The sequence below is a fragment of the Xenopus laevis genome, chromosome 1L, assembly GCF_017654675.1.
Source record: "Xenopus laevis strain J_2021 chromosome 1L, Xenopus_laevis_v10.1, whole genome shotgun sequence".
Classification (NCBI taxonomy): domain Eukaryota; kingdom Metazoa; phylum Chordata; class Amphibia; order Anura; family Pipidae; genus Xenopus; species Xenopus laevis.
Genome location: NC_054371.1, coordinates 140,047,998 through 140,172,791, shown reverse-complemented (window position 1 = coordinate 140,172,791; position 124,794 = coordinate 140,047,998). Strand labels below are relative to the sequence as shown.

Genomic DNA, 124,794 nt, shown 5'->3' with positions numbered 1-124,794 from the left:
CAACTTTCGGCCAGATCTCGATCGGGGAAGCCCGTCGGGGGCCCCCATACACGGGCCAATAAGCTGCCGACTCGGTCTGTCGGCAGCTTTTATCGGCCCGTGTATGGCCACCTTTATTCTAGTTTGAATGGTCTGAACAGAGCTATCACTTGTCAGGCCTACTTGCTTGAAATAGAAATAGTACCCTTCATTCTTATAGGTATTCTATGTGGGTTCTGGCAAATGCCAGAGTGGCTGCTATAAGGTGCCATAGAAAGTCAGTATTTAGTGGGCTGGTGGGGACTGTTTGGGCCTCTGTATGGGCTGATTGGGTCTCTGTGTACCTGAAATGCCAGGTCCTATTTTGACTCTTAGTCCAGACGTGGTGCCCATCATGCTTCCAGACCACTTGGCACACATTAAAGCGATACTGACATAAAAAAAAACTATAGTCAACTACAAGAGGTCCTCTGCACTCAACCCATTATCAATATATTTAAGACAAAGACATTTTGTGCATACTGCTACTAAAAAATGCCTTACCCTTTAAACAACACAGGGATTGTTTGTCCATATATTGCAATATATTTAAGCTGGCCAACTACGTCAAAGTCATCCCATATCTGGCCAGTCCTACGCTTAATTTTCATCTGATTCATTAAGAATTCAATTGCTTAATTATACATTTTACAAAGGGACTAAGTTTTACCTGCAACTTACTAGCTGCTTTCAAAGTAAAACTCCCAAACTTGGCTGCCCTTTTATTAGACACCAGTGGGATCACCTGACTATAGCTGGGAAGGGTGGGAGCTACAACATGGAGCTGGTCACTGCTCCTGTATAACTATAACAAACAAGGGAAAGTTGAAAGCAGCTAGTAAGTTGCAGGTAAAACTTAGTCCCTTTGTAAAATGTATAATTAAGCAATTGAATTCTTAATGAATCAGATGAAAATTAAGCGTAGGACTGGCCAGATATGGGATGACTTTGACGTAGTTGGCCAGCTTAAATATATTGCAATATATGGACAAACAATCCCTGTGTTGTTTAAAGGGTAAGGCATTTTTTAGTAGCAGTATGCACAAAATGTCTTTGTCTTAAATATATTGATAATGGGTTAAGTGCAGAGGACTCTTGTATTTGTCTATATGTATTTTGTGGTCACACCCTCATTGCACCCCCGCCTAATGGTTTTTAAAAAATAGTGGTGAGCACAACTTTCCCTTGTTTGTTATAAAAAAAAAAACTACTCACCACTAAAAATATTCATGTACATTATAAGCTGCCTATTGGTCATAGTAATAATTTTTGATGATAGATCTGCTTTCATAAGTAATTGTTACTTGGCATTCCTAAATCTGACTGTCCCTTCTTAACCTGTCAGAGTGTCTAATGCTAAAGGACTACTGCTGCACAAATATGGCAGCTCCTCATAGAGGAACATGGGGGATCAGATAGGAAGCATCAGGCAAATACTTTTAAGGCAGAATTATTAAGAGCATGCAAAGACCATGTTATGATAGATGTAACAAGTAAAATTGTTTGTGTCAATATTTCTTTAAACACAGGGGTATGATATATATAAGTATGCTTTTGGCATGGTGGAAATGGATAACCTATGCCATAACAATGCAGCATGCACTACTTCTCTGCATTTAGAGACTGGAGCATCGAGTATGTTGTTTGGCACATTTAGTCAGTGGCTTAAAGGACCAGTAACATCAAAAAATGTAATTTTAATATAATGCAGTGTTGCCCTACACTGGTAAAACTGCTGTGTTTGCTTCTGAAACACCATATGTTATCTGTTATCCATCATTTAACCTGTGCCATATAGCCTTTTTTTTTTCCGCCATTGTTACTCATCAGTTTGTTTATATGAACTATAGTAGTGTTTCTGAAGCAAACGGATCAGTTTTACCAGTGCAGGGCAACAGTACATGATATTTTCATTTCTTTAAAAACAGAGGGGTACAGAGGGCAGGTAGAGCAACTGCTATGAGGCCTGTCCCCCCATGCGGCCTGCTTGTATGTGCAGTGGCAATGTTGCAAGGAGTTGAGCCATGGTAAGGAGGATGGGCTTGAGGCAGCACAAAATTTGCATCGGACCTTCAGAACACTTTACTGCATTCAGTATAGAGCTTTGCCTACCAAGTATTTTGTTTGTTAGTCAGATGATATATTTCATATTAAAATTATGTCATACAGAGAAGTAAATACCTAAATGTCTTGGAGAGCTACACCTGCAGGCCTCCTCCTCTTATATAATCGGTTGCCTACGTAAAAATTGATGGTAAGTGATCACAGACAGCTATTGTTTGAGACTCGACTGCACTTGATACCTAGATGTACACCCCTAGATACTAGTTATGTAGATCCAGCTTGGCTGTTGCTTAGACACTTTGGTCATTTCCAGTGTGGCAAAATACATAATAATACTTACAATCTCCCAGCTGACCTGCAGTTGGAGAAGGCAAAACCAATCCTAATTCACAGATCTTTCTTGGTCACTCTCCTAAAAACAGGCAGCAAGGAAGAAAGATTTTTATTTGAAGCACTCTCTTAAGGGAGTTTTTAAATCTCAATATGCAGAATTATAATGCATTCCTGTTTAAATATCAGTTGGTCACATGACAAAGAAAACTGCATCTGGCAGATATTCATAGATATACAGGACATGACAGGACTGAAAGTGTGAAATGTATACAAATGTCTTTTATCATAAATAATGTACTGTTAAGGTAACAGCAGACCACCCTTTCCTTGTCTTTAAATGTTTCAGGCAATGGCATTACAATAGCAAGGTAATAGCCTTCCAGATAAACATATATATATATATATATATATATATATATATATATATATATATATATATATATATATATATATATATATATAATGTGCATTTGCACACTACTACTCTCAGCAAAACCTTAGTTATAACAATGAGCAGAAGTAACACTTTTAATCATAGGAGAATAAGTTACTTATTCCATGTACATACAGTCATATGGATATCAGGTTTGATTTCATTGTATTTCAGGTTGCTTGAACGAGGACACTTCAGCTTTCTGGAAAAGGAGACTCTCTGCTATAACTATGTCAAAGTTGAATTGTAAGATTATTGCTTTATATTACTTAAAGGGATTGTTCACCTTAAAATGAAATTTTAGTATGATGTAGAGAGTCATATTCTGAGACAACTTGCAACTGGTTTTCTTTTTTTATTATTTGTGGTTTTTGAGTTATTTCGTTTTTTATTCAGCAGCTCTCCAGTTTGCAATTTCGGCAAATTACCCTGACAACCATGTATTGATTTGAATAAGAGACTGGAATCTGAATAGGAGAGGTTCTGGATAAAAAGATAAGTAATAAAAAGTAGTAATGACTATAAATGTGTAGCCTTACAGATCATTTGTTTTTAGATCGGGCCAGTGGCACTCATTTAAAAGTTGGAAAGAAAAGGGCAAATAATTCCAAAACTATAAAAAATTAACTGAAAAATTGCTTAGTCATTCTATAACATACTAAAAAGAAAAAGGCAAATAATTCCAAAAATATAAAAAATCAACTGAAAATTAGCTTATTCATTCTATAACATACTAAAAGTTAACTTAAAGTTGGACAACCCCTTTATGGAGAACTATATTGTTCTAAAGCAAAATGTAACCAACTGTTAATTTAAATATAATTTATATAAGTAATGAAAGAGTCTTAACAAACTGACAGATACAGTAGATATAGTAAATATTGCTCTTTTACATCTTATACTGCAGGCCACCATTTTGTGATGCTTTGTGCTTTATGATCCTCACTGGCCACCTGACAGGAAGATGGGCGAGAGTGCAATGATGCAAGCTATTAGAAAAATATATTTCCTTTAAAAAAGGCTTTATTTATATGAAAAAGTGTTTTCCACGAGGGTTGTTTTATGTGATATATTTTTAGAGAAGCCCTAAAAGTAGAAATAAAATCTTGTGGCCATTTTTAATCATAAAAAAAACCCTTTTATTTCAATGTTTCATAATTATTATGCATGGTACTTCAACATTTCATTCAATCATTCATTGTAAAGTGCTGCTTACATTGCTGGCTCTATATAAATATATAAGGAATTGATCACAATTAGTGATTTCAAAATTTAACTTGGTCATTTTTATTTATACAGTACATTCCAACGTATGCATTAAACTGGTATAGCCCCCATTCACCGCCAATTTCCATTTTTGAGTCTATGTGAAATGCTGTCTGTCAGTATTCATTTTCTAAATTGGGCACCATTTGCCAGAGCACTTGGCAGGAGACAGAGAGACACGTTCCTTCAGCTAGCTTTGTTGAGGAATTAGAGAGAAACATGCCAGAAGACTATCACTTTAATAACCAAACTTGGATGTGAAGGCAAATCATCACTTTCTCGCCAGCACAAGCCTGGAATGACGTCACTGTTGTCTCTAATCCTGGGAAAGCATCTACTTGTTCTTACAAATACAATGCTCGGCTGCAGCCTGTTCGTCTGCTTCATTGCAAAAGACATAAAGGCAGAAAAAAGGAAAATGAAAAGAAATGATTCTACCTTTATAGTACAAATGAGAAAGGCAGCATTATTTTAATAAACAGGCAAAAAAGGACATTTGCCCACCAGGACAGGGGGAGCACAGTCAGGCTTTTCATCTGCTATATATTGGGGATGTTTCAACTGAAAGACCTAAACAGTTTCTTTTTTTTTTATAACTTTAACTTCCTCTTGAAACAAAGGTTTCTTGTGATGTCCCAGCAATGAGCACACATTTAGGAGGTATAAGAGTTACTCCCTTTATTGCCTATTTAAATATAAAGGGGATGTATAACTCCTTGTCCAACAAATCACAAAAATTCTAAGGCTTTTGCTAATTCTTTAGAAGTGACTTCATGTTTGGTTCTTGTAGATTACCAGTGCACAGATAATCCTCACGCAGAATGGAATCCTGCTAACAAAAAAGTTGCAACAAAGGGAATACTGGTAATCTTTTTATCATCAAGACCCAAACACATAGTAGCTACCTTTTCAAAAAAATACTGTATGCTCAGCACCAACCCTATTTACAGTATATGCTGCCACTTTAAGTTCCCCTGCTTGAGGGTTGGTTGCAGGGGGCCACCAATGTGATTTTACCCTGGTCCCCAGGAAAAGGGGTTTCATTTGATAGTTTTGTAGAAAACTGTGATTTACATATGCAATTTTTTTATCTCCCTAATTAATGTTAAATCACTAGGGATAGGCATTTTTTAGGCACCCACCAGTGACTACAATCACTAACCTTTTATCTTAGGCCCAACATGCCATTCTTTAAAAACAAATTAGCCTGGGGTACTTTCATACAGATCACGGGACCACCATGTTTTCACTGGTCCAAACAGCCCCGGATTTGTGGAAAGGCCACATAGGCCTGGGCCTAGGGCGGCAGATTTTTACGGGGGGCGGCGTCCTACCCAACCACACCCGCATTGGTTCAAAAGCACTGGGGATTTGCAGGAGATGAAATAGTTTTTAAAATTTCCTGTGCACCAATACCCAGTACTCTGGACCCAATGCTGAAAATTTGCTCATGTGCACAAAGGAAGGGGAGGGGATGGGGGTGATGAACAGCAGCAGGCCTTGTGGCGCATGCTATGTGAATCTGGCCCTGGGTCCAAAGTATTCCTTGTGCTGATTTAAGCTGGGTATGTGTGTGGTACAGTAAGCTTCCAAGAAATACTATACTGTGTTGGGTAAAAAGCTTTTGGATGCCTAAAAAATTGGCACCACTCAAATGACTTTCCTTCTTTTTTATGGCTACACAGCAGGTTTTTCTTAATATATGAACTATATCCAAGCCTCTGAAGCAAACAAAGCGTTTTTACTAGTAATAAAGGGTAAAAATGTGTTCCATTTAAATGGATAAAAAGTAGTTATTAGGTGGTGTTGGTTCTTTAATATTTTTTTTTTTGCTTCATAGGTGTGCCATCTTTGCTGCGGGTTAAAACAGGGCAGAGAGGGAGAACTGATGATACTGTGGGTGAATGTTGGGGGTGGGGTTATTACATCACTCGGATGTGATTATGTTGACTTCTGACCCATTTTCAGAATATTGAAAGCTGGGCAGAAAGTTTTGTCCAGTTCAAAGCCAAATGGTTGCCAATCATAGAGCCGCACTGGCTTCTGGGTAGGGAGAAGATCTGACGGCCAATTTTATATCTTGCAATGACTAAACATGGAGTAGATTCAATTTCCCTGTTTGTCCTGTTTAGCACAAAAAATTGTAAAAAATTTAGATTTTTCCTAATTAAAACAATAGGCAAAAAGTATGCTTGGCACAAGACCTATCAACAGACAGCAAAGTCTGAGTGCACTTTACGTGTTATTTTTCTTTGTTTGTGCCCCATAACATTCTATCACTAAATGTTTAAAACCAATAAGGGAGATATGACCACTGTTATCACGGTGTGCATTATACAGTAAATATATTTTAAAGTTTTTCATATTATACTTCACATAATTATTACCAACATATCTCCACTCATAACGAGCAAAGAATCCTTCAAAGGGAAACGTTAAAAAGGGGAATGTTAAGTTTCATACTTGCATAAAGAATTGTGTTAACTGTTCAACCTTAGATGAGCAGTTCATACTGTGCTACATACAGTGACACAATGCTGGTGCCCCTCCAACAATTTGTGTGAGGTGTGAATAATGTGGGCCATTGTGTGTGGGGTGTGAATAATAGAGGTGCTACAGTTGTGAACAATGCAGGAGCTCACAGTCTGAAATTGAGGTGTAAACAATGCAGGGGCCAGTTAACTTTTAAAGTTTACACAAGGTAAGCATGACCAGCAGGCAGTCTTTCATGTGGGGGCCACACAAGGGAAGGGGGGTCACAGGCCACAAGTGGGACAGCACTACTCTAGAACACTTAAAGGGGCAGTTCACCTTTAAGGTAACTTTTATTGGTACAGAACGGCCAATTCTAAGAAACTTTTCAATTGGTTTTCATTATTTATTTTTTATATTTTTATAGTTATTTGCCTTTTTCGTCTGACTCTTTGCAGCTTTCAAATGGGCGTCGCTGACTCTTCTAAAAAACAAATGCTCTGTAAAGCTAAAAATGTATTGTTATGGTTACTTTTTATTACTGATCCGACTCTATTCAGACCTCTACTATTCATATTCCAGTCTCTTATTCATATCAATGCATGGTTGCTAGGGGAATTTGGACCCTAGTTACCAGTTGTAAACTGAAGAGCTTCTGAATAAAAAGTTAAATAACTCAAAAACCTTGAATAATAAAAAATAAAAACAATTTTGCAAATATCGCTCTACTAAAAGTTATCTCAAAGGTGAACAACACCTTTAACCATTGTACAGCGTTGTGGCATACATTGGTGCTTTATAAATATATGATATAATACTAACAACCATCAATAAAAATGTAATATTTTGATAACATTTTACACTTACATATATACAGTAACAGAGCAATTGCTTGCCCGAGGTTCACTTGTTCTGAGCGACTTTTACATTTAATGCACATGCAAACACACTTCTTGTGCCTTTCAGCATGTGGTAGGACCTTATTTCCAGTTTTGCCATTTAACAATTGAAGGAGAGACAGGTTGTGCATTAGGTATATGATAAATATAGGCTACACGTTTGATAACTATGGATTATTGGAACTCAAGTGTATTTATAGTTTGTGCTGCTCTACACCATTATAAAAATGGGGCAGCTAGGCAATGTACCATCTAAATATCTGATCCCTACTTCATTCTAGCTCCATGGATGTCTAAAATGCTCTGCCTTATAAACCCCGAAACAGTCTTGAAACAACTGAACAGTTCCCAACATTTTCTGCTGCACTTTGATACACATAATGCATAGTCAATAAATGATGAAACAATGTTTTGTGCTCCTAACTGATACGGTTATCAGATTCTGCTTCCTCTTGCTATTTTTTAACCACTACAAAGTCGGTTCATTTGGTAGTGAGCTTAATACCGAGCATTCAACCACAACTGGAAGTTTTTCTTATGCTCTTGATCCCCAGGCTTATGAAGCCCTTTGTTTTGTGAATGGATTTATGCCCCTTTGTGACTTATTTGTAAGTTTACAACTCACGTGCTTGTTTTTTTTGTTTTTTTTTGTTTTACAGGTTCTTTGTCTACTGTAGCCCGTTTAAAGTCACACAATAGAAAATAGAAGCATACCATTGACTGCACTTTCAAGTTTTGTGCTAGTCTGCCCTGCACTGATCCATGAACAGGCTTGTGTGCACAATCTGGGGCCAGGGGCTGACTTGGGATCCCAGTTGCAACCTATCTGATGTAGTAAGTTCTGGTTAAGAGTTATATTTGAGTCAGATTTGGGCCCTAGGAAAAGCTGAAAGATGTGCTGAAACCCATGTACTTGAATTTATATAAGAGTCCCTGCTCAAAAAGACATTGTTTGTCCACCCCTTCACTGTTTTTTATGTTTGGAAACGGTGCAACTGCAAAATAATACTGTCACAACTCACATTACTATCCATGATATGCATCACTAACAATGAAAAAATGTGCTGTATGGGGTTTTCCAAATAGCCCAACAACCCCCCCTCCCTTCTGATACTACAAAACTAATACTTTTTTTTTTGCAGTCCAGTGAGAGTCAGGTCCAATATGCTGGTAGTCAGAACAATATTTGTAAGCCCAGCATGATTGACTTATTTGGCCCTCTTTGGACTGCAGATTTCGGCATGTCTGCCTGCTCTAATGCGGAGGACAAGATGGACTGGATATATTTGGTACATTGTTAGTAATTACAATGATGCTACACACTAACTAATCCCATAAAAATACACTGTGCAACCACACCTATAGTATTTTATTGAGATTACACTTTGTATGGTTTTTTTTTTGCAGGTTTGTGATTGGTTGTTTTTTTGATAATAAATCATGCCTATATTTAGACTTCAAAGGTACAAAATATGCTAAAGGTCTAGTAACCCATAGCTTTCACACAGCAAACCAGTAAATATGGTCTGTCGATTGGTTGCAACAGAAATATCCCAACAAAGGGAGAAAAATATGATTTTATTATCAGTTGTTTATGTCCATAGGAACAGTATTTTATATAGAATGGTAAAGCATTTAGAATCTTGTCTTTGTAACAGCCAGATCTGACAAGAAAGCTTTAATAACCAATTCATTTTTAAAGCAGTTCATCATGTATTACTTAGATACACAGCAAAACAAAGGATTACCCATTCAACATTGTTTTAGGTTTTTGTTATAGTGCAAGAAATGTCTACCTTAGGGATGTCAAACTGGAAGCTCTCTCAGCTGTTGTTAACTACAGTTCCCAGCATCCTCAACAGTAGCTATACTCCACAAAAGTTTTATGGCCACATGCATGGCATCCTTGATATAAGACATTATTGTAGCAAGGCACTTACAAAAACATGTTTTGGAATGTCAGATCCATGAGTTACCACATCCACATTACCGACCTCCAAATCCATCAGCAGTTTGTATGGGGATAGTTGATTATATTTCCCCAGCATCAAACAAATGAGCAGATGGATACAAACTCACAAAAGCCTGCCTCTGTAGGATGAATATTTCCAGTTCAGTATAAGGAATAACTCCAGTGTCTGTATAAGGAAAACATTTCCACATATCTCCAATGTGTCAAAAAAACTGAGATGCATACTACCTGTACCATAAGTTACATGTGACTTCCTGATATATATATACAGTCTATAAGACTTTACAGTATCAGCCCACATATAAGTAGTCCGTTCTCTTAATCATCTCTGCAGTTAAGTCCAAAATGTAGTCTCTGCAGGAGTTTCACAGCTCTGTATCTCTGTATTTTGAAGGCTGGGAATAATAGCCGCGCTTTGATTGGTCAGCCAGCTGGCGCCGATACTCTTCTTCCTCTTCGTCGCTGCCATAGCTTGCTCTGTTATCTTGGTAGGTTCTGGAAGGGGGTTTTTGGGGCTCTGGTGGCCGAGAACTAAACAAAGATTAAATTCAAAATATGAGCAATCATGTTTTTTTTTTCTTACTCTACAACTGATCACCACAATCCTCCCAATGTAAAAATCTGAATTATTTTATTTATTACATGCAGTGTGGACTAGTGTTGTTTGACCTAAATCAAGTCATTTCCTCTGTTAGTCTGACACTCATAAGTCGATATATGTGCACATGGAGCGTATTATCCACTGCGTATTTTTCCATGTTTATGCATCTGCTCCATTTATCTAAGCCACTTCAGCCTGCGATGCTCACACACAGCAGAAAGGGAGTTGGCCACCGTCAAGTCATATATTTGTTTCTAAACTCAAAGTGACAGTTTATTGTTAACATTTTGCTCATAGTTTAATAAACATAGAAGGTTTATTTCCTAGGACTCCACCAGACAAGAACTATAACAGTACAGTATTTAGGGTTCAGTCCTGCACCGTGTCTCAGATTGAATTCATCTCACCCTATTTCCTTAACTATTACCTATATGGATATTATACATAAAGCTATCATGTCTAGCCATCTGTCAAACATATAATGGTCGCAGTAATTGGCGATGGCTTACCCACTTAAAGGGGCGGTTCACCTTTCATACAACTTTTAGTATGTTTAGAAACTTTTCAATTGGTTTTCATTGTTTATTTCCTTAAGTTTTTAAATTATTTGCCTTCTTCTTCTTCTGATTCTTTCCAGCTTTCATTGACCCCATCTAAAAAAAGCAAATGCTCTGTAAGGCATTTCACTTTATTGTTATATATCTCCTTGTTATTATTCAACTTTATATCCAGGCCCTCACCTATTCAGATTCCAGTCTCTTATTTAAATCAATGCATGGTTGCTAGTATAAAGTGGATCCTAGCAACCAGATTGCGGAAACTGCAAAGTGGAGAGCTGCTTTATAAAAAGCAACATATCTCAAAAACCACAAATAATAAAAAATGAAAACCAATTGCAAATTGTCTCCGAATATCACTCTCTACATCATACTAAATGTTAACTCAAAGGTGAACAACCCCTTTAAACCCTCAGGTGGCTTGCCAATAAGTACCACACAAACTACTGAATATACCTAATATCTATTAAAACTAGTAATCCTTTGGCACATCCCTGCAATCTTGCTCTTATTAAAGGCGTATCTGTCCCTTTCCATTTTCTGTGCTGTTGGTTGTAACTCCTGAAATAATGTTGCATAAGTCAGTTCTCCTCCAGGTTTTTAATTAGCCAAGCATCGCATCTATACCCTGTATAGAAATGGATAGACAGATACAACTTTCAAAGAACAATTACTTTTAATGATAATGTCAGTTCCATTTATAATGTACCTATGAAAATATATTAAATGTTTTGGTGGCACCCCACACTGGTATTGGTATACATTGGGTTTGAAGCATTAACCTCTTGTGAAGCAATATGGAGGATTCTGAAGCCATACGATAAGGCAAGTTTAAGGGTAAGGTCACACCTGGAGATTAAATCTCCCCGAATCTCCAGGTGTGACCTTACCCTAATTAAGTGTCTATATAATATTATTCTAATAGCACCATTAGATGATAACGACATCATGAACTCACTTTGACTTGAATCCAATGGCCAAACATTATTGTTAAAAAAAAATTAAAAAAAAGGAGTGGAGTTATAGATGAAAAAAAGGGAAAAAAAGACGGTGTGTTGACAGACATAGAATTCAGTGGTAAGCTAGACTTCACTCCAAAAAAGATGACAACGCCAAGAGACACAAGTGATCTAAAAAGGTATTTTCTCTAGTTACTACAACACCTACATCTGCCTCTACACAGGGAGTAAAGCATCTAATAGGTAGACCATACATCAGCAAAAAGCTATTAGATAGAAATAACTTCTGATGACATCACATAATTGCACTGGAGTATAATGGTGCCATAAATGGACTAGAACCATCATACTAATTTTTTTTTTTTTTTTTATATATTTTACAGCCAGTTGGCTGTAGAACATTTTGGTTCTATATTCAGAAATACTAAATATATATTTTTTTGAATTAAAAAGAAAAGATATATGCCACATTACCTACAACTGCAATACAAATTACTGCTATTTATGCACCAGCACTGTATGTGCAATTTATACATATTACCGCCAAAAAGAAGGAAGTGTTACCTTGTTTGCTGCGGCCGAGTCTGTTCATTTTTCTGTGACTTTACTGGCACAGCATAAATATCAGGAAGTTTCTGGGCGAGCTCCAGCTAAATAAGAATAAAAGTGAATACAGTCAATGTTGTATTTGTTGGTCATGGCACAATCAATATAGTATAAACTCATGTCATGCCATAACTACTGTCCGCCTCCGATCAACAATGTAATGGAAACCCATTACCTTTTCTCTTTTCCATGTCTTCCTTTATATGCCAGTATGTTAAATACTTACTTCTGTGTATAGTACCATCCACAAAAACGGTCACACCTACAATATTTGAAACCTCGTTGTGTAGTTTCTCTTTGCCTCCATACTATATACTTCCTGGTCCGAAATAAACTTGTAAGGTTATTTCACAAAAGGTCTTCACTCTGGGGCAATTAATTGCCACAAAAAGAAACTCACACATATCAAGCCCTGTGCTTTCTTCACATTATATATACACACTTGGGGGCTGATTCACTAAGGGTCGAATATCGAGGGTTAATTAACCCTCGATATTCGACTAGGAATTAAAATCCTTCGACTTCGAATATCGAAGTCGAAGGATTTAGCGCAAATACTGCGATCGTATGATCGAAGGATTATTCCTTCGATCGAACGATTAAATACTTCGAATCGTTCGATTCTAAGGATTTTAATCCAACGATCGAAGGAATATCCTTCGATCAAAAAAACTTAGGAAAGCCTATGGGGACCTTCCCCATAGGCTAACATTGACTTCGGTAGCTTTTAGCTGCCGAAGTAGGGGGTCAAAGTTTTTTTTAAAGAGACAGTACTTCGACTATCGAATGGTCGAATAGCCGAACGATTTTTAGTTCGAATCCTTCGATTCGAAGTCGTAGTCGAAGATCGAAGTAGCCCATTCGACGGTCGAAGTAGCCCAAAAAATACTTCGAAATTCGAAGTTTTTTTTACTTCGAATCCTTCACTCGAATTTAGTGAATCGGCCCCTTGTTGTTAATAGCTTGGACACAACAGTTTTGCATGCTAATGGTGTAGAGGTAGAGGTAGTTAGATCAATACTTGATACCTTGATCTATCCACATGTCATGACAGCCCCCTAAAGACCCGATGTGCGAGTTATTGGAATTTACTTTAAAATATAATTATTTATATTATATTATTATAAGCAAAAAGAGGGGACAGTTATGCTGTTTGTGCAAATTGTTATATCAGTCTACAAGAAAAAATATATACCCAAGTAAATATTTTTATTACCCAAGTATCTTTCGAACATCCATATATTTGAATGTATTATTGGTACACAGGCAACATATTCCATTTATAATTTGGCAAGGCATTCACCATTCTCTAAATGAGATGGTGATAGATCTTAATGGGCTGGATACTCCTTTCATTTTCTGAGGGTGGCAACGAAGTACAATTTTTGGAAGAGGGCAGTTTGAGCTACAGACGCTTCCATAAATCAATGGACAGAATTCTACATTACATTAGCTTTCACGCACCCTGTTCCCTATGTGCCCTCTGTGTGTTTTATTCTTAATAATTTGCAATAATATGAATAGTGAGGTGTTTAAGAGTTGTACAATTATACCGTGGAAAGGGTTATAAATATCATACCTTAGAGCATGCATTAAATAGAGCAAGAAATACTGCCCAAATAGACAGAAAGTGGAATGTAAATGTGTTATAATCACTTCTCAGCATAACACAGGATCTTCTACTATTAAATGTGAGGTTAATAAACAAACATCTGGCCAGACAGCAATCTACCAGACCAAAAAACCTATATGGGGTAATAAGCGGGCATAAATCTTAAAACATACCTTAATGCCCAGAATTGTTATGCTAAAACATCCATTAGATTATTGCTGTAGAGGTGGAACCATTATCACCACACAATTTATGTAATAATCTGTCCTTGTGATTTAAAATAGGTGGGTAAAACCCAAATCACTATCATGGAACACATGGGAAACCACATGTCTGCACTGAGAGCTGCTTTTGAAAAAGGCTAAACAGAGTTTGCCCTATATAGTCACTATATAGAAAAAGATCATTGCAAGCCCACTTTTCATTTTATGGGCATAAATACAGTTTTCAGCCTTAGTAAAGGAGGTGACCGTTGTCAAAGGGAAACTTTCTGCATTTAAACATTTAACATTGTATCTTAAATGAACATTGCACTTATTTATTATTTCTTGGTCATTTTTTAAATTACATGATTTTAGTCTAAGCAACTTGACTATTACAATATATTTTAACATTATGTTTTACATTTTTACATTTATTGCTTTTTGTGTTTTCACCTATAAGTGGCAGTGCTAAGTAAGGCACACCTTCATATGGACAGTTTGGTGATTGGACTTTCTATGGTAGGGGTAGTCTATTGTGTATACACAGAGATAGATAGATAGATAGATAGATAGATAGATAGATAGATAGATAGATATATGAAGGCTTGAGCACACACTTCGAAAAAACCTTTCACCTGGGTGCAAGACAGGACGGCTTGTATAGTAATAGAATGCTGATGCACACCAGGATTTTTCTTTTAAAATTTACTTTCTTTATTTAATCGACGTTTCGGTCCACGTCTGGGACCTTTATCAAGACCTGATAAAGGTCCCAGACGCGGACCGAAACGTCGATTAAATAAAGAAAGTAAATTTTAAAAGAAAAATCCTGGTGTGCATCAGCATTCTATTACTATATATCTATATCTATCTCTATCTATCTATATCTATATCTATATCTATATCTATATATATAATTTCCACTGACAAAAGGTGCACACCAGGATTTTTCAGTTTAAAACTCCATATTTATTAAATAGATTTAAAACAGGAACCGGCCAACGTTTCGGTCTTTTTTTTGGCCGGTTCCTGTTTTAAATCTATTTAATAAATATGGAGTTTTAAACTGAAAAATCCTGGTGTGCACCTTTTGTCAGTGGAAATTGGATAATGCAGCTATTTTCAGCGTAGCACCCAGGTATGTCACTAATCATTGGAGTCTCTCATGGATGGTGTGCGTTAGGACTTTGAATGTGTATATATATATATATATATATATATATATATATATATATATATATATATATATATATATATATATATATATATATATACATATATACATATATATATATATATATATATATATATATATATATATATATATATATACATATATACACACACACATATACATAAAGTTTGAAAAAGAAGCTGTTGCACGCTACTATCTTTTTGACATATTATGAATAACTTTGGTCAAGCTTTTTCTAATTTGTTGATAAAAAAGACATAGAGGCAATTAACATCCATAGATTTCAAATACTCTAGGAGACCCCTAAAATCATAGAATTGCTCAAAAGAGAAGGAAAGCCGTTTAGCACTTGGGGGTGCCAAATGTTAGGCACCCCCAAGTGCTAAACGACTTTCCTTCTCCTTTAAGAGATGTTAATAGTCTTTCTTACCCTTGCATTTTGAGCCTCTTGCAGTTCTTGTAGCCTTTGTGTTCTTGCACTGAAGTCCATTTTTTCAAATATTTTGACCTTTCCTAAAACAGATTTTGGAACATCAGCTCCTTCCTTAATGGCGCTTACTTCTTCTGGAGAAGGGTTAACCGCAACTGGAGAAGGGTTAACCACAACTGGTGCCTTCAAAATTGGCTTTCCTGCAAAAACAGGCTTAGCTGCAGTTGGTGGAGGAATTGCCTTGGCAGAACCTCCTGAGATCTCACTGCTGATTCGCTTTGCCTCAGTGGATCGTGGCAAATCATAGATATCCTCTTTGCTTTGTGCCTTTACCTAAAAAAGGAATACATATTTGTAAAAATGGAAAATACATTTCTACTCCTCTGCAGAAATGTACTTATCACAGACCAGAACACCAGCACAGAAGCAGAGGTTTTAATATATGTAGCAACTTGCAAACTGGAGAGGAGCAGCCACCCCTTGTGTGGCCTCCCACTTGAAAGACTGCCTGCTATTTCTGCTTACCTTGTGTAAACTTTAAAAAAGATCAGTGCTGAGATTAACAGGCCCCTGCATTGTTTACACCTCAAATTCAGACAGTTAGCTTCACACTTTAATCTCACCTGCATTGTACACACCTGTGACAACTCTGTTGTTCACAACCCTAAAGCCCTGTACTGTTTACATCTCAGACCCAGACTGAAAGTGCCCACATTGTTCACAATCATACAAACTGCCGGAGGGCTCCCTGTGTGTGCCATACCCTGCCTAGACTATGCTCCTTGTGTGTGTGCCATACTCTGCCTGACATATGCTACTTGTCTGTGCCATACTCTGCCTGACATATGCTACTTGTGTGTGCCATACTCTGCCTAGCCTATGCTCCCTGTGTGTGCCATACTCTGTCTGTCCTATGCTCCCTGTGTGCCATATTCTGCCTGCCCTATGTTACTTGTGTGTGCCATACTCTGCATACCCTATCCTCCTTGTGTGTGCGCCATACTCTGCCTGCCCAATGCTCCCTGTGTGTGCCATACTTTGCCTTCTCTATGCTACTTGTGTGTGCCATACTCTGCCTGCCCTATGCTGCCTGTGGAATGTGAGCATGGTATGGTTTGTTCTGGGGGTTTGTTAGTAGCCCCTTAGAGGTTTTTTTGGTGTGCTACCACCATTAATTTGGATATGGACTTAAAAGATCTTGTGGTAACATGGATGTGGTTTAAAGTGGGTGCGGTTTAAAAACAAGGAGTGGTCATCCTTGGCTTCCATTATCGGCCCTCCACCACACAGGCTTGAAAAATGCAAACCATCAATACCACAGAAGTTGGACAGCTCTGCTCTAAGAAAAGGATCCAGCAATTAAAATAGAGTAAGAAGCGAGTGCTTAAGTTACTAGATCAATGGTCACATTCAATTCAATGAGAAAAACATATGTTCTACATCCAGTGCTGGGCCTATAATTCACACAATACATGATAACCCATTGAATACATTCTCATTTCATTGAATCTGGCTGCATGTGAAACATCTGAGAATTTTTTAATGAATTTAAATAAAATGCAATTAGACTGCAATCAGTGCAGTCCATTAACCTGCATTTATTAGACTTGTTCCTGATATTCAAAATAATCTGGTATGTCCAAAGGCATTAGATTTGCAACCCAGCACAGTTTAGCAAGTAAAATATGGATTAATAATTCAGTTTAATGCACTAAGCAGAACAAACAGAAAATAGCATACCTTTGGTGGTTCTGGCTTGAATGTGGGAGGTGGACTGGGATCCCTTAGCATTTCTCTGCTTCCAGCTTTTTTCATCTGTCCTCGTGGCTCTGGCACAGGTTTAGCAACAGGCTGTTATTTATGACAAATTAGATTTAAAAACGTGTCACCATGGCAAAAGTATAAATAAAAATATACGTAAAGGGGCTTATTTATTATACTGCATAAAACTAAATTCACCAGAAAAACTGTGTAAAAAGCTGCGTAAAATAAATGGCAAATTTATCAAGGTGTTTGTTATGTTATGCCATGCGTACGCCAGATTTGCCGCCGCTATTTTACATTGCTTCAGACCTTTGTAAGTAAAGCTGCCCATAGATGAGGATCGTTCGTGCCAATCTTCCAACCAGCGATGAACCATTCAGATTAATATAAAGTAGTAAAGAGAACAAATCACATGATGCTCAGCCCTTTAATTGATAGGCAGCAATCATATGAAAGTTATGTCTGACAAATAGTAGTGACAATCTCCCATTGATATTGTCAGATAGGCAACACATGCAGAGATCGTTAGCCAATATAAATCTTTTAACCTGTCCGATGCACTGAACGACCAATTCGCCATGGTACGAAAAATGTCAAGACACTACACACACTATCTGAAAACCGTACAAACCTCCATTTTGTACAATGGTATCTTTGTGTTCATGGCCAGCTTAAGTTCCAACTGAAATTTTCATTTTTCTTTTCTTTACATGCTGCTTCTGAGCTACCTGCTGTTTTTGCTATGGTGCAACCAACAGAGCTGTGCATAAACACAGCACAGAAAATCAAGGAAATATCTCCATTCCCATAACATGGTTTCTTCTGAGATTACGCCGAACAAAATGGTAATTGGAAGCATGAAGATTTCCATCCTGAAAATACACCTCCTTCTAAATGCCAGGCAGTCTTAATAGATGTGGTTTAACCACTGAGTCAGAAAACAGCAAAGGACACACACTGCTTTCAACTGTAAATATATTTACAAATCTATATTGCACAGCTGTTTAGAATTATTATTTTTTATTAATATGGTTGGTTTTTTGCTTTACACCGAGTGTATTTATTGAAGAATCCGTAAAAAGGCCAGTGAAAGCAGAAATTAGATTTGCCCTATATGCAATTTAGCTGCACTTTTGCAAGTTATTTGTAAATAAAACCTTTATTCAAAAATACGTTCTGTTTAATTTGACAATGATTTTTGACCTACATCAATAATATTTATTGTCTTAATTGACCCACATTATTAATATGTATTATCTTAATTATAACTTAGTTAAAAGATATTTGCAGATATAAAAACCAAAAGGAAATACACTGCAGCGAAACTAGAAATAAAACGTGTACTAGATGAATCATTTTGTCATTATTGGCCCTTTAAAAGTCACAGGTTATAATTTGTTGGAACAATTTCTAAGATGCCTGTAAGTTAAAGGGGTGGTTCACCTTTAAGTTAACTTTTTAATTGGTCTTCATTATTTTTTTTTTATAGATTTTTTAATTATCTGCCTCTTTCTTCTGACTCTTTCCAGCTTTCAAATGGGGGTCAACTGACCCCATCTAAAAAAAATGCTCTCTAAAGGTACAAATGTATTGTTATTGCTACTTTTTATTGCTTCTCTTTCTATTCAGGCCCTCTCCTATTCATATTCCAATCTCTTATTCAAATCAATGCATGGTTGCTAAGGTAATTTGGACCCTAGCACCCAGATTGCTGAAATTGCAAACTGCAGCGCTGCTGAATAAAAAGCTAAATTATTCAAAAACAACAAATATTAAGAAGTGAAAGCCAATTGCAACTTGTCTCAAAATATCACTGTACGTCATACTAAAAGTCAACTCAAAGATGAACAACCCTTTTAAGTTCAAGTAATACTGCTGCATATTGAAAGAAATATCTGTTCTTAGAACTTATTGATACCTCTTCTTGGAGCACAGGTTCTGATGAACGGCTAATGGCAGACACAGGCGGTGGATCATCAACAAGCTCATCTAGCTCATTGTCAGTGTATGCGCCACCCTCACCATCCGTGTCCTCAAAGTCACTGACTAAGCGACTGTCACAGCTCAGGTAGTCCGCTCCCATTGCGGTCAGGTATGACATGCGGTCATCATCCTCATCTGCTCCTTCAGCCTGAAAAACCATAAATACAATCAGAATGATTGGATGTAACACAACATTTACAATGTATATGAATGATGGGTCCCCTCACCTTCCAGTTCTGCTTTTCCAATGACTTAAAAAAAATGTCTAGGTTAGCTATGTGGTTTACATTTAATTCTAGCTGATTAAAAACTATTCTGTTTTTCCCAAGTACTGCACAGCAGAATTTTTAAAAAGTTTTCATTATGCAACAGCTATTTACCCCTATGAAAATGAACGGAAAAATGAGAAAAGGTGGTGATGCAGGAAGGAACACCAAATCAGGCAGTGGTCTGTGAACATGTACACACAAGACACTTACAGAGGGTAGATAACTTGGTATTATGGGTAGTAACATGCAAAGTCCCCCTGAACCCTACACCCTATTTTCTTTTTTCCCCCATTAAAGGCGATACCCCAAATGTGTTGGCTGCTCTCTAAGGGAATAACAGAAAGAAAGCTTACTTACAGCACAGCGCTATGCCGTTACACTGCATTGTGATGCTGATGTAAGGAAAATAAATATGTTTGTGCAGATTCTAATGCTTAGAAATACACCAAATACTGCCTGTGCTAACACTTCTCTACTGCCTTCCCCAAACACTTCACTTCCTTCAGACTGGCTTTCATACAACTGGATACCTTTAGGCAATTACTGGGGTTTGAAACACAAAAGTGATTATTCATATGTGATGCTGGAAGGTTATAAGGCTATTTACATTTCTAGCAAATGTTTTAAGGGACCCTATGCTCTATGCTTACTGCATGTGATAATACAGTGAAGAATAAAGCAGATTTTAACAAAATCATACAAGATCTTTTTTTACCATGCTTTATACAGTAAGAGTCTTTTACTACAAAGTCACTTTACCCGATGAGGATACCCATTTCAACAGCCCTCACCACTAAATGATTAAAGAATCTTGGTTCTTAAGGGCAGAGACACACTGTTTTTCGGGAGGTAGTCGCCCAGCGACAAATCGCTTCTTCTTCGCCAGACTATTCTTCCTGAACTGTCTTCTTGCCGGCTAGAATGTAAATCGCCGGTGGGATGGCACCTGGAACTCTTCGTTTTCTGAAGTTGCTCGAAGTCACGAGGGAACTTCGGAAAGTTGAAGCGACCCAAGTGCCATCTCACCAGCAATTTACATTCTAGCTGGCGGGAAGGCAGTTCGGGGAGATTAGTTGCCTGAAGAAGAAGTGATTTGCTGCTGGGCGACTAATCTCCCAAAATAGCAGCGTGTGTCTCTGCCCTAAGGGAAATTTTAAAACAGAAAATGGAAAAAAGTATGGGAATAAAAATCAATGAAAACTCTCTGGAGAAAGGACTGAAGCTGGGCCTTGGATTTATGGCTAATTATGTAGATTAAGAACTGTCTGCACCAAGTCAGAACTACAAACATGTGTAGACACTGGACTAGTTGATCAGATACAATTCCTTCTATTTCACACCACTAAATTAGTTCCTAATTTTTATGCAATCTTTTTGTTCAAACCACTGGATTAAAGCTGAAAGTCTGCAGTTCAACTGCATCAGAGTTGTTTCATTTAAATTTCATTGTGGTAATGTACAGAACCAAAAATTAGAAAACAAAAGTGGTCTGTCCAAATATTTATAGACCTAACTGTATATCAGAGAACACCACAGCATCATTGTAATGGGCTTGAAAAAGGAACTAAAACATTTTGCAAGTTTGCTTTGATTACGTTAGTTAGACAATAATGGTATCACTTTTATAGCGATTTATTTTTTATTTCAAAGTGGTTACCGTGTAACATTTACCAACGGAGAAAACACAAACTAATAAGCAACACGACAGTGTGGAGCTTTCAACGCTACACTTCCTACCCAAGCTATTAATGTTGTATAAAGCACTGAAAGTAATAGTGACTTACAGAGTCACCTTGCAGCATAACTGATCACAGTGTAAGAATGTGCCTCTTTTTATGCAGTGTCACACTGGGCTATTTGGGGGTAGGACAAAATACTCAAAATCATCCTCCATTTGCTTCTAAAACAAGTGTAGGTGCACTCGCATGTCAAGTTATTGTTGCTTGGAATCTCAAAATGACACTTTTCCAAGTAACAGTTGCCTGGCAAGCAAGTGAATCCACACTGTAGCCCATCTCTGTAAAACTACTGTTTCTGTCTCCTTGTCAATGACAATTTTAAAAAAATCTCTATTGACCCATGTGCCATTGCTCATACTCATGTCAGTTTGTTTTAGACTGAAGACAATAGATAATCAGTACCTTTCCTTCAGATACCCAGACTGCTTGGGTCTGCTGTTCCTTGATCGCATCTTTTATGCTGCCATACCAGCTGTCATTGGCTGAGCTTAGATTGATAGTGGCTGCAGAAAGAAAACAATTATAACTTTTTACAAAATTGTGAACATTAAAAACACAGAAGGAGATAAATGGTGCAAGATTGTGTGCCCCCAAACAGATACAGAAGCATATTACCGTACAAATAAGAACCGATTGGCCAGGAATCCTGTGCAGACACTCAATTGTTAACATCACTAGGGTGCATCCAGCGAATGCATGGGCTGCTCTGCACAGGTTCTGGCTAATCCCTAAATTTGCTTCATGGTGTTAACATTACTAAACAACTTTATATTTATAACATTATAATGTAATTTTGGCCACCTAAATATAGAACTAGCTTATTAAACAGAAAAGGGCAGGCAACAAGAATAAGCAGGTAGCAGCTAATTTTATGTCAAAAGACTCTGTAATCTACCAATTACACGTACAACTGTTTGAAAAATGTGTGTGTCGCACCTGTAATAAGATGAGGGCATGTCTTCTTGAGTTTAATTGCCTGGTCGTACAGTTTTTTGGAACTTTTGTTTGATGTGGGACACAGCCTTTGTCTCATGGTTTTGACTCCTTGCTTACTGTCTGGGTTAAATAACACAACTATGGGGAACCACTGTGTGTAGTTCAGGAGATCAACGGCTTTGGGAGTCACATCCAGCAATGCATGTTTATCCTTATAAAAAGAAAAGCAATGTATATCAGAGGGATTCAAAAAGACCATACGTAAAACGGATTTTTACATTTCCTGCTTTCTAAAGCCTGAAAGTGAGCATGTTGAGCGTGTATGTTCACTTCCACTCTCATTCATACGTGGTTATTACATTGCATTAAAATGCCTTGCCTCCCATCCTCTAAAGCTGGATTTAGCATCTATTTCTCAAAAATGCTGTTCTACAAGTCCTAATAAGTGTTCCAACTCATATCTTACTATACCTGCCTTTTAGGCTAGTCTTCTAGGGATGTCTAGAAAAGCAAACAGCAATTTGCCTCAGATATGATTCTGATTGGCCATTGTGCTGGGACAGAGATCTTAATTGGTCTAAAGTACAAAGAACACAATTCAGAATGAATGTGTCAGTATGTGAATCCAACTAAAAATTATTAGCTGGGGATTTATTTCTTACTCCCTTTTTTCGGGCACCCAGGTGCAGCACAATGCTGTCCTTGTAAATCCCTAGCCATGCTATCACAGTTTCTGAAGTCTAAACTTGGATCATTCAAAATAAATCATTTTATTCAATCACCTTCTTCATTACAAAGCCTTATTTAAATAAAGTTTTAAAAAGTACCTGCTCAATTATCATTCTCACTGTATTCAACCGCACAACGCCAGAAGATTTGTCAGAGCCAGCATCTTTGGGCTCAGTCTCTGCAAAGGATAAAATAATGATTTACATGACCTTGCAGGCTCAGTGAGAAGGTGAAATACAGACTTAGCAATAAAACAACACTTACTGGCAATTTGATATAGGCTTGGCATGTCACTTGCCAGTTTTTCCATTGCTACATCAGCAATAGGGCCGAATACCACAACAGGTCTTTTAAAGCCAGCTGAAATAGAGAATATAAAATAAGTTCTACAGTCACAGAGAACAGAACAGTAAATAAAAGACATGACTGCACCAGAGTTAACCTGGACAAATTTGCTTGGCAGGGGGGTGTACACATGTACTAAGGAATACTGTATATACTTCTGTGGAAAAAAACCTAAACTTTATAAAATATTGGTTAGCATGTGGCTATGATTATGAAGAATAAATCGATGCACTTCCCATGATGAGAGGTAGTGTTCTTAAGTGTTATAAATGGAAAGTCATTGTATCTCTAGATTCATTTGAATAAATACATATGATGTTCCCTGTACCCATATGTGTCACTGAATAATCTACAAGAATAGTTAATGTTAAGATAAGCCTTTATATATATATATATATATATATATATATATATATATATATATATATATATATATACTGTGTATTATAGTACAATAATGTATAATATTACTCCTTTAACTGTTAAACCGCAACCATATATTTGTCTTAAAATGGATTTCTGCAAAAGTTTATTTGCTAAAATTGATAGGTAATTATAGCCAAAGAAACAAATTAAAAGATACAGTATATGAAGAAGCCTTCATATGTATATCCCAAAGTGCACAAAATAATTGACATCATTAAAGATTTGTATCAAATAACAGGTCTTTGGCAAACAAAACTCCCATCATCCACAGCAGGCTGCTGTTTAACATTCAGAACTGGCTAAACAACAGTACATTCCCAGCAATAACCAGATTTGTATAATAGTGATGGAAGGCTAAAAAAGGACATGGACCATAAAAAGGTATATGGGATGGGGCTAATGCTGATTTCTGCATAAGAAAGCACAATAGACAAACTTCTCTGTACCACTACAATACCCTTCATACCTTCTCGAAGCAGCACTCTTTCATAAGCTGGAAACTTAGTGCTAACTATAGAAACGCTAGTGAGGTCATCACGGCTCTTCCTTGCATTCTTTTTAGCTCCGGATCTTTGGCCCCGATTTTTCCAGAAATCCGCTCTGTCTCCAGTGGCCCCTCTTTGAGCAAGCTGAACACTGGCCAACTGATCTGCTCTGAAAGATGCAAGCCATTTCCAATTTTATTACACACCTCAGTATAAAACATTAGAAAGAATCCTAAAATTATGGTGTAATTCCAATTGAAAAGGTCAGTACTGTCTATCCATAGACTATAACAGCATGTGAGGCGCACAAGAGCCATTAGTGTGAACTAAACTAGTAATTTAATCATGATATCTAAGGTAAAAAAAACACTAATCTTTATATTTTTTTAGTTTTTTCAATTCGAAATTCGACCCTTGCTAAATATGCCCCTGAGAGTGTGATTACACCCTTGCCATCTATCTTTCAAACTAGTCTTTATGTTCTTGCAAGCAAGAGTGCAGATTGAATTAATAGGGACAAATGCTTAGTTATTTCTCGCTGTACTTGCACAACTGAGATTCATCCATTCCCCTTTCCTCTCTCTTGGCTTTCTAGTTTCAAGTGAGCTTTAGTTACAGTAAAACATGTCATGCTCCAGGTGTTCTCATATAAAGGACGACTATACTCTTAACATTTCTTCTGCAAGATTCCAGTGAAATATAGAGAGAAGGGAATGTATTATAATTTTCCTGTTGGGATTTAGGCTCTGGATATTTTTTTAAATCAGCTAGTAATATAAGGTCATGGTACTGCAACAGCAATAGAAGCTCTTGAATAGTAGCATGATGTGAAACATGAAACTATATCTGCATTGGTAACCCCCATGTACTACAAACAGTTCAGCAGGGTTACATCATGGTCTGCTGGCACCTGAAGTTGTTTTTACTCTGTCCCCTGCACGTCTCAGGCAAATAAACCAGGTTGTGTGTTGGGGGGGAGTACCAGGATCACTTGTGCAAGTAGAATTTCCGCATTTTGCCACCACTATTAAAGTTGTCACACTCATAGCAGAATCAGCCCTGCAGTTCTGCAAGGAACTTTCAGAGTGGAATGCCTCTTTCAATTTCATTGTATAGGAGTGGGATTGCTACGATAAACAAAAACATGCAATAAAGTAGTAGTATGCAAGACATCATTTTTTTTTAAGTGTAAGAAAAGACAATAATAGCTCTACTTATCAGGTTTCTGAAGAACACGGATGTATATGTTCCCTGGAAAAGCAAAATATCAGACAAAACCAAGACAATACCTGCTTTTACTTGGAATAAGGCCCTTTTCCAGCTCATTGGCAATCCTCACAGACAGCCAGTTGCCAAGTTTCCCATCATAGAGTGTATCAACTACTCGGAAAATCTCGGCTCTTGTAAACGACAAAAACTGTGGAGCTTCTTTCTCATATTCAAAATGTGTCCTTATAAAGAATGAGTCTCCCCGGCCACAGGCAAGTATGTTTTTGTACACTGGATAAAAGAAACAAACCCTAGTCAGCCCATTCTATGTTGCTCAGCTAATTAAACAAAGGTTGCCAGCATTCATTTCTTTACAACTCAGCTTGTTCATTGTGTAATAGTCTGCAATGAAAAACATTTCTTTTATATGTAAGAATACATAGTACCATACCTATACAGCAAAGTGATTTCATACATTGATCAAGTGAATAATATTGCATGTAGGCCTACAGATATTAACGGGTGAAATATTAAAGCGAAATGTCAGAGTACATGGTATGGTGAATGTCAGAAAATACCTTTCCATTGGTGTCAGTGTAATTCGCTGCTAGTAAAACATTCGAATTAAGTAACCACTGGAAAATGAAGGGGAAGGCAATTTCCAGTAGTAACATGATTCAAACATACCGGTTGCCACTACCCTAAATGCACAAAAAGTACATTAGACACTGCTCTAGTGCTCTGGGCAGGGTTGATTCTTAGGCAGCCATCCTGATGCTGCCCACCCTCTGTGCTTAGCTATTTTGTCTTCCTATAGTGTCAAGGTGGTGTCACATGATTAGTGCAATAGGCCACCCTGGTAACTTGTGAGGCACTACCAACTGAGAAATGTTTCCTAAGTTGGCTCATGGCAGCGCCCTTGGTTTCAGGAGATAGGAGATGACATTATTTTTAAAAACCCATAAAATAATTAGGGAATGAACAGAATTCCAAACACAATGACAAAGAAAGGGAGCCCTTATGAATGTAAGGACAGGCATATGTACTGTTTGATACAACCCTCAATTCCAAAGACTTAGTGTAATTACCATCATTTCTGCTCTGACTTAGAATGGTAACTTCTTCTCCTTTAGGGACTTCCAACAGGTAGAGAACTGCCTCCTCTCTAGCTATGCCTCTGAAGTCCTGAGTATTTACCTTGGGTAATGATATGTAAAAAAAAAAAGATTTAAACGTTAATATGATAGCACTTAAATCCTTGACTTCTATTAACAATTTAGAATACTGCTAGTATACAATATACAGAACTCTGGATATTCATGACTTAGTGGGGGGTAGGGTTGAACAGTTTCAACGACCACCATGCAATTCTATTGGTTGGCAACCTGTCAAAACTGAAGGTTTTATCTGACAATGGCCCTTCTAGTAAGATGGGTGGATGGGGCTCTGGAATATGTGGAAGTGAAAGGGTCAACAGCTCTTTCTTCAGCTCATACTCTGGTGGCTCATGGGTAGGGTTGCCACCTGGCCAGTATTTTACCGGCCTGGCCAGTATAAATTATGGTTGATCCCAATGTTATTAAAAAAAAGATAAATAAATAGGAAGGCCGGTGTTTTTTTCTGAAAAAGGTGGCAACCCTACTCATGGGTGCACTGTGGGTGCTAGTAATAAACAAGTAAGGACAACAACTGGATGGAAGATTCAAACAGTCAAGATCCCTTGTTTTTAACCCAAGCATCATGGCAGGGGGAAAAGGTTGCAAGCAGGCTGCATTGGCGAGTGGGCAGTGAGGTGAACTAGGAGTTCACAAAATTGAAATCAAGGCCTGCTCAGTTCAGCTAGTTGCCTTGGGTGAAATAAAAGTTTAAACAAAATGGAAAATCTGTTAGTTGTTAGAAGACACAAACCATTTAATAGTGTGGTTTATCTTCTATTATTATGATAGAGAGTAAAATATATGAACATATCTCACTATGTACACAGAACGTATATTTTATTATATTTTAATATGTAATCCACTAGAGTCTCTCTCACCTTAAGCAGCTGATCTCCTTCTTGAAGTCCCTGCTGTTCAGCAGCACTGCCCTCCTGCACTCCGGCAATAAATATACCAACGTCATTTCCACCAGCCAGGCGCATGCCAACAGTGTCCCCTTTAACAAACTTGATCATTTTGGTACCGGGTCTAAAGATCAAATTCAATTTCTTATTACCTCTGTACTTCAATCTTTTGTACAGTGCAATGTGTGGTCTAACAAGTTGACATTGATCATTCAAGACAAATTGGTTTGTTTTATACCAGATGTCTGATGGACAGTAGTAACATGAATGTCTCAAAGTATTACACTATATTACCTCAAAAAAACTTGCAGATGATATTACAATTAGGTGCACTATATAAGTATCTGTAATGATGTAATTATACGATTGTATGCCACATTTGAGTCGTATTGCATTTAGACATAATGTTTCAACATCTGCGAAGGAGATATTGTACAATTGTGAGAGTATGTTTTTTTTATTATGTGAACTGGAAGTAAAATAAAAAACTTTTGAGTGATAAAAAAAAAACTGTATAATGTATTTGAGTTTTTTTTTTTTTTTTTTAAATATACACACTAAATTAGGGTTTTACTGTTACACAATCTTATTAGCATGTACATAGGTGTCAAAAGTGCAGAATATGGAGCAGGTTTGTACAATTTAAGATATAATGGTTAACAGTATAAAAATATTGAAAAAGCAAAATAAACAAACATTTTCACTCACATTAAACACATTCTGCACCGCTTTTTATACAAGAAGGGTTCAGCCTTAAAGAAATGTTTTCTAGCATCTGAGTTACTTCAACTAAAAGGCTTTAATATTAACCAACATTTATACTGATGATAAATTATTGACACAGATGTTGGGCACAAGGGAAGTTTCACTTTAAGCACCAGCAAAGGCTGTACACCACTATTCTGCAGAACAGTGTGACCCCAGAACAGGTGGGTTAACAGGATACATTGTATTAAAGGGTACCAAAACTAATTTTTTATAAATTAATTTTTTTTAATTCCAGAAAGTCTTTCCAAGCAACAATTGCCTGATAAATTGACAATGAACTACTAACCCTGCTAAAACAAAACAATCAGAATCCCCCAATTACCATTTGAGTTACCACAAACTATTAATTAGGGATTCACTGCAGCTTCCTACCGTAATCAAATTGAAGCACCACAAGTAAGACACACAGGCACTATTATCACTCAAAATCCCGCTTAATAAAAGGGGCAAGAGCTACCTATAGTGCTTCACTTTACATTTTGCCATTTATCATCATTAGTTAACAGGTTTCTGCCAAATTACTTCACAAGCATCCAAAAAAAAGGGTCAATCAGGATTCCCCAAAGTAAAAACATACCCATATATTTCTTCATCTTCAGGGGTTGGTTGCAGAAACACCTTGGGAGCAGCTATAGGCAGTTCTACTGTACAAACGAGAAGATAAATAACTAAAAACAACATATTCACGAAGCACAACAGATATGCAACACAGGGCAAATTTACTTAAGGTTGAATATCTAGGGTTAATTAACCCTCGATATTCACTGTTGAAGTTAAATACTTCGACTTCAAAGTCGAAGGATTTAGCGATATTCGCTCAATCGAACGAAAAATCGTTAGATCGAACAATTGAATCCTTCTAATCGTTTCATTCAAAGGATTTTTATCCATCGATCAAACGATTTTTGTTCGACCAAAAAAAGCTAGCCAAGCGTATGGGGACCTTCCCCATAGGCTAACATTGACTTTGGTAGCTTTTAGGAGGCGAATTAGGGGGGTCGAAGTTTTTTCTTAAAGAGACAGTACTTCGACTATCGAATGGTCGAATAGTCGAACGATTTTTAGTTCGAATCGTTCGATTCGAAGTCAAAGTAGCCCATTTGATGGTCAAAGTAGCAAAAAAAAAAACCCATTCGACTTTCACTCTAGTAGACTTTGGAGTTCTTTAAAGGAACAGGAACACTAAAAAATTCAAGTCTTTAAAAGTAACGAAAATATAATGTACCGTTGTGCTTCACTGTTAAAACTAACATGTTTGCTGCAGAAACTCTATATTAATTTATATAAACAAGCTGTTGTGTAGCCACGGGGGTAGCCATTCAAAGCTGAAAAAGGAGAAAAAACACAGTATACACAACAGATAATAGATAAGCTCTGTAGTATACAATGAGATTCTTCAGAATTTATCTGTTATCCTTTGTGTATCCTGTGCTTGAATGGATGTCCCCATGGCTACATAGAAGCTTGTTTATAAAAATTATTGTAGAGTTTCTGAAGCAAACACATAAGTTTTACCAGTGCAGGGCACAAGTACATTATATTGGCATTCCTTTAAGACACTTTCAGATTTTGGTGTATATACCCAGTGCAGATAACAATGAATAAGCATGGTAGGACATAAGCCTTATACTGCAACCTATGACATTGGATGTTTTTGTCACAGCTTACAGAATAAACTTAAAACACCTTTGCTATATATTAGCACAATAAATAGGATTTGCGTTGCATTCTACCTATACTTTCATATTCCCCTATTATAACAAACTTTTTTGAAAGTTTTTTTTCATAAAATCTCCTACCCCCTCCTTTTATAAACAGAGAAATTTGTTAATAATCATTCATTATCAATCTTTAGACAAACTAACCCCTCACTTCTCTGAACAGCAGCCTTTCAGCAAATCATTATCATAAGCTTCAAAATGAAAACAATTAGTTTTATCAGATCCTCCCTTGCTTTGCAGGATCAGGAAGTGGCTTCATATTCTTGTTTAGTGCCAAAAATAACAAAAACCATACAAATGTCTTAATAAAAACAATAGGCAAAAAGTGTGTTCAGGACAAGACATTCATTTGGCTCATGTTAAAAAGGTGTATAAAGGTCACTTTAAATAAGATGGAAATAATGCCCCAATCTGCCCGTCATCACTTCCATAGAGAACTATGAGCTGCCTGAAACTCACATAGTGAGTCACCCACATAGAGACAGACCTCTGCTCTAAACCACTCAAGCTACAATTTATGAGCAGAGGTCTACTTGTCACTGATTGGTGTGCTTCAATAAGCAACCTGTGTAATCTAGCCTATTGCTACTTAAAACAAATCTAATAAGAAATGGACCTCCAAATATAACTGAAAACTGATGTGTATCAATGAGCAAGGTTCATAAAAAAAGAGCAGACAGGATTTCACAGGGGCTGACCTGGTGCCTCTTCTTTACGTTCTTCCTCCTTGATTTTCTCAGGGATTACATAGCTAACAGAGACCGGAGGGGGTGTTTCTGTTGTACCCACTACTTTAAATGGAGTAGGCATGGCTCCCATTTTAGCTAGTCTGTTGGGAGGGTCTTCTTTGGAGCTGGCGGGAAAAAAAACACAACATAATAAAATACACATACTCTAGGATTATCAGCAGGCAACACTTTTTGATAAACAAATTATCAGCTTCCTGCTAGTTTCTCAAAAGGCTGTTGGAATGAAAAGTATCTTGGGAAATCACCTAGTCTTTGTGGCGACCAATCTCACCGAATGCCTTCCCTCACTCTTGCGCTGGCTAAAATGAAAAAATCGCAGGTGCTAAAGCACACGCGGCGGTTCGTTTTCCAAAGTTGCCTCACGAGGAAACTTTGGGCGACTTCGGAAAACGAATCGCTGTGTGTGCTTTAGTGCCGGCGATTTTTCATTTTATCCAACTCAAGAGTGAGGGAAGGCGTTCGGGGAGATTCGTCCCCGCAAAGACGAGGTGATTAGTCGCCAGGCGACTAAATCTCCCCGAATCGCCCAGTGTGCCCCTACCCTTATACAAAAAAACTGCAGCTGTTAGACTGTAACCTATTAAATGTAATGTATAATTGTATTATGTACAGTGGTGTGAAAAACTATTTGCCCCCTTCCTGATTTCTTATTCTTTTGCATGTTTGTCACACTTAAATGTTTCTGCTCATCAAAAACCGTTAACTATTAGTCAAAGATAACATAATTGAACACAAAATGCAGTTTTTAAATGAAGGTTTACGTTATTAAGGGAGAAAAAAAACTCCAAATCTACATGGGCCTGTGTGAAAAAGTGATTGCCCCCTTGTTAAAAAATAACTTAACTGTGGTTTATCACACCTGAGTTCAATTTCAAAGGTTATAAAGCCATTTCTAAAGCTTTGGGACTCCAGCGAACCACAGTGAGAGCCATTATCCACAAATGGCAAAAACATGGAACAGTGAACCTTCCCAGGAGTGGCCGGCCGACCAAAATTACCCCAAGAGCGCAGAGACAACTTATCCGAGAGGCCACAAAAGACCCCAGGACAACATCTAAAGAACTGCAGGCCTCACTTGCCTCAATTAAGGTCAGTGTTCACGACTCCACCATAAGAAAGAGACTGGGCAAAAACGGCCTGCATGGCAGATTTCCAAGGCGCAAACCACTTTTAAGCAAAAAGAACATTAAGGCTCGTCTCAATTCTACTAAAAAACATCTCAATGATTGCCAAGACTTTTGGGAAAATACCTTGTGGACCGACGAGACAAAAGTTGAAATTTTTGGAAGGTGCGCGTCCCGTTACATCTGGCGTAAAAGTAACACAGCATTTCAGAAAAAGAACATCATACCAACAGTAAAATATGGTGGTGGTAGTGTGATGGTCTGGGGTTGTTTTGCTGCTTCAGGACCTGGAAGACTTGCTGTGATAGATGGAACCATGAATTCTACTGTCTACCAAAAAATCCTGAAGGAGAATGTCCGGCCATCTGTTCGTCAACTCAAGCTGAAGCGATCTTGGGTGCTGCAGCAGGACAATGACCCAAAACACACCAGCAAATCCACCTCTGAATGGCTGAAGAAAAACAAAATGAAGACTTTGGAGTGGCCTAGTCAAAGTCCTGACCTGAATCCTATTGAGATGTTGTGGCATGACCTTAAAAAGGCGGTTCATGCTAGAAAACCCTCAAATAAAGCTGAATTACAACAATTCTGCAAAGATGAGAGGGCCAAAATTCCTCCAGAGCGCTGTAAAAGACTCGTTGCAAGTTATCGCAAACGCTTGATTGCAGTTATTGCTGCTAAGGGTGGCCCAACCAGTTATTAGGTTCAGGGGGAAATTACTTTTTCACACAGGTTTGGATTTCTTTTCTCCCTAAATAATAAAAACCCTCATTTAAAAACTGCATTTTGTGTTTACTTGTGTTATCTTTGACTAATAGTTAAATGTGTTTGATGATCAGTGTGACAAACATGCAAAACAATAAGAAATCAGGAAGGGGGCAAATAGTTTTTCACACCACTGTATGTCATTGCACAAATAATGACTGAATACTAGGTAAACACAAAGATCAGACAGACTCATTTCCTTGTAGTCATCCCCACTATGTGTGAATATGCAAACCACAAAAATGCTGATTAACAAAAACATTAAAGGCAGAATTAGATCTTTTGTATTCATGACTGTATATCCCTTTTACAAAAAAATGCATTTAACCTTTTGGAGAATTGCATCCATTTAAGTTCCTATTAATTAGATTCAAGGGAAAGTTATAATTTAAGTTTGCTGATGTATATTTCCCACCTGCTTTTCTCTCTCAGTTTTTCAGTGGAAGAATGAGAGTCAGAATGCTGTCGGCTGTCTTCCAGAGGTGAATTGGAACGATTGGATTCTATATCAGAAATATCTGTTTAAAGAGAGACAAAGATATAAATGTCACTTCAAAGGACTTTAACAACACAATCACTATTGCACATACCTTCTGGAAATACGAATAAGCATAACAAAATGTGTGGTCCCTGGCAACTAAGAAACGAACAACTGGAAATAACCTGTCATTTTTCGTATCATTAAGGCAAAACAAGTATTTTTAGGGCAAAGGGACTGCACCGGAAACAAGTGAATTTTTAATATCATGTTCCATCTATTACTGAAATGGCCTGGATATAGAGCATAGGCTAGAGAGATCAGCATGATCACGGAAAAATGAGGAACGTTACTTCCTCTTTACAGAGACTGCAGTTTGTGCGTGTTTGTTATTTATTGTAAATACCAATTTATAACAAAGCAACACTGTGTAGAGTTTCCACATAGAATATTAGCCTAGGTAAGCCACTTGCCTCCTATATCAGAGTCGCTATCATCCAGTGCAGGGATATTGATAAGGGTCTGACTGGCATCCCTCTGCACTAACAGCTGAAGTTTCCCTCTGGACCTCTCTATTAGTTTTCGAGCATCTGTTAGAGACATATTTTCTGTGACAGTGCCATTTATCTGTTAGGAAAAACGGACAAATATAATCAGAGCGACAACATAAGAGAATGCTCATCAAAAAATGTTGGTCCTGTTCAGAACTACAATTCCCAGCATTCACAGCAGTATCTGGCTGGTTAAGGATTTTTTTGCATAATAAAAGAAAAGAAAATTCTAAGCAACTTAAATATATGTTCATTGATTTGTTACTTGTAAATGCAACTGCTCTTGAAAGAAGTTTGTCTGTGGTACAATTTCCTTCCCTGCTTTCCCCAACTACTCATATCAATGATATATCAGTAGTGATGTATCCGTAGTCAGCTCTCCTGCAGCCAAGACTCAGTTTCATACAATTCATATTGTTTCTGTATTCTGTCAAACCAGAAGTTAATCGCAAAGAACAGCCAGATACTGCTTTTAATTCAAATTAATTTTATATATATATATATATATATATATATATATATATATATATATATATATATATATATATATATATATATATATATATATATACTTATGTATACATGATCATTATGTGCATGAGGGATACATAAGCAGTAATTTACTTCTACATTCTGATGGAACATGAAGCACTGCAGATGTGGAAAGATTTGTAATCACACATGGCAAAAGCCTTAACATACCTTAAGAACAATGTCTCCTTCATAGAGGTTTCCATCTCTTCTTGCAAGACCTGTATTTGTCATTTCTTTTATGAAAATCTGACTGCCAAGTCGCAAACCATATTCTACAGGAGACAAACAGACTCATTATGCATACTTCTAAAGATGTGTACAAAAATATACCAAACAGTTCTGAAATAACCACATTTCTTCATTATAACTCCATGGTACAGGTATAGGAACAGTTCTCCAGAATGCTTGAGACCTGGTGTTTTGGAACTTTCTAAATTTGGATCTACTAAAAAAATAATTTAAACCCAATAGGCTTGTTTTGCCTCCAATAAAGATTAATTATACTTAGTTTGGGATCACGTACAACTTACTGTTTTACTATTAAAGAACAGTAAATATTTAAAAAAAAAATTAATTATTTGATTAAAATGGAGTGTATAGGAGATGGTCTTCCTGAATTTGCAACTTTGTGGATGAGTTTTTGGATAACGGATCCCATACCTGTATGTCATGTATTTGTAAAGCTGTGTAATTAATTTTATTGAATGTGTAGCAGAGCAAAAAAAATAAAATAAAACAAGGGTTGCATCATTTTTACATTACTTTTCATGCAGGAAAATCATCCAATTTCTCTCTCTGTCTGCAATGGGTGGCATAAAGTCTAGTGGTGCTATTTCCTGCATTAAAGAGGTTGTTCACTTTTACATTAACTTTTAATACAGTGTAGAGTGATATTCTGATATATTCTTCAGTTGGTTTTCATTGTTGATTATTAGTGATTTTAAGTTATTTAGCTTTTCATTCAACAGCTGCAATTTCAGCAATCTGGTTGCTAGGTCCAAACTGGAATATAAATAGGAGAGGGCCTGAACAGAAAGAAGAGTAATAAAGAGAAGCAAGAACAATAAATATGTAACCTTACAGAGCATTTGTTTTGTAGATGGGGTCAGCGACCACCATTTGCAAGTCAGATGTAGTTGCTTAGAATTAGCCATTCTATAACTAAAAGTTAACTTAAAGGTGACCCACCCCTTTATGGTGGCTTGAAGTCAAAGCATAAAAGGGTGGTGTGAAGTGGCATTAAAAATCCTACAGTAAAAATAATATATAATGTTGCAGCCCATAGCTCTCCAGTTATGTACATGCTCCCACTGGCCAGACTTATTTGCTTGGTTAAAAACTGGGGCAGGGTACCAGGGTTGTACACCTGAGCTTGGATTTCTTTAGAATTACAAGACAGCAGTACATCTGAGTATATAAAACAGCCTTATGGCATAAAGTGTTGGCAAGGGCTTAAGCTATCCATAAATATCAGGATCGTTTGATGCTGTTACAGCTGATAATACAGCCGAGTAGTGATGAACAATGAAGGTTTGCCTACACCTCGGAGGGGGTTAAAAGTAATTTCCCTTGCTAATCACTAGTCTAATTTATTCACGTAAATGATAAATTGAAGTGCCTGCGTTTCAATTTAAAGATGGATTACATGAGAGGGTGGAACCTCAGTCCTTTCAAATTTATGGAGTGACTTTAGAAATCGATCACTAGCAAATGACTGGTCATTAGTAAACCTTTTTAGTTCCAAGTAACAAACACCCCTACACATTTCATTACTCAGGCACTTCTTTGTGATATGCTCTCATATATCTACGAGCTTTTGAAGAAATAGGGAATTCTATGGCTAAATCAAAATTATTCAAGGAACTGATTTATTCACACCTATCCCTTCATATAATTAAAGGCAGTTTTTAATAAACTGTCTAGAAGGCAAATTCTACTCAATATCTAAAAATAAATTGTTCAATATATGTCTACCTAACAGTTCAGCATTATGATTCAGTTTTTTTAATGCAGGGTGCAGTTAATCCCAAGCATTCCAGTGCCATTATCCCATCCCTGTATATATTCAAGAAGCCAGAAGGGGAGGCGTTACTTGGCATTCCATGCGCATTATTGGCTATTGTTGCTACGCTAGCTGACCAGGGACACAAACAGAACTTTCCTTAGTAGGCAAAAGTCCCCAAGTATTTTTTCTTGGCTTATATAGCAGAGATTCAATAAAACTATGCCAGCACAAGTATTGTCCTATAGTAAGCACAATTATGCAGGAACATATGTTTTCCTTAAAGGATAACTACACCCTAAAAATGAATATAGTTAAAAATGCCATCATTAATATACTGCACTTATTGTACCAGCCTAAAGTTTCAGCTTCTCAATAGCAGCAATAAGCCAGGACTTCAAACTTGTCACAGGGGGGTCATCATCTTGGAAAATGTCTGCGATACTCACATGTTCAGTGGGCTCTGAGCAGCTGTTGAGAAGCTAAGCTTAGGGGTCGTTGCTAATTTACAAGCAGAAAATGAGGCCTGTCAGTAATATAAGCTGATACTACAAGTCTGATTATTAAATGCTGGTGATAATTGCACTGGTTTCTGAGCCGACATGTAGTAATCTGTATTAATTACTAATTAGCCTTATAGTGTGACATTTCTATTCTGTATATACAGTATATTTTGAATTGACCCCTAAGTTCAGTAACTGACAGCAGCACAGAGCGTGTGTTGGGAATCTGCAGAAGAGAAGATGGGGAGCTACTGGGGCATTTTTGGAGGCACAGATCTTCACTGCTAAAGGGCTGTGTTTGCCTTGGATTGGTACAGAAGCCCAAAACATAATGTACAACATGTCTATCCTACTTCTTTAGTTGAGCTTTAGTTCTCCATTAAAGGCAAACATAGAGGCCAAGTAAATGACCAGTTACCCCTTAATGTTCTAAAATCACATAATAAACTTGGATGCACATACAAAATTTAATAGGAGACTATCCTCTTCATGTTGGAAAAGGTTAGCTTAAAACCCTGCCCCTTCCTGATTGCAGAGCATGCCTACCTTCACTGGGCTTGTTCTTACTAAGCAGAACACTGATGGGTTTATCTAGTCCTTTGTAAGCTGAAACAGCTTGTCTGTGTGGTTCAGGTGAAGGGCTGTGGGACTGAAGCCTTTCACGAGTGCGATAGACTGGCATCTCCTTCTCACTTCTGTAGTCAGGTGCTAGTCTCTTGCCATTGCTCCGATCTGGGCTGTAGTCTCCGCTGTAGCTGCGTTCAAAGGATTCCTCTCTGTCCACAATCTTCTTGTGATCAGTTCTGTATCTACGTTCTTCACTATGGTCACGCTCTAGGCTTCTACCCCTACTGCGCTCTCGTCTGTATTCTCGCTCATCATCGAGGTCCCTCTCCCGGCTCGGCCCACGGGCCCGGTCTTGGTCCATGTCATAGGAACGACCTCTGTCCTGGTTCTTGCTATAGCCTCTGTCTGGACTCGAGTCTCTACTGTGATGACCGTTTCCACTATGCCAACTCTCACTGTAGCCGCTGTAAGCACTTCTGTGATCAAAAGGGCCATCATCATCCACAGCGTCAATATCTCTAGGGTCCAGCTCAGGAGAAGGTGACCTCCTTGCAGTGACCTGAACTTTTCGGGGTCTTTTCACAACCTAGTACAGATTGAAGAAATCCATAAAATATTATTTAATCTGTTCAACACATGCACAAAAATATTATTCATACAGAGTTTGATGTGTCTGTACAGGTACTGTCAGCCAGTTTTCAAACAAAGTTGTCTATATTTGCCTGTGTGTATCAGTTTATATAACTATGATTGGGCATATTAGATTGAAAATCCATTTGACAGTGGTCATTACTGACGTGCACATATGATCACTGGCTAAATGGATAATATAGCACCCACCTGATCTGATCTTTGCTGTGTGCAGCAAAATTGGTCAATAATTTTGTTTGACTCTATTATTAAGAAGTGACTTCTACTTCTCTGTACCTATCATGACCACAAGAAATCCTCAAATGTTGTAACCAACAAAGTAGACACTTACTATGACAGCTGTTTTTCCACATTTCCGAAGCTGCTGAACAGCAAATGAATGGAGCACATTATCCATTAAGGTCCCGTTAACCATAACCACACGATCATTTACTCTGAAAAAAATGGAAACGAATATTATGTTTTTTTAAACCGCTGGTAAAGCATATTGAGCATTTTCATGCTATAACTAGCAAAAATGCCTTAAAATAAGCGAAGTCTAACAATAAGAATATCATTGAAAACACCCCTCTCACCCTCTCTGTAACATGTATTAAAAGGGTAAAATTTAATAAAAGCATTTTGTTTCCCTATTAACAATAGTTCATAACCAATAGGTACCTTCAAAAATCTAGGTGAGATGAGATACAGTGGAAAACTTATGTTTGAAAACACTGCTGTTTGTGTGCACTACAGTAAAGCATATATTTTGCCAAAATATTTAAGGTTCTGAGCAATCCTTAACCCAAGTAATAATAAAATGGGAAAACTATATAAAGAATAACATATCTTAGAAAACTGCAACCATGTTATAAGCCAACACAAGACCACCAAAATACAAGATAGCAAAAATAAATATTTTTGACGGAAGATTAGACTGTTGGTCTCCCCAACCAGAACATAGCAGATTTTTAATACAATATTTGTATGAATACAAATTTGTTGAATACAATATGCCCCAGGAACATGAAGAAATATTACAGCCCCAAATTCAAAATAGCTTGTGAAGCTATATCAGAACTATGTTATAAATCTGTTATAAAACATTTATTTAAAAATAATTATTCATTTAAAAATAATTATTTTTAGCATAATTTGGGACAATGGATTTGGCAGAGTCATGAATTCACCATAAAATATTTAGTTGAATTGTCAATGTTGGTTTCCCAGTGCTTTGACATGGTTTGCATTCAGTTTAGCTGAATGCTAGCTGGTTTGGCCAGTAATGAAAATGGCAAAAGGTACTTGTATTAGGCTGAATGAATATAATATTGTGTCCAGCAACCTACAAAACACAATCTCCACCCCAGAGAGTATTAGAAAAAGAATCAAAACAAGAATTTTAAGAGACCAGTTGGTGTCAGTACTTACTGTAGAAAGGCATCTGCTGGGCCACCAGGAAGCACATCTGAGATGACAATTGAAGGTTCTCCATTTTCAAAATGGGGATTATCTTTGCCTCCAGAGACAGCAATGCCAAACCCCTTTTTGCTATCCTGAAATAAGCACAACAAAAATCCATAAAGAACAGAAAAAAATGAACTATGGTCCATGGTTCTGACCAACACCAATGAGCACATTCTAGAAATAGAAATGAAATAATGGATTTCTAAAAGAGCCAAGGAATAAATGAGAGTGACTGTCTGCTATTATAAGAAAGCACTGTACACCCAGTCTGTGTAGAGACACATGTAATGGATTTGGGCACAAGCTTAAATCTACTCCATGTGTCTGCACAGAGTCCACTGTCCTGCCTTTCAGTGCAGTGACAGGATGGAGCAGATAACAGTGTACTGGCTGTTCCTCTGCCTGTGTTTATCTGCTGGCAGGGAAAAGGCTATGTGTGGCATTAGCCTAAAAAGGAATATTTTAATTGAGACATAGCTACTGAACCTATGTGGTGAGTTATAAACACATATTAATTGTAATTCTGAAACTGCACTCCCATTCAAAACCCGTTATGAAGGGGTGGATTTTTCTGCCTCTATGGAGAAATTTTTTTCTCGTTCATGTACAACAGACAGCTCTATGGCAAATTATAAACTAACTTTACTAAGGGGGAAGTCTACCTTTAAATAAACATTTTGTATGGACCTATTTTAAGCCGCTTTTAATTTGGTAATCTGTTTTATGACTTTCTAACAAAAACACTTCTTGAAATCCCCCTGCCCCCTGGGAACCAAACAACAGGTTGACTATAAGGCTTAAATCTTATAGTTCCTATTTTTTTATTGCTTATATTTCTATTCATGCCATCTACTGTTCATCCATTCTGCTTTTTTAATTGATGCCTGGCAGCTAGGGCAATTAAGTTCTAGCACCCATACAAGTAAATATGATACACCTTTAAAATAATATAATAACAATGCATTTAAAACAGCTGTGCTTCTGAGTAGTTCTCCAATACTATGGAATAGTTACACATTGTCCAATAGCATGGAATAGTTACACATTATCCTTAACAACAATGCACTTCTGGGTAATTCTCCTATATTATGAAATTACATAATGCATAGTGATGTGCTTCTGTCATGCTTCCATCACCGACTTTAAATTTTGTTATATTTTACAATAGGATGTATATTATTCATTCATAACTTCAGATATCCTCAGATTTATATATGGGGTATATTATACCCTGTATAACGATAATAAGAATTGATTTAGTTGTGTTTCCAGCTGTTGTTAGGCAAGAAACATAGCCATTGCCAGGATGTCACTCACACCCTCCTTACAACCAGGGATGACAAAATATCTGGGTCATCAGTAGGTAAATATTATTGCAAGGGTATGCTGCTTTGGAAGGAGAAAAAGCACACAGCCTGTATTTATTAGTAGGAATTAGAACTGTAGAGCACATAACAGGAACGGAGCCCTTCCTCAGGTAGAAAATCTAGGTCACAGCCACGGCCATGTGTTTTGATATCTTTGATGTATGGTATAATGCAGGGATCCCCAACCTTTTTTACCGGTGAGACACATTTAAATGTAAAAAAAGAGTTGGAGAGCAACACAAGCATGAAAAGAGTTTTGGTAGTCTGGCAATCTACAAGAGGATCTATTCTGCAGCTGGTTTTTATGCCTCCAAAACTTGCCTCCAAGCTAGGAAATTAAAAATAAGCACCTATATTGAGGTCACTGGGAGCAACATCCAAGGCATTGGAGAGCAGCATGTTGCTCACGAGCCACTGGTTGAGCCCCTAGTGCAAGCATAGGGGCTCAGCCTTACAGTAGACATCACATGAATTTATACTTCGTTAGTCTGACTTAGATGCTGAATTAGATGTGTTATACCTTCATGTAGAATCTAGAGATTCACATGTCTGTCAATAATAAAGTTGCCACCCAGCATGTATTTCAGTGGTCTAGGTGGTCAAACGCTGCCTGGGGCTGAAGGTAGCCTCCAGACCACCCAGGTATGCCCCTGATCTGCACAAATATGTCCCCAGCCCACCCCGTTAAGCTTACCTGATCCAAATCTTCCTCCATTTATTTCACTGCCAGTAATTTTTATTTAAATATGTGGCAACACTAGTTTGTAAACCTGATTGTGTTTATTTTCAACTGTATGTATTTTAAGGGAGAAGCAACAACATAAACTACAAACAATGTAAACTACATTTCCAGCATATAGCAGAATATGTTTGTATCACTAAATTAATAAACTGACCCAGACACAAAGGGGGTATATATATTTATAGCCCCAGGCAAAAAAGATTAACAGCATGTCGAAAAGGATTAAGAGCAGTCAGATCACAAGACTAATATATATGACTGATGTTTAAATTAAAAAAAAAAGGGGGGGTAACATTTAATGAGCTTACCTTTTGCAAGGTCACTGTGAACTGCTCCCATATGAGTTCTTCCATGCTAGAGGCCTGCAGATTGAAAAAAAGGAGGGCAACATAATCAATACCCGTCCAGCAACAATTCATAGCACCATAACATTTATAACAGCCACTCATATAACAGCGCTATTCAGTCATAATAGTAATCAGTGGTTAGGAAGGTTATCATTTGCTTGGCTTTACATAAAAGCATTAAAAAGAAAAAATTAAGTGATGATAGCCAATGACAGGAAAATGGTAAAAAGACAATTGCTTAGCACCCCCTTTTTCTGAATGGGATTCATTATCTGCATAACACTTTGGGATACAACAGTGATCTACACAAACTGCACATCATGGTGTAACCAATGCTTTTGGGAACAAATTTGATCCTGTATGAGTGCCAGAGTGCATTTCAGTTAAAAGGACACACCTTTGGAATATATGCATTAGCTAAAGAGGAAACCCTAAATACATTTTCGTCATCTAAAAATAGTCTTCCTGTGTGCTAAATCCAGTTTATCATCAATATATATCCTCCTATTAGTATTAAAGTTATACACCCACTCAGACTGTTAATTCTATAGGGTAGGAACCTTATATTAAAGGGTGGTTCACCTTTAAACAACTAGATCACCAGAAATAAAAACTTTTTCCAATAACTTTCTATTTTCTATGTGTGACCGTTTTTCTAATACTGAAGTGTAAAATGTAATTTCTCTTCTTCTGAAGCAGCTCTGGGAGGGGGGTTGCCAATCCTGTAAACTGTTCTAAATGGATACATTTAGTTGATACATTTCTTATCTTCGTCCCAGCTGAACAGAATCTCTGGGTTTCGTTACAGGCAGCTTTTAGAATTGATACAATAGTTACTAATACTCCAGAGATGCTGAGAAATGTATTAACTAAATGTTGGAAAATTGTAACAGTTCAGAATCTGCACCTGAATTACTGAGCTGCCAGACTCAAACACCAGTGACACGAATATTCAACTTTAAACTTAGATTTTGGAAAAACAGTAAAAAAGAAATAATGGAAAGTAATTGAAAAACGTCTATTTCTGGGGAACAATCTAAAAACAACTGAATTGAAAAAAGTGTTTGGAAGGTGAACAACCCCTTTAAGTCTATTTCTATGTGATATTTATTACAACACTTGTACTCCTTAAGTGTACTTTTCCATATAACAGAAATACCCCTTATCTCAAAATCCCCTGGTTTAAAGCATTGTGGAGAATATATTCCATATGTGCACTAATAGACAAATGTTAAAGTAAATTCTGTATAATTAGGCTTGGGCACCAACACTTATTACTAAATTAGAGCTCTCAGCATCCACAGACATATGTTATAGAGAAACACTGTGTCACATAACCTTAAATCCAACAGGAGCTTGCAGGACATCTAAACAATTCCCTATGCAATAGTAGACAGGCCCGGATTTGTGGCGAGGCCATAAAGGCCCGGGCCTAGGGCGGCAAAATGTGAGGGTGGCATGCCACCTAGCCACTTTCTGTGGAGCACTAGGGACGCGCAGCTCCCCAGTGCTGCTGCGCTTGCTCGCGTGCACTCACGAGGAAAGGGGCAGTGCCGGCACTAGGACTGCTCGGCCCAGGGGCGCTAGGACTGCGCGGAATAGGAACGCGGCCGAAAAGGAAATCCGGCCCTGATAGTAGACAAATGCAGTCAGCTGTTTTCCATGACTACAGATTTACTGAAAACAGTGGGGCTCATTTACAAACTTCACACAGGGAAGAATGATTCGCACAGTGAAAATATTTGCCTTTTGCATGGTTATATTTATAAAGCTGGATAAGAGTGGTGTACTTAATGTGCAAACAGAATTGCGTATTTTTTTTTCACACTGCGAATGTGCATAACAGCTTTTTAAAATATGTAGAAAAATGCAAATTGCAAATACTCTACATCTGAGTTAAGCCACAACTTTGGTGGCGGAGAAAATATTTGCAAATTTCAAAGTTACTGTCAACACTAGTTCCGCACACACAACAACCTCACACACTGGGTGCACTCATTTCTGAAAAATTTATTCACAATGCGAAGTCGCAAAAACCACTGCACAGCAGTGCAATATTTTAGCATTCAGGAAAAAGTATGGGCAATACAACCATTTGTGAATAAATATGCACTGTGCAAACTTTATAAATGACCCCCAGTGTGTGTATGGTCAAATCCAATTTATAATTCTAATTATACTTTGTTTATATAGCAGGAAATATTCTGCAGCATTTTTACAGAAAGAAAGCACGCAGATAGCACTTGCTTGAAATCAAACAGAGAACAATGCTGGCTCTATGTCACGTTGTACATTTCTGTTAAAGAGGTTGTTCACCTTCCAACACTTTTTTCAGTTCAGCTGTTTTCAGATACTTCACCAGAAATGAAGACTTTTTCCAATTACTTTAAATTTTCTATTTGTGGCCATTTTTCTAATATGTCTTTCTGTCTTTCTAAAGCATCTGGGGGAGTCAAGTAGGTATGGCTCAAGTACAACAATGGCCCATATATGAAACCAAGTCAAATAACATAAGCTTCCTGAAGTTTCCTCAGCACTCACTCAACACCTCTTAGTGGAAACAAAGTATTACCTGATCCTGAAATCGGACAGTCATTTTGCTAGGCATTCAGAATATGTAGCATTGCTGTTTTCATTCAGTTTGCTCAGAGTTTCGGTGCACACTGCGTGCACCACTTCCTGTATCACTCCAGGCAGCAGTGTAATTGTTGATATACCTGACGTTTACTTGTCCAGCATGCAACGTAATGGAGGCGGGGTTGAACACATACTATTTTTACACTAACAGATCACCTTTCAGCCTAGTAATCGGATACCCGCTGGTTACAAAAGACAGGAGCGGATTTCTGTTTTGCTCACAGAATATACCTTTACTAGATGAACGCCGGCAAGTGAGTAAAGGACAGGAATACAGTGGTGTGAAAAACTATTTGCCCCCTTCCTGATTTCTTATTCTTTTGCATGTTTGTCACACAAAATGTTTCTGATCATCAAACACATTTAACTATTAGTCAAAGATAACACAAGTAAACACAAAATGCAGTTTTTAAATGAGGGTTTTTATTATTTAGGGAGAAAAGAAATCCAAACCTGTGTGAAAAAGTAATTGCCCCCTGAACCTAATAACTGGTTGGGCCACCCTTAGCAGCAATAACTGCAATCAAGCGTTTGCGATAACTTGCAACGAGTCTTTTACAGCGCTCTGGAGGAATTTTGGCCCACTCATCTTTGCAGAATTGTTGTAATTCAGCTTTATTTGAGGGTTTTCTAGCATGAACCGCCTTTTTAAGGTCATGCCACAACATCTCAATAGGATTCAGGTCAGGACTTTGACTAGGCCACTCCAAAGTCTTCATTTTGTTTTTCTTCAGCCATTCAGAGGTGGATTTGCTGGTGTGTTTTGGGTCATTGTCCTGCTGCAGCACCAAGATCGCTTCAGCTTGAGTTGACGAACAGATGGCCGGACATTCTCCTTCAGGATTTTTTGGTAGACAGTAGAATTCATGGTTCCATCTATCACAGCAAGTCTTCCAGGTCCTGAAGCAGCAAAACAACCCCAGACCATCACACTACCACCACCATATTTTACTGTTGGTATGATGTTCTTTTTCTGAAATGCTGTGTTACTTTTACGCCAGAGGTAACGGGACGCGCACCTTCCAAAAAGTTCAACTTTTGTCTCGTCGGTCCACAAGGTATTTTCCCAAAAGTCTTGGCAATCATTGAGATGTTTTTTAGCAAAATTGAGACGAGCCTTAATGTTCTTTTTGCTTAAAAGTGGTTTGCGCCTTGGAAATCTGCCATGCAGGCCGTTTTTGCCCAGTCTCTTTCTTATGGTGGAGTCGTGAACACGGACCTTAATTGAGGCAAGTGAGGCCTGCAGTTCTTTAGATGTTGTCCTGGGGTCTTTTGTGGCCTCTCGGATGAGTTGTCTCTGCGCTCTTGGGGTAATTTTGGTCGGCCGGCCACTCCTGGGAAGGTTCACCACTGTTCCATGTTTTTGCCATTTGTGGATAATGGCTCTCACTGTGGTTCACTGGAGTCCCAAAGCTTTAGAAATGGCTTTATAACCTTTGAAATTGAACTCAGGTGTGATAAACCACAGTTAAGTTATTTTTTAACAAGGGGGGCAATCACTTTTTCACACAGGCCCATGTAGATTTGGAGTTTTTTTTCTCCCTTAATAACGTAAACCTTCATTTAAAAACGGCATTTTGTGTTCAATTATGTTATCTTTGACTAATAGTTAACGGTTTTTGATAAGCAGAAACATTTAAGTGTGACAAACATGCAAAAGAATAAGAAATCAGGAAGGGGGCAAATAGTTTTTCACACCACTGTATATGCAATGTTTCTGATATAGAATTATAAGCATTTAGAGCTGACAAAGAAAATTGCAATTCATGTGCTGACATTAACAGCATGTTTTTTTAATCTGGTGGAAATGTTGTCCCCCACCAGTTACCAGAGCCCACATTACTCTAACCATGGCCCAGAAAGAAAGTTCTAACAGAGCACCTTGCAACACCATTAAGCTAGATGGGGTGTGAGGCTTTAAAAAGAAACAGGAGAGGTATGTGGCCCATGACAGAAGCAATGGTGAAGTTTACAACATCCCCTCATGTCATATTTGACCCGCACCTCATCCAAATCCACCTCTGATGTTAATGAGGGTCAGGGCTATGGATATGCAAAAAGGTTTAAGAATATTTTTACTGAAGAGGGAATGGCAATATTTGCACCATGGCTGGGTTGTGTAATGTTCCCAGAGCACTGTCATCAGTTAGATAGGAACCCTAGGGCAGCCTTTCTTTGCCCAGACAGATAATCCTGTCTATGAATCTGCTTATTTGCACAGTTGAATAAGTAGGTCTACTGCAAAAGTAGCAGGGGCCATGCCTACTTTTCTTCATATCTACTACCTTCTGCTTATATGAATGCACCTGATGAAAGGATCACTGAATTGGCCATAAATGTAAAGGTGGCCATAGACGCACCAATAATTTCTTACAAAACAAATTTTAGTACAATATTTGGTGAGTGTATGGAGAGAGACGAACCGACCAATATCAGCAGAAGACTTGGATATGGGCAGGCTTGTCGATCAGGCTGGTTGTAAAATTTTGATGGGCACCCGAACATTAGCCACTGTTAGTGCGTAATTGACAGGTACAGGTAGAATTCTATTGTTTCTACCTGTATATTGGACAATACAGCTCTAAAGTGTCTATTGAAACAAATGATCTTTCCTGAAAAGATCTTTTCCAGGAAAGATCATAATTGTTACATCTATGGACACTTTAAGTGGCTAAATTACCCATAATTCACTTATCTGACCTATGGATAGCTAGAGACTTTCTTTTAGTATTTATAGAATGGCCTGTTCTAAGCAACTTTTCAATTGGTCTTCATTTGTTATAGTTTTTGAATAATTTGTCGCCTTCTGCCTTTTTACTGCTCTCCCTGGGTCCCAAAACCTTTTACTCTGTGAGGAGCCATTTTAATGTTGTTACAACTTATTCTCCTATTCAGGCCCTCTACTATTCAACTTCCAGCCTCTAACACACCACAGCATTCCAAAATAGAGAATTGTGTTTAAATAATTTAAAAAACACAAAAAAAATGAAAAGACCAATTGCCAATTGTCTCTGAATATATCACAGACCGCAGTATACAAACAGTTAATGTAAAGGTGAACACAAGTGTGCACATCATACCTCCCAACTGTCCCGTTTTTAGAGGGACAGTCCCTCTTTTGACAGCTCAAACCTGCAGTCCCTCATTTGTACTGAAATGTCCCGTTTTTCTCTGCAATGAACAGCCAGAAAAGGAAACAAGGTTACTAACTTAATTGGCTTTTGCCAGAGAGCCCAGAACAGCTACAGCAGCTGATAAGATACTTTTGTAACAATTTCAAGATAAGCAAATAAGTAATTGTAACAATATAAGATAACAGGTTCCTTGGGAAATGTTAGACTCACAGCTTAAAGGGCAATTCACCTTCATTAGCAAAACTGTAATAAGTGGGGGAAAAAAACAGAAATATGTTCAAACTTTCATAACCTGCCAAATTTTGTAAAATGAACATGGTAATTAGGGGGTGAGGCCACAAAAATGGGCTTGGTCAAAGAATTTGCCACGCTACACGCGCCAACTTTTTTGTCCCGCTTTTTATTTCCAAATTGTTGGGAGGTATGGCACATGGAGCAGTTCTTGGGGCTAAAACACAAACATTTGAATTTCTACTCGACAGTCCAGATTTTTTTGTTGAGTATTTAGTGTCAGAAAGTAACAGTTTGCTTATAAAATTGCTAAAAACACAAGGACAACATTGCCATCAGACAAAAATTTAAGGTATTGTGGCCCTTTAAATACCATGGGTTAATCCTCACTTCAGACTTTATTTTAATATATATTTAAATTTTAAGAAATCACCATTTTCCATGCAATTTAAGTTTTAAACAAGAGTTCACTATAAAATAACATTTAAAAACCCCATACGCCAGCAGAGTAAAAAAAGGAACAATAACAAGCCTGTGTGTAGGTAATTAGCATACAGTCACTGTTTGTACAGACTGTAGCTGCAGTTGAAGATCAGGCAACCAATGCACAAACAAAACTAATAGCTTATGCCGGCTAAGAATACAGCTACCCACTGTGCGCCACAGACAATACTGTTATTCAGCAACGCCACAGTGGAAACTGCCTCTCCTTCTCAGGACACAATACATTCCTGGCATACTTTTAATCCTTTCAAACTCAAAAAGGGAAACAGAGGAAAGAAAAGAAATGGGGAAATATAAACTGCCATAAAAATTAAAGCCACGATTTATGGTCTAAAATAAATTCATACAAACTTTTATACAATTGGTAGGGTGAGAAAAATCATTACAGTAACCACAAGCATTACACGTTTAAAAAACATGGTTTTCCAAGAATTCTCTTATCCCTTTTCCACTTTCTCCCCTAGTTCCTTGCCAAGAATGCCAAGAACTGGGAGGAAGGTTTGTATCATCCATTTAAATGATGGCAGCAACTTATTAAGTATATTTAATGTTATTGACAGTTCCCACGTAAATGTATAGCTAGCATATGCAGAAAAGCAATGTTCTGTGCCATTATGTTTTTTTTTATGGGGTATGTGTGTCCATAACCTAAAAAGTTAATTTTAAGGCAAGCATCCCACTTAAAACCAAAAGCACCGAACATAAAAATGGAATGAGCTTAATCAGCTAAACAGCAGTTATTGCAAAGTTAAAGGCAGTGAACCAACAATGGACTACTGTGTGTCAGCCAAAATACAATGTACCACAACTGGATTCTTTCATAATGCACAGAGCATATTATAAAGTTTCAGCATATACTGGCTCTGGCCAAATGAAAGGACAGCAAGTACAGGAATGGGATCCATTATCTGGAAACCCGTTATCCAGAAAGCTCTGAGTTACGGAAAGGACGTCTCCTATAGACTCCATTTTATCCAAATAATTAAATTTTTTCAAATTATTTCCTTTGTCTATGTAATAATAAAATAGTACCTTGCACTTGATTAAAACTCAGATATAATTAATTCTTACTGGAAGCAAAACTAGACTACTGGGTTTATTTAATGTTTACATAATTTTCTAGTACACTTTAGGTATGAAGATACAAATTACAGAAAGACCAGTTATCCGGAAAATCACAGGTCCATAGCATTCTGGAAACAGGTCCCATACCTGCAATACCAGAAGAGCAACCACAGAATTTTGCCTGTGTGTATAGAGATCTCTGTCTGCATAATGGATACCCCTTAACATGTACAGAGTTTGATTCAATCACTTTTGTTGTAACTATGTCCCCAGTGACTGCAGCCAGCCTGGAACTATGCAAACTAGTCACATCGATGCAGGTCACCCAATGGAAAGCTCACGTGCCACAAGGCGATATCAGTGTCTCCATTGTTGTCCATAGTACAGGGCTAAATATTTGCTGCACCAACCACAGAATGCACTACTTACAGCTTGTGACGCATTCTATCACACTAAAGTCACTATTGATGTTCAAATGCCACCTGACAAAGCTCTCACTTCAGTAGAAAATGCAATGTCTGTTTCCCCACGTTCCCTGTTGAATGAAAACGTTAAAGAGATACTGTCATGGGAAAACATGTTTTTTCCAAAATGCATCAGTTAATAGTGCTGCTCCAGCAGAATTCTGCACTGAAATCCATTTCTCAAAAGAGCAAATAGATTTTTTTTATATCCAATTTTGAAATCTGACATGGGGCTAGGCATATGGTCAGTTTCCCAGCTGCCCCAGTCATGTGACTTGTGCCTGTACTTTAGGATGGAACTACTTTCTGGCAGGCTGTTATTTCTCCTACTTAGGGTAAGGCCACAGAGGACGTTTTAGGGAGATTTGGTCGCCTGGCTACTAATCGCCTCGTCTTTGCGGCGACCAATCTCCCCAAATGCCTTCCCTCACTCTGCGCCGGCTAAAATGAAAAAATGCCGGCACTAATCACTCGCGGCGGTTCGTTTTCCAAAGTTGCCAGAAGTGGCGCGACTTTGGAAAACGAATCGCCGCATGTGATTAGCGCCGGTGTTTTTTGCCAGACGACCAAATCTCCCCAAAACGCCCAGTGTGGCCTTACCCTAAGGGCTAGTCCACACGGGGAGATAGCGACGCGTTTGCGGTCGCGGCGACAAAGCGCCGCGACAGTCGCCGCGACCGGCGCAGGCGACAGTTTTGTATGGGCGCCTATGTAAAAACGCCTGTGCTAACCACACGAGGCGATGCGCTTTTCAACAGTCGCCTGAAAAAGCCTGGCGAGGCATTTTCAGGCGACTGTTGAAAAGCTCATCGCCTCGTGTGGTTAGCCCAGGCGTTTTTACATAGGCGCCCATACAAAACTGTCGCCTGCGCCGGTCGCGGCGACTGTCGCGGCGCTTTGTCGCCGCGACCGCAAACGCGTCGCTATCTCCCCGTGTGGAATAGCCCTAAATGTAACTGAACAGTCTCAGTGAGACTTGGCTTTTACTATTGAGTGCTGTTCTTAGATCTTCCAGGGAGCTGTTATCTTGTGTTAGGGAGCTACTATCTCGTCACCTTCCCATTGTTCTGTTGTTAGGTTGCTGGGGGGGAGGGGTGATATCACTCCTACTTGCAGTACAGCAGTAAAGAGTGATTGAAGTTTATCTGAACACATGACTGGGGGCAGCTGGGAAATTGACAATATGTCTAGCTACCATGTCAGATTTCAAAATTGAATATAACAATCTGTAAGCTCTTTTGAAAAATGGATTTCAGTGCAGAATTCTGCTGGAGCAGCAATAGTAACTGATGCGTTTTGGAAAAAAACATGTTTTCCCATGACAGTATCCCTTTAAGGGTGGCAGCTTACAATGATTGTAGATGGAGGGGAAAAGGCCAAGCATTTTGTAGTGTGTGTGTGTGTGTGTGTGTGTGTGTGTGTGTGTGTGTGTGTGTGTGTGTGTGTGTGTGTGTGTGTGTGTGTGTGTGCGACATTTTGTGCATACTGCTACTAAAAAATGCCTTACCCTTTAAACAACACAGGGTTTGTTTGTCCATATATTGCAATATATTTAAGCTGGCCAACTAAGTCAAAGTCATCCCATATCTGGCCAGTCCTACGCTTAATTTTCATTAAGAATTCAATTGCTTAATTATACATTTTACAAAGGGACTAAGTTTTACCTGCAACTTACTTGCTGCTTTAAAAGTAAAACTCCCAAACTTGGCTGCCCTTTTATTAGACACCAGTGGGATCACCTGACTATAGCTGGGAAGGGTGGGAGCTACAACATGGAGCTGGTCACTGCTTCTGTATAACTATAACAAACAAGGGAAAGTTGTGCTCACCACTATTTTTTAAAACCATTAGGCGGGGGTGCAATGAGGGTGTGACCACAAAATACATATAGTCAACTACAAGAGGTCCTCTGCACTCACACCCTCATTGCACCCCCGCCTAATGGTTTTAAAAAAATAGTGGTGAGCACAACTTTCCCTTGTTTGTTATATTATATAATATATATATTTATTTATTTATTTATTTATTTTGTCTATTTTGGGGGTCAACGTTAGTTTATGTGCCAGGAATTGCAGACACTGTGTGGGAGACTTACCTAACCAAAAAAATGAACACATGCTATACCTATTCCTCTGCCCACTGCCTCTGCTATAAACCAGATATCTGAGTGATAGAGTGCTGATGCAGCTTTCCTCTAGTATAGCACAATGAAATAAACCTCTGAAAAGTGTTCCGTTACTGAGAAAAAACAATAAATTGGTAAAAGCACAATAAATGTCACAGGCAGAACCATATTCTAGAGAAGACATTTCTGTAGTAGTTACAAAGTGCCATCTGAGGGGTGAATGTTGCTTTAAAAGTGGGTTACAATTTGCACAGTGGTGTACAAAGCAAAAAAATTAAGCAAACAAAAAAAAATCAGCACATTATAGAAGCTGCCATACTGCTTGGCAAGGTAAAAATTAATCGTAACCCTTACCTCCAACAGAACAGCGTTGCCTATTCAACTCTACTGACATGGCAGTCCTAAGACAATAAAAATCTCTTAGCAGATTACATCCATCACACATGCACCCAGATGGACGCCTCTGATGGTGCTAGAATGTTATTTCTAAGCAATAACCTTTCAATGAGGCACGTATAAATATGCAACAAAGTCATGCACAGCCTGCAGCAGCCAGGAAAATGTACCTTTTTTCTGAAGAGATCAAAAAATACATTTTACTGCAAAATAAAATATAGCAGCTTCCCCTGAATAAATTTAGTAAGCCTACCCATCGCAGTTTGGCTAAATACTACCTTGAAGTGATGATTGAGGCTATCATAATATTTGAAACCATGAATTGAAAGAGGGTACATTTTAAAGTCTATGAGCCTTACTGGCTATATTAAATGTTGTCTCTTACTACTACAGTTAATTGATTTGCTACTGTCTGCTATTGAAAGCTTCCAACACTGCCAAACAAATCTAAAAAGGTTTTACTTTCCTCCACTGATGTAAATTACATAATTCATGAGAATGAAAACATATAGATAGTGAAGTTGTCTAAACTTGAGGTAGGGGAAAAATAAATGCATTGGTGGATTATCATGAGGACTTTCTGGGCTCTCATTTGGGTCCTTAGTCCCTTGGGACCCAGCACTCAAATTTAGAAATTTTTGAAAGATGAGGTGTGAATGGAACCATGAGCGCTACCCAATGCTATAGCCACAAATAATCTGTTCCCCATTTGTGCATCCCTCAACCCAACATAGTTTTCTGGCTGCAACCTACTTATGCTGTCAATGGCACATTTCACTGATTTACAGGATAAGAGCTTCAGCATTCATTGCTTAAACTAGCGACAAATTTTGACAATGTTTCAAAGATGAGGCGAGGAAGCAGCAATGTGTATCCCTCAACCCAACATGGGTTACTACTCATGTTGAGTCAATGGTGGTTCAGGACGAGCTTCAGCATTTACTGGTTAAATCAGATATAATTTAAATGTAACATTAAGGGAAAATACCTTTTTTATTATTAATTGAGACTGTAAGCTCCACAGGGCAGGGACCTTTATCCTTTTGTCTACTTTACACTAAGCACTTAACCTGTATAGTAACTATACTTATATTAATGTGTATTGTATTTCTGAACTTATTTGTATTTATTATTGCAATGACCCCCTTAGCTTTTATGAAAAAGTTTCCTAAAGATGCATAAATTAAACTCTTCGGGTAAAAAAGTAAGTAGTGCTTGATAATAAATTAAGTAAATGCATTCAGTGGAACAAGACAAATGCATGGGTACTATGCTTTTACGTCCTTCTAAAAGAACTCATTAACAGAGAGCAGTTAGGCTTGTCCAAAATAATCTTTAGCAAATGTGAATGTTCTGTTCTCACTCAGTGAACCAAAATAGTACAATCCAACCACTGGCTGTTTTTCTTTTTAAAATTCCAGAAACAAAAGATCACTGTCCAAAAGCATCACTCTTTCTGACATTCAAGAAAGACAATAGTATGTTATAGCTCAAGGAAACATCAACAGCATGGCCAAGTTGTGGATCGGATACCATGGCTGTCTCAGAGTTACATTACAATATATAAATATTAATGGAACACAAAGGTTTTGTATCTGAAAACACAAACTATAAAATTACATTATAAAAAGGCAGACGGTTTATTTATTTTAGCAGATAGAATAAAGCTACTATTTAATAAAGTTTCAAAAGCAGCCTGAGCTTTACTACACGTTTAAGTCAAAAATACATCACTTTCATTTTAATTTATTAGATTATCCAAAAAAAGAGTAAACTAATTGTGAATGCTTAAATCTGAACTGGGAGCCTTATTTTTCTGACATATTTGAGTTTATTAGTGAGTCAAACGGCTATTCTCTGAAATAGTGATGCACTAATAACCTCTGTGTTATGAAAGTACAACTGATTTAATCAACAACTATTTTATGTGATATTCAGAATCAGTGGAAAGTAAAATAATTCTATAGTATATTATGGATCCCATATTTAAAAAATGTACAGAAAAAAAAAAAAATTAACTCATGGCGTGCTTAACATTTTTCTAAAAGGAACCTAACCATAGTTTGCCACTCAGATGCACAACCCATAATAATTTGTTTACAACTATTTATGCACTGTATTTCACTTACTACAGCAGAAGATTTCACTCTAGTAAAAGGGGTCATGGTGACCCATTCTAAACAGCACAGGAATGCAATTTTGGGTGCCAACCCAAAGGTTACTGCCTTAACTGCAGGCCAGACTAAATGATAACTACTTATGCCATTCCCATATTCTTCCGTCAAAGTCATATGGTTATATAGCCAACTTTAATTCCGCAAAGTGGCCCAATTAGAATAAAAAAAGTGAAACCTAAATCTTAAACTTCATGTGCTTGTGGGGCAGGAGATCAAAAGAGCCAGGAGGCACTAGTAATGCTCTGACAAGTTCAAATAGACTGGATACATCATGGCAGATAGAAAGTTTACTCATCCATGCTAATTCTTCTCCAGTGCAGCCAACAAAATGTCCAAAAATACCTTTGCTTTGGTGTCAATATGAATTAGTGATGTGCGGGCTGGCCTGATACCTGCAGGACCCGCAGGTTCGGGCCACCTCAGCACACCCTTTAAAAGGACGGCTTCCTGCCTCCGGCATTTTTTTTTTATATACTCTTGTGCTCGCCCTGCCACTTTTGTGACATCATCTGCGGGGCGGTGTGTCTACCCCGGGTTAAGGCTGGTGCAGGCATGTTCTGGGTTGAGGGGAATTTGGGTTGAATCGCGTGCAGGTCGAGTTTTTCTTGATCCGAACATCACTAATGTGAATATAATGCAATTGAGTAGCTTATTATCATTAGTAACATGTATATAAGGTGCCAACATATTCTGTAGTGATGTACGATAAATGGGTGTGTACATTTTTAGATTGCAAGCTCTTTTCAGCCATTTTTCACCTTTCTAAAGTAGCTCGAGGGGGGGGTTGCCAAACCTGAAAACTGTTTTAAATGGATACATTACTCATCTTTGTCCCTGCTGAGCAGAATCCCTGAGTTTCATTAAAGGCAGTAGTGATGTGCGGGTCGGATTTTTCCCGACCCTAACCTGCCTTCTCTCCACCTGACTTCCGACTTCCCTTTATAGACCCACACCGACCTGCCCCGCCGATGACAAAAGGGGTGGGGCGAGCAGGTTTGCGGCTTTAACGCTGGAAGCCAGAAGTCTGAGCCAGGCAGTTGAAGGTGGCACGGGGGGGGTAAAGTCGGCCTGAACCCAACCGACCCGCGGGTATCGGGCTGGCCTACACATCAGTAAAAGCCAGCTGTTAGAATTGATACAATAGTTGCTAATACTCCAGAGATGCTGCTGAGAAATGTATCAACTAAATGCTGCAAAATTGTAACCGCGCAGAATCTGCAGCTGATTTACTGAGCTGCAATACTGAAACACCAGAGACAGGAATATTTCACTTTAAACTTAGATTTTGGAAAAACAGTAGAAAAATAAAGGATGGAAAGCAATTAAAAAAAAAAATCTGTGTGTTTGGAAGGTGAATAACCCCTTTAACTGCGCTCAAATGCACATCAACTACACATAAAAATGCCAATGTGCAAGAGCCCTTCTAGGGCTGAACAACACTCACCTGTCAGAAGAGCTTACACCAAGAGACATGCCGGCAGATGTCAAACAGCCAACAGCTCTGAGAAAACCCATTCAGACAAATACAATGTCAGCTTCAGTGAAGGCTGCTATATATGACAGTTTCATATCAAGTCATAAAAGACAAATCTGTGATGCTACCTTCACCACTTGCCACATAATGTATAACCTATTAATGCACTAGCTGTGAAGTATATGTAGATTCTAGGATTTCCGATTCCATTGCATGCTAAAGGGGAAAAAGTGTGGCACAGACCACTGCTGGGCATGGAAAAAGCTTAAAGAGGAAGTTCACTTTTAAATTAACTTTTATTATTCTCAGCAACTTTCAAGTGGTGTGTATGTCTCAGGCTAATGGAGCACAAGAAACTTTGTTGCTACTTTCTATCCTTTCCTTTCGGAAAATTGTAGCTAAACCTCTGAGAAGATAGAGAATCACCTGTGTAGCTCGGTAGGAATGCACAACTTACAGACAGATGTATTTGGGGGCCATAACTGCTTGCGTGAATTAATTGTACTGTACACTCCCAACACAGAAAATTCTCGCCAGTGGCAAACAAACACACTATGAGTGGTCCATAGATACAAACAACTTGGGGAAGATTTACTTAAGGGCGAAGTGACCAATGCTGGTGAAGATTCGCCAGTGTTACCGCTTTCAGGGACTTTGCCAATTTACTAACCGTCGCAGGTATCACTTCGCTAGAGAGGGCGATAAATGCTACCATTGATTTGCACTCTATCACTAGACGAATTTTCGATCTGGCAAATGGACATTACTCCGCAAATTCACTAAGATGCGGATTTTACTGAAGTTACCTCTTTCACCAGATTTGCCTTCGGCATCTCAGATCAGGCGAAATGCAATGGAGTGCATAGATCTTCCTCAATCTTCAGTTATTTACATCATATTTTGCAAAAACTTTTAAGTTCAAAAAAAGGCTTGCGTCTTTTCCTTTTTCAGGGTGATAGGCTATAAAAGTCTTAAAAAAAATGTATAATTTTATAAAATATGAAACCATTTTACAGTGGGCTTATGTGTAGGGCATTATAACAACTCTATTGACTTTATTAAGGTTCCCTTGGCATGTGTAGTCATCAGTGTAAATGTAATGTATTAGATGCACCATGTAAAAATAAAGAGGTGCATTCAACTTTAAATTTCCTGCTGTATGCAAATTACCCTGAGTGCAAGAGCTCTAAAGAAGTTGCGCTAGGCAGAATTGAACACTTGCGCATCTCTGCTTTGATTTGCTCACACTGCCAAAGTAACACTAGCGAAAATTCACCAGCATTTGTTGGCCGGGAAGAAACTTCTCATTATAATACATTTGCGTTGTCTGAGCGAATATTCGCCGGACAAAGTGTTGAGAAATTTCGCTGCTTAGTAAAATTACCCCTTGGTCTTTAGTGATGGTGGGGCCTGGAGCAAAACAGATTCCAACCTACAGCTGTAAAATTATTAAACTACAACTCCCAGTTCCCTCTGAAGATTGTGTTTGTGTGGTGGGAGTAAATCTTAAACAAATACTGAGGGGACCCACGTTGGCAACACCCCTTTAATATATTACTGGTACAAAACTGATGAACCCCAATCCTCTACTTAGCAACGCTATGGGGCCAATTCACTTAGGGTCGAATATCGAGGGTTAATTAACCCTCGATATTCGACTAGGAACTAAAATCCTTCGACTTCGAGTATCGAAGTCGAAGGATTTAGGGCAGATAGTACGATTGAAGGATTATTCCTTCGATCGAACGATAAAATCCTTCGAATCGAACGATTCGAAGGATTTTAATCCAACGATCGAAGGAATATCCTTTGATCAAAAAAAGTTAGCCAAGCCTATGGGGACCTTCCCCATAGGCTAACATTGACTTCGGTAGCTTTTAGATGCCGAACTAGGGGGTCGAAGTTTTTTTTAAAGAGACAGTACTTCGACTATCGAATGGTCGAATAGTCGAAAGATTTTTACTTCTAATCCTTCGATTCGAAGTCGCCCAAAAAATCCTTCACTCGAAGTTAGTGAATCGGCCCCTCTGTGTGGGAATATTGGACAGTTTTTTATTAATTGTACCCATTCACTGGAAATGCTTCTTATTTATCGGATTCATCCAGCAATCCTTGTTAATAGATTTTAAGCCTCTTCCCTGTTATATATTATGGCAATATATAAATGATGAATGTATCTTCCAAAATTACTTTTCAGCAATATCTCTCTTCGACATTAAAAGGATAATCTGTGGCTAGTTGTCAATTCGCTATATAAGGGTGTAACTATTTAAATACGGTTTAAATATTTAGGAATTCCCCAACGCCGACTGCTTGGAAATTGCACATTAATTACATTAACAGGAAACATTTTAAAGATCCAAGGCAGCGACGTCTATAAGAATAGTGAATACTTGTGCTGTGTTGATCACGGCTCCACCTGACCTTGAAACAGATCAGTTCCCATGACTCAATATATCCCAGTCAGACCCACAAGAGCCTGGCCAGGCAATGAATGCGGCGGATGAGTGTTAATGTGATACCAGTGTACAGGATCAGCATGCATTATAGATAGAGGAGCATGCAAACTTTTCACTTGAAGCTATAGTTCATTTGTTTGCTAGGTTTCAGTGCAATTACAAAAGAAATTCAGAAGAAAAAAAACAGGTTTGTTGCAGAGTGTGTCACTGCATACTAGTATTATAAACTTGCAAGCTCAATAATGTACATACCAAATAGATCAAAACTAGGGTTCTCCTGTTGTATCCCCACAGCTGCGGAGGGGAGTAGGGTGCAGGAGAATAATTATAAAGGAAGCTGACATTGGATGTGTCTGGTCAATACTTTAGTTATGGGTTTTTAAAGCTGCTGAAAATCCCCTTGATTGTAGCAGAAATGAGAGCACGACCAGTCCCTCCCCCATGTTCTAGCACAAAATAGATGCCGGCGGAGAAAGCAAAGCCAGTGCCCCCACTTACCCCAAGCCATGCTGATAAATTCTTGCTGCTGTGATGAGGCGGAGGGAACTGATGGGCAAATAACCTGTCTCCTCTCACGGGCATCTTCCCAGTAAGCATGGACCGCACTGAGTGATGTGCCTACAGTAGTGGCTTCTGCTTCCTCGGCGCTGCTTCTGTTACATTGGCGAAGTCCCACAATATAACCCGGAACAGAGCACTTGCTTTCTCAGAACATGAATCCTCTGTGCTACTGTAGTGTGAACTAGCAGCGCACTGTAAAGCATGGCAATTCCCCTCCTCTACCAACAGTAACAAACTCCCCAGGGGCAACCTTGCAGCGGACCTCTACCATCCCTCCACCTACAGGGGTGGGGACATTAGTCCTTTAAATCACAGCCAAATAGCAGCAGCTACCCGTCTATGTTTTCTACACGTATCTCTGCTTAGCCGCGCGGTGTTAGAGCGCGATAAAAGATCTGAAAGGAAGCCGTGAGGGTACGATTAACGAGGAAACTCCCGATCCAGCGGGGACACCTCTCTGGAGCAGTGGTTCGGTCTAAGAGCGTGCAACTCCGTAAGATCAGACTGGAAGTTTCAAAGCAAACAAGAAGGGAGGGGGCGCTGCACCCTGCAGAGTCAGGGGCTGGGCCGGCCCCAGGACAAGGGAGCTGAGGGAACTGCCTCAGGCTCCAGGTGAAGAAGACACTACCCTACCCCCTCTTTTTTTACTTGGTAAACAATGATAAATGTTACATTTGCATACAATCGTCTGATTTCTTTCACAAAGAAGCGGCACATCCATTTGACACGTTTCTGATCGGCCTGGGGCTGAAGGGAAGGATGGAAGTTGTGTGTTGGGGTCTGAATTGCTCAGTCAGGGAAACAACAGTGGAAAACTAACTGAAGTAGATGTGTAAATAAGAGCCGAAACTATATATCTATGTAGATTGAAGGTCAATGAATAGTATTTTCCATTTAATTTGCATGCAATCACTTCAGCCCTGCTGCAACATGTGTTATTTTAGAGGTGTCTCTACATTTTCTAGTGGTCTGTTAACCTTAACTCTGCCACAGGGTGAAACTTACAGAGGAAGCAGAAATTGCACTGTAGGGGGCCCAGGAGGTACAGGGGCCCCATGAGACCCAAATTCATAAACAATGTCAATAAATATTGGCAAACCTGTAGACATTTTTGGGGCCTCAACAGTGAAGAGATCCGGAATACTAGGCATTGTTGGTCAGACGAAATCCAAAGGTTCCAGTAGCAGTAGGTTCGTTGTCCCCTTCAAACAGTAACATAATTATCAGCCAGGCTCAACCACCCCCTCCAGAAGCAATTATTGCTGTGGATTTGGCACTCAAACCACCAGCAGACCCCCGTGCATTCCCCCCCCCCCCCTGGGCCTAAAAAATAATTTTCTGTGGAGCCCAGTAATATATAGTTACACCACTGCACCAACCCCCCCCCCCCCCAGTGTATTTATTCCCACTGTCCCCACCAGCCAAGTCAAGCTGGTCACACACTTACCAATGAGTTTTGTACCATTATTGGTATGTGGATGATGACCCGGTGTTCCCAGCAGCACAGATTGGGAAATGTCATCTGCCACTGCACTATGTGAGCCAATGCATGGGGCTGCAGCTTCTTTTCACTTCTTGCTGTTGCGATTGATCATGCTTCTTTGCATGAATGATAAGAAGAATGGGAAAAAAAGGCTCTCATACACTTTTTGTCTGTTTGGCCCTTGGAGCCATTGGCTGGAGAGTGTAAGCAGACAGCCTGTATATATTCATGTTCAGTCCCAATACTTTTTATTCTCCCTTGTCGTTTATGCGCTGATGTATTTATCCCTGCCATCAATCTCTGCCCAAGTAAATTTATCCCCGCCGCACTTTCCTTCCACTCTATTTATCCCCGTACCCCCTTTTCTACCATCAATTTCTGCCTCAGTGCATTGATCACCACTTCTTTATTTATGTCCAACTATATATATATCTATTGAAAACAAGGTCAGTATCCATGGCAACTAAATACAAGGTTTCAGCATCATCTGATGTAGGTATTGATCCACATATAGCTCCCATGGCAGTTTTGTGGAAAACACCAGACTGCCTTTTTGCTTTCATTTTTATGATCTTTGAACTAAAATTAGAATTATAGGAGATAAAGATTGTTAGTGCTCAAATTGTTGCTCATCCCAACCACAAGTGCATATACTATGTCTTTTTTTAATTTTGGGTGTTTTATTTTTTTGTTTTCCTGGGCTGTTTTTCCCCTCAATATGGTACTGAACCGTATTTAATCTTAATATTTAATCTTATATTACATAATTTATTTGAGCAGACGACATGTTCAATATCAGGTAGCTGGTCTACACTAGCGATATGTGGGGAAAGAGTTCCACCAGATTCTAACTCACCCATGCCTTCTTTTGACCGAAACCCACATGTTATGTCTCTATAGGGGAGGGGTTGTACCCATGACTTAACTAATTGAGAGTGGGTGATGATAAAGGCCCAGGGGCTAAGGTGTCACATCTGATCTAGTTTTCCCAGCAGCTGGACCCACGAACCCCCAAACCAGTGCCAGCAGCCCCCTGATGTGACCTGATCATGCTATGTGGTTTCCATGTGCACCCTCATGTCACTAATCTGGTTCCCACCTTTTCAGTATCCACTGACTGGACAGTGACATTAGGGCAGGTCAATGATGCAAGGGGCATAGTTAGTTGCTTTTTGGGGCAGCTTGAAACAGGATAAACCATGTAAAAATCAGAATGTCTTGTTCAAAACTGGACAAGTAGCAACCCTGGGCACTAAGTTATACTATATGGTCAAAGTATCTGTACACCCTATGTAAAAGAATTGGCTATTTAAGCCACACTCGTTACATAAAATCAAAAAACACCTACAGTAGATCTACCATGACTGCCTGAAGTAATCTTGCAGCAAAGTCTTTTACATAAAAGCAGCTTTTGTAATCACTTCTATTCTTTATTAAACAAAGCACATTTTCCCCTTTTAAATAAGCATTTAAATATTATGGTTTGTTATGCTTATTTGCTTTGTTTCAATGTCCTAAATCAATTAGATTAAATTACAAACCTTCCTCAGATAATAATCACTGAGGGAGGATGGTGCTAGCAGAAAGGTCATTCAATTTACCTGAAACTTCTAATCACAGGGATCCAACATGTACGCAAAGACATTACAGTTTGAGCACAGCTGGCTTTCTCTAATGTTTTATGGTCTGTGTATGTATTTTTCCTTTAAAATATAAGGGGCATATATAGATATAAAGATGTACATTTAATTGTAAATTAATAAAATTAAACACATTTATAAGTCTATGGTGCTTTAACTAAGACAGTGCTTCCTAGTTTTCTTTAATTCTGTATGTAATTATGTAAAGGCTTCGGGACCCTCAAAATCACTTTGCCATTTACATCAAAATCATAGGCATCAATGGAGTGAAATTCTTTTGAAGTGTATGATAACAAAGCTTTGGCACATTTTTTCTGGTGAATATGAGTTATCCTCTCAAGTGAGGCATTAAGAAACCTATCAGCCTTAACCGCAAGGAGCAGGATTCTTAACCTTAGAATTCCACCTATGGGTTAACAAGTTGTATTACCAAAACAGGTAATTACACAGTGAAAAAAAAATCTAGAATCAAAAGCATTTTGTAGTAAAATGTATTAACCCTTCAAGTTCCACCTTTCACAGAATCTATGGTGCTGACATTCTAGAGCAGTGATCCCTAACCTGTGGCTCTTGAGCAACATGTTGCTCTCCAACCCCTTGGATGTTGCTCCCAGTGGCCTTAAAGCAGGTGCTTATTTTTGCGTTGGCTTGGAGGCAAGTTTTGGTTGAATAAAAAAAACAGTTGTAGTGCTAAACAGAGCCTTCTGTAGGCTGCCAGTCCACATAGGGTGTAAGACGCGCTGGGAGATTGCTGAATCTCTTATCTCCCGGCGCGTCTCTGCAAGGTTGTTGGTGTGCAGGCGCGCACTTCTGGGTTTCCGCAGCAGAAAGCCCAGGCCCCAAAAGGATCCACAGGGATTCCCTGTCCATGAGCATGTACCCATCATAGTTCAAGGTTCCTGAGAACGTTACATAGGGTCTACCAAACAGCACTTATTTTGCACCACCCGGAAATATTTTTCATGCTTCCATTGCTCTCCAACTATCTTTACATCTGAATGTTGCTCATTGGTAAAAAGGGCTGTTCTACATTATACCGTTTCATGTTCGCTTTTGATCTATGCCATGTTTATTTGTAACACACAGGGTAGCACGATCAAAAGAATAGTGCAACTGCAAGTGGTGGCACAGTGATTAGTATTGCTTTTATTTTTGAGCACTCTGTTGTTAGGGTTTGGGCAGTTCACGGGTGAGGTTTTCCCATAATGATGTCTATCAGGGGCATGACTATGTGAGCAAAGTAGTAATGTGTGGGTAGTCAAATTGTTGATCTGTGTCGAACCCTAACCTATTCTCTCTAAAAATGGTCAAAAGCACCGCAATTACTTATATGCCCATGCCTGACCCATCCACATCTTGCACTGAAGAGGTGAAAGTGAGACCATTGTAAATATATAAATTAAATGTGGCAGCTGCATTGACCAGGATATTTCTACAGAGAGGTCTGGGGAAGAGGAGGAGTGGGGAGGATCCAAACTTGTCATCCACCCACAGGCACCCATACAGTAAAGGCTAGCCCACCTACTACTAGTGCACAGGACTTTTTAATTCATTGAGGCTCCATATTTTTTTCTTGGGGCACAAGTAACCAATAGTTCTGGCCTGCCCATGTTTAAAGCTGGGCTCTGTGCTAAAATGTGCAATAAACACAAATGTGAGAAGGTTGCAGCATGGTCATAAAAAACATTAGTGACAGGCCACATGAGGTGCATACAGTGGCCATAATTCTATTTAAAGTGGTACCTTTCTATTTCAATCTCCGTGTTAGTCCTTGGCCTAGGTTTATACGCTGATTTGTGACATCCAGAGGAAGTGCATGCTATATATCATTGAAGCACTGTACAACATACAGGTATGGGACCTGTTATCTGGAATGCGTGAGACCTGGGGTTTCCCGATAAGGGATCTTTCTGTAATTTAGAGCTAGATACCTAAAGTCTACTAGAACATCATGTAAATATTAAATAAACCCAATAGTCTCATTTTGCTTCCAATAATGATTAATTATATTTTAGCTGGAATCAAGTACAAGGTACTGTTTTATTATTACAGACCTGCCAGGCTAAGATTAGGCCAAAATCAGCCAGCTATCTAGTGGACAGGTTTGAAAATCCCATCGGAAGTAAAGCACAATGGCCCGTTAAAGCAATCCTTGTCCAGATCTCCAGGTCTCTGAGCCAACAATTATATCTGCTACATTTGGCCCAGTGCATGGGTGGTTTAGGGGTACAGATTTGAAGTAATTCATCAACAAAAACTGGGGTAGCTTTAATTATCCTTTAAAAATTAATTTCCTAAAAAAACCCCATTAAATTATTCCCTATTTGTTAAAATAGGCAATTTCCTGATTGAAATCTAGGGTTTCAGTCTTGCCATGGATGTCTGCAGAATTAATCAGAGCCTGTGGTCAGATTAAAGGGAGTTGACTTGGCGGCTCAGTTCAGCATTAATCTTCTGAGCTGATGCCATTTATGACAATTCAATTGCTAGGGTTTTCCACACAGGAAGCTGAACTGTGGATTATCTGTAGAAAAGTGCTGCTCCGTGTTGAGTCATTTTGCTATAAAAATGCAACCAGGATTAGAAGACACATTTAGCAGTACAATTATAAGATTACTTTTGTGGAATAAATACTATTGCACTTATTATATTTAAGATCTGAGCAAGCTGATATTGTTAAGGGAACATAAAAATGATCCTTAAAGAGGTTGCTCACGTTAAAATAACTTTTAGTATTATGTAGAGAGTGATATTGTAAGACAGTTTGCAATTGGTCTGCATTTTGTATTATTTGATGTTTTTGAATTTATTAGCTTTTTATTCAGCAACTCTCCAGTTTGTAATTTCAGCAGCTATCTGGTTGATAAAGCCCAAATTACCCTATCAACCAGGCATTGATTTGAATGAGAGACTGGAATATGAATAGGAGAGGGCCTGCATAGAAAGGTAAGTAATAAAAAGTAACATCAACACGTTTTTAGTAGATTTGATGCTGTTATGTTGTTTACTTCATGTATATCGCAAAACTAAATAAAATGTTTAAATACTTAAAAGTAACACTAACCATAAAATTGTAGCTTCACAGAGCAATAGTTATTTGGCTGCTGGGGTCAGTGACCCCTGTTTGAAAGCTGGAAAGAGGCAGAATTAGAAGGCAATTAAGTAAAAAAAAAAAAAAGGTAAAATGAAGTCCATTTTAAAAGTTGCTGAGAATTAGCCATTCTATAACATGATCAAGTTAACTTAAAGGTGAACCACCCCTTTAAATATATATGTGTGGGGCCTGCGGCTACCTGTGTCACTTCCCATTGCTGTTTGTGGAAAGTCAAAGGCAGATTCATGACTACTATGAGCAGCGTCAAATCAAGAGGTTCAGTTTGCCATAGTGATGATGGCACATAGGGCAGTCTATTGTTGGCAGGCACAACAAAATGTGTTCTATGTAAAATCGAAAGCGCGGACATTGGTGGATGTCAACAGAAATATGCAAACGGGTGCTTGTTTGTGACAAAATCATCTCTATATGTGCTCTGACGAATGCCATGCATATCAGTGAATTTGTAAATACGAGGTAGAAGGCAAAGGACAATAAAATGTTAAAAAGTATATACTGTAACATAAATATTGTATATGTTTGTTTTTGCAGTGTGTACCTGTTGAAATGATCGGCAGCTGAGAAGCCTTCTTCGGGGCCTGGTGAAGTGCCTTGGAGGAGGATTCCAGTGTGAGTTGTTGTACCACTCGCATGCGCTCGGCAATACTTTGCTCTGGTCCCTGCAAAAAAAAAGCACAATAAAATAAGGTATGTCTTTGTATTGTGGTATGGTGACAAAAAGGTCCCCAGTTTCCTGGGGAAAAGTGATTGATGGAATGTATGTTGGGCCACGGATTCTCAGATATTGTTACTGAGGTGAGACCAGTAGTGCTCTTAGCAGAGAAACACTATGTCTCTCTGCAAGGTTTTTGTAATTGCTGATCCGGGACTGGTCTTGCTGGGAACCCGCAAGAGTAGGGTGGGGCGGATTCCCCAATCCGTAGGGCAGGTTTTCAAGAGGCCCTAGGCCTATTTAGTACACCTGATGCTGAGCAGCAGTGCTGAATGTGTGTGAGACAAACTGCTGGTGTTCTCAGCTTCAGAAGAGAAAGAAAAGCATTTGTTTTGTGTTAACCAGAAGGTTGGATTTTCTGTTGAACTGCTGTTTTTTCGGCCACCTTCCCCCTGTGTGGGGAAATTTCTGCAGCCGCTGAAAAATAAACGCGGGCAGGAAACCCTTAAACCGATCCTGGTGTGTGAAGTCACCTCTTTTGCAGCCTACCAGCGAGTGAACCCCCACAGTATATTATTGTATTTACTGAGAGGGGAAAAGGTACTGCATTTTTTCCAGATTGTTCCACGCAATGCTAGAATAACATCTTCAATTTTACAATCCCCATCACACACTATTGCAATTACATTGGAAAATATTAAAAATAATATAAGTTATTAAAGAGGATATTCACCCAAAACTTTGCATACTGTAATGACATTTCTAAGCATAAATACATTAATTAAATATTTTTAGTGGTTAATAGAACATTTAATTGCTGTTAAAATCTGTCTGCCAGTTTATATTCTCTGCTCTACTTGTTCTGACTTCTAAACAGTATATCAAGAGCCAGCTGTTCAACAGACCTTGAGGAGAACTGACCGACCTAATTTCAAGAGTCCAAAGCAGAAAAAGAAGGGATTTAAAAAAAAAAAAAACTAGGATGTTGTGGAAAATTAAATGTATTTTATTATGCAAAAAAAGTTTTAGTTGCAATCTACTTTTTTTTTTAAAGTTTTATTTGTTACCAGCACACAGTCCAAAACACAGAGTGATACAAACTTGTTGCATAATAATAAAAGGAAAAGTTAAGGACACATTGCGCCAGTGATTTTTCAATAACACCCCGGGGAAACAATAAAGAGACGGGAAGCACGAAGCAAGAGAGAAAGAGAAGAAAGGAAGAAAGTGTAGGCATGGAGGAGGGAGACCCAAAGTATCACACACATACAACGCCTTAGGAATCATATCTAGTCATATGCGGACACAGCAATTACAGAATCTGCCTTTTTGCCCTCAAAGTCCATCAGACATGCCCTGACGAGATCCAGTAACTCAGCCACAGTTTGGGTCCAGTAACCACTCAAGTGTAAGTTGAGAGGAGTCCGGTTCCCTAGCCGAGTAAGACTCATTTTGGAGTATCCACAATGTCCAGATAGTGTTAAATTTAGCAGGACATCCCCTCGAGTAGTATACTTGTTCCAGAATCGGGAGCGCTTGCTCCACTAGGGTAATCCAGAAAGCAATGGTAGGTGGATGACCATCTTTCCACTTAATAGCAATAGCCTTTTTGGCATAAAAAAGGAGGAAGGTGAGGAGCGTTTTTTCTGTACGGGAGGTAACTGTATCCGCAAGGTAATTGAGTAACAGCACTGTTGGGTGCACTTCTATTGGTAGAGCCATAAGGTGGGAAATGTAGGAAGCAATTTCCGTCCAGAATCCCTCGATTAAGGGGCACTTCCAGGTCAGGTGGAAAAAGTCAGCTTGAGAACCCTTGCAGCGGTTGCAAACATCAGGGAATGCGGGGTTCATCCTGTGAAGCACGGATGGAGAATAATAGGCTCTGTGTAAGTATTTAAATTGAATCAATCTATCGCGGGCCCGTATCAACGGGGAGATAGAGTTGGCCAGAATGTCAGTCCATTGCTCCTGAGTTAAATCAGGTATATTTGTAATCCATTTTTGATAGAGCCCAGGCATAGGCAGACTTCCAGATGGGCGAAGAGAAACATAAATGGTAGATAGAGGCTTCAGAAGACTGTCCTTACGGAGAACATCCTCAAGTGAAGAGGTTTGAATGCGAGGGATGATTGTGCGGAATTGTTGCGTCAGGGCATGACGTAATTGAAAAAACCTAAACAGCATATTGTTGGGAAGAGCAAAAGTGTCCTTGAGCTGTTGGAAAGAGAGCAAGGAGTTATCATCATCAAAAACATCCCCCAGGCATTTTACCCCACAGTGTACCCACAGTTGTGGGTCAGGGACTGAAACCAACTCCTGTAGAGCAGGGTTAAACCATAGCGGAGTGTGTGGGGACATAGACCCAGGGCCCTGATGTAATCTAGCCAAACCCCTCTGCCATGCCCTTACTGTGTTATGTATCATAGCGGTAAGGAAAGGAACGCCCGGGGGTTTCCTGTAAACCAGATTTCTTAGCCCTTCCAGTGAACCCACCAACTGTGCCTCAAGTAACGTCACTGGATCCTCCGGATCAGTACCAAGCCAGCGCTTAACTGATGTCAAGTGGGCAGCCAGGAAATATCCTAGCATGTCCGGCGCTGCCAAACCCCCTTCCATAAGTGGAGAGGTCAATACTTTATATTGCACCCTGGGAGCCCCTGGCGACCAATAAAGTCTAGTTAGTTGGCTTTGGAGATCCCTAAAGAACCCGGACGGCATCCATATGGGGGACTGACGGAAGAGGTACAGAAGTTTAGGGAGAAATTTCATCTTAAACAAATTTATTCTGCCAATCAGAGATAAGGGGAGTCTGAGCCATTTATCAATCATTTGGACAAGTTGCGCCAGCAACGGATCCAGGTTGAGCTCTTTGAATTTGTCCAGTTGTGGATGAATAACTATGCCCAAATATTTTGACGTTTCCACTGGAACCAAGGGAAGGGACGGGTCCATATTAGTTAGAGCTAGAGGGTCTAATGCCATTATGGATGATTTTGCCCAATTAATTTTAAGGCCTGAAAAGTTGGTATGGGTATCAATTAAGGACAGGGCTGTGTGGAGCGAAAGACCTGAGTCATTCAGATAGAGGAGCGTGTCGTCAGCAAAAAGCGAAATCTTTTCTTTAAGATGTCCTATTTCAAGGCCTCGAATACTTGGCGAGTCTCTAATTAAGCACGCCAACGGCTCCATGGCAAGTGCAAAAAGGCTCGGTGACAACGGACACCCCTGGCGAGTACCCCTATATAATCTGAAAGGGGGAGAGAGCTCTAGGTTGGATAAAATTCTGGCAGTGGGTTGAGTATACAGAGCTTGAATCCAAGTGATAAAATTTTTTCGGCAGCCAAACTGTATCAAAATTTGCCACAGGTAAGCCCATTCGACTGAGTCAAACGCCTTCTCGTTGTCCAAGAAGGCGATGACTCGGGTACCCCTGTTCACGTGAGGTATCACCAAGTTAGTGTACAATCTCCTAATATTTAGCTCCGCAGCCTTATGTGGAATGAAACCAACTTGGTCAGGGGCTATGATTGAAGTTATGACATAGTTAAGCCGACGGGCGAGCACCTTGGCAAAAATTTTAGCGTCCGAGTTAATTAAGGAGATGGGCCTATAAGAAGAGTGCAATTGGGGGTTCTTTCCCGGCTTCAGGATTAGAACTATTATGGCATCTCGAAAAGACAACGGAAGGGCTGCCGAATGTGATGCCAGGTTAAAAATATCCGTAAGAAGTGGGGCTAGTTGTTTAACATACTGATGGTACCATAAGTTAGGGATGCCGTCCGGGCCCGGGGTCTTCCCTTGAGGCAGTGAAGCTATTGCCTCCATTACTTCCTGCTCCTGAATAGGGGCATCAAGTAAGGTTCTGTGTTCTAGGGACAAGTTAGGGAGATCTAACTGTTGTAAGTAGGCAGCAATCTCAGGGGAGGACTTCTGTAATTTAGAAGTGTACAGGGACTGATAGAATTCCGCCAAGCTTCGGTTGATTTCTAAAGGGTCAGAGATCATCTCAGTATCATTCTTGACAAGAGAGTGAATAGCAGGCCTAGCACACTCCTCTCTAGCGAGGAGGGCTAACAACCTGCCATTCTTGTCCCCCTTCTCATATAAAGCAAATTTGCAATGCATAAGGCTTTTTCGAGCACATTTCCACTGCGCCTGGGCAAAGCGACGTTGCGCCAGAGCATGCATGAGCCTAGTATGAGCAGAGGGGTCTTGGATGTATCTCGCCTCCGCCTCACTGAGATCAGCTTCAGTTTTTGCCATGTCTTGATTAGCTTTTTTACGAACATGGGAAATTTTGGAAATATATTCGCCTCTAATATACGCCTTCATGGCGTCCCACACTATGGGCAATTCTGCTGTATTTAGGTTAGCCTGAACAAAATGGGTTATAGACTGCTCAATGTCCTTCTGAATGTCAGGATGGGTAATCCAGTACGGATTCAGTCTCCAAATTCTACTGGTCGGAGCAGAATGAGACTGCCAAGTAATTTTTAGAGGAGCATGATCTGAGATTCCTCTAGGAAGGAACTCTGCTTTGGTAATTTTGGAAGACATGGATGGCGAGGCAAAGGCAAGATCAATCCTCGACATAGCCCCTCTAGAGTAACAGGAGAATGCACGATCCTCAGGGTGACACACTCTCCAAACATCAACCAGACCCGCTACTTGTGCCCAGTCCCGCAACGCCCTAGTGCCCGCTCTATAAGTGGACGAAGTCGTTATCCTGTCTATGTCATTATCCATCACAGCATTGAAGTCCCCTAGGACAAGCAGGGGGTCAGGAGGTAAGGAAGTTATAAATGGCAGAAGGTCATAAAGTAAGGAGTCATTGAATGGGGGAGGTATATACACACAAATAATAATATAGGGGAAACCTGCCAATGAGGCATGCAAAAGGGTAAACCTGCCATCAGGGTCATTCCTAATACTCAGCAAGTGAAAGGGCAAGGATTTACTTATCAAAACAGAAGTCCCTCTAGAGTAATTGGAATAAAGCGAATGGTAGGCATGAGCTATCCAGATTTTTTTAAGTGAAGGGGGATTCGAGGATTTACAGATATGCGTCTCCTGGAGACAAACAATGTGAGGGCGATATTTCCGTAGGAAATTGAATACCAGTGTTTTCTTCAAAGGAGAACTAAGCCCTCGCACGTTCCAGGAGATGGCTATAAGTTCAGCTGACATTTGTAATCCCGAGTTGTGAGTATAGACTCCCTCCTACACAGGCAGAAAGAAACAGGAAGAGAGAAGATAGAAAGAGAAGAAAGAGCAAGAAGGAAAAGCAAGGAAGAAAAGGAGCAGAAAGACATTCAATCCCAAAAACCCCCACCCTACATCCCCCGACATTGGAGGAATGCCAAACCCTAAACATAGAGTAGCCTAGAGGGGTGTGCCGAAACTGTACAGCACACGCAACCTAAAAAAAAAAAAGGAATACAGTTCACGTAGTAAATAACACTATGAGGGTATAGAGTCAAAACAAATAAACTTCTCAACATGGCTCCCTGGAACCGCTATGCAGGGCAGTAGTCCAAAGCGGGTAATCAAAATAGTCCAATGACAGAACCAAGAGCAAGGCACAAGTGGCAGACTTCTTGTTAAGATCCATATACGTGGGCCTGTGAGAGGGCCTCAAAATAGTAGAGAATATGTGCCATCCTATACTTACAAATAGTAAGAGTCGCATCCTGAGGGTGAAACAGCAATTAGCGTCGGTCTAACCAGTTGGAAGCCTCAGTCGGAGTGAGGAAAAAATGGGCTTTGCCATCTGCCGAGATCCGTAACTTTGCAGGGTACAGCATAGCATACTGTAGACCAACTTCCCTGAGGCGACGCTTGACACCCATAAATTGCTGGCGCTGCTTCCGAAGCTCATTCGAGAAATCTGGATACAAGGATACTTGCGAATTCTCATAGGTAAGCTCACCTTTCTGACGTGCTGCTGCCAAGGCCGCGTCCCTGTCCCTGTAATTTAACAGGCGAGCAATGAGGGGCCGAGCAGGAGCCCCAGGCGGAGGTGGCCGGGCAGGAATACGGTGTGCTCGCTCAATGACAAAGGCCGATGAGAAAGTATCAGAGCCAAGTTCTTGCTTGAGCCAGGATTCGAGGAATTTCGTGGCGTCCGGACCCTCAGATCTTTCTGGAAAGCCAACAAATCGGATGTTGTTCCTCCTTGACCGATTTTCTAAGTCGTCAGACTTGGCCTCTGCTGCTTCCAATCTGCGGGTGAGGTTAGCAATGCGCTCCGGCAGTGGAGTACACATGTCCTCTAAATCACTCACCCGGCGTTCTACCTCACCAGTCCTCTCTCGGACCGTCTGGAGATCTTGCCGCAGGATAGCAAAGTCCACCCTGAGCTCCTCCACCTTCGCCATAGTAGCGGCGTGACAGGTCTGGATAGTGGAACGCAAAGTCGCCACCACCTCCGCAAGCGTGAGGTCATCTGTGCCAGGGGATTCCTCAGGAGTGCTGGCGACCGCTGGGTGCGATAAGGTATGAGATAGTGGAGGATCTGAGGTAGGCTCCTCCAAAGGTTCCGTCGCCTGAGGGAGCGCTGCAGCTACCCTCGACGGATGTGCGCGTTGCTCCTTAGGCAATTCAGGCCTGCGTGGCTCCGCCATCTTGGAAGGCCGCACCGAGTCACGAAGATGGGGCCGAATATCGGAGGTTTCTGCCACAGGCGGTTTTTTCTTTCCCATCAGGTTACCACTAGTAGTTATCGGCAGACCATAAGCAAGTTCAGCTGTAAAAATGTGCAGGATAAAGTCCGGATAAAGCGGTTAAAACCAGGGAGCTATAGGTGCGTGCGTCCGTTCACATAGCTAGTTGGCCACGCCCCCGTAGTTGCAATCTACTTTAATTACAGTATACCCATTTTCCAATCTGCATGACATAACTGTAATATATTGCAGAAATAGAAATCAGTAGTGGAGGAAGAAGGGGACAATAAATAAGGATGGAAGGAGCACAAAAAATGACATTAGAAAAAATACGTTTATTACTCAGCTAGTAAAGCAATAAAAGGTACCTGTCTGCCACTACCTTACCCTTGGGAAAATGTTGGGGAAAAAAGTAGATACTGCATCATCCAGTCATGTATGTCAGAAAATCCTATGGCTGTTTGTTTTGTATTATTGGATTGATTTGTGTAACTTTAGGATAAGGGTCCTGTTCCTAGCACCACTGTACACTGTGTATGTATGTATGTATGCGTGTGTATATGTGTGTGTGTGTGTGTGTGTGTGTGTATGTATATATGTATATGTGTATATATATATATATATATATATATATATATATATATATATATAAATATATACACATACATACACACACACACACACACACACACACACACACAGGGCCACCATCAGGGGGGGACAGGGGGTACAAGTGGCCCGGGCCTGAAGGGGGGCCAGGCAATGCTGTACTTTTGAAAGAGCCAGGCCCCCTTGACAGCGCTGAGCCTGTGCGGCCATTTCCAAAGTTTCGAACAACCGAAGTCCCGAAGCGGCCAAAAGACCCGAAGCCACGAAAACAGCCAAAGCCGAACTCCAGAAGCGGCGAAAATACCCGAAGTCACAAAAATAGACGAAGCCGAACCCCCGAAGTGGCGAAAAGACCCGAAGTCACGAAAACAGCCAAAATTGAAGTTCTCAAGTGGAGAAAAGACCCGGACATGAAAACAGCCGAAATTGAAGTCCTGAAGTGGCGAAAAGACCCAAAGTCACAAAAGGAGGCGAAGTTGAAGTCCTGAAGCCATGAGTTCAATTCTACTGAACACCGATTTGTGTTTTTTTATTTTTTTTCAATCCCCTGGCCACCAATGTATTATTTTAATATTCTATAGGCCCCTGCCACCATTTTTTTAAAAAAAAATATTCTTTGGGGCTCCTAGTCACCAATTTTTTAAAAAAAATTTAAGGGGGGCCCTGGCACCACAGTTTTTTTTTAACTTATAAGGGGGCCCTGACCATCAATAGCTTTTTATAACTTGTGTGTGTTATACATATTGTTATTATTAACATGTATTTATATAGCGCCAACATATTTCGCATCGCTGTGATACACACCGTTGGACATTTTTTTTTTAGTTCAGGCACTCCATTGCCATTATTGCTTTTATTGCATAGAAAGTATACAGTAGTTGCCCTCCTAGATTCATTTTATAGTGCATCATTATTAATGTTAGGGCTGAAATCTGTATGGTGCAGAGGAGTGTCTTTACTTCTACATAAAGCTGCTATTTTTGACATGTTGGTCACCTTTGGTTTTATCCCCAACCTAGCTAGATTAAATAACTGCCCAATCTATAGCAGTTCAATAAAGCTGTCTTGGATTGTTATACAGAAAAAAGACTGTTCAACAGCAATATTAGAATCACAAATGCACCTATCATCTATGTTGGAATGTATGATTCATTAACAAAATCATTGAATTCTGAGAATGTTCTCAACTATTGGGTCTCAAACAGTTTAATAAAAACAGTATGGCAGTAGCAAACACTAGAAATGTACATTTAACCAGCAACATAAATTCTTTTGTATGCAGCATGGAGTGTACATAAACAGAGTTAACATACACAGGCACACACATGAATTCAGCTTTGTCTCCATGCATTCTTACCCTGCAAATTTCCACAGGTTTGCATGTCTTCCTTCTGGGAGCAGCTCTCTCTTATTGAGTGGAGTGATGCCAATCGCCGCTTCTAAAATAGTAAAGTATTTCTTGTACCTCATGTTGCCTCTGTCACCCCAGCAATGCATGAGACTAAAGGTCTGCTGTTATCCAAGGACCAGTGGTGTGTCTCAGAGCTGATTGATGCTATGATCATTTAACTGCAGAGTGCATCCTGGGTATCAGAGTTAGCCATCATATCAGCAACACAACAAATTTGCACATGTTGATTCTCAGTAACGTCACATAATGCCAGCGGTCTTGGAACAAAGCCATAATGAAAAATCTCTGTATTTAACATCATGCTGTAAGCCTGACTGCATAGCCTGGAAGTCCAGTTGACTAATCCCTAGATAAATCTTTCAGGTCAGCAATATACTAAGTCCAAACTAGAATTCCATGAGTCTCTGCTAATACAAAAGAAAAACCACTCAATGCCTATTTCCATTTAGTCTCTTGTAAATTTCTAACAGTATAATTATGATCCAAAAAAGAAGTAAAAAGGTATTGACAATTTGCTGAATATCCATTTGATATGGACCAGGTAATAATGAGTTTTGGGAAGATTACGCATTAGCTTTCACTCAAGACATGTTCTCTGAACCTGCAAAGTAGTTTTGGACTCATCAGTACAAGATAAAAAGAGTTTGCATTTTTTAGTCTAGTGTCATTGCACAGACTGTATGTGATACAATTTCAGTGCTGGAAAATAACTTTTACAATGTTGGAATAGCTATTTTGCAGCAAAAAACTCAACTTTAAGCAGGTCTATAAAAATAGAGCAACATGCCATTAAACTTAAAAATTAATGATTGTCAATCAGCAATAGAAAACCAAGAAATCCCAATTTCTTTCTTAATTTTGAGAATTTCTATTTATATTCCTCCAAAAGTACTGATAAAAAATAGTAATTGAGCATATTTTTAGGAAGCTAAAGGGAACTCACCTTCTTGAAAAAGTTTCCCAATAAGGATCTGGCTTTAGCTGCACTTCTCCCCACCCCTGTGTGCTCAATTATAGTGGGGCTCCCAATGAGTGTCCCAGTTCTTCTAAGGTACTATCATATGCACATGTGTGGCCAAGTAATGAGGTGCACAGAGTGAGGCATGGCAGCAGATCCACGCAGAAGCCTGGTTGTGCCTCTGTCAGTGACTATACTGTTTCTTGCCCAGGGTTTGTCAGCCTAGAGTTCTGGTGGTGGAAACCTTTCCAGGAGGAATAGGAGCCTTTTAATATTTCTTCTAATATTTCTATTTATGTTTGTGTACAGAAGAGCACTGATATCGGTGTCAACAGTATTAGAAATCTTACAACATAAAACAAGGTTCCAAGCAAGTTGAAATATGTTTACCTTCCATTTAAATCTTAGCCATAAGGCAAATTGTCCCAAAAGTCACTGCTTCCCATAGCAAAGAATAACAACTATTGTGCCTATGGCAGACACACATTCTGAATCCATTGAGTTTGTAGTAGAGTCCTGCAGCGGGTCGGGTACCCGCGGGTTGCCAGCAAAAACATTCGGTACCATGCGGGTTGCGGGTAGAAGTTTCGGGTGTGGGTATAGACGTGGGACGGTGGTTCTGCGGGTTTGCAGGCGATTTTTACTCCTTTTTTCTGATCACACCTATGTCCGATGATGTCACTTCCAGTTTACAATTACAGCACTTCCTGTTGCACCCCTTTTTTCTGATCACGCCTACTTCCAATGATGTCACTTCCGGTTTACAATCACAGCACTTCCTGATTCTTGATGGGCAGCGGGTCCGGGTTGCGGATAAGGTAGTTGTGGGTCGGGTAGCGGGTCCAAGCGGGTAAAAATGCTGGTTGCGGGTATGGGTCGGGTACGGGTTCCAAAAAATGGACCTGCGCAGGACTCTAGTTTACAGCACTCGCAGTAGTAGTGTTAAAACCACCTTTATTTCACATAGGGCACAGCAATGTTTCGGACCTTGCTGGTATCAAGCTGACAAAGTAATTTTTGCTGTATGGCAGACACATATCAGCTTACAGAGGAGCCGGAAAAATCCGCGCCGAGGGTTAAGTATGGAGTAGGTGTATCCCCCCGGGGCGTAGTTAGCCTGGGAGGAGGGAGGGAGGGCTACCTGGGGTGGGGGTAGGGGTTTTTTTCCCCACAGGTGGATTTCTCCTTTAACATCTCGAAATGGCTCAACGGACCTCTGCCATTGACTTGTACATGAACTCGGCAGGTTTCAGGTGGCAAATATTTGAATTAGGACTGTTTCCGTGGTTGAAGTGTTATAAATCTGATACATTAGATAGGGTTATTAAAATTCGAATGTGTGAATTTTAATTCGAATTTACTCTTCAACCGTTGATAAATCTGCCCCAGAATGTGTGTAGACATGTGTGTAGGCAGCAGAGAATAAGCTAAATAAACTAGAGCTGAAGTAAAATCATGGTGTGAGTAATTTTATGTTTATGAGTCGGAGAGCAGAGAAAATAATGGCTAAACTTTGAATGGAGAGTTGTTTCCCGTTATAAATAATTTTATTGTGTTTTAAATTAAAAGAAAAATCCTTGTGATTTCTAAGGGTATGGTTCATGAATGACTGTGTTATGAAGTGTGCAGTGCAGTGAAGTGTTAATAGGACCCTTCTTGTTAATGTGGGTTGTTGAGTGGTGTACCTGTTAGTGTCTGGCTCCAAAAGAGGGCTTATTGAAAAGTTGTGAGTATACAGTGACCAATAGTATTTAGAAAATGCTATAAAATTCCTAACAGGCTCCTATATATGTCCAACATCTTGGTCTGTTAATTTATACTTTACTAATTTATCATTATTGCTAACTGCATGCAATGCTTTCCACAACTCTAATAGCATTAATCATTAGATAGAAGAGTAAATATAAAATGGGTAAGGCGCGTGTAGGTGGAAACACAGCCATGCCCTTAGTCACATATGTGAAACCAGGAAGTGGAAGTTGTTCCTCAAGGCTATTCTCAAGAACTGGCTCATGCAGTGAATTGTTTCACAGATGTTTGACACAGTGAGCAATTTCTGTTGAATTAATATTTCAATTCATTCACAGGTCTAGATGGCTTTAAAGTATCAGCACATTAAGGGGTTATTTATTAAACTTCAAATTTATCTAGTCTGACTTTTTGGGGCAAAACTCACATTTTTAGGGCTTTTTTTAATTTTCTTTTATAGAGGCTGCAAAAAGCCCAAATCCAAAAATCTCATACCTGCGAGGTTGTGTATAAGGTCCATGGCAGAGGTCCCTATTCTAAGTGGAAGTTATAGTGGTATGTGCTGGGTTTTTGCCAGAAAATCCGATCATTTTGGGTTTTACAGGCAAAAAACAAAAAAAAACGTACGATTCAGGGAAAAAGCCTGAAATATATCACACAATATGATTTTTCATACCTATTTTTTGGTTTTACCCAAACTAAATCAAGCTTTTTAAATAATAATAAGGCAAAATTGGTTTGGTCATTTTTTAATTTAAATAATGAGATATAATTTAGAATTTATTATTCTATTGGCACCTTAATGTTAAAAGAAGCTAAAGGGTGATTGGTTGCTATTGGGTGGAGCTTTCCTGGGGACACAGACTATATGTGGTCCTCCAGGGGTGATTTTAGGGCCCCACTCTTTTTAAGGACGCAAAAGACTACTTTGCATATTATCATTTTTGTATACACCAGCCCTTAAACATAAAAAAATGCTAAATGATGGGCCCAGTACATGTACAATGTTTCACAGTGCTGCTATAGAGAGCTGCATTGGTGTTGTGCTTACATTAGTCACTGAGGTCCTGTGAAATACTTTGTATTGTGCATCCTGATTAATGTGCTTACTTATTAATTGCCAATTGCTTGCCAATCTCTATTATGATACCAAAAGAAAAACAAATGTTTTGCCTCCGAGTTAGTTAAAGCAAGGCACATGGCTTGAGGGAGTCAATAGTGTGAAACCACTCGACAATAGTTTGTACATAATGGGAAGCTCTGGACCTGTTGAAACTACAAACTCCACCTTCTCATGTCACAGACTTTTAACAACCCTTTGTGTTTATGGCCTAAAGGGAATAGTGTAGATTAGGACAAAAGCTGTTGGCTGGTACCTACCTCCAATCCAATATTACAACACAAAACCGCAAATTACGGTGAGAATATAAAAATATCTTCACGTCATGCATGGGATTTTTATTATTCAATCAAGGCAAATCACAATAAAACTCAAAAACACCCATTCTTTGTAAAAAAAAAAAATATATATATGTTTTCAAAACTAACCAAGGTAGATAGTTTTGCAAATAAGATATACAAAAGAGTTGTATCAAAGGGCAGCATGTTTTAACTTGCTTAAATATGCTGCTAAACCAGTTGTCTCTAACGCAGTCAAAAGGGTAGAACTAGGTATATTAAATGAGCTGGATTCATGAACAAAACATGCAGAAATTATTGATCGTTTAGTCTCAGCAAAGTAGTCTTTTCCACGGACCTTTGTTATCTTTGCCAATGTCAAGGGACAGCTTCCTTTTTTATCACTTGGGAAATGTTATCTTTGGAATTCAGAATGCAGTTTTCATCATCCAACCCATTTACCATCATATACGTCATCTAAAATGTTCAGCATGCACCTTGTAATTTGTGTTACCTGGAAGCAGCCTTGCAAGTGTCTCTGTAAATTATTTTCAGTGTTAGTTATATTGGTTTTAGGTTCCCCACAGACCAACCAATGCAATCCTCGCCCAGTAATGGTAACAATATTAGATAACATTGGAAAGAATATAATAAAAACACAAGCATGCATCTAGTCCGACTGCAATGTAACCTCTCCCTAAACCTGTATATGCAGTAACAGGAACTCACCTTAGAGCCCTTCAGAGTGTAAATCAAAGTACATCAGCCAATCAAAGATCCAGAAAGGTGAGATCCAGCATAAAAATGGAATATACAGCAAACAATCTCGTAATAAAATCCAGAAACTTTTTTTTTTACTTCTTCAAACTAATTTCCTTAGAGTGGCTAGTATAAGGTTGGGTGTGTTCTGCCTGGTGCAAGCAGCGTGGGGAGTGAGAGCCAGGGAGCTTCCTGTTTGCAGAACAGTGTTTGTTTAAAGTATGCAGAGGGGAGGTATTTGCAGGTCATAGTACTATTCTTTTATGTAGCACTTCCAGGTAATATCTGGTTACTGTTCAACCTAGTAGAAGAGAAGTCGCCTAATTATTTCTTGAGAGCTTTCTTCCACAAGTTTCAGTCCATGTTCGGACAGAAACAAAAAGCAAGTTTGTTTTTGTTTTCCAAAAAAAGAACAGAAAAACGGAACAGGTAAATTTCACACTGAAAAGTCTGCTGGCATCCTGCCATGTTTTGCCTTGCATTCCTCTGGATCCAAAGATGAATCACACTTAACGTTATAAGTGATGGAAAGAAAAGGGGCGAGAGGGGACAGAAATGACAGAGAAGGAATCGTGAAACTGCTTTCATTTACAAAATACTTTAAAATCACTGAAAAGGTTTCATTGATGTATATTGGGATTGGTTCAGAATTACATTTTCATTCATTTTGCAAAAAAAAATTCATTATTTTGGTGGACAGCCCTTAAAAAATTAATTTAAGCCAAAAAATTTACTTCAGCTGCTTAAAATGAGGGGTTTCCTTCAAGAATCCTACACTCACTTCCACTTAAAATCATATAATATTCCATAACCAACCTTGTCTTTTAATATCATTATTCTTCATTATATTGTCTTTTAATATCATTATTCTTCATTATATTGTTTAGCTCTGATTGGTGCAATTGTTATAGGTTGTTGACGCCTGTCGCATCCCCTAGTGAGTGTCTCTGCCGACCCTTATGTGATTATAGCCAGAGGGAGAGGTGGGCACTCTTGGAGATAATCAGATGCAGATAATCTTTTGCTTCACCCTAGCCTTTGGGAAAATTCCAAAACATACACCTTAGTCTACCTTTAACCCTTTACATGCCAGGTAAGAAAAATACTATTCAATTGCTTTTTATTTTTTACTGTCTTTCCAAAATCAAAGTTTTATATTCCTTTAATATTAGCAACTATTGTAGCAATATTAACAGCTGCCTTTATTGAAACCCAGGGATTTTGCTCAGCAGGGACAAAGATAACAAATGTACCAACTAATGTATCAATTTAGAACAGTTTACAGGGTCAGCCACCCCCCCCCCCTCCCAGGGCTGCTTTAGAAAAACATAAATTAAAATTTACAATTCAATTTTAGAAAAATGGTCACAAATAGAAAGTAATTGAAAAAGTCTTTATTTCTGGTGAACTATCAGAAACCAAGTGAACTGAAAAAAGTGTTGGAATGTGTTGTACTTCAATAAATAGATCAGTTCTACAGAGCCATCTGCTGCTCATTGCGGGTATTGTAATGTTATTAAAGGAAACCATAGTTGTAAGGAGGCATCACATTTTAGTGAAATATATTAGCAAGTATAATATTTTGTTTATTGATGTGATTGGGAGCAGAAATGTTTGCTCTGACTATATAAATGTAGGCAATGCATGCCCAGGAAGAAACTTTCCTGGTTTTACCACACAAATTGGACTTTGCATCTCTCAGGAAAACAATATTGTTTTCTAAATCAGTAACTGTCACAAATGAATACATGTATTTCATGTAAATGAAGAGTTTGCTGCCAAGGCAGCGGATAAGCATCTTTAATTAAAAACTTTCTGTCTTGGGGCAAACACAAGCTTTTCACTGAGTGCACTGTAACAATACCTGGTGGTCTAGTAGGGCGGCGGGGATGGCCGCATCCTCCAATTTGATCCGGTGCACACGTGTCCCTTTCATTTTGATGCGCCACATCATTGCGCTTGCTGTGAAAATCAAATATTTGAAGGTTCCTTGTCCATTTTTCCAGTGCCCAAAATAGGTCTGTTCTAGATCTAGTCTAGGTCCTGGGTGCGCTTATTGTCTGAGTTACTGTTCCTTGACCCATTGCTGTATCACTGCCTGAGACAACTTTTGCCCGTTTTCTGACGAGGCCTCCGGATCCTGACCCTGTGCCGCACTCACTGATTGGTTATTGACCCCGGCCTGTTTCTGTGACTATGCTCCTGGTTCCTGATTCTGTACTGCTCTGACTGATTGATTATTGACCCCAACCTGTTCCATGACTACGCTTACTTTTTCCCTGTTCCTCCCATCGCACGATTCATTTCTCTCGTCTGGCCAGAACCCTCACCTTGGTTTTCTCACTTTAAGCGGCAGGGCTCCTCCCAACGTGAAAGGCAATTGTTATTGGCGTTTGTTCTGGGTTTTGGGGTACTGAACATCACATTATGTTGGCACCGACATGGACGCCAAAGGAGCAGCTGCTTCTCCCTCTACTACAGAAGCAATTCTGGCAAGTCTCCTCCAGAATCTCAGGGAACAAGAGGCTAAGCAAGATCAAATTGTCCAATGTCTCCAGAGATTGTCTGCAAGGTTGGACGTTATCCTGCAACAACCTGTAGCTTCCACTCCAGCTCCTGTTCGGGAAGCAGACCCCTACAAACATAGTAAACTATGGTGGAACCTAAGGTCCTGTTCCCTGAAAAATTCACTGTTCGAAAATCTTTTGCCTTTCAGGAGGCCTGCAAATTACATTTTGGCTTGCTACCCTGCTTCCTTCCCACCAAAGAGTACATTTTATTATTACCCTACTGCAAGGGGATCCTCAACTATGGGCATTTAGTTTATCCCCTTCTGATCTAGCCCGTCTCTTTCTCAAGTACTTTTTCAAGGCCATGGTATTTATGTATGATGACCCTGATCATTTTGTCTCTGCTGATTCAGCAATCCATAACCTCAGGCAGTAAATGGCGGGTCGAAGACTATTGTACTTATAGTACCTCCCAGAGTGGGCATCTAAGCCTGAAGTTTCATTCTCTAGGCCTACAGAGGAACCAGGCCCGGATTTTTGGAAAGGCCACCTAGGCCCGTGCGTCAGGATTTTAGGGGCTGGCATGCTGCATTGGTTCAAAATCACTGAGTACAATCATTTTTTAAATTTCCTGTGCGACAATTCCCATTGCTCCAGTCCAGATGATGAATATTTGCACAAATAAAGGGGAGGGGACAGGGGCGATGAACAGCAGTGGTCCTAGGGGCGCCCACTATGTAAATCCAGCCCTGAGAGGAACCCATGCAGTTGGGCTCTACTCTACTGTCCTCTAAAAAAAGGGGGGCTAACCTACCAAAAAACCCACCGCTTTTGGCCTGCGGTAATAGAATTCTGGCCTTACCCAGAGTGGTTGCTACAGCAAGATCTCTTCATCTCACAGAGATACCCTAAAATACTGCTCTTCTTTGCAAAAAAGACAGTGGCTATGCATTGGAGGGCTCAATACCCCTTACAGTAAAGGCCTGGATAGAATAGGTTAACAAAATGACTCCCCTAAATAACCTGACCTACCAAAGCAGAGGGTCTAACACAAAAATCAATAAGATATGGGGGTCCTTGGTGTGACCCAGACTGTCTAGCCAACCACAAAGGGCAGTAGCTTCTCTGAGGTAATCTGTACAGCTATTTTTTAACATAGATCACCATGGCCAAATCCAGTCCACATCCCACGACCAACTGCCCCAATGAGAAGGTGGCTGGTACAACAAATTGACACTGTATTCTATTAAGCATTCAGAATGTAACACAGTACTACCTATCCTGTCCAAATGCATACAGTATGTGACCTAGAAATTTGTGTTTAATTCTTATGTGTTTTGTAGTTCTTCACTACTCTATGTGGGAGATTTATCAAAGTGTGAAATTAGAGCTTACCAGAGGAAATTACACTCACACTGTTATTCATTCCTATTGGATTTTTAGAAGCATATTTATTGATAGGTGAAAGTTAGAATTCACCGTTTGATAAATACGATTCTAAAAATCCCATAGGAATGAACAGAGAGTGAGTGTCATTTTCTCTGATGAGCTCTAATGTCACACTTTGATAAATCTGCCCCTATGTGTCAACCTGAACTCTATGCAGGAGTCCGTGTAATGCACATGAGTGTTTTGTTTGTTTTTATATGTTTAAAGTAAAATGGAAAAAAGAGTTGTAGGCATGCTAATGGGTTATACCTGTATTGTGGGGATAAAGGGCATTTCCGTGACAACTGTTTCAAGAAATGGCAAAACCTTAAACAGGTCTGGGGAGTTCTGTTCAGGTCATGCGGTTTCTAATCTCCAACAATTTTCTTCCAGAGTGCTCTTAGATTAGGAAAAGGGCTGCGTAGAAAGTTCTGGCTTTTTGTATTCTGGGGCAGCAGGGAACTTTTTTGTTCATAGACACAACATTTCCACACAACCCCTTGTCCCATCGGTTAAACTATTGGCCATCGATGGAAGCTCTTTGGGATGTGGGTTAGTGTCTTCCAAATCTGAAAATCTCATTATGTCCATGGGTACTAATCACCCATCTTCTACATAATTAATTGTCCTCATATTTCAGTGATTCTAGGCCTGCCTTGGTTACAGAGACACAATCCCTGGATTAGGTTACTACTAACAAGATACGTCAATGAGGAATGGGCTGTGAGGTTTTATGTTTAAAAGCTTCCCAAGTTTTTCTGCTACATCTGTAGGAAGGTTACCTTCCTGCTATTCTTCCAGTCTCCTCCTAGAGGTAGGGCATACCCTCATTCTCTCCCTGAGTCTCAGGCCACAAAGGCATAGATTCAGGAAAAACTAGAAGGGGTTTATAAGGCCTTCTGCTTCTCCTGCAGATGCCATCTTTTTTTGGTTGAGAAGGCGGTGGCCTAAGGCCATGCATAGATTATAGAGGTCTGAATAAAATCATGGTCAAAAATCATTACTCCCTGCCCTTCCCTTGATTTCCAAACTTTTCGAATTAAGGGTGCCACAATCTTCTCTAAGCTCTAATTTAATTCAAATCAGGGAAGGAGACGAATGGATGACGGCTTTTAACAACCGTGATGGGCATTATGAATGTCTTTGGTTTATGTGTTGCCCCAGCCATCTTCCAAGAATTTGTAAACAATATTTTCTGTGATCTTCTGGGTAGCTATGTAGTGGTATACTTAGATGATATTCTGATCAATTCTTCTAATTTAACCGGCCATTGTGCCCATGTTCAGGAGGTGTTATGTAGGTAAGGCAGAATTGGCTATATGCTAATATTTAAACATGCATTTTTTGAAGTAACCTCTATTTGTTATATATTATTTCACAAAAGGGCCTAGAAATGAAGCCAACTAAGGCCATTTTAGATTGGGCACATCCCTTTTCTTTGCATACCATTCAAAGATTCTTAGGGTTTGCCAATTATTACAGGCAAATTATTAAACATTTTTCAACTCTGGTGGTGGCTCCGATCACTGCCCTTACCCAAAAAGGTGCAGATTCTAGTATTTTGCCCGAAGAGGCTGAGAGCCTTTGAACAATTGAAAAAAGTATTTATTTGTGCTCCGCTCTTCCTTTCCTGGTAGCAGTGGATGCCTTGCAATGTAATACAGTGTGCGGGGAGGGAGAGATGAGGGGGGGGGGGGTTGTTGCTCCAAGTGGGGTTTAGACCTGGCAGCATCAGAGTAGCGAAGGGCTCCTCCCGACATAAAAGGCAGCTGCTATTGGCAGAAGCGCGAGCAGTGACTGTAACCTCGGCATTTCTTGTGGGTTTTGGGATACTGAACGCGACAGGCACTATTTTATGAGCAGCATAAATTTGACTTTATTGGAAGTAGAAAAACCACCATTTTCATAAATAGGCCTTCCTGTTACAGTGTCCATTACCTTCTTGATAAAACCTGAATTTTTTAATGAAAGATTTAGAGCTCATTTAAGGGCACATCATGAAGATGCACAGCTAGCCCTGTCGGGGGAGGAGGTCATCCATGTGCCTCCCCTATTGCAGCCCACAATTGATTCAAAGAGCAGTCCATAGGTCTCTGCGTTGAAACAGAGCAGAGAGTCCTGCCACTATTTGCACAATGCCCCATGCAGTGGACAAACAGCAAAAAAATGGGTGATTGCAGTCTTTTTTTTTTTAAATCAGAACACTGAGCAGGACATCTGCATGAGCCCAACAATATGAAGCTCTAAACAAGCCTTCCATAATTATTACACCACACTGGTACATTGAAAAGTGATAATGGTCAACCCAGCTTGCAAAAAATCCTTCAGTTTTCAGTTGAACAAAGGTACTCATAATTGGTGTATGAGGCACATCACATCAAAAAACCTCTTTTTTTTATTATAAGTTGCAGTAGACATGGCGTACTTAGATTTTTGCCTAGTCTTTTGAAACACATCCATCTTTGCTTTCCAAACATAGGTCTTTTGGTCTTGGTGGTGCTATTAGTACACAGATAAGAACCAGTAACAGGCTCATGAATAGTGAGTTGTTGTGAATGGGACATTTTATAATCGTACTCAGGTTCAAAGTGGTGGGCTATAGGTTTCTTTTTTAGGTCCAGTATTATATAACTGTTTAGGAGGCAATGAAATGTTCTGTATTCACAGAGGACACAAAATATACAAAATAATTGAATCCATTCATCCATGCAAGGGCTTGACAAACTCTGTGCAGCTGAATGACATATTCGATTTGGTTTTGATACATGCAGATATGCACTTTGGGATAAAAATGCAGGTAGGACTGAGGTAGGAAAATCTGTGATGGACAGCCTACAAGTACTGTAGGGAAATAATCCTAGATGTAGCAGGCAGTGGCTGTCAGCAGTATAAAAGGTGTATATTCTCTGAAAGCTAATTCTTACACAGGATTCATATTGCTTAAATGGAATCACTATGGATAAATATAAAAGGAAACAAGGGAAAGTTGTGCTCACCACTATTTTTTAAAACCATTAGGCGGGGGTGCAATGAGGCTGTGACCACAAAATACATATAGACTAATACAAGAGTCCTCTGCACTCAACCCATTATCAATATATTTAAGACAGAGACATTTTGTGCATACTGCTACTGAAAAATGCCTTACCCTTTAAACAACACAGGGAGTGCAGAGGACTCTTGTATTTGACTATATAAATATAAAAGGAAACCATGCAATAAACTCAATATTGCCCTAAGGTCTGACCAGCAGTGCATGTTGTGTGGATGTTTACTCTGCAGAGCACGGGGTATCAGGAGCACAGTTGGACTTTTTCAGACCACGTTCCTAACTGCTGTGTTGTTTACGGCAGCTTACAGGCAATTGCACACTAAGATTTGTCGCTCACGGTTAAATCTGCGCTACCATGGGCGACAAAGCTCCGTAAAATGACTTTCCATTACACAACATTAGGAGGTAGATTTATCAAGGGTCGAATAGTAAATTTCTTAAATAACCTCCCAGTGAATTGTGAGTATATTCGAATTAAAAAGAATTCACATAAATTTGAAATTCGACCATTGATAAATGGGCCTCTAGGATTGCCCCAAGTAAAATATATTTAATGCAGCAATCTAGTTAATTGTGGGAAATAATGCATATTGCTAGTTTGCTCCCAGTGTTCACCCTCTGCCTAGTGATGAGCTGTACAGTAACACATTCAAGGTCTCGAGCATTTTCTTTAGCATACAAACTTAATGCAGACACTATTTTGTCTTTCTTTGAAACATTTCCAGTTCTTTGGAATACTGCAGAGAATAACATTCCTTTGCAAGGTTACATATTCAGTCAAAGGATAGATTTGTTTTAGGTTCTGAGGATATAGTATGAGGGAATTGCCACTGACTGAAACATTACCAATAACCATAAAACCAATAAAAGTCTGCCATTGAGAAGTGCCCATAAATACTATCAACAAAGATAATTTCAGTAAAAGCAGGTCATTCATATAGCATTAAGCCAAAGTGCTTTTCTGTGCAATTGCTTTATCGGTCAACCATCATATGAATGGTTCTCTACTCACTTTAATTGTTTGCTGCCTGATCCCCAGCTGGTTCAGTTTTTATGGCCATTATCTCATGTGCCTGGTCTTCAACAGACTTGCTCTAGTTTCCTTCCATTTACTTCAGCAGTCTGCCCACCCTTGCCCCCTATGTGTATCTTCCACCACAACATTAGATGTCTCACGGGTCATGTGTTCCATTTGAAATGCGTCAGACAGTTCTAACTTCTTCCTTAAATTCAGGCATCGATCCCCTCAACACAAGACGTGACCAGAAACCATGTACTTACCGAATTATCGGACTGAAAATAAAAGCCTTACATAATATAGTTTCCCTTGACTGCAATTGGCAAGCACATAAACCACATCAATTCTGTCAGAAAAGTCCTGATCTAGAAAGAGATGACTCGCTCTTATAAACAGCAACGGTTTATGAACGGTCTGAAACATGCATCTGAAAAGAAAATGATGACCTATATGACCAGTGTTTGCAGAATGCACCATACTAAGATATTAAACACTTGGCCTGTGTGAAATGGAACATAAAGGAATACAATTTCATACTCTGTATATGCACTGGTATTGCATGCAAAAGATTCTGCACCCTCCCCTGCCTTCTGTACCCCAACCCCCTTTTTTGAAAACAAATAAAAACTCTTAAAACTACGTGCTACTATAGAAAATACTGTCGCGGGTCAGGAAAAACTCACCCCACCCTAACCCACAAAATGTTTCCATTGTAGGACCTGTGCCCAACCTGTACCCATGTTTTGTCATTCTGTACACTACTTTGGTGTTATTCTGGTTCCAAGAAAGAAAATATTCTGGAGCAGAGAAGTGCACTTCCCCAACCTGACCCGCACCCAACCATAACAAGCAATGGTTGGCCTAATTGCAACCTGAACCCGCCCAACCCTTGGTAAACTACCCGTACATCAGTAGTGGGTAGTTATCTCTGCTTTGCACAAATCTATGGGGCTGATTTATGATCGTTCAAGTATTGTGTTCAGGTAAATCAGTGACAGCTCCTGAATTTACTTGCATTATTTGTAATCTGATCTGGATTAAAAAAAAAAAAACCCCAAAAACTTGCCTATAACCTCTAACTACTTTTTACAAATACAGCTCTTTTTTTTAATTGGCTTGAGGAAAAAAAGCAAAATCTTTTAAGGAGCTGTTTTCCGCCATGAATTTACACTCAGACAATTTGTGGAAAATCAGATATCGGCTTCCCTCCCCGTGCCATACACAATTTATCAGTTCCTGTGGATTGCATTGCTACATGCCTACAAATGAGAAATATAGCTCACAGCTTTCTTTTAAGTGTTTATGCAGTAATGTAAGGAACTGCACAGCCCCTGGTGTACAGGTAATTTGTTTTCAAGCAGAATGTTTATCCTTTGCACATAAATATGTAAGGTTTAGCATAAAATATAATGCAAACTAGGCCACCTTCTTGGAATACTGTATTATTTACTTTACTCATGAACAATACCCTGCAATTAAACACTCATTACCACCTCGCTCAGTGAGCATTTCATATTTTGACAGAGAAACCTTCTGTATGCTAATGGTGAAATCATGTTTCCCAGGTCTCAGTGGATATTCTGATTCATTAATGTACCAGCATCTATATAGATAATGTAGTCACTGACATGAACACTTTTACAGAACTTTAATGAGTAATACAACCTAATAGGCACGAAATGTAATAGGCCGTTGTCTACTATGTCCTAATAAACTTTTTTTTTTTTTTTTTTTTTACTACCTTTGACTGATTTTTGAAGGGACTCATCAATATATATATATATTTGCTTTCCTCAGTTACAGCTTTGTAAAAGTGTTCAAGTCAAGGACTACATTATCTAGCCACAAAGATAGGAAAATATGGCTGCAAAGATCTGTGGTTAAAAATGTGCCCCCTAACCACTTCCATCACAGGTTACCTGTCTTGCACACTGAGATGAAAGAAAGATATTACAGATCCAGCACTTGTGTTTAAATGCTTGTGTAAGCACCATGGGTTGGAGGGCACCTTTACAGGAAAGGAGATTGTGACCAATCTTACATCATAATACAGTACTGACCTCTCTCTCTTTTATGAAAGTGTCCGTGTCACTTTAAACTTACATCTGCCTTTCCTTTTTTGCCAAAAAGATAAATTATTGTATAATTTGAAATAAACACATCTACACAAAGCTTTTTTTTCTCTGGTTAATCAATGTTTTAATGGAATATGAAATACAAATAATTTCCAAAAATTTAGGAAAAAGGGTAGATAAAAAAAAATGTTCTTGTGGCCTTTAAAAACCTCATGTCATGAGTCTGAAAGAAAACAGATAACCAAATATTCTGAATAAAGATAATTTCTGGAACATTACAGTATTTGGTAAATGTTGATTTTACATTTTTACACAGTATTTATTATTCTTCTGAAAGCAAATCAACCCATTATAACATGACACATGCATTAAGGGCTATGCCACACACATCATCTTAACTAGTGTGGCCCTCTGAGGGAGAACCATAGTGTACTTAACTGCTTCTCCCATTCTCCAATGGGTGTTGCCGTTGATGGAATAAATTTCATGGTCTAATTGTTCCTCAAAAATAATCACAGACTGCTTGGCTTTTTTGTCAATTAAAATAATATTTTGTGTTTTAAAGTTCAGGATGGACAGGTGGAAAGCACTATTAAATGTAGATGGTAAGAAATGCCCAACCAGTGTCAATATCAGTGGGCATAATACATCCACAGGATAATGACATATAGCTGTGCCCCTATGTAGGGAAAGCAATTTAAGGACCAAGAAGAATGTAGCAGATGTTATGCTTAGCCATGAACAGTGTTGTCCTTACCCGTTCCTGATTTATGGCTCCTTAGACCTTGGATTCCTCCTCTTGTGTGAATGATCCTCTGTAAATGCAAAAAATACTCAGTAACTATAAAACAACTGATCACAGATCAGCTATTCTTTATTTGAGTGGGCTAACATGATTGTGGACCAAACTGATTCAATTGATTAGGCCCAAGGTCAAAGATCAGACTGTGCTGGGCTCCCTGATGACCTTTTAAGAATAGACTGCACACAAGGAACAATGCAGTCCTTTCCAGATAAGATTCCCCAACCATACAGACGGATATCTGACTGAGCCCCAAGAAAAGAATGATAAGGGAGGCCATAGATATGCCACATACACTGACCTATATGTCACTAAGCTGGTGAAGAGTGGGCACTGTTGCTTTTTGTGTGTCCAGCTTATCTCTGTGAAACTGCCTAGCTGGCTCACGTTTGTTTCATTTTACCATACAATACATTCCCTATATAAGACTTAATTTCACTGCTTTGGTGAGATCTGATCTTCTGAATCACTAAAACATAGGAAGGCTTGCATCAGACTTCATGAGCTAGATGGAAGGCAGCAACAGTTTTCAGCTCTACCAGGAACTGTAGAAAAAAGTTTAAGCCTGTTTGTGCCAAGAGGAGGAGCAAAGGAGAGTCAGCCTGCAGTGAATCAGTGACCTGTACTTGTCATTCTAGTTAGAGGATCGGAGAATGCTTTAACCATGGCAAATACCAGACACACTACAAGAAGGGTAAGCAGTGATACAACTAGGGATGCAACAAATCCAACATTCAGATTTTTTCACCAGGATTCAGATTTAGCCAAATCCAAGTGCTTGGCCGAAGTGAATCCAAAAAAAAGGCAGTCAAAAATGTTTTAACCGCACGATCAGCGCGGTTCTCTTTTCTCCTGGATTTGGTTCAGCCAAATCTTTCACAAAGGATTCAACCGAATCTTAAAATAGAGGATTGGGTGCATCCCTAGATGCAACCTTCAATAAATGTGTGAAATAAAACGGTGAGGGAAGCAAAAAAATAAAAATAATGAAGAAATATTATAACAATGTTAGACATAGCACAGAAAATACTTGTTTTGTTAATGTGTTATGCATTCTACCATACGTTTATTTATACAGACCTTCCATTTCCGAATCACTGTCTTCCACATAAGGCAGATTAATCAGTGTCTGTTTTTTGTCTCTAAGAACCACAAGCTGAAGCTTCCCTCGAGATTTCTCTATTAAAGCCTGGGCATCCAGTAAAGACATGTTCTCAGTCAGAGTACCGTTAATCTGCAAATGAATACAAACTGCTTGTTATGCCACTGATACATATACGATTAGTATTCAAGCATTTGGTGCTGTGTGGCAACAGGTGTAATACACTGCAATTGGCAGTAGCAAAACGATCAACGTTCTGCTTACAGATCAAACCTCACCACTGGCCAGTTTCAGCATTGCACAAGAAATAAACTTTGAAAATACATTCTGCCTGTGCTTTAAAATGAATTTGGAAATCCCATGGACTCAAACCTTCCAAACGACATTTACATAACTACTAAACTTTTTTTTCAATCCCTTTTATTAGTGCAATAAAAGTATTAAGAGATGAATGTTATTGTTAAAGTGATTTTCTAGCTGTTAAAAATCTGTTTGCAGATTCCTCACTGGATTTTCCTGCTGATTTTTTAATCTATAGTCCTTATCTGTTTCAAAATCCCTCTTGTAAATCATTGCAGGATGGCGGCAGTAAATGATTAGCTATACCTTTAAGGCCAATACATTGTGCTTTTCTGTCTCAAAATGCCTTAATAGCTTCATTTCAGGCATATCCCATACTACTCAATAGGAGGTGGCCCTGGCTACAAAAATGGTGTCTGAAATTTCTTGCTTCATATAGTAGGAAGCAAGAAATTTCACCATTTTTGTAGATAGGGCACAATGCCGGAGATCCCTACATGCCACCTCCTATTGAGTAGAATGGGATATGCCTGAAATAAAGCTATTAGGCATATATAGGCATATATTAATAGATTTACCCTACATTTTGATGGAATAGTAAAGATCAATTTTCTCTTATTTATATTTGCACCTCTTAGCACATTCATAATGGCGTTGTTCTAAGGTGACAGAAAAAAAATACTCCCAATCATTTACTGCACCATTTTCATGGGAAATCTTTAAAAGGAATAATTTCCTACTTTTTCCCTTGGGCCTCAAGCATTATACAGGATCTTTTTACAGCAATCAATGTAGCCATCATGGGTCTCCTAAGTAATCCAGGATCAGAAGATCATTAGTTATGTCTGCAGGGTCATAACAAGCTGTCACAGGGATTTGATTCAGGATCAAATCACTTAACACTTAAGCCAACCTCTACTCTCTTTACCTTGAGTATGATATCTCCTTCATGCAAATTCCCATCTTTTCCTGCCAAACCAGTGCCTGTCAACCCCTTGATGTAGATCTGGCTGCCAAGGCGAAGGCCATATTCTAAGGGGTGTAAAAATAATCCATCAATACTTTATGCACTATGTTTTTTTTTAGAAAACAATAAAGCCATTATTAATTTACCTTCATTTTTCTTGTTCTTTGTCAGAAGAACACTCTTGGTTTTGTCTGAACCTTTATTTGGTTGAGGTGATGGGCTACGAGACTGTAGCCTATCTCGACTACGGCTTTTCTGAATTTCCTTTTCATAGGTTCTCCTTTCTGTATCTCTCTCTGGACTGTAATCTCCACCTCTGTCATACATCTCATCTCTATCTATAGTGCGTCCACGACTATTTTCTCTCCTGTAATGACGATCATCATCTAGCTCACGATCTAGGCTTCTACCACGGCTGCGATCCCTTCTGTACCCACGGTCATCGTCCAGGTCTCTGTCTATGCTTCTACCACGACTATGGTCTCTTCTATACCCACGATCCTCGTCTAGATCTCGGTCAATGCTCCTACCACGACTGTGGTCCCGCCTCTGTCCATATTCCACATTAAGATCTTGGTCAACACTTCTGGCACGGCTGCCATAACCACCCTGTTCACGTTCATGATATTGACCTCTATCTTGGTCCCTTCGAATGTTTCTGTCTGGGCTTGGATCACGGCTGCGGGAACCCCCATATCCACTCCTGTCACTATATGCACTATAGGCAGTTCTGCTTTCATATTCAGAATAGTCATCCATTACATCTAAGGCAGGCTCTGATTTGCTTGAAGGACCCAACTGTACCTTCCTTGGTCTTTTCACTACCTGCCAGGAGTAAAACACATGGAATATAATTTTAAAAAATCAAATGGAAAATAATAGATGATACAAGTACAAGTAACACAGAGTAAGCATCAGCTTGTGTTTAATTAATTCTCTTACTGCCTTAATAATAATATTAATGTAAGTGACCAGGGATTTTTTTTTACTTGCCCAACCAGATTGACCAAACTTTGTATAGTCTGCTTTTTAAAAATAAGGTGGGGGAGAGTGGCACTAGCAGGGCATATGTATGGTAAGCACTGAATACTGCCTAGAGCCCCAGTTTATCCTAATCCAACACTGATGTCATGTATATTATACTGCCTTTACTTGATACCGGTCACATATTATATCACTTTGATAACACACTGTTTCATAAATGGACACCAATATCCTACACAATTTTAACTCAAGGTCAAAAGAAATTTACCAGAACTGCTGTTTTCCCGCATTTTCTCAGCTGCTGAACAGCAAACGAATGTGGCACATTCTCAAGAAGGGTTCCATTAACCATTATAACCCTGTCATTCTCACTACAAGGTAAGGAAAATATTTAAATAGGAAGTTCAGATCATAGCAAAAATTCACAGTAATGCATAGTTTTAGTTCCCATATTACAATTACAATAGAGATTGTTAAACCTGTTCTCTGGTCATGAATAAAAAACCTTTGGCACACAGGCAGGTCTCTCAGATTAGTCCAAGAAATGACTGATTTGACACATTCAAGCATGAAGGAAGGCAGAAAGAAACCTTACCCACAATCCACTCCCACCCTATTCTAATCCTAATGTCCGACAGGACCAAACGGACAGCAATATTGCTACTGGATTACTGTAATTTCCCTAGAGAATAATAATTGCATCACAATAATAATGGCATTTCTGTCTTGGAAGATAGGAAAAGATAAAGGTATACGGTTATCCCTTAAAAGGACAGTGGCATCCTATAATTATCCCTTTTTTATTATATAATTTAACTTCCCCCCCCCAAAGGTTTTAATTGTGCTTTATTACTTTCTGTACAGATATATTTTTAGATTTGTTCTAAGATCACTGCACCCCATCTGATAATATGATAATGTTCTGTACATTTAAAGTCATATCTGTTTTAATAATGAAAATTCTATGGGTTATTTTTTTAGCCAAACAGGGCAAACATCAAACGGAAGCTGCAGGTTTGGTCCTTGAAAGGTATAGAATCAGATTATCAACATACAAACTCCTCCTCAAACCTTCAGTTGTTGCTGTTCTGTTAGCAGGATTCTATTATGCTGGGGTATTATTTTTGCAATGGTAATCGAATTATCTACATTGCGAGGACTAAACATGGTGTAGTTAGTCCCAATTAGCTCGAAAAATAATGATTTTTGTGAATAAAACAAGAAGCAAAAACTACTCAACTAAAATAATGATTTAAAAAGTCTGTACTCTGAAATAATTGAACTACTCCTCAGCATCTTCCTCTCAGCAATATACTTCTATTTGCAGGCGTTGTGTTAGTGGTGTTTTGATAACTTAATACATCATTGTTCTGTGCCCCTGTTACCTAGACTTGATTACTTGTCCCTTTTAATTGATTTTAATAAGTGTGGCAGCTTATATTACATTTTTATTTTTTAATAATAGTAAGTGTAACCCTTATAATGTAGAATGTCTGCCAAAATAAGACTTCTGCTGTTTAAACTTAAGATAATTTCCCTCTAAACTATACTACTTAACTTTTGAGTTAAAGTAATGTGTAAACTTGAAATTGCATTTAATAATGCATATACACAATAACAGTTAGTTGATACTGAAATGATCTGCACAGAAAATTCTGTTTTTATTTCTCTGATCTGATGAAGGTTAGAGGTTCTTCCAAAATGGTATGCGCTATGTCAATGGCACCTTATTAAACCTTGGCATTACCCCAGTTTTTGTACTGGCACAGTGATGTGTGATTACGTTGGTCCATGTATTTGCAAACGTGAGGGGGGCTTGCATCTTATGATTCTGTGTGTATTGTTTATTCTTGGCATGACTTTCAAAAATTAAGGAATGATCTCAAACGTCACTGCATATTTAAAGGAGAACTAAGCTCAACCAGCAATCATTGTATATACATTGCGCCCCTTATTGCTATGATTGGCACATCACTTCCCCCCTGCCTTGACTTGCATCAATCCTTGTGACCCGTCTGTCATCACTGCAGCCCAAGAAACCTTAGTAAGGAGCATCTGTAAGCCCTAGTTTTGGTGCAATATGTGCATGCTCCTTGCCCAGGGAAGTGAGGTGAAAGCATAGCAGTGGAAGTGGGGTGACATCACCCCACAATCAATATGAGAGAGGCTGGATGGCCGTTACACCACAGAAAGATCACAAAACAGAGTGGCATGTTAGCTTTTACAAGCAATTTATATATAATTTACCTTTCATTGTCCTTAAAGAGAAAATTTGAGTGAATAATGAATGGTATTTAAAAAATAGAGTACATTTCCCTTAAAAATGACATTATTGTTCCTATTAAAATAGTAAATACAAATATGAGATTGTACATAATTTGTCCATTTTATAGTGTTCGTAAATCTCCCAGCCCAAAGACAATCACTAAATCATGCAATGGGATTTTTAATCTTTATCAGAAATCAATTAGCAGAAAAAAAACCCCATAAATTATCAGGAATCTATCATGTCAAATGTCAGATGTCCTACAGAGGGGAAAAATAGAATCAATCAACATATTTTATGTAAGTTAGGTTGTGCGTGTAAAATAAAGCTTAAGGTATAGCTGCCTGCAGTGAGATTGACACAATAATAAATAACAAAGGTCGCTGCTTTGAGATCAATTAATAGTTTTTTAACCGCAGGTTCTGATTGGCATATCTGATTCAAATATCAGGCTAGCGCAACAGATGCAAAACCTTTTGTTTAAAAAACCTTCATACAAGCAAGCAGTGGGTCTTAGTGCTTTTGTGAAAACTAACTATGGTGGTTTGAGATACAGGTATAGGACCTGTTATCCAGAATGCTCGGGACCTGGGGTTTTCCGGAAAACGGATCTTTCCGTAATTTGGGTCTTCATGCCTAAGGTCTACTAGAAATTCATTTAAACATTACATAAACCCAATAGGCTGGTTTTGCTTCCGATAAGGATTAATTATATCTTAGTTGGGATCAAGTACAAGCTACTGTTTTATTATTACAGAGAAAAGGAAATCATTTTTAAAAAATTTAATTATTTCGATAAAATGGAGTATATGGGAGCCATTCCGTAATTCGGAGCTTTCTGGATATCGGGTTTCTGGATAAGGGATCCTATACCTGTACAATAACAAGGACAATGAACGGGCATTTAAATACATGGTTACTGTGCCTTCTCCTTTAAAAATTGAAAGAGGAGTATGATATTCAAGAAGAACCCATTGATATAGAGTGTGACTATACAGGTGACCTGTTTTAGAGATTCTTCATGTAATCCAGCTATTAAAGATAATTTCTGTAAACATCATGACTGAATTTGGGCCATTCACCAAAAGCTTAATGCACCAAATTTGCCGCTATGAAAACAAATGACCAAAAATCTTAGAAAGAATGTGTTGGGGTTTAGTTTACAGATTACTTACAGAAGTCGACCCTCTGCAGGCCCACCTATAAGTACGTCTGAGATCACAATGGAGTTTTCACCATTTTGGAAGTGTGGATTGTCTCTTCCTCCAGAAACGGCAATGCCAAATCCTTTTCTGGGATCCTATGGTAAAAAAATTGAAACAGAAAAATATCGAGAGAATAATTTTCAGATAACCGTGGTTGACTCTGGAGAGATGGGTTGCACTGGACTCTATGAGCACGTGATTGGAATACATTCACATGCTAGCAGAAACAGCCTTGTACATAAACAATATAACCAATAAGGAGGGACAGTGCTTTCAAATGTCATCATAGCTCATGCTCAGTCATTGTGATGTAGAGAAATTTAGGATCAGCATAGACAGGAAATACACCGTTTACTGTAAATAGAGACAAATAATTTATCCCACTGGAGCAGGTTTTTTTTAGTATACTAGGAATGTAGACATATTATTTAGTATGATCTTTACCAGTGTTTTTCAGTGCAGAATTGCAATACTGTATATGGATACTGTTCTGTTTTTTTTTTTACATTTTGCAGAACAAGGAGAATTTGGGGTACACAAGTCTGACCATACTCTGAATTACCATCAACTCACTGATCATAAAATAAATAGAAGAGCAAGAGAATGAAAGTGCAAAATACAGACCCCTATCTTTCAACAACATATTAACGGGGACCTGTCATCCTATGAAATAATTCCAAATTCTTTCCTATTGTGTCAAGCAAGCAAAATGAACTTTACCTACACTATATAAATGATTTAAATTTTGTTTCTCTTAGTCTTGGAAGTCACAATCACACGAGCAAGCAGGTGCCATTTCAAGGCCACTGTTATAAAGACAAGCTTTGCATCATCCCAAAATCTTGTGTTTGCACCAGATTGGAGGACCTTATGCCCATTCCCATGCAACTGCTACACAATTAGATGGTGAGGAAAGGCAGGGCATCTAGGAAGTCTGAATAGAAAAGTGAAAGTAATTGTCTGCCCCGCCTCTGTGCGGGGCAGGCAATATAAGATTGATAGCTAAATTGTTTGGGTTCCTTTATAATGGGTATGGATGTATTAACAAAAAAAAAAAGAATTTGGGTTTCATGTTTAATTTTAAAATTACTTTAAATATAAATGAAAATAAATATAAATGCATAATGAATTTTATGTCTGGGTGACAGGAGTAGTGGATAAAAGTACTATAGAGGATATAATAGTGACTAAAGCTGGCCATAGACGCAAAGATCTCATTGTACGTATCGAGGATTCGTACGATTTTTGAAAAGGTGTGTGGAGAGTCCTGACATTTTTCTTCCGGCGGAGATCGGTCGTTTGGACGATCGGACAGATTAGAAAATTTATGTCGGCTGCGGGTAATATCTATGCGTGTATTGCCGATCTTTCTTTTCAGGCCCTCTCCAACTGATCTTCCATTCTGAGTTCCAAACTGCTGCATGGTTGACAAGACACCAAACAGCAGTTGAAATTCCAAGCTAGAGATTTGCAGAACAAAACTTCTAAATATTTTTAACTGAAGAATGACAGCAAACTGCTGTGACCTCTGGTTCGATGCGACAATACGTTTCTGTTACGCAGAGTAATGGCACATGGGGAGAATTGACCTATTCAATTCAAAGGGCCCTGGAAAGGAGCAGGATTTATGAGCGGTTGCCATGAATATATCCAATCGGCCTGCTTTAAATTTTACTGCATATACTAGAGACATATCCAATGCCAATTCACACCATACCTGCTTAACCTGACCTAGGTTTCGGACTAATCGGTGTGTAGCATGCTTGTCTTGACAAAGAATTTCGTTTTGTTCAGAGAATATTCTTGTTCTTCAATAAATATTACAGGTATTGGACCTATTATCCAGAATGCACTGTACCTGGGGTTTTCCAAGTAACAGATGTTTCCGTAATTTGGATCTTAATACCTTAAGTCTACTAGAAAATCATGTAAACATTAAATAAACCCAATAGGCAGGTTTTGCTTCCAAAAAGGGTTAACTATATCTAAGATTGACTCAAGTAAAGGTACTGTTTTATTATTACAGAGAAATAGGGAAATCATTTTTTTAGATTTGGATTATTTGGATAAAATGAAGTCTATGGTAGATGGCCTTTCCATAATTCAGAGCTTTCTGTATAACAGGTTTTCGAATAAAGGATCCCATACCTGTATTTCTAAGCAAGCAGCCTGAGGAACTTCTGACATTGTGCAGTGTTACACTCGATTTCTGCCTGTTAACCTTGCACAAATATTAGATATTAACTAACAGAAAACTAGCTGCACACGTACTTCAAAGTACCAAAGATAAATGCATCAAGATTCCTTTTATCCAAAAAGATAGCTGTCCCAAGGCTTTCTTTTCCATAAAAAATTTCTTTATTTAAATTAGCATTAAAAGTTCAATAACAAACAGACCCCCCAGGCCCACCTTACGCGTTTCGCACCCTCCGGCGCTTAGTCATAGGTGTCTTAGTCATAGGTGTCTTAGTCATAGGGAAGGTCAGTTGTGTGGAAAGATGCATTGGGACGAGTGTGAAGTTCACCGGCATGCCACTCATTTTCTGTACTGACTTATTATTTACATATAGTATCAAATAAAAATTGGAATTCAGGAAGCACAATGTTGTGCAGAGTAATATGAAGGCAGAGAGCACACCATCCAAAATACCTTTTGCAATGTGACAGTATACTGTTCCCACACCACATCTTCCAGTCCATACCCCTGTGAAGAAAAAAAAAAAGCATATATGTTAAAATAATATGAATCAAGAAACAGAAAAACAATAGACATTTCAAGACTCTAATTACAACTTGAGGAACTCTTTCCCTGCCTCCTGCTATCACATTTTTAAATTGTTTTTGTGTTACTTCTGGTTTCCTGAAATCACTGTGATCATAGCTCACGCAGTTCTAATCGCCAGAGACCTCAACGCAGTTAATCAGCCAACTGCATGTTTGTGGTGTCAAACTTTTTATTCATTTCAGTTCTACTGAGATGTGGTTCATGATTATCAGCATGAACATTTTGTTTCATTGGTTAATACGGCATCATTAACAAGAGGGCAATTCCCTCTACTGGACTTCTGACTGGACAGAGCACATCACATAGCAGTAGAAACAGTAATTGTCCCCTCCCCCTCGTACTTGTCTTTTTTTCTCTGTCCTGTGACTGACTGGAAGAGTTCTTTTCTCATGAGACCCAGAATTTATTTTGGTCATAAACAGTGGAGTAGTAAAAAAAAAACCCTCTCCTTTGTTTTCGCTCCACTGAGGGGCTTGCTATGTCATGCCTAGTGGCCTGTCAGCAAGTCATTCAGAGAGTAGCGAGCATGTAATTTCTGTGCTGCAATCATTCCTTTACCTGGTGATTTAGGTAGCAGCAAACACGTGTCTGCCACATTCAGTACAGTGATTTCCACTTCAGAGTATTATGGCATGTGGCCAGTGTGCTCTACTTGTATTGTTATGACTACTCTTTTTTTTTTTTTTTTTCTTTTCTTAGCAAGCCCATGGAGTCTCCCCATGGAGGCTAATTGCAGAGATGATAGATGGTGGGCCTGGTCTTTTTTTCAAAAGGATTTATTAAAAAAAAAAAAAAGAGGAGAGTGAAGAATATTTTTTATATGAATACTACTTGAAAAGTTTTTTTTTCCTGTTCTTTGTAGTGCGTCTTCCCTAATGAGAGTTAAAGAGAGATAAAGATGTGCAGCATGTGATAATCCTGCAGCAAGGCATACAGAATTCTGTCAATCATGTTCAAAAATGTTGTCACGTGAACCCACAGTGGAATCAATAGACATCATGTCTTCAATCAAGGAAACAGGGGCTCAGAGCATAAAAAAGGCTACAGTACCAAGTACTGCAAAGCAAGCCCAAAAGAGGTTTAGGGTAGGGGCAGACTGGGCGATTCAGGGAGATCGCCTGGCGACTAATTGCCTCGTCTTTGCGGCGACCAATCTCCCAGAACGCCTTCCCTCTCTCTTGCGCTGGCTAAAATAAAAATCGCCTGCGCTAAAGCACACGCGCCGATTCATTTTCTGAAGTCGCCCGAAGTTTCCTTGTAAGGCAACTTTGGAAAACGAATCGCCGAGTGTGCTTTAGCGCAGGCGATTTTTCATTTTCAAACACATCCAGTGCAAACACATTCACACACAACCAGCATACTGACACCATAAAACACAGAGCAGCACACTGTCAAATACACATATTTCTACTGTCATGAAAACACTAAAGTCATCAATAATTAACTCTGGACTGATGCTCTTAACTCGGCTAGAAAGAAAATGATTGTATTGATCACTCTATATAAAAGTCATTCTCAACACTATATAAGTGATATATGTTAAACATATGCCCTTGGTTCAAGATTTTACTTTCTAGCATGTTTCAGCATCAAGTCAGTTAAGCACAGTTTAAGCAAACGGGCAGATTCAGGGAGATTTAGTCGCCTGGCGACTAATCGCCTCTTCTGCGGGATGATAATTTCCCCAAACTGCCTTCCCCCTGCATGCCGCCTGCTATAATGACAAAACGCCAGCGTCAATGCACTCACGCGCTTCGATTTCCGAAGTTGCCTCATGAGGAAACTTCGGAAATCAAAGCGCATTGGCGCTGGCGTTTTGCCATTATAGCAGGCGGCATGCAGGGGGAAGGCAGTTCGGGGAAATTGTCGGCCCGCAAAAGAGGTGATTAGTCGCCAGGCGACTAAATCTCCCTGAATCTGCCCTTGTGCTTGAACCCTTACAGGTATACTAAAGCTATTACAGTGGATATACTTATCATGAATACATTCAAGTCGTTACATAATAATACTGATCCTATGTTCCATGTAACAGTAAGCACCATAAAGTTTTTCTTCTGTTGAAAAAATAAATAAACCTAGATTATAAACATGCGCTTATTAACTGTACTTATAAATATAGACTAAGTGCTAGCTTTAGCATGTGATGTGATTGGGTTAGTCTGTCACCTAGGCTGATGCCTCAGGGTGGAGCACCTGAGCCTGCCCCCAAATATTATTTCTATTTATCAAGCTGTGTATTTCTCCGTAATAATGATTTAACAATGTCCGTTCCCATTTCTGAAATCAGCTGTTGGAAGTGGTGATATTTATAAAGGTGCATATTTACTCCAAAAAATGTGTGTAAAAAAGTGAAGTCATTCACAGCATCAGTACATGATATTGTCAGTACTTTAAATCACTTTCATTTTTAGGTGTTGCTTTTCCTTTAAGACCAAGGACAGACTGAGCATTGCCTCCACTGCTCTCAGCCTGTGTTTTTTTTTTTCAGAGAGATGCGGATCTGCTATGTGCCTCAATTTTTTACAACTGAATTGCTTCCACTTGTGTGCAGTCACACACAGGCCGACCTCCGCTTTGTTGCATGTGACTGCATGCAAGCGGATCTTATTCAGATCAATGGAGATGGGGCAGAGTGGATCTGCTTCTCACAGCCTGAAAAAAATATGCATGCTGAGAGCAGCGGAGTCAAGGCTCTGCCTGTCCTATTTCAAGGTGTTGCAGTGCTTAGCTTCTTTTTCAGATATCCTCTGCTGTAGGCTTATGCCCATGTATAATTATATATGTATCATTATGCAAAATACAATTTAAAAGTGGAGGACCCAATTAAAGCTTTTATTGCAGAATAATGTGAATCTACAAACATTAGTGTAGGGATTGAAGCAGATTTTTTCTTATTTTTATATATATATATAATATGGGAAATTAGAGATAATCGCTCTTTTTTTTTTCTCTAAATGTCTTTACGGGTGATAAAAAATATAACTGTGCAAATTTTTTATTTTTTTAAAGGAGACCTACTGGTCACCTTCAGGAGACTTTGTATTTCTATGGCATGTTTCTGACATTTCTTCTGAAAATACATTGCTTTGATTTCATCCAAGTTTAAAACATTTGTTCAGCCCATTGCAAAGATCAATGCTGCCAGGCTGAATTCATGCCTAGAAATCAAGAATCTAAAGAATGTGTTGTATTGAAGTGTTATTCTGCAGTGTGCAAAGGAAAGTTACTGAACCTCAAAGCAATTAGCGCCCATTTTTCTTTTTCACACACGTTTGTTAGATATTTTTTTATCACTTTTATTCAAAGTTGGTTGTTAGATTTTTAACTGGACTTCGGATAACTGGAAGGGCAAAGAGAGGAATACAGAAAGAAACCATGTTTAATTATACTTTATAGTTCAGAAATGTTTATTTCCAGACTTAAAAGAACAGTAACATCTATAAATGAAAGTGTTTTAAAGAAATGACAATATAATGTAGTGTTGCCCTGCACTGATAAAACTTGTGTTTGCTTCAGAAACAACTATAATTGATATAACCAAGCTGCTGTGTAGCTATGGGGGCAGTCATTCAAGCACAGGATACACAATGTATAACAGATGAGCTCTGAAGAATCCCATTGTATACTACAGGTGTTATTTACAATGGCGCCTGGTAGATCTAAGAACAGCACTTAATAGTAAAAATCCAGGTCCAACTGTGACACATTCAGTTACATTGAGTAGGAGAAACAACTGCCTGCCATAGTGCATCACTGGCTCTTTCTGAAAGCACATGACCAGGCAAAATGACCTGAGATGGCTGCCTACACGCCAATATTACAACTAAAAATAAATACACTTATTGGTTCAGGAATTAAATTTTATATTGTAGAGTGAATTATCTGCAGTGTAAACAGTGTAATTTGAAAATAAAAACTACATCATAAAAATCCCTTTAACATTATGCGCAAAAGTCTTTCTTCCTACCTTCAATACCTTTTCAAATCAACTGGCATGTTAATCCTACATCTTAAAAAAAGGGTCCCAGTCATGCCATAAGCAATTAGCTTAAAAAGAAAAGTTCTGATGAAACAATGCTTGCACTTATCTCATCTCTTATTCTTCTAGCATTTCTTTCCTGCTCTTGTTAAAGATAGTCTTGTTGCTCTATATTTTAAAAGGAATAGAGCATTTTTCTGCCTAAACAATATTTATTTTGTGTGTGCCTGAAAGTGGTTAGAAATACCCCCACTTAGACATCAACATTAAAAATGCTGGTTGCCACACTACATTATTCTTTAAATGAATCTATACAGGTATGTACACAATGAAATACAGACAACTTATAATGACAACAAACAGGTCCCAATTTTTTTTTCTGTAATCCGTTTGCTATGAACTAATAGAAAGTGTTGTGTAACTTGCTGGTGCTACTTAAATAAATGAGAATTACCCAACAAAGCACAGCAAAATGTATGTTTGTCGGGCCATCTATCAACTAAAACCAAAGTTAGAGGCTGATCAATGGGTTAATGGAAACTGTAATAAAGTTTGCTACTTGTCTAGTAACCTATAGCAACCCGATCAGCAGGTAGCATTTACTAGTCAACTGTTTGCAAAGACAAATTTGCTTGGTATGGGTTGCTAGACAAGTAGCAAAATTTAAACTGTTTATTAAATGTTGCCTGAATGTTTCTCTCAGTATCACTACCCAGAAACCTGTTATCAAAGCTACTGGCACTGTGAAACAGAGTCTGTTTCCATTAACCAGGCTTAATCATTTACCAGGATGGCTGTAAGTGGAGAGCAGGAACAGCTGGAGAACAGCAGCTTGAACATATATCTACTCGAAAAATGTACCAGCACCAACTAGTGTATGATGAAGTAAAATACAAACAGTTGCCCAGGTGAAGAAAAAGATTACATGTTGCTTTCACAAAGATGCAGTTGCTGTTAAATTGACTGGATCTCTGATCATCTGACAAATTTGACTTGCTACAATAAAGAAGGATCAGTTTGGAAAGGCCTGCAATTGCCATAATTAAAGCTCTAACTTATCTAGGGCCATGTAACCTACAAATGCTTTCCCACATTCCTAGGATGCGTGCCCTTCCTCCTCTACGACACTCCCAAATCTCATGTTTTCAAAGTAAACAGCTGCAGTGGTAAGAAAAAAAAAAAAAAAAAGCTGAAACAGGCCAATTTATTTTGGTATGTGTAAACAGAGGGCTTCAAAAGTATGCATTGGAATATTCATAAAATAGAAAAAATTTACTCCAGCCCATGCTGAAACATTCTACATAAAACTTAGGTCTTTACATACACTACAAAATAGAAGCACAGAACTACAATAATCACAGGGTGAAATCAGCACATAATCCAGACCACACCATCACTTTTATGTTTTGTTTAAAATTTTGATTGACTGGTGGGGAAGCTTTTAAGTACTGCCCCAGTATAAAATAAAGTATAAGATAAAGAGAACTAAGCAAGCTCATTGTGTAAGGGGTATTGACTATGTCTATATGTGCTATAATAGAGATTATATATTATTATTCTCCTCTATACCTGCCCCAGTGGAGCTTACAGTTGGTCAGTTTTATTAAGAACCAGTTTTACAGGTGTGTTTTGCAGAATTGGAAGAAACTTGAGAACCAGAAGAAAACCTGTACAAACTCAGGAAGGACACAAACTCCTTGCAGATGGCAGGGTTTTAAGCCTCAATGGTACAAGAACTCGGACCCCATTTATGCTTACAAGTTCTATAAGTCATTGATTGACTGACATATGTGCAGTCTAATAAATATTATAAATCTTATAAGACCATAACAGGTAAGGGATTTAGCCAAATCCTTGCGACTGGCCGAACCGAATCCTAATTTTCATATGCAAATTAGGGCCAGGAAGGGAAATCACATAACTTTGTGCCACTTTTTCCCCCCTTCCTGTCCCTAATTTGCATATGCAAATTGGGATTCATTATTCGGCCGAATCTTTCATTAAAGTGGACCTGTCATCCAGACACAAAAATCTGTATAATAAAAGTCCTTTTCAAATTAAACATGAAATCCAATTTCTATTTTTTATTAAAGCATTCATAGCTGTTGTAAACTCATTTAAAAATCTCAGCTGTCAATCAAATATTGTCTGCCCCTCCTCTATGCCAGTGGCATAGAGGTGGGGCAGACAATTACTTTCACTTTCCATTCAGCACTTCCTAGATGTCACTGCTCTCCCCACATTCCCCCGTTCTCTTTACTGTTTAATTGTGTAGCCAGGGCAAGGAAATGGACATCAGGTCCCCCATTCTGGTGCACAAACAAGATTCTGAGATGATACAAGGCTTGTCTTAATAACAGTGTCCACAAAACGGCTCCTGCCTGCTTGCTATAATTATGAATTTCCAGACTGAAGGAAAACAGTTTCAAATAATTTATATGGTGTAATTAAAGTTCATTTTGCTTGAATAATGTGATAAAATAGGATTTGGAATGGGTTTTTTTGGGTGACGGGTCCCCTTTAATGACCAAATTCCAAATAGTGGATTCGGTGCATCACTAAAAATAAAGATGTATAAAAATAATATTGCTGTTTATAGTTTCTGATGAGATTAAAAGCAGCAAGCTTTAAGCCAGAAGCTAACCGCCAATTTAATAGTTCCTAAAGGAATGTGGAAAAACAACAACAGAGTGGGGTTATAGTTACCAATGGTGGGAACTGTTTAAATCTGGAGATGAGAACAGTTCAAAACATGCAAAGTTTACTTATTGAATACAGTTTATACACAGAAACACAGGAAGCGTTTTGTTTCCTCCTGAAATTCAACTGAAATTGTGATGTCACAGGGACTTAATGGCTTGCCTTCTCCTCTAATTACAAGTGTTCCCATATTAACACACTGTAGGGGGATCATTAAAATACATGCAATCATCCTTTGCTCTGTAACACAATTTAATGATTAATGCCCTATATGCATTTACATCTACACGTATGATCCTCTTAGCCCATTCTTTCAGAATCTCGATACCATTTCTGAAAAGTGAGTTTTTTAGATTTAAAAACTTTTGCAGGACTTTCATAAATATGTATTATATACAGATAACTAATGAACACAGAAAGGCTGGGGCTTTTTTTATATTGCGTTACAGCTAAGCAAATTGGGGGTAATAAAATGGTGTGGAAAACAGGACTTCTGCTTATTAACATTTATTTATATAGAGCCAGCATATTTCGCAGCACTGCTGAAAAGGGTTGTCATATAGTAATGACTTCAATTGTGTAGTAAAGATTTATAAACAAAGAAATGTGTTTTATTTGAAGCCTAGGAATTTGTGCAGGCTCGCTTTGTGTGTATGTATATTTTGTGATTTGGAAGTTCCCTTTTTAGGATCATTGTGTCCCTCTGTTTTGTCCTCCCAGCAGTAATAGCAAGTCATGACTTGGATAGAGACACTTTTCATGCTATTACTAATAGCATATAAAAATCCCAATAGGATTGTTTTGCACTCAACATGGATCTACTCTTAGTTAACACCAAGTACAGTGAACCGTCTTATTACAGACAAAAAGAAATAGTTTAGGAACGAGGAATAGTATGTTTATATATGACATGTTGTATAAAGGTCAGGACCATGCACACCATGGTTGTCTCTCTTATTCTGAATAATCAGAACAGCAGGAAGAAAAGAGAAGCTGTGGTTCCTCATTTCTTCATGTGCCAATAAAATATTGACCAATCTGGTGTATTGACAGAATAGATTTCTAAACCTGCCTTATCGTTAAACCAACTCCTATCCATAGTACCTGAATATAGGTCAGAATCAGCACACTGCAATACACATCTGAAATTGTAAAAGATGATTTGTATGTGTGTGGTCAGCATTAGGCTTAAGATAAGGGGTATTGACCTATGGAAAATGGGGTAAGAGCAGCAGTTAAAATACCTGTCTTCTGCTGCTCATCATTCCTGATTGTAGCACATTATATATGTACTACTGATGCACACAGATCCAAAAGTTTGTGAGGTTCATTCATATCTCATGTGCCACTAGTCTGATATTATTGAGATGACAGTGCCCTACTAGACAAGGAACAATGATAGGAGTGTCTAAAGGATCCAAAATTATAACTGCTCCATGGGCGTCATGCAGGGCACTTCACCTTCATTAGAATTAGAAGTGTGACAGGCTGATAGAGGTGACTGCTGCAGAGACAAATAATCCTGTATGCCACTGGCTTTAGGTGAGGCTGTGAATATTTCTTCCCATTAGCTCTCCCAGCCTGGAGCTAGTACATGAAAGGCTTAGGCAGGGATAGGGATGAGCATTTATTTCATGTTAGCCACACCACAGGAGTTAAGGGAGTCCAGTTTATTACCCACAGGCTATAGGATCTTGCCAAAGAGGACATGATGCTCACATTTAAGTGTAAGTAATTATGTAGCGATCAGATGATCTTCACGTGATGATTAGTTACCATTTTCTGAAGTACTGAAAGGATAATGTGTAGCGACACCAGAGGCCAGTATTCTTGCCAGATCAGTGCCGGCAAAGACAACATTAACGACCAAACAAGTTGCGAGAGAATCAGTCAGATCCAATAAAACCTCTTTCACATGAGATGACAACTGCTGCTGCTTTCAAAGAAAATATATTACACCTACTATGGCCTACAGTAAAACTGTGGTTATTAGTCTTGGCAATAAAATAAAGCAGTAACAAAAGCCCACACGTATTTGCCATGTTATGACTGACATACAGAGCTGTATAGATCTTTTGTTAAGACAGCGGCTTCTGAAACAGGTGAGCTCAGTCTGCACTATGCACCTTGTCGCTTGTTTATCAAAAGGGTGTGCGGCTCGAGTCATGGCTTCTAAACTTTCTGTAAGCATTACACCTTTACAAAGGGATCACTGTGAATCCTGAATACTCCACAGGTTAGTAAGTATAATATCTGATCTCAGTGTCAACAGGGAAGAAAGGCAACAGAAATAGAAAGGCTGCAAGTGTTTTTTTTCCCCAGAAAATGAGCCAACCAGGGATACAGGGCCAGTCAGATTATTTCTCTTTAGTCTTGAACTTTGTGGTACAAAAGTGAACAATTCCTATGAGAATGGACAGACTTATAAGAACACCTGCTGAAGCCTGGCATGAAAACATGTCTCCTGTAAAACTGCCCTGCACAGTTCATAGCACGACAATACACTCCCCTCTCACTCTCTCAAGTGGATTTAATCAAAGTTGGAGGAATTTAAAAACGTCCCCAGGAAATCAGCGAGGCATTTCTATAGATCACCCCCTCATTTGGTTGGAAATGTGGAAAGTTCTAGGCTAACCCGACACTCTCACACCCCGCGCTTGGTTTAACCCTTACACAACACTGACAACTACTGTCGCTCTTCAGTGACTGCCCATTCTGTAGTTGCTTAGTGCCGCCGCGCCTGCAAGTGAACTCCCGGACATTTCCAAAGCACTTTCGCCTCTCCCGCAGCCAGAAAACTAGTCCCGCTCAAGCACATTGCCCCGTTGTCCCACTTTCAGCCTTACCTGCTGGTACTGAGATCTGACAGCCATTTTGGGAGTAAGTGATCAGGTGGGAGAAAAAATTCCAGTTCCTCCCTGCGAGAGGGCAGCAGCAGCACCTGTGTATGTGTGTGTAGCACAAGAGAGGACTTAGACCTGGGCCCCGCCCTCTGGCTCATCCTCAACATGTCGGGGCGTGGGGGAAGCTGGGCTGGGACTGACTCCTACTCATAGGTACCTCCCCCACAAGCAATTCTTGCCAGGCACAGTCTCGTGTGTAACATGCAGCACCACTACCCACCTGTGTGACCCAATTCTCTCGGCTCGGCAGGTTCAACTACTCAGCTCAGCCCTGTAATAAGATCCAAGGCGGCCCCAGCAACAACACACATACCCTGGGGAGGCGCAGGCGGAAGGGAGGGGGAGTCTCGTCTGACAGCAGAAATATGGAATAAAAACTGTTTGTGGCAAGAAACAAGAGCGCTGTTGAACGTTGCCATGAGGTGATTTGGGAATAAGTTAGAGGCAAGGAAAGAACTCAGTAACACTAGTGTACAAGTAAAATGCGTTATCAGAAAAACTACAGGGGGGATTACTGTCATTTATAAGCCTATTAGAATGACTTTATAAAGCACGAGGAGGCCATAGCCTTTTACATGTTAGTAGGGGAGCTCTTTATCAAATACACTTCCTGTCAGCATTGCACTGACCCAATAGGAATAGATAACACCCTGAGGTGCCTTGCACTGCTCTAAAAATCACATCCCTTTGGACAGCAGGGTTCAGAGAGCAGATGGCTGTGGTAGTGAATTTCATGACAAACAAGGGAAAGTTGTGCCCACCACTAATTTTTAAAAACCATTAGGCGGGGGTGCAATGAGGGTGTGACCACAAAATACATATAGACAAATACAAGAGTCCTCTGCACTCAACCCATTATCAATATATTTAAGACAGACATTTTGTGCATACTGCTACTAAAAAATGTCTTACCCTTTAAACAAAACAGGGATTGTTTGCCATATATTGCAATATATTTAAGCTGGCCAACTACGTCAAAGTCATCCCATATCTGGCCAGTCCTATGCTCAATTTTCATCTGATTCATTAAGAATTCTATTGCTTCATTATACATTTTACAAAGGGACTAATTGTGAATTTCATGAGCTGCTTCCTTATTTAAAAAGGACTAGGAAACCTAAACTCACTGGGGGTAATTTGTCCTGCTTTAATTGATTGGTGCCAGGTCCGGACTGAGAATTAAAATAGGCCCTGGCATTTCAGGTACATAGAGGCCCAATCAGCCCACATAGCGGCCCAAACAGCCCCCACCAACCCAATTCTATGGGACCTTATAGCAGCCCCTCTGACAATTGCCAGAACCCACAGATTGCCAGTCCGGGCCTGATTGGTGCTCACCTTCTTTCTAAATCACCCCATCCCAAGATAGTTTTTTTAGGGGGGGGTGGATGCCATCTTCTCTACTTCCCATACATACATACCTTGCAACTGACCAGGCTTGTTGCATGCAATATCAGTGGGATCATTTATAAAAAAAAAAGATGAGCACCAGCCCAGTTTATCAGGTACTGACTAGTGGCAAACAATTTGGCACATACCAGAGAATGTAGCTTTCATTGGGCTCTCGCTGGTGTTGTCAGTGCCTAAATGTACATCTGTATCTATACAGCTTTGTTAGACTTTCCTCAGAATCACTATAAATACATTTTTTCTTTTTTTTACCGAGATGAGTGCAGGTGGGGGACAATGATGACCTCAAATGGAACAAGCGACAATTACTCATCGGTACATGCCCTAACTGCCATTTACATTAACAGACTGTCAGATTTTGGTAACCTAAAATCCACAGCTGCATGTTACATGAGAATCCTTCTGAAGGATCCAGGGATTGTAGCAGTACCACACCTGCTGGTTGGACATGGGAGGGCCCAATTACAAAGGGCTAGGCACAACAGCAGGGTCCAGAGAATTCTGAAGTGCTGCCCACCACCTTACCTTTTTAGCATTTTTGTAATATACCGAGGCCTAATATTAATCTCCAATTAAACTTGCTCAGGGCACAATAATCTCCAAAGTGCCATTTTTCCCATTTTTCACCTTTCTCCAGTTATATAGAGATACATTGAATCTAGAATTTGGTCTGAAATTTGGCCAAGTCCTACTATTTTTTTCAAAATTTGGATTTGGCTGAATATGATATTTTCTTTTAAGACTTTAAGCTCCAAACTGAACTGAATGTGCCAATTTTTTATTATACAGCTGATGTTAGTTTTGCCTTTTACATTCCAAATGTGAGTATGCAAATTGAAATTCCGTTTAATATTTGACAGAATCTTTTGTGGAAGATTCGTTTTTTTAGGCCAGATTCAAAAATTATGGATGTGGTGCATCCCTATTGCAAATCAGTCCAGGCAACAGTTTGCAACAATCACATGAAAATTGCCAGTTTAACATTACAGATGCCAGATGTTTTGGAGGACCTAACCGTGACCTCACAACTGGGGCTATGGTGGTAGCCTGATGGTCCCAGATAGGGCCGCCATCAGGGGGGACGAGTAGCCCGGGCCTGAAGGGGGGCCTGGCAGTGGTGCACTTTCGAAAGAGCCAGACCCCCCTTGACAGCGCCGAAGCCTGCGGCCATTTTCGAAATCCCGAACAGCTGAAATGCGGAATCCCCGAAGCCACGAAAACAGCCGAAACTAAAGTCCTGAAGCGAGGAAAAGGCCCAAAGTCACGAAACGATCCGATATCGAAGTCCTGAAGCCATGAGTTCAATTCTACTGAACACCAATTTGTGTTGTTTTAATCCCCTTGCCACCAATGTATTATTTTAATATTCTATAGGCCCCTGCCACCAATGTTTTTTAAAAAAAATATTCCTTGGAGCCCCAATTTTTTTTAACTTGTAAGTGGGGCCCTAACCATTCAATAGCTTTTTATAACTTGTGTGGGGGGGGGGGTTAATTTTTTTAGCACTGATGACTGTGTGGTCTTTTAACTGTTGGGTGGAGTGGGCGGGATCTGGGGTGGGGCTTGCGTGGGTGGGGCCCCCAAAAATGTTGTTGTACGGGGCCCTGTGATTTCTAATGGCGGCCCTGGTCCCAGACCCCCCAGTCTGATGCTGGGCATAGTTATCAACATTTTAATTCAACATTTTACCTCAATTCAAGTTTTTTATGGGAGATTTATTAGCAAAATTCAAGTTATTTTTCAATTTTCGTTTTTGAGATTAATTCAAAATATGTGTGAATCATTAAAAATGATAGGTAGAATGTGATTTTGCTGAGTTTCAGTTGTTTTTTATGTGTTTTTATAAGATGGAGCTTTTGAAATTCAAGTTTTTGCTAGATAAGCACACATTTGAGATATTCGGTTTTATTTATTTTTTTCAAATAACACTTGATTTTTGATAAATCGTCCTCTAAGTTTGCAATTGTGCTTTATGAACTAGTGATGCACCCCACCTCCCGCACACCAAGAGTTAATTAGGTGGTGTTGAGGAGGGACTGTGAATCTTCCTTGTTTCTAAAAGGGCCCTTTGTTCCTCACAAATCATTTTCAATGACTTGTACAAGCCGCCCATACGCCGCCTTGGTCATACACTGCATATCAAAAGAAAAGACGCCAGCAAATAAAAGTAAGCGTGGCCAATGTATAGGTGTAAACTTCTTTTGCTTTATTAGATGCCAACTGCTTGGTACATCATGTAAATCTTAAAGTTGAAATGTTACCTCTGTATTCAGTCCAGTCTGCTAACCGACCACAATTCTCTTCTATATGTGCTACATCAGTATCCAACAGCTGCTAGGTATCTGTGGGACAACCACCAAACTACATTTTATTTCCTTTCAGTTTTCAAATCTCATAATACAATATTCATGCTACTAAAAAAAGAACATGTGTTGGGTGCAGTTATTTTCAGATATGAATATATTTGCTGTGTCTTGCTAACTGTTATGTTATCTTGTTACATTTAGTAGGATGAACAATGATGCCGGGCCAAAACAAACATTTGTAAATCTTTCAGGGCCCCCAAAGCAAATTTTGTGGCCATCATGAAATTGTACACTCACTGGTGTTTTTGAGCCAGTTCTGAGCTTAGCCTTTTTTTTTTCCCCCAAACCCATGCACATGCCGGAACAAGCAGGCAGTCAGATGATGACAGGAGCATTTACAGTACCTGCATTAGGTACCAAACAATAATCCAATTTGCCTCTCTAAAGGTGCTGTGTGTGTGTTTGGGGCACTGCAGAATAAATTTGTCTGAAAAATAAAGCTAATTTTGCAGTTTATTTTACAAGTGATGTGCTTCACTCTGATTTTACATCTATATTGGTCATTACAGACATAGAAGAGAGCTATGCACTTGTACTGTAACAGGAGCTGCTGGGAAAATCCTGACTTCTTGTTACCCTGACTCCTATCATCCTTTCACTGTCTTTTCCCCACTATAAATATTCCCCTGCATATCATCTGCTTTTAGAATGTGCTGTGACAGAATGCCTCAAACATGTCCCAGCGTACATACTCTTAGGCATCATTAAGTTCAAAGGTCTCGTTTCTGGGTACATTTCTAATTAACTTTTAATATGTTACAAATGTTGCTGCATGCTTTCAAATAAAATAATAATTTGTTTTGAAAATCATTTTGAGTTTGGGAATCTATTTTTAGACAACATATTTTTTGGCATTATTTTAGTATATGCTACAGGGCTTGTCAGAATCAGTGCAAGAACAAGCCAGTGTAGAATAATGAGAAATAACAGCCAGCCAAAAATAGTTCCTAATGTTGGAGATTTATTCATTTGGCATACTAGCATTCTAGCTCTCTTACATGCTGCAGATATGGAGCAGGCTTGGTGTTCCACCAGTTAAAAGAAAAAAAAAGAGTTTACAGTCACTATTTTCCATGAATGTTCAGGAAAACATATTTGCAAAAATTATAAAGCAAATTGAGCCTAGTTTATCCTGACTTGTGAAAATGTGTGTTGCACTATATAAATACCTGGAAATAAATAAATGAAACTTTAGCCTTGCTTCTAAATACAGATATGGAATCCGTTATCCAGAAAGCTCTGAATTATGGAAAGGCCATCTCCCATAGACTCTATTTCATCCAAATACTCCAAACTAGAAAAAGAATTTCTTCTTTTCTACTTGACCCAACTAAAATATAATTCATCTTTATTGGATGCAAAATATTTCTATTTGGCTTATTTAGGGGGTTTTTTTATCAAAGGAAGAGTTTGTGAGTTTTTTTTAAACCTAAAACAAACTCACAACCCTGTACATCATGAAGGCTTCAAACATCTTCAAATGGTTCAAGGGACCTCTGCCTTTGACTTTTACATGACCTCGACAGGTTTTAGCTGGAGTATTTTCGGATATAAGCTATTTCCAGCTTCGGGGTATAATAAATCTCGGGGAAAAAAAAATTTAAACCCGAACATTCAAGTTTTTACTGAAAACTACCTTGGAAAACTCGAATTTTTCAGGTAAAAGATAACTCAACCTTTAATAAATAACCCCCTTAATGTTTACATTTTTATTTTTTCTTAGTAGACATGGCATGGAGATCCAAATTACAAGACAACCCCTTATGTGGAAAACCCCAAGTCCTGAGCATTCTAAATAATAGGTCCCATTACCTGTAGTCAACAAGCCAGGCCTTTACTTGACCATCTGAATTTGCCTACTAGCATAGGGCAGCTATCGCATATAGAAAGGAGCAATACAGGTATGGGACCTGTTATCCAGAATGCTCGGGACCTGGGGTTTTCCAGTTAACGAATCTTTATGTAATTTGTATCTTCATACCTGAAATCTATTAGAAAATTATGTAAACATTAAATAAACCCAATAGGCTGGATTTGCTTCCAATAAGGATTAATTATTTCTTAGTTTGGATCAAGAACAAGGCACTGTTTTGTTATTACAGAGAAAAAGTGAATCCTTTTTAAAAATTTGGATTATTTGATTATAACGGAGTCTATGGGAGATGTATATTCCGTAATTCGGAACTTTCTGGATTATGGGTTTCCGGATAACGAATCCCACACTTGTACTATGTTTTCAATGGTTTTTCTTATCATTTCTCATTTAAATATTATTATACATACAGTAAATTATATACACACTTATGCCTAGCATCTAAAAACACTTCTCACCTCCTTCCTGTCATACAGTAATTATGGCAGTATAAACAGAGATGGTCAAAACATGCTGTGTTTATAATATATTTCTTTATTTGTATATTAAACAATAATGCTTTTGGTTGTACTGAAGCAAGAGGTATTTTCCATTCCTTGTCCCATATGAATTGCCCTTGTGTGCCTACAGTATTACAGAGAAAAAGTACTGCCCTTGCAGAGTTGCAGGTCTCATGGAGATAACCCATAAATAGTGCAAATGTATGCATAGGCATTGTGGCTATGCTTCCAGATTAAAATGCAAGAGAAATCCCTGACCCTTCTAGTGCTAGTGCCTGTATAAAGAAACACAGATCAGTAACTCTACAATATAACTGTCCAAAGCATGATTCAAAGTGGAAATAAATCGCCTCAGCACCTTCAGTCTTATTGAATTTCCTTGCTATGTGATCTTTTAATAAAGGAGTACATCATTAATCTGACGTCTCAGTGCAACCGTGCATGTGGAAACAGTGGCTCAGTTGGACTCTGAAGCATGAAAGCCTGGGCTCATTTCCTGGGTCAATTCCTTGTGATCTCAGGCACGTCAATTTTTCTTCCTGAGCCCAATACATTAATGATTGCCGCACTCTGAAAGATCTGTGGGGCTGAGCCTAAATTGCTGAATAATAATGTGCTTAGATCTATGGGAAGCTATACAAGACCCAAACACATTCAGGATACAGGAGCATTAGTGTTTTTTTTTCTTGTTCATCTTATTATGGCACGTGATAAACCACTACTGCACCATTGTATTTTACACAAACACCCCTAGATCATTTATTTTATTTTAAAGTACAGGTATGGGATCCGTTAACCTGGAAACTCTGAATTGCGAAAGGCCGTCTCTCAGACTCCATTTTATCTAAATAATCCAAATATTTAAAAATCATTTCCTTTTTCTTTGTAATAATAAAACAGTACCTTGTACTTGATCCAAACTATATCCAAAGATATAATTCATCCTTATTGGAAGCAAAACCAGCCGGTTTATTTAATGTTTATATGATCTTCTAGTAGACTATGGGGCAAATTTACTAAGCGGCGAAAATTCGCCAGTAACGGCTTCGCAGGCAGCGCAACACTTCACCAGGCAAAAATTTACTCAGACAACGCTAAATCACTATCATGCGAAATTGCAGCCGGGGCGAGGAACGCTGGCGAAGTTGCGCTAGCGTTAATTCAGCAAGCAGAGTTGCGATAGTGTTGACTAATTTGCAGACGGTGGGAAGGTAAAGTTGAATGGACGTATATGTTGCAGCAAATACATTACACAAGCCCAGGGAAGCTTACTAAAACAAAATAGAGTTCTTATTTTGTCCTACACATGAGCCCAGAGTATAGTTTATGTGCCATATGTTAGGAAATGTAGGGGGGACGCTGGTTACCCCATACAATTTGTACGCTCTTTTGCAGTCTATCACCCTGAAAAAATGAAAAGACACCAGAGTTTTTTGGGACTTAAAGTGGACCTGTCACCCAGACACAAACATCTGTATAATAAAAGTTATTTTCAAATTAAACATGAAACCCAATTTCTATTTTTTATTAAAGCATTCATAGCTGTTGTAAGCTCATTTAAAAATCTCAGCTGTCAATCAAATATTGTCTGCCACTCCTCTATGCCATGGGCATAGATGCGGGCCAGACAATTACTTTCACTTTCCATTCAGCACTACCTAGATGTCACTGTTCTCCACACATTTCCCCATTCTCTTCACCATTTAATTGTGTAGCCAGTGCATGGGAATGGACATCGTGTCCCTCATTCTGGTGCACAAACAAGATTTTGAGATGATGCAAGGCTTTCCTTAATAACAGTGTGCACAAAATGGTTGCTGTCTGCTTGCTACGTATAATTTTGAATTCCCAGACTGAAGGAAACAAGATTCAAATAATTTATATAGTGTAATTAAAGTTCATTTTGCTTGACTAATGTGATAAGAGTTTTTCAACTAAATTTTGAGGAAGTCCTATCTACTCTATTGCACTTCTCCTGGTCTGAGGTGGTGAAGGCAAGTCTGGCTAAAGAGATAACGTTCAGTAAAATCCGGATCTTAGTGAATTTACACAGTTACGTCCCTTTGCCAGAGCACAACTGCACCTGGTGATTGAGTGTGAATGAACGCCAGCGTCAGTGTCTTTCGCTAGCGAAGTTGCGCCTGCGCCCATTAGTAAATCAGCAAAGTACCGAAATGACATCACGTTGGCGAATTTTCTCCAACGTTCGTCACTTCGCCCTCCAGTAAATTAGCCCCTTAAGGTATGGAAATCCAAATTACAGAAAGATCCGTTATCTGGAAAACCCCAGGTCCCGAGCATTCTGAATAACAGGTCCCATACCTGTATATGTATAAGTATATATAATAAAATGCTCTCAAACATCTTAAAATAACATTGGCAGGCTACCAAACTGCATAAAGACAGTTGGAGATCATTTTTAGCAAATACCAAAATGAAATGAAACTCTTCCCATTCTTAAAGGGAATGTGAACCCAAAAATAAATGGTTGCCTGAAAAAATACATTCTAAGCAACTTTGCAATATACATTCATTATATTTTTTTTTTTCTGCTTTTTAAGTTATTTGTAAATGTATTGCTATTGAAAGCAGTGTTTGTCTGTCCCTGTCTATTCTCTGTCCTGGTGGCTCAGACTGTTGATACAATGTAAGACAAGGCAGCTGATTAACAGACCTGTCTTTACTGGGGAACCAAGACTGTTGTAACATTGTTTAAAAAGTAACAACCAGGAGTTAAATGGATGGTCCACCTTTACATTCATTTTTAGTATTTTATAGAATGACTAATTCTAAGCAACTTTTCAATTGGTCTTTATTTTTATAGTTATTTAATTATTTTCCATTTTTTTCTGACCCTCAAGCTTACAATTGGGGCTTGATGTCCCCAACTAAAAACAAATGCTCTGTAAGGCAACAAATGTATTGTTATTGCTACTTTTTATTACTCATCTTTCCATTCAGGCCTCTACTATTCATATTCCAGTCCAGTGTCGGACTGGCCCACTGAGATACCAGGAAAAGTCCCGGTGGGCCCAGTTGTAAGTGGGCCCTCATGCTGCTAAACATTTGGCCTATTTCATGGCCATTCCCTATTTTTATACAGAACAAAGAGGCTAAATAGTTGGAAAAATAGATGTAAAGAAAATAGACTGAGAGAATAGAGGTTGAGTGAGGAGAGGAAGAAAAATAGTACTAAGAGTGGGCCCCTGGTCAAGATTAATTGGTGGGCCCTGGTCAAAGGTTTTTGGGTGGGCCCCTGGTGTCCCAATCCGACACTGTTCCAGTCGCTTATTCATATCAAAGCATGGTTGCTAGGGTCATTTAGACCCTAGCAACCAGACTGCTGAAATTGCAAACTGGAGAGCTGCTGAATAAAAAGCTAAATAACTCAAAAACCACAATTAATAAAAATTGCAAATTGTCTCAGAATATCACTCTCTACATCGTACTAAAAGTTAATTTAAAGGTGAACAACCCCTTTAAGCAAATGCTGCTTTCAATAGCAATTGTTTTTACATATAATGTGAAAAGCACTTATCATTTTTAATAAATGCATATTGGAAAGCTGCTTATTTATGTTTTCTTTTATTAGGCAAATTTATATTTTCTGGGTTGACTTGCCCTTTAATTGAGTCCTATGTTGTATACTAGAGAGTGAGCATAATATTACCTAAACAAGTGGTAGTCTGATCCTGAATGACCAGATAGAACATTTTCCCTCACAAAGACTGAAATCTTTCATTACATTAACGCTAAATACGTTTTAGGCAGTTTTTCTACAGGTTGTCACAGAGTTGCTAAAAAGCCATGGGCAACATAGGTGCAATGATAGGGCACAAGTCTGAGCTATTTCTCTGCAACTCCATTTAGAGCAGAGGTGACAGAAGCATTGATTGCCTGAAGCTCTCTTGTTTCTATACTTGAATTGTGATGTTTTACCGATAATATTACATTTATTCCTGCTTCTCATCCTCATTCTCAGACTTATCAAGCTCTCAGCAAGTATATTGTCCAATTAATGAGATATTTCTTATTAAAAGACTAAAAAAGCTTTGTGACTGGTTGGTTTGGTATAGCCTACTGACCAATATTGTTTGGTTGTTGCTCTCTCAAGAATGTAAAAAAAAGTATTAACGTTTAAATAAAGACAGTTCTTTTATTACTAACATCAGACTGTTTTGTATGGTTCCTTAGATGTTTGCATTCACATTCAGCTGGCAGTATACCCCCCTTGTTAAACATGAGTTCAATAGAGCTTGTGCTTAACATTTTATGCCTATAAAATATTTATCGCAAAGCCAAAATAGTGACAACAATGGGTGAAGGGAGGAGGTTGTTAAACTAGGTCTGATAATTAATAGCAGATAAGTGTCAAAGCAAAATATTGCTCTAAATAAGAAATATGCATTTCTTTAAATAGAATGGGTAGAATATATTCTTAGAATAAGTTCTATTTATTTTGTGTCACTGAGGAGTTACTTGACCATATAAAGGCATGAGGCTGCAGGTAGAGTGTCCTTATACAGGACATGTAACTCCAAGCGTTATACATTTTAGCAGGAGGTACATTATTCATTATGATCTAAAGGTAAATGTATTTAGGTTAGTCAAGAGCTTTCTCTCTTTGTTGCAGAAAAATGGCTGGTACAAATGTGGCATAGGGTATGATTTACATGAGCTGTGTAAAAGTACTCGCCAGAGGCCTTGTGCTTTTTATATGCTCACGTATCTGCTATGTGACATCTAATATCTTTATAAATTATAGTAGGGGTACATGTATTTACGTATGTATGTATAACCTTATTTATAAGGTGTAAGGACACGCAGCACTGTACAATATATAAAAGTGCACAGAGGGAGACAAAATAAATCCAATAAATATATATATATATATATATATATATATACATGTAGAATAGGACAGCTCCCACCTTCAATTAAAGGACTGCACTTGGTATACTTCAAGGTGTGCAGCCTGCCCCCACCATTCCCTATATATATATATATATATACCGTATATATATATATATATATATATATATATATATATATATATATACCGTATATATATTAAGTATAATTAGTACACAGAGCTTATATAAATGCACAGAGCTTAAGTGCCATGTGGTAATAGAGACAGTAGGAAGGAGGACCCTGCTCTGTAGAGCTTACAGTCCAAGGGGGTTACGTAATAAAAAGGCACTAAGTTTGCCCAGGGGCAGTAACTCATAGCAACCAATCAGCAGGTAGCATTTACTGGTCACCTGTTTAAATGCAAACATCTTATTGGTTGCTTTGGGTTACTGCTCCTGGGCAAGCTTGGCGCCTTACATTACACATGGAGGTAAATGATCTTCATTATTTATTTTGAATGATTAAACCTCTATTCTACCTTTTTACAGCCTGTCTGGTTGACAGGGATCAGTGACCCAGACAACCACAAATCAGATGGACTTGTGTGGCTTTAGTTTTGTTTCTATTACTATGTTTTGTTCATTTTTTTTTTCTTTTCAGGCCCTCTACTATTCGTGTTTCATTTTAATTCCAAAACTGCTCACCAGTTGCTCGAATAATTAACTCCTTACAACCAAGGTTTAAATTGCATGCTGAAGATTTGCAGAACAATGTCTTACAATCATCCTGTATACATACAAAAGGAGAGCAACCCCTTCAGGTAAGAGACTTTTAATATATGGTAGCATTAGGGTAAAACTGATTTTGATCAGTTTTTGTGGGTCAGATTTTATCTGATCATGGCATGCAACACCAGGCAACACCATGAGATTTGTAGGATCCTATAAGTCGGATCAGATAAAGTGGTATGGTTTTGTTTTTTCATGCATCTACAACTGACATTCCAATGGGAAATGCGTTTTATCAATCCAACACCATCCAAAAAAGTATTCTGTGGAGTTTAGCCTTTAAGGGTTGGACTCCATGAGCGTTTTTGGTCGGATCGACGCCCTACGACAAAACACACGCGACAAGTCAGATACGTGAAGATATAATTACAATGAATGAAAAGTCGGAGGTAACACCTACGTTACATCCGACGCAGAAAGTAGCATCTTCATCGACAGTTGGGCCGTGTAGTTGTTAACTCCAACTTTTCATTCAGTCCAATTATATCTTCACGTGTGCAACTCCATCAGACTTGTCGCGTGCGTTTTGTTGGTGGGCATCGATCCGATCAAAAACACTTGTGTAGTCCAATCCTTAGTATTCTTGTTTCTCAATATCATACGTGTATGAGTAGTTATTAGTAGATGCACCAAATCCAGGATTTGGTTTGGGATTTGTCCCCATCCAAGCAGGATTAGGCTGAATCCAAGTGCTTAGCCAAACCAAAGCTGAACCCTAAGTAAATCAGGAAAGTTTACAATTTTATGCATGTACACACTAAAATTTTGCTGCTCCCTTTTCCCTTCTATTCTTGTATTTAGGGTACAGATTTCAGATTCGCCATAGTCCTGTGTGAACCATTCGGGATTTGGTTGAATGTTATTAAAATTCACTGCATTCTTATTAGGTTTTTGCCTACTATTAAGAAGCTTTGGTGAGAAAAAAAAGATCTAAAAATATCTAAAAAGATTCTCCAGAACCTGAATGATATCTGCAAAATAGAACTTGGCTTAGCTCAAACATCTTTGTGTCTTAGAACATATTTATGTCAGTTTATGTCTGTCTTTGCAGCACCCTAAAGGTGGTCTCCAGATCAAAGGTGTTCTTCTTGTGTAGATTGATCATAAAAAGTTATGTCTGCAAAATATTTTTTCAATACATTCACATTATTATCTGAAACTTTGCCTGCTGCTGATTCCATGCATTCTTGATAAAACATTTTTTTGTGGGGGGAGTGGTATACAAACTGTAAATTAAACGGCCTTTTTATCTAGTATGTTTAAATATGCATTTATTTGTTAAAGATTTAAATATGGTTATTGTTAGCACAAAGCATTTAAATATGTAAAGTTGAATGTGTATACATTGAGTGTAAACCCCTTGCAGCAGTACACTTTGTATTGGTTGCTTTTTAGCCTGGGAAATACAGGAGTTAAGTTTTAATTGTGCTAAGAGACACAACCCTACACACTCAATTTGGAAAGAAGAATGAATCTTTTATAAAGAAGAATTGTTCATTTTATAAGTAGGTCAGCAAAAGCTTACTGCATGTGACAATGTCAGGCTCATCCTCATGTGTATGAAATAGGGTTTATGATAATCTGTGGCAGATACCAACCAAATGAGACATATCTGCCACTGGTGTGGTTTAGGCATTTAACACTTACGCTTCATACAGTGGACATCATTACTCTACTTCTGTCAAACTGTATAAGCAATTCCATTATTTCTTGCAGGCATACTGGTATGTTCCTATCAAAAATAGGAATATTGTCCCAAAAAAAGCAGCTCACGGTTTAAAAAGCTTCTTTTGTTTCCCACTAACCTACAGTTACCTTCTGCACCGTTAGTGCTCTAGCAGTTGTATCTAAAGTCATGTGACTACTTTTTTCTTCTGTTTTAAATATGCTGGGAAATATATTTCAGTGTTTAAAAAAGAAGCGGAGAGGGGAACTCTGCAGATCTGCCAGTTAGCTGTCTCATTTTACTTTTAAAGTACCGGGATTAGCTATAGTGCAGTTGGATTGGGAGAGTTTTTGGATGACAGGAGGGAGTTTCTGCTCTTCTTATGTCTGGAAGAGTTTTGAATATGTAAAAAGTAACACAATATGACTTCATCCACAGAAAGCCATATAATAAGACACTTCATTGATAATATTGAATATAAATAAAATGGCAATGGTTAAGTCACCCATGCCAACAAAGTTGTTGACTAATAAACATCACCATTTAAATTATATTCAATATTATCATTTAAGTTTCTTATTATCTGGCTTTCTGGGGATGAAGTCCTATTGTGTTTCTTGTTTTATATTATGGTAATTTAAGAAGTGACACCCTAGAATATAGCCAATAATATCTTATTCACCATTGCTCAGAAATTGTTGTTATTTAAGCACATTAGAGTTTTGAATATGCGTCATTGCATTACTGTGTTCACTTTTTTGTCTCCACTGTCCATTAACCTTAAAAATAAGTGAAAAATCAATTTATGGTCCAGTATACTTTTACTTTTATATTCTTCTTCTTTAAATGTCCATTAAACCCTTTTTTATTGGTAAGGGTACAAACGCAATCAATGTGATACAGGGGCCCAGCAGTCCCCATGACACAGGGACCCAGGATCTTGAGTTGGCTGAATCTGATTAGTCAAATTGCCACTACAATGGTAAATGTGTAAACACATTAATCTATAGAGGGTGCAAAAGGACTTCTAAAAAGGTTTGAATCTAGAATGAGAAACTCCTCTAGTTTCTGAACTGAATAGTTGCTACTAGAACATACATCAATTTGTAACTTGTTATGGGTTAAATGTTGTCCAGATGAGCTTTAAAACAAATTTTTATGAAGTGTATCATGCAGAATAAATAGAAAGCTATTTTCCCTTATGAATGTGCCAGGCCAGGAAGTGATGTATGTTGAGTTCTCTCAGATAATACAATGTCTCAGATGACTCATGTTTTGGCTTGTAAATACATTAAGGGCAAGTGACTCCCAGGGCCCCATGAAAGTCATTGGTTGTTAGAGATATGTTGATTACATCAGATGAGAAGTTGACGTTTTCTCAGCTGGAAATCAGCTTCACTTTACTCCATCTCTTCCAGGGATTTCTGCCTGTGTTTTTATTTCCAAACAGAAAGTTTGCTTCCAAACCCAGCTCAGCTATTTAAATCTGGAATATCCTGATATGCAGAGATTAAGCCTGCCAGGTTTTTGAGGCGTGCACCTGCACAGAAGTCAGCCCTGTTATTACGCACTAGAGCAGCCTGCCAGCTTCCTGCCATGGAACTACAAACAGTCCTGCGGCCGGGAATTGGCACACGAAAGGAAGAAATTTAGAGATTTTCTTTAAACAATGAATCCTGTTTATAATTTTAATTCTGTGTGATTCAATCACAACAT

General features: G+C 38.9%; 2 protein-coding genes across 5 annotated transcripts; both read right to left on the bottom strand.

Annotated features, from left to right (window-relative positions):
• Positions 1–9,044: 9,044 nt before the first annotated feature.
• On the bottom strand, positions 9,045–79,736 carry LOC108714442 (tight junction protein ZO-2). 4 transcript variants are annotated; one of them, XM_018258701.2, is made up of 24 exons: positions 79,516–79,736; positions 65,886–66,006; positions 41,844–41,897; positions 39,391–39,515; positions 38,312–38,414; positions 37,309–37,915; positions 34,426–34,529; positions 33,646–33,799; positions 33,110–33,212; positions 30,755–30,909; positions 28,913–28,979; positions 27,541–27,691; positions 26,594–26,702; positions 25,586–25,796; positions 24,278–24,465; positions 23,305–23,400; positions 23,139–23,218; positions 22,312–22,522; positions 21,778–21,878; positions 19,303–19,515; positions 17,361–17,471; positions 15,621–15,953; positions 12,139–12,224; positions 9,045–9,988 (listed from the first exon to the last, which is right to left on the bottom strand). In XM_018258701.2, the coding sequence occupies exons 3-24, from the start codon at positions 41,886–41,888 to the stop codon at positions 9,823–9,825; spliced, it is 3,519 nt and encodes a 1,172-aa protein (XP_018114190.1). In that variant the 5' UTR covers positions 41,889–41,897; positions 65,886–66,006; positions 79,516–79,736; the 3' UTR covers positions 9,045–9,822. The 4 variants fall into 4 exon arrangements, with proteins under 4 accessions (XP_018114190.1, XP_041420118.1, XP_018114169.1 ...); XM_041564184.1 differs by lacking the exon at positions 79,516–79,736 and having other exon boundaries at positions 28,913–28,976; XM_018258680.2 differs by lacking the exons at positions 65,886–66,006; positions 79,516–79,736 and adding an exon at positions 59,047–59,705.
• Positions 79,737–89,726: 9,990 nt separating this feature from the next.
• tjp2.L (tight junction protein 2 L homeolog) lies at positions 89,727–109,674 on the bottom strand. Its single transcript, NM_001096850.1, is given in 9 exon segments — positions 89,727–89,851; positions 90,386–90,443; positions 91,511–91,664; positions 92,761–92,864; positions 92,946–93,624; positions 94,052–94,154; positions 97,225–97,349; positions 99,905–99,958; positions 109,565–109,674. Coding segments are annotated over 8 exon segments (1,293 nt in total). The 5' UTR covers positions 109,592–109,674; the 3' UTR covers positions 89,727–89,851; positions 90,386–90,396.
• Positions 109,675–124,794: the final 15,120 nt, after the last annotated feature.

Bases quoted from the DNA above. Each gene is read 5' to 3' on its own strand.
- LOC108714442 (XM_018258680.2), bottom strand. From the start codon at position 59,145: ATGCTTACTGGGAAGATGCCCGTGAGAGGAGACAGGTTATTTGCCCAT. The intron at 38,415-39,390 runs GTAAGTACTGAC...CATTTTTTTCAG, and splicing joins CCAGCAGATGCCTTTCTACA to AGTAAATGATCGTGTGGTTA. The intron at 21,879-22,311 runs GTGCGACACACA...TTCTTTCTGCAG, and splicing joins ATGCCCTCATCTTATTACAG to CCACTATCAATCTAAGCTCA.